Here is a 120,427-nt window from a genome sequence, read left to right on the forward strand (position 1 = left end):
ATCAAACAAAAACATATCTATTTTGGAATTCCTTAATTTTGTTCAACAGTGTAGGCAGCTTGCATTTTACTAAGAAAAAAATGGACTCTCTTTTTTTTTCCCTACTTTTTGGGGATATGATTAACATACAACATTGTGTAAGTTTAAGGTGTATATTGTGTTGATTCAAAATATTTATATTGCAAAATGATTACCACCATGGTATTAGCTAACGCCTCCATCATGTCCCATGATTACATTTCTTTTTTGTGTTAAGAACTTTAAAAGAGTAAAAGATTTACTCTTTTAGCAACATTTAAGTGTATAATACAGTCTTAACTAACTATAATCACTATTCAGGACATTAGATCTCCAGAACTTTTTTGTCTTATAACTGGAAGTTTGTACTCTGAACTTTTTCCTTGTCCCTCAACCCCTGGTAACTCCCATTCTAATTTCTGTCTCTGTGAATTTGACTTTTTATATTTCCCATGTAAGTGATATGTGCCTTTATCTGACTTAGTTCACTTAGCATAATGCCTTAAATTCCATCCATGTTGGGCAGAATTTCTTTGTCATGGCTGAAATGGATAGATAAATGGATGGGATGGATGTATGGATAGATGATAGATATGATATGATATGATATGATATGATTAGATAGATATGATAGGTATCCATTCATCATTGGTGGACGCTTGGGTTGTTTATATATTTTGGCTATTTGAATAATGCTGCAGTGAACATAGTAGTATGGATGTCTTTTTGAGATACTGTTTTCCTTTCCTTTGGATATATATGCTCAGAATGAAGGTTGATGGATCATGTGATAGTTCTATTTTCAGTTTTCTGAGGAACCACCATACTGTTTTCCAATAGCGGCTGCACCAGTTCACAGTCTCATCAAAAATGTGTCCCTTTTCTCCATATCCCCTCCAACACTTGTTATCGCTTATCTTTTTGATAATGGCCATTTTAACAGGTGTAAAGATATCATCTTTGGTTTTGGTTTGCATTTCATTGATGACAAATGATGTTGAGCATCATTTCAAGGACCTTTTGGCCATTTATATGTTTTCTTTTGAAAAATGTCTATTCAGTTCTTCCACTCATTTTTAAATCAGATTGTTTCTTTGTTACTGAGTTGTATGTGTTCTTTATACATTTTGGATATCAACCCCTTATCAAATACATGATTTGCAAATATTCTTTCCCATTAAATAGGTTGCTTCTTCACTAAAGGGACAATTCATGTTTCTGATTTTATATTTTCTTTCTATATATTCAAGGCAAAGCCCTGTATCTGAATCCTTATTGCGTTTTCAAAGACCTTGCTTCATCTTTCCACCCGGTCCTTCAATAACTTCACTCCTGCTCCACTGTTTCTTCCCCAAAGCCTCCTTCAGGCCAGTCCCTTTACCCCTTAGGTCACTCTTCCTTTCTATTTTCCTTTGGCTATGTTCCTTTTCACAACTAAACTTTATAAAATAGTTTCTTGCTTTCTCTGCTCTCTCATTCCCATTCTCTCACCAACAAACTGCAAAATGACCTGCCTACCCATATCTCTGCTAAAAATGTCATGAAAACCCTACCAATGAACTTCTAATCACAAGATAATTGTGTTTCTTTCCTGACCTCATGTAACTGAATTGCAGTAAACTAGTTGCTGATCTTTCTTAAAGGCCATGTTCATGAGTTTTCATGATAAATGTTCTCCCATTGTTCTTCACACATACAAGCCTGACCCTTTCAGCTCTGTTACATGTGGGCATTTCTTATTCTGCCCATTCCTGAATGTTGGCATTCAATCCTTGGTTTGGTGTTTTTTCATTCACAGGCTCTTCATGAACATAAACATTGAAGGCTTCAGTACTGAACATCTGTACCTTTATACATCTTATAACTTTGTCTTTATCCTAGTCCTTTTTATAAATTTCAGATTTATGGACTGGCTCTATGCTGGGCTTGCTGTTATGCATTGAATTGTGTCTCCCAAAAAGATGCTGAAATCCAAATGTCACCTTATTTGGAAATAGGTCTTTGCAGATGACTTTCCCATTCACTCATTAAGGCATTAAGGTGGTGTCTTTATAAAACAGGGAAATTCTGACACAGATACAGATATAGAGAGAGGGAAGATGATACAAAAACACAGAGATAAAGCTATCTGCAAGCCAAAGAATGACTGAGGCTACCAGAAGAGAGGCATGAGGCAGATTCTCCTCCACAAACCTCAGAAAGAAACAACCCTGCTGAAATTTTGATTTTGGACTTCTAGATCTGTGCGATAATAAACTACTACTGTTTAAGCCACTAGCTCATGGTATTTTGTTATGGTAGCCCAGTAAACTAATATACCTACCCACTTGCTTATCCCACTTTTTTACTAATGCATGTCCCAAAGTCAACTCATTATCTTCCTCTGAAAAGGGCCCTTTTTCATTCTCTGACTTAGTTATTCAGACCACTCTCTAGCCAGTATCTCAGGTTAGAAACCCAGGACTCCTTAACCCCCTCTCTTCTCCTGCATTTATCTAACCGAATGCCATGATCTTTTAATCCCAGCACCTAAACATGATTCATGTCACTTTTCTTTCCATCCCAGTTCCTCCATCCCTTGTTCAGTCCTCAGTGCTACTGTGTAGACCATTGACTAATCTTCCTGATTCTAGAATTGGGCCAGAGTGTTCTATCTAGAGGGAAAATCTGCCCATGTCACTATTGCCTGTGGTGTACCTCTCAAGCTCTCTAACATGACAAACATGCTCTGATCACACCCACCTCCCTAACTTAATCTTCTGCCCTTTACTCACTGACCATGTAAGCAAGCGATTCCCTTCAGAAGCCATTCTTTTTCTTGTTTATATGCTTTTTCACAAGTTGGGCCCCAAAGTGGAAAATTTTACTCTAACACTCCTCAGGTAACATTTAGGTCATGGGAATTCCTGTTGTGGCTCAGTGGGTTAAGAACTCGACATAGTGTCCATGAGGATGTGGGTTCGATCCCTAGCCTTGCTCAGTGGGTTAAGGATCCGGCATCGTCACAGCTTGTGGCATAGGTCACAGAGGCATCTTGGATCTGGTGTTGCCCTGGCTGTGGTGTAGGCTAGCAGCTGTAGCTCCAATTTGACCCCTAGCCTGGGAAGTTCCATATCCTGAAGGTGCGGCTATAAAAAGAAAAGAATAAAGCATGTAGCTCAAGAATTACTTGCAGAAGGAGAGCTCCTCTCTGTTCTTCAGCTTAGCATTAGAACACCTCATCTGGTCTCCCTTAATGATGTGCATGACCCCCTGCTATTGTACCTAAGACAATGCACTGCTGTGTATTATTAAGTCTGTCTTCCACATTTGAATGGGGAATAGTGATGGTTTCTAATTTACTCTAGTGTTCTAAGAGCCTCAAGTCTAGACTATGCAAAAGCTCAGTAATTGTTGCTGTTTATTCAAATCTGATCTTCTATATCCTTGCCCTAATTTTTCACTCAGAACTAGTGCCCTTCAGATCCCTTCTATGCAAATTAACTTGATGGCTATGACCTCTGTTCTACCTGTTAGAAATCACCATGGGGAGCAAGCTAGAACATAGTTGTGGCCCCTAGGACCTACTGATACCTATAAAATATAATTTCAAGAAATAGTACCTACTTCATGTTTTGAGCTTTATATACGATTTTACTGAAAGTAGTTGAATTCTAGGGGGAGAAACATAGCAGACTCACACTGGGTAACTTGAAGACAGTGTTAAATGAGACCATTTACACAGAATTGGGAAGATGGTAAGGAAACCACAGATAGTCTGGAGAATCCCAGAGCTCACAACATAAAGGCCAAAAAAAGGTCTGAAAGAATAGAGGAAGAGGAGAAGTTGACAGATGTTTGGAGAGGGCTCTCTGCTAGGAGCTGTGAACTGTAGAGGAAGGATCAGTCACCTGCAGTGCCCACTGGGGGGAACCTTAAAAGATAAACACTCCTTCTCCCCATTCTCCTGCCTCCAGTCAAAATCCAGCAGAAGCCAGTGGACAAAAACTGTGGGATGCAAACCACCTAGGTCAGCCTCCTGGGGTCTGAGCAGGATGGAGGAGAGTAGAACACAGAAAAGAGCACATGGACAATATCCAGCCCAACAAATATAAATTAATATTCATTTTCTCAAATAGAAGGAATCATCACCCTAGTGAGTTTACTGCCCTCAATTAAGAGTTTCTAAATATTGTTTCCTGTTTCGAGATCCAGAAACCATGAATCTAGCCTACAGGCTCCCAAACAGCATCTCCTCTCAATACACTGTTAATTCTTTAAAGATGATGACTTTGTTCTTGGCTACCATTTTATTTGAATTTCCATTCATCATATATTTTCCTCAAAAAGAAATTTGAGTAAAATAAAGATCTCAGATCTGAAAAGAGCCACAGCAAGGAAAATTCCATCTGTTGGTATTTCCATCACTGAAGTCTTCTGATTTATGAAATAAGATGCTTAATGACTTTCCATCCAAGGTGGGATAACTAAGAAAGAAAAAAGACATGGCATCAACATTTTAAATAGTGCTTCTCTGGTTATAACCATAGATGAAATCATTATTCATTACCTTTATAAATGAGTGAGTTTCCTTTCTTTGGCCCAGTCTTGGACATCTGCTTCTCCAAATATAAGGTAGAAGATAAGTCCTAATGCGTTAATGGCAAAAGACAAGAAGAAGATATTCCTCCACCCAAATTCAGGGTCCTGGGGAGACAAATTTTCCAGTAAATATTACCCCTTTCAGCCCTTTTTCTGTGAAATTCATATTAATAGTTTAGAAGACAATGTTCATTAGTGGGTTTTATGTAGAAATTCATTTCCTCAACACAGCTTAACAGTTGGATGGAAAGAATTTCAAAATAGATTCAGAATCTTCTTCATAAAATGGATTTAGGGATGTTTACAAATAACCTCCAGAAATGCATTTGTCAGTTTATAAAGTGCCATACATTTTCTCTTTTGCATGAATCATGAAAACATAAATGTAATAATAACATTTCTTTTTTAAATGCAAGAAGAATCTTGCAAGAAGATTGTGGGCTTTTGAGCTAGACAGGCCTAAGAAGAATTCTGATTTTACATCCTCTCAGTAGGACATTTTCTATCAGATTTTAACTATTAGAAAATGAGGCTAATTTTCATTTTAATAATTGGTATAAGAATCAATGATTAAATAATATTACTGCATATGAAATACTTAAAATAATACCTGCATGTGTCAGATACTTAAATATGTTTGCTTTCATTATCTCTTTCTTTTTGCATGGTTATGTGAATGAAAATTTCAAAGTGTTGCAAAAGATATGGCAAGGTATATATACTCAGGGACTCATTATCTTCTTACATGACATCCATGTGGCTGTGTGATTTCAAAGACTGTATATTACCAGTGAATCGCAAGTTAAGTGCTTTGGCTTCAGAATGAGTAAAGACGGAGGTCATGAAAGAAATTGTTCTGTATTTTTCTTTGCCAAGCTGATCTTCATGATAAAGTTATCCACAATTTAATTTTATTATCCAAAATGTGAAAAAAGGAGTTCCCTTTTGGCAAAGTGGGTTAAGGATCTGGTGTTACTGTAGTGGCTCAGGTCATTGCTGTGGCACAGGTTTAATCCCTTGCCAGGGAATTTCCATATACAGCAGGCACAGCCAAAAAACCAAGGCAAAAACCCCCACAAAATGTAAAAACATTTTTTTATGCTATTATCATTATGAATGGATTTGGCAGAGTGTTTTAAGAGTCCTGGATAAGAAAACTTCACCTGATTGAGGAGAAATCCACTGATAGTGGGTACCACGACAGCAGAGATCTGTGCAAACGCCCTGGAGGCTCCCATGAGAAAGCTGGAATGCCTGTGGGTGACAGGAATGTGTTCCAGGCTAGATCCACAGATTCTTGGCAGTATCCTTCAGCCCTGCTCTGCACATGAATCCATCATATAGTAATCCTGTCAAAAAGGACCTGCTCTGTGTATCTTCAATGAGAGGCGCTAAGACAAATCAATAAACCCCATCTCCCACATACCTGAAGAAATGGTCACAGGCAATCAGCGGTCTTTGACCATGATTCATAATTTCACAGAGTTTGGGGCTCCTGGAAGGCTGCAGGGTAAATCTTTTGCAGAAAATATAAGAATGAGAGTGGAGATTACTGTCTTACCTTGGGGCAATGTCTAAGGCATTGATGTACATCCCTGGCTGTGACAACAGGCTTAGTCCAGAGGAGAGTGTCAGAAGGCACACTGCTATGATGTAGTTGGAGGCAGCATAGGGCAGAACCACAAGGAGTATTGAAGAGGGGATACTTCCTAAGGAATGAGGAACAGACAAATTGAACAAGATACATCTTTGGCTGTTGTAGGCCTCATGAATTATCAGAACTTTTGGTCCTGTTCTTACCTAGAACTGTGGCAACTTTCCTCACCGTAACAAGCCTAAAACTCTTGGTCAGAAGGAAATCTGCCAGGTAGCCTCCCAGGATACCAATGACCCAGGCAGTAATAAAAGGAAGGGTAGACAGAAACCCACTCTGAGGGGAAAAAAATCAAATAAACCATCACAATAGAGGCTGCGAGACCACACCTTGTATGGATAAAACACTAACAGTCATTCTGACAACTCTGAAATCATACTTTCATAAGGAAATCGGTAGCATCTTCTATCATACCCTCAGAAAAGCTACTCAGTGACTCTTAGGTTATTTCTTGGTAATAAAAATTTTTCTTTTAGAATGATTTCTGAAGGCAGAGTAATTCTCAAGTCATGTAAACAGGAGAAGGGGTTCGAGGGAAATATACTCACATCTCTGATATTGATGTTGAACACAGAGCTGATGTAAGTTGGTGTGTATATAATCATTGTGTTGAGTAACCACTGATGGCCGAAACAGCAAAAACATATGGACCAGAGGGGCAGAGATCTAACCATAGCTTTAATGGGAAGAGACTGCTTAGAAGAGCTGACCTGAAAACAAGTTTACTGATAAGAAGCATAAGATCTGTGACATGCTCATACATTCATTCTTAGTCACCCTGCTAAATCCAGATGCTGACACAAGCTCTCTGGACAAAGCTGGAGTTTTTATGAGTACCTGTTGGGCCAAGGAGGATGTGATATAGTCTTTTTCTACAGTGTTTATCCAAGGGTGAGTGACAGGGTCATCATAAACCAAAACAAACCAGGGAAGGCAGCAGACACAGCCAACACCTCCTGCAAGCAGAGGTAAAGTTGGTAGACGTCTATGGGAATTTCTTTTACATTAAGACATTTTCTGATATAGATCCTGGGAAAAGCCCGTATTTATCTTTGTTCCTCTGTATATATTTTTTCATTTTGGCTCCTTTTAAGATTTGATCTTTATACTGGTTGTGTATAATAGCCCCTTTCCATCTCTCAAAAAATTCACATGAATATCACTGCTTTCTAGAATCCATTCATTTACATTTCTTGATTATTTCTGTATAGAAATCAGAGACCTTAGGAATGGCAACACCGGATCCCTAACCCACTGAGTGAGGCCAGAGATCAAACGTCCATCCTCATGGATACTCGTTGGATTCATTTCCACTGTGCTACAACAGGAACTCCAGCAATAAACTTTTTTGATGCTATTGGAAATGGTACTGTTCTCTTTAATTTAAATTTCTGATTCTTTCAACTATTGTCTGTCTAAAAATATCCTTATTTTGCCTTTGTTTTTGAAAACTTTTGTCTTTTGCTCTAGAACTCTATGTTAACAGGTTTTTTTTTTGTTTGTTTGTGTTTGTTTGTTTGTTTTGCAGTATTTGAAAGATGTTGTTCCACTGCCTTCTTGCTTGCATTGGCTTTGATGGCAAAGTTATAGCCATCTTTATCTTTGTTCCTCTGTATATATTTTTTCATTTTGGCTCCTTTTAAGATTTGATCTTTATACTGGTTGTGTGCCATTTGATTGTGATATAACTTAGTGCAGTTTTCTTCATGTTTCTTGTGCTTGAGATTCATTGAGCTTTTTGGACGTGTGAGTTTATAGTTTTCAACAATTTGGAAAATTTTCAGCCATTATTTCTTCAGATTTCTTTCTGTGCCCCCATACCACTCCTCTCCTTTGGGCACTACACACCTTACTGATGTTCTTATTTTATTGGTTTTTTTTTTTTGTGTGTGTGTGTAGTTCATTCTGAATAGTTTCTTTTTTTTTTTTTTATGTTAGCTTTGACTTTTTTTTTTTTTTTCCCACTGTACAGCAAGGGGGTCAGGTCATCCTTAGATGTATACATTGCAGTTACAGTTTTTTCCCCCACCCTTTCTTCTGTTGCGACATGAGTATCTAGACATAGTTCTCAATGCTATTCAGCAGGATCTCCTTATAAATCTATTCTAGGTTGTGTCTGATAAGCCCAAGCTCCCGATCCCTCCCACTCCTATTGCTATTTTTTTCTCTTTCAGATTCCTTTCCCACATAGATTATCACGGAATATTGGGTAGAGTTCTCTATGGTACACAGCAGGTTCCTGTTGGGCAATCACTCATATACCTCAGTGTGATATGCCAATCCCAAACTTCCAATCCATCCCTCCCCAAACCCACCCTTCCCCTTTGGTAACTATAAGTTTGTTTTCAAAATCTGCGAGTCTGCAAATAAGTTCATTTGTATCCTTTTTTACAATTCCACATACAAGTGATATCATAAGATATGTCTTTCACTGTCTGACTAACTTCGCCTAGTATAATAATCTCTAGGTCCATCCATGTTGCTGCAAATGGCATTGTTTCATTCTTTTTTATGGCTGATTAATATTCTATTTTGTATATGTACCACATCTTTTTTTAATCCATTCTTCTGTTGATGGATATTTAGGTTGTTCCATGTCTTGGCTATTGTAAATAGTGCTGCAATGAACACTGAAGTGCATGTATCTTTTTGAAATATGATTTTATCTGGATAGATGCCCAGGAGTGGGATTGCTGGATCATATGATGGTTATATTTTTAATTTTTTAAGGAACCTCCACACTGTTTTCCATAGGGGTTGTAGCAATTTACATTTCCACCAACAGTGTAAGAGGGTTCTCTTTTCTCCATACTCTTTCCAACATTTATTGTTTGTTGACTTTTTGATGATAGCCATTCTGGCTCACTGTAGTTTTGATTTGCATTTCCCTAATAATTAGAGATGTTGAGCATCTTTTTATGTGTTTTCTGGCCATCTGTATGTCTTCTATTGTTACTTTTCAGTTCATTAATCTTTTCTTCTGTATATCATCTGTCACTAATTCAATCCTTATATTGTGTTTTTATCTCCAGAAATTTGTTTTAGGGTCTTTTAAAAATATATTTTTCATGTCTCTACTTAACTTTTGAACAAATAGAGTTATGTTATAATATAGTTATAATAACTTTTCCTTTTTTCAGCCATACCCATGGCATATGGAAGTTCACAGACAGGGATCAAACCAGTGCCACAGCAGTGACAACACTGGATACTTAATCACTGTACCACAAGAAAACTCCCTATAATAACTGTTCTTGTCTGCTAATTCTAACACTTGTGTCAATTCCGGGTTGGTTTTCAATGATTATTCTCCTTATTATGGATTGTGTTTTCCCACGTTTATCCATTTCTGGTGACCCATGGTTAGAGCCAGACATTACGAATTATACCTTGTTGGGTGCTGAATATTTTTGTATTCCTATAAATATTTTTGAACTTTGTTTTGGGAAACAGTTAAATTATAGGGAAACACTAATCCTCATAGGTCTGGCCATCATCATTTTTTAGAGGGATCCATGAGACTGCATCCCATAGAGCTAATTATTTCTCACTATTTAAGGAAAGACATTTATGAATATTCTGCCCAATGACCTAAGCATTATAAATTTTTAAAGTCTCTCTTATGGAAACAGGCACTAGCCCTGATTCTTTATAAGTACTGGACACTATTCTTTCATCTTTTCCAGTGATTTTCCCCTGCCCTGGCCTCAGATGATGTCTTCATACACATACCCTGATCAGTGCTTTGCTAAGTATCAAGGGTTATCTGCTGATAACCAGGGTTTTCTCTGTGCATAATTGCCTCCTATTAGGCACTTTTTCCTGCAAACTCTACCTGCCTTACTCCTTTGGGGCTCTTAGCTCTTTTCCCTCAACTCTGATTCTTCCATCTCTCACAAACCACTGTTCTGCAAATCTGTCCCCTTCTTCCTGCTAGGGTAGCAGATTTTACCCAATAACTTTGTGTTAGGAAGGCATCATGGTGGGTTAATAGCATCATAGAGAGGAGGACTTCCAAATTCTTCACTGGTATAATTAAAAGAATTAACCTACTTCTTTAATTCTTTCCTACTATTACATTATGACATTTTGTCTTACTAGGATTTTTCTGTCTTGACTCATTTACTCCAGAAAAGTACACATAGAGAGATACTCAGAAGAATCTCCCTCAACATGAAAACCTGAGAATGAAGAGACAGCAGCTTACCAAAGATATAGAAGACGAAAGGCCACCCAAGGACTTGACTGATGAGACCACCCAGGAGGACGGCAATGCAGCTTCCCAGCATCATTCCTGCAAAGAGAGGGTAAGCTGTGGTGCTTTGGACTGCCAGCTGAGAGATGCCTACGGAACGATGGATGACTTGTTACAGAGCAGTATCACCAAGAGATGAATATAGTAAAATACATGAACTTCAAATTTGTGATTGAGTTTATATGTTCTCCTAAGGCCCACTTTTTTGGCAGTTCCTTAGATGATAACCGTGCTTCCTTTTATGCTATTTTATTTTTTAATTACACAACTTATATAACATATGCTTATTTTAAAAATAAATTACAAAGCACCAAAGTCCCCTGCACCTGCCCCCCAATCCATGCCCACTCTTCTCTCTAATGTTAGCTATTAGCAAAAATGTATTATCTGAGGTATAATTGTATACCTTGTCCTCTCTGCACACACATATAATATATATCCATATACACATGCATTTCTTTGTAAATGCATTTATATAATAAGTAGACAGAAAGCTTAATAGATTTGTCTATGGATATGCTAATAGCACTGTTTTAATCTCCATGGCTTTACAAAGTATTCTCATATATAGTGGGGTACATTTCCCTTTTACAACTTTTTCAAAACTAGGCTATATTTTTTTTCTTTTTCTTTTTCTTTTTTTTTTTTTTTTTGTCTTTTGGCCTTTTCTAGGGCCACACCCGCAGCATATGGAGGTTCCCAGGCTAGGGGTCTAATCGGAGCTATTGCCGTCAGCCTATGCCAGAGTCACAGAAACGCAGGATCTGAGCCATGTCTGAAACCTACACCACAGCTCACAGCAATGCCGGATCCTTAACCCACTGAGCAAAGCCAGGGATTGAACCCACAACTCCATGGTTCCTAGTCAGATTCGTTAACCACTGAGCCACTACAGGAGCTCCTTTTTTTTTATTTTCCAGATGAACATTAGCATCAACTTGTCAAATTTCATGTATACGTATGTGAGTTATGGAGTTCCCTTATGGCACAGAGGGTTAAGGATCCAGAGTGGTCACTGCAGCAGCCTGGGTCACTGCTGTGGCATGGGTTTGATTCCTGGCCTGGGAAATTTCATATGCTGCAGGTGCAACCAGAAAAAAATAGCTATGTGAATTATTATTAATTTTAAATAAGCAGGCTCATAATGAACCTATTGTTCTGTGACATTTCTTATTCAGCAATTGTTCTTATAAATATTTTTTTGTCACTGAATTTCTACCTACAGTGTTATTGTTACTTCTGATATAAACTATCACTTCTGAACATAAACAGAATTTATTTCTATACAGTAAAATATCATTAGTAGACTTACTTAAATCAAAGACTGTGCATTTTTTATTTTGACAGATGCTACCGAAGTATCCTGCTAAAAGGCCATACCAAATTAAACTGCCAACAAAGATTATGTTTTTCCTCATCTCTTGACAACACTGGGCATCCTCAAAGCTTCTAAATATAGTTTTCCAAATATGAATGCAAAACAGTAGATCATTGTTTTCTTTTTATAGTGAAGTTGAATATTTTTTCCTATGTTTGTCATATATGATCCTTGGGTTAAAGGTATACGTGTGTGTGTGTGTGTGTGTGTGTGTGTGTGTGTGTGTGTGTGTGTGTGTGTGTTTCCATTACCTATGAGACCTGCCTCAAATATGAGCTATCTTCTGTTTGGTCTGCTTAGTCTTCCTTCCTTAAGTTTCTGCGCTCCTTAAGTGGTTACAAGGTTTCCTGAATAGATGTGCTTTTGTGGGGCCTTTAGAGGAAGACACAGTACATTTTGTCCTAGAGGCTGGCAGTACCTGGGCCCTTTCACTGAGGGCAGGGGCCTTTCTGCAGAGTCCTCCTCTAATCTCATGGGCTGTGTAATGCTGTTCACCAATGGTACCTGCTGAGGAACTCGGCATCAGTGGAAATGGCAGTTTCTCTAAGAATTACTGAAGCAGGCAGGTAGGTTCAGCCTACTCCACCTGTTGATAGGTTCCTTCAGTGACGTTTAGTCTGGGCCTCCTCAGACACCATTAGCTCTGTGTTCCCAGAATGGGTTCTGGAGGCCATCTACGGGCCTGCTAAAATACTCCCCCAACACCAAAGACTACGGAGACTCTAGAACTTGCAGTCTTGTAGGTTCCCAAGATTCCTCTAGAAAGTCAATTGACCTATTCCAGGTGCTCTGTCCCTATTTAACAGGAAATGAGAGGAAAGGTAGTTGCCACTTCTATAAAGCCACTGCGTTCATTCCAAATCTTTTAAATTTTCCTTCATGCTTGCCATCTCCTGAATTTCTTGTATTGCATTCTGGGATAATCTCTCAATTTATTTGTCCAATTCACTGATGTCATATCTCTTCACATAGGTATTCTGACCACTCATTTCAATTAAAAATATTTTGATCACTACTGGAAGAGAACATAGGCAAAACATACTCTGACATCAATCTTATGAATATTTTCTCAAGTCAGTCTCCCAAAGCAACAGAAATAAGAGCAAAAATAAACCAGTGGGACCTAATCAAACTGACAAACTTTTGCACAGCAAAGGAAACCAAAAAGAAAACAAAAAGACAACTTATAGAATGGGAGAAAGGAGTGTCAAATGATGCATCTGACGAGGGCTTAATCTCTAGAATATATCAGCAATTTATACAACTCAACAGCAAAAAAGCTAACAACCCAATTGAAAAATGGGCAAAAGACCTGAATAGACATTTCTCCAAGGAAGATACACAGATGGCCAGCAAACACATGAAAAAAATGCTCAACATCCCTGATTATTAGAGAAATGCAAATCAAAGCTACCATGAGATATCATCTCACACCAGTCAGAATGGCCAAAATTAATAAGTCCACAAATAACAAATGCTGGAGGGGGTGTGGAGAAAAGGGAACCCTCCTGCACTGTTGGTGGGAATGTAAGCTGGTATAACCACTATGGAGATCAGTATGGAGATACCTTTGAAAACTATACATAGAACTACCAAATGACCCAGCAATCCCACTCTTGGGCATATATCCGGACAAAACTTGCCTTAAGAAAGACACATGCACCTGCATGTTCACTGCAGCTCTATTCACAATAGCCAAGACATGGAAACAACCCAAATGTCCATCAACAGATGATCGGATTAGGAAGATGTGGTATATATACACAATGGAATACTACTCAGCCATAAAAAAGAACAAAATAATACCATTTGCAGCAACATGGATGGAACTAGAGACTCTCATACTGAGTGAAGTGAGTCAAAGAGAAAGACAAATACCATATGATATCACTTATATCTGGAATCTAATATACAGCACAAATGAACCTTTCCACAGAAAAGAAAGTCATGGACTTGGAGAATGGACTTGTGGTTGCCAAGGGGGAGTGGGAGGGAGTGGGGCGGATTGGGAACTTGGGGTTAATAGATGCAGATTATTGCCTTTGGAATGGATTAGCAATGAGATCCTGCTGTGTAGCACTGGGAACTATGTCTAGTCACTTATGATGGAGCATGATAATGTGCAAAAATAGAATGTGTACATGTATGTGTAACTGGGTCACCATATTGTACAATAGAAAATTGACAGAACACGGTAAACCAACTATAATGGAAAAATTAAAAATCATCATATAAAAATATTTTGATCATATTTTTAATTAATAACAACTGTTTTAAATAGCAGTGTGTTCTTTTTAAATGAATGTCATCTACACATATTCCCTTGGCTCTCTCTGAGGTTAGTTGTTAATACTTTAAAATCTTGTCTTAATTCCTTTATTAATTTCTTTTTCATTTGGGTTGGTTCTTAAAGTTTCTGAGTTTGGTTTTTCTTTTTCATGCTCTTGGTATCCTTCAAATGTTTGAGGATTTGGGAAGGCTAATCCTTATTTATATTTGAGGACATCCCTTAGTCAGCTGTGACTGATTTGGAAAGTCACAAATCAGAGCTTTGTGACTTTAGTCCAAAGTAGTCCAAATCAGAGCTTCCGTTCCCCTATCATTGAATATAAGCTCTGATGAGAAAGACTAATCCTCCGGGGTTGTGAAGGGCTCTAGAGAGACCTAGGGTCAAGCATGTGTGTATACATATATGTGTGTATACATGGCTTGTTTTCTGGACTTGAAGAGTCCCTGGCTCTCCTACCTTTGTTTTCTTACCCGTCACCCATACTTGGGCAAGCTCTAATTTGTTAGCCATGCTCTTTCTGTTTTTCATTTTTTTCTCAAAGTAACTAAAGCCTCTTCCTCCAGAATTCCAGGCACACTGTCTGATAATGCTTCTCATTATCAGAAAGCAGTTCTCAGGACAAGTGAGAGCAATTCCAAAGATTAATTTGGATTCATACCTTACACTGAACACTAGTATAAACTCCAATATGTCAGAAATTTAAATATAAAAAATGAAACCATACATAGTCAATAAAAGCCATGGTTGCATGCTTTTATAACATTTCCAACTATAACTCAAACCCAGAAGCCATAAAAGAAAAGAATGATCAATTTGACTATACAAAAATATATTTTTTAAAAAAATGTCAAAAAATCATTATAAGCAAAGTCAAATCACAAATGACAACCTGGGAGAAGTAACTGAAAGTCATGTCACAGACCAAAGACCCATTTCCCTAATTTATAAATACTTGATCAATATTAAGCAGAAGACAAAGAACCTTGCAATTAAAAAAATTGTCAAAGAACTCATTGCAAGAATGTTGGGTTGTAGTGGCCTCATTTCAGTTTTATGTTTTTACCTGATACAGCAATGCTGCAGAGTCGGCTTCGTTCATGTGGAGGACTCCATTTTTCCCAGAGTGCAAACTGACCCCCATATCCTGCCCCCTGAAATGAAAATAAAGTTCTTGATATGTGGTCCCAAATAGAAATTCATATCCAGCTCATATTTATAAAATATCTGGGTACCAGGTTTAGGCCCTGAAGTATTCGAGTTGCAATGAGGAACACTAGTCCAAGGTTGGCTGCCAGAGGGGTGAAGAGAACGAGAAGTGAGGATCCAAACAAAGAAACACCAACCACTCTCTTTGTTCCTACTCTTCCAGCCAGATATCCACTGGGAGCCAGTGTCAGGATCATGCCATAGTTGATAGAACTAAAGATGATGCCCTGGATTTGAGGGCTCCAGTCATACACAGGGGCCTTAGAGAAACAGAGAACATTTTGGTACACCATTTACAGGACGGCTCTTTCATAATTTAAGAAGCCTCATTAGATCTTTCATTTGTTTTCAAATTACAATTTCCTCAATGAAAACTTTTTAACATAGAGTAAATATCCAAACAAACAAATGGCAAAAACAAGACCACAACTTAGATCTTGCATTGCTTACCCCTGTAGGAAGACTCTTCGGGGAATCATTTGGGTCACCAAATGGGTCAACAGGCAGCCCCTCAGTGGAGTCGTTAAACTGGGACTGATGGTTTGTGCTGTTGACCATGGCTACCATGGTGATGTTCATGACAACATTTTGTGCCACTAGTACGAAGTTGCAGAGATGTGTGACAAAAGCTATTCCATAGCGAGTGGAACATAAGCTTGGAGCTGGAAATATTATAACATTATATTAGTGCTTTCCTTATTGAACCATTGTTTATTTTTCACAAGTTATAATGCAGAAAGGTATCAACTAAGGATTTAAATGGCACTTCTGTTGGCTTTGGGGAAGAAAGATTACAAAAGAAGGGAATCATTGAGATGAGTCAAAGGGTATTTTATAATACGGCTTTATAGACCATGGCTTACTCTTAGGCATTCTGTTCTTCCTTCAATTATGTCTCTCCCATTCCTAGGTTATTATAGTCTATAGCTGATGAAATACTCATATTTAAAAATATACATGTATAATGGAATCACTTTGCTGTACATCTGAAACTCATACAACATTGTAAAACAGCTATACTACAATTAAAAAAAAAACACTCTCTTGCCCAGGTTATACATACATACATACATACACATATAGAAATATAGAGGATATGTATTAAAAGTAATAGTACATATAAACATGTATACATGAACATATTTATTTTTCTTTTTACGATTGCATTTGCAGCATATGGAAGTTCCCAGGCTAGGGGTCAAATCCAAGCTGTAGCTGCTGGCCTATGCCACAGCTGCAGCAATGCTGGATTGACCCACTTACAGGTTCTTAACCCACTGAGCCACAACAAGAACTCCTATGCATACATATTTAAATTATACAATTTATACTACGTGCATTATGTATAATAGATACACAAATACACATATTATACATAACTCATATTTTAAACATTGAAAGAGTTGTTCTTTGATGTAGATTTATTCTCATATTATTCAGTCATTGAGGGCAAACTTTCATTTACATTTTGAAATTAAAACTCTATAAAGATTTTCTCATTAGAGAAAAACTGACACCCACAAACTACGAAAAATATAGTGAAAAAATAGCAGAAAAAAAAATGAGCACAAAATTAAATCATCTGGTTTTGTATTTGCAGGAAATACAGCTATTGCCAGGAAGAAGTTATTGTAATAATGCAGAAGTAGAGAACTGTGGACTAGGTGGTAGCAGCAGAACTAAGATGAAAGAAGATCCCAGAGAGATCGTAGTGTGGGAGTAACCAAATCTTGGGTTCAGTTTTACAGATGGGTTTGGGAGAGGCACTGGAGAGGCTCTTGTTCTAAACAACTAGAAGAATGGAGTTGCTGTTCACTGAGGAAAAGATTCTGTGGGAAAAGTTTGGGGGCAGTGGAGCTTATTATTGGACAGTTAAGACAAAGATGCTTTTTAAGCACCCAAGAGGAGATGTTAAAAACATTTCTGGATATACAATTCTAAATTTTAGAAGAGAGGTAGAGGCTGAGGCATTAACACTGGGCATTAATAACCTATGGCTGATACTTGAAGCCATCATATTTAGGAAATGACAATAAATAGAGAAGATAACCAAGGATGGACTCTAGAGCTCTCCAATGCTTTGAGGTTAGATAAATGGAGAAAAAACTGGCAATGGAAACTGAAAAGGAATGGTTGGTGGGGTAGGAAGGAAACCAGGAGAGTGTGAAGTTCTGGAAACCAAGGGGAAAGGGGTTGACTCCTACAGGGAGGAGGGAGTCAGCAGGTGTGTCTGATACTTCTCACAGGTTGTGTAATGTGATGACTGAGAAGTAACTCATTTAATTCTCACAACAATCCTATGAGGCAGCTACTACTACTATTCCTATTTTACAGGCACTGAGGGGCCAGCTAACAGTATAGCTCAGGTGTCTATGCCCTTAAACACTGTACTGTGTGTATATGGTGGCTTGTATTTCTTGGGATTTACAAAAGAGCCTTTCCCTCAAGATCCTACTCTTTTCTTCTCTTTTCTTTTTAAGTGGAGCAAAAATCTTTGCAATGAATGGAGAGGAAGAGGAAGGAAGAATTTGGAAGAAACTGGAAATATACACTGCAATTAGACTGAGCTCGAAAATAATATCTTTGGGAGTTCCCATCATGGTGCAGTGGTTAATGAAGCCGACTAGGAACCATGAGGTTGTGGGTTCGATCCCCGGCCTTGCTCAATGGATTAAGGATCCGGCGTTGCCACGAGCTGTGGTGTAGGTCCCAGACGCGGCTCGGATCCTGCGTTTCTGTGGCTCTGGAGCAGGCTAGTGGCTACAGCTCTTATTAGACTCCTAGCCTGGGAACCTCCATATGCCGGGGGAGTGGCCCTAGAAAAGGCAAAAAGACAAAAATAAATAAATAAATAAATAAATAAATAAAATCAATCTTTGTAAAGGTTTTCCTTTCTTTGCAAAGGAAGGCTGGATGATAACTTCCTATGCCAAATCAAATTAACTAATAATTTATCTTTTCTTGTGGCTTCTGATTTCCCCAATTTGCTTTGGGATCTTGGAGGCCAAAGGCTCCCGAAAGGAAGTGTCAGCAAACCAGGAGACTAATGGCTCACAAATGGGTGAACACCTGCCTTATGAGACTGCTGAAAGATACACTAGAGGGTGTATTTATTTATTTTAAATTTTGGGGTGGGGGGCTGCACTCATGGCATATGGAAGTTCCCAGAATAGGGGTTGAATCAGAGTTGTAGCCAGCAGCCTATACCACAGCCACATCAATGCAGGATCCAAGCCACGTCTGTGACTTACACCACAGCTCATGGCAATGCTGAATCCTTTAACCCACTGAGCGAAGCCAGGGATCGAACTCATGTCTTCATGGATACTAGGTGAGTTCATTACTGCTGAGCCACAGCAGAAACTCCCTAGATGGTGCATTTAAAAGGCTTAGTCTGGTGCTTACTGCATATTAATGTTCCCTACAGGCTACTATACATGTCCTTAAAGTTATTTGTTTCCTGCATCTATTATGAATGAATTATTCCAGATGTGTCTACTTTGATTGGCACCCATGCCGTCCTGGCTGCTAAATAATTTCAATGGTTACTTCCAACTATATGAAAATGTGTGAGCTTGTATGCATGTATGAGAGTATGTGTCAATGAATAAATATCTTGAAGATACAGTATTTACCTTCTGGAAGAGGGCATCGACACCGTGAATTATGGACTTTTGAAATTTGAAAGTTATATTGAGGAATTCAGTACTACTCTAATCAGAATCCGGGAGACTTCACTTTTTACTTGATGTGACAGACTGATGCCAGGGTGATCCCCAAAGATTCCCATGTCATGGTGCTCACATATTTGGGTAATCTCTTCCCCATGAATTGGGACAGGTCATATGAATTACTTCTAAACAGGAGATGCCACTCCATGATTACATTGCATTATGTGAGACTCTATCTTAGCAAACTGAAGCTAGATACTCTTCTTGTGGACTTGATGGAGGAAGCAGAAAGTTGGAGAAGCCCTCATGGTAACAAACTGTGGGCAGGCTCTTAGACTTGAGAGTGGCCTCCAGCCAAAATCCTCCCACAATCCAGGCCCCCCAGCTGTCTAGCTGTAAGGAAATGAATTCTGCCAACAATCTGAATGAGCTTGGAAGTGGGTGTGATGAGAAAATAGCTATTTTGAGTTGCTGAGTAGGCTTTTACAGTACAGCAACCCTGCTCACATCTAGAGTCTGATATTTGGGTAAGGGACTGAGTTTAGGATTTACAAGTTACTGCTTTGCTTTGACCTGGACACCTTAAAAATAACCACTTAGAGCTGAGCCTGTGAAAAATTTGTGACCTCTATACCAATCACCTTATAATTAGGTGCTTGCTACACTGTATTCTATCTCCTGCTTGCCTGTGACCCAGGGTGGAGGACACCCTGTCCACTGGCTCACTGCAATGACACCCTCCACCTTCCGCCCATTTCTGGCTATCTGTAAGTAATAATCTTGTGACTTTACTTCTTTTGGGTGAATGTACTAGAAGTGTGCCTTCAATCAAAATGATCCTAAGGTTTTCACTTCCCAAAGTGGGAGCTCAGATGCTGAGGGAGCTATAAGCCAATCCCCTGAGGGTGGCTTGTGTCCTCTCATGCAGGTCATAATCTGCATATTCTTAATTTAATAACCAGTTTACAGCCCCCCCAACACAATGTATCTTCCTCAATCTAGCCTCCAGATGAGAATGCAATCTGGCCAACTTCTTGATTGCAACCTTGTGAGACCCAGAGAAGAACCAGCTAAGCCAAGCCATGTCTGGAACTTTAAGCCACAGGAATTATGACATAATAATTGTGTGTTATTTTAGGTCATTATGACATAATAATTGTGGTAATATGGGAGTTCCCATGGTGGTGCAGTGGAAACAAATCCAACTAGGAAACATGAGGTTGCGGGTTTGATCCCTGGCCTCACTCAGTGGGTTAAGGATCTGGCATTGCTGTGAGCTGTGGTGTAGGTTGCAGACACAGCTCGGATCTGGCGTTTCTGTGTATCTGGAGTAGGCTGGCGGCAACAGCTCCAATTAGACCTCTAGCCTGGGAACCTCCGTATGCCATGGGTGTGGCCCTGAAAGGAAAAAAGACAAAAAAAAAAAAAAAAAAAAGATTGTGGTAATATGTTTGCAAAAATAGAAAACAAACGCAGTAAGTAAAAAATAATAAGGACCGACTATATGAATCAGCAGACTACAAGAATTTTTTATGGGGGTGGAGGGCAAATATTGAAAGATATTTGCTTTATAAAGATCTGAAATTTGTCATGAGGGTAAAATGCTAAGACATCATTATACTGAAGAAAGAATAATAAGCCAAAAAAAAAAAAAAATCCAAGGAAGACTATCCACAAAAATCATACAGAAAAGGATGATTGTAAAGGATGTTGAATAAAGGATGTTGTGGCTAATGAAGGAAGGTAAAATTATGTAATAAGTGGTGATGAGATAACTAGTTAAAATATATGAAAAATAATGTTGGAGCAACATCTCATGTTTTAAAGTCAATATATTATACAATAACACTGCATTTTGTCAAATTGAAGTTGTTATTGATTTAAGATGCATCATTTTTCGCTCCACTAAAAATCAATTGATTAATCAACAAATCAAAATCAATCTAAAACTAAACTCTTAAGTTTCCCCTCCAGTCTTGCTCCACCCAAACTCCTTTCCAACTCAACTGATAGAAATTCCATCCTTCCAAATACTTTGCAATTTATCCTTGATATCTTTCTTTCACAGTCTACATCCAATCTATCTAGAACATACTATTATCTTTACATTCAAAATGTATATAAGTATTCAACCACTTCTCACCAGGGTAACTGCTGTCTTTTGGCTTATAGTTTCTTCCATGTGGTTCTAGCTACTAATGTCTGTTGCTTGGATTTTTGCCATAGTCTTCAACTTGAATTTCTGCTTCCAGTCTATTCTCAATACAGCATTTGGAGTGCTCTAGTCATTCAGTAAATTTGATCACCCCTTTTTCTGCTCAAAATTCTCTATGTGGCCTCACTTTTGTTCAGATTAAAAACTAAGGTCTCTATAGATGAGAGACCTTAGTCTCCAGTGGAAATAAAATATTTATAACCATTGCTTCAAATTTTTACTTTTCTTAGGAAAAAGCCCTGAGGAAATAATAATCCAACTGCAGATAAGTGTTATGTTAAAGGATATTATGATGTATATATATAGACATAGATAATGTTATATAGAACATATACAATATGTCATATCTATCTATCTATCTTTCTAGTAGGAAAGCAAAAGACCAAACTCCACAACTTAAATATCCAAAGACAGGAGGATTTTTTCAGGTAAATAATATTTTATCTATTGGATATAATAATAATAACACATATTCTTTGGAATAATAATATGGACTATTGGAATAGTAATACATATCCTTTAAGAATAATGATTGTGAAAGGGGGGGGGGATTCCTGTTGTGGCTCAGCAGTTACTAACCCAACTAGTATCCATGAGGATGTGGTTTTTTATCCCTTGCTCAGTAGGCTAAGGATTTGGTGTTGTCATTAGCTGTGATGTAGGCTGCATATGCAGCTCAGATCTGGAGTTGCCATGGCTGTGGTGTAGGTGGCAGCTGCAGCTCTTATTTGACTTCTAGTCTGGGAACTTCCATATGCTGCAGGTGTGGCCCTAAAAAAGCAAAAAAGAAAAGAAAAGATTGTATTATAAAACAAATGGAAGAGTATGTGTGATTTGAAACATATAAAACATAATATACACAGCACAGAACTATGTCAAATATACATATAAAGGCAGGCAATAAAAACAAAGTACAGTGGCTGATTTAAGCTTATTAAAATCTTTTTACATTTCTTGATTTTTCAAGGTTTCTGTAATTAATTTTTTGTACTTTACATAATTAAGTGATGCAATTTTTCCTACAATATCATATGAGATAAAGAGAAGACTACACAATCCTATGTGGAGATTATTTGGTAGCAGTTTTCAAGAATGTAAATGCATATGGATTAAGATTAGAAGATAATCATCAAAAATAAAATACTTTTTTAGAATAACGGTGTTTGTTCCCCTCATGCATTTGCAAATGTGCATTAACAGTACTTGATTTTTTAAAAGAATTAAATAAATAAATGATATGAATTAATTTCTTCGTATTATGACATTGTAAAAATCCACCATAAAATCCTAAAACCACATAGCTTGGGTTGAGTTTACCTTTCTTGGGACTGAGCTTCTCATCCCCTTGTGTATCTTGGAAGTACTTCCCCACTGTGGGATTCAACTCTTTCATGGTGTCCATCATGTTCCTCTCTCCTGATGATGGTTTTTCACCTATCAGGGTGATATATTATCCAAGGTGTCAGCCACAAGAAAAGAAACTCCTTTGAAACATTTAAAAAGTGGGCAACAGACAAACAAATCTGGACCATTCCATCTGGATGGGGTATAAGGAGGATCATTACTCATCCTTGGCTCAATATAATGGGTATACTATGCCTAGGTCTTCGAAATGCTTATTATTTAGGATCTAGAATGCTGTGTACCAGTTTAAGAGAGCTGGACTCGGGGCCAAGCATTTCTAAGTTCAAATCCAGGCTTGTGAATTACCTGACATGCCAAGTGCTACCAGGAGCAAATTTGTATGTTTCATTTTCCCATCTATTGATAATAATAAGAACAACAACAGCAATAGCAGCAGCAGGACCTTCATCAAAGATTTGTAAGGATGCAATAGACTGTGCATGCCTAGTGCTCAGCAAGTGGTTGCTATGTAATTTATTGTCATCATTGTTAGAGCTACTTCAAATGAGGGTCACCTTGGAGCTGTGCTCCTCTGGCCTCCTCTATTGCACCTGAGAATCTGGCTTCTGGTAGCCCTGACAACTCTCATACTACTTGCCTATTTAACCCTACCGTGAGTATTGCTGATAAGTGTGCCATCAATAGTTAGACACTTGGGTAATGAGATGATACAATTTTTACTGGATAAATTTGACATGTAACATTGTATAAATTTAAGGTGTAGATCATATTACTTTGATATATTTACATATTATAAAGTGGTTGCTGGTGTAATGATATATATCACCTTAAATATTTATAGTGGGGGGGGCAGAGCAAGATGGTGGAGGAGTAAGAGGTCACGCACATCTTCTTCCACAAACACATCAAAAAACACATCTACATGTGAAACTACTGGCACAGAACATCAACTGAATGCTGGCAGGAGAACTTAAACCTCCAAAAATGGCAAGAAACTCTTGTCATAATTGGGTAGAACAAAAGAAAAAAAGAGAGATAAAAGGAATCAGGATGGGACTAGCATTCCTGAGAGGGAGCTGTGAAGGAGAAAAGGAACCCACCTCCTGGGAAGCCACCTAACTGAGGAAAGATTGGCTGAGTCGGCGGGACCTCAAAGTCACCGAGAAAAGCGTAGCAGCTGGACTGAGAACAGCAAAGCAGAGTGAGAGCCACACAGATCATCTGAACCACCAGCCCAGACACAACAGCCTGAGACACTCGGGTGGGGGCAGGGTGCTGAGACTCAGGCTCTGGAGAGCACTGCAACTAGGAGTAGCCTGTGCCACATTCCTGCGGGTCCTTGCTGCTACTGAGAACCCAATGACCAGGCACTGACTGCTGGCCCTACTCTTTACCTTCTTCTCCCTGAAAACACACTGAGCATCCTGGGAACAACAGCCTGCTCACATCGAAGAAAGAGACAGCAAACATTCAAACTCCCACACCAAAAATAAATGGTGACCCCCCCAAAAAATACAAAGGGGTATTATTGCAAAGAAGTAGCCTTACAAGACTACAGTTTGGCTTCCCCGGACTCACAGAAAAAGAAAAACACAAGCAAGATGAAGGAGTACAGAAAACATTCCCAGTTAAAGGAACAGGAAAATTCGCCTAAAGCAGACAACAATGAAACAGACCTCTGCATTCTGACAGACATTGAGTTCAAACGGGAGGTATTGAAAATACTGAAGGAATTAAGAGAGGATATTAACAGTAATGCAGATTCCTTTAGAAAGGAACTAGAAAATATGAGGAGCCAAGAAAAACTAGAAAATTCATTTGCAGAGATACAAACTGAGCTTAAGGCAATAAAGAGCAGAATGAATAATGCAGAGGAACAAATTAGTGATGTGGAAGATAAAATAATGGAAATCACCCAATCAGGACAGCAGACAGAAAACCAAATTAAAAAACACAAAAGCAATATAAGAGACCTACGGGATAATATAAAGCAGGACAATCTACATATAATAGGAATTCCAGAAATAAAAGAAGAAGAAAAGGGGATTGAAAATACATTTGAAGAAATTATGGCTGAAAACTTTCCAAATCTAAAGCATACTGATATCAAGATACAGGAAGCACAGAGGGCCCCCCAAAAGCTGAACCCAAACAGGCCCACACCAAGACATATTATAATAAAAATGGCAAAAGTTAAAGAGAGGATTCTAAAGGCAGCAAGAGAAAAGCAAAGCATTAATTATAAGGGAACCCCCATAAGGCTATCAGCTGATTTCTCTACAGAAACACTACAGGCCAGAAAGGAGTGGCAAGATATATTTAAAGTGCTGAAAAGAAAAAATTTGCAACCTAGAATACTCTATCCAGTAAGAACAGCATTTAAATTAGAAGGGGAAATAAAGAATTTCTCCAACAAACAAAAGCTAGAAGAGTACAGCAATATAAACCCAATCTAAAAGAAATACTGAAAGGGCTTCTCTAAATTAAAAAAAAAGAGAGAGAGAAAAAAAAAGAGAAAGAGAAGAATTAGGATGGAGGAAACCACAATTTGAAAGCGATCACTTAAATAAGCCATCATACAGATCTAAACATGAAGGTGTTAAAAAAAAAAGACATCAAAATCATACAATGTGGGGAAGGAAAGTAAGAAAATATAATTCTTTTTTTTTGTTTTAATGATGTGTTTGAGCCTATATGACTATCAGGCAAAAGCAAGCAGATATAGGAAGGGCTTAATGTGGTTAAAAAACAGGGCAACCACAAATCAAAACCAAACATTAGATTCACAAAAACTGAAAAGTCCTCAAGCATAAAATAAATAGAAACCATCCAACCCAAAAAAGAAAAGAAGAAAAGAGAAACATAGAATCAACTGGAAAACATAGTTTAAAATGGGAATAAATACGTATCTATCAATAATCACCTTATATGTCAATGGACTAGATGCTCCGATCATAAGACACAGAGTGGCACATTGGATAAAAAAGCAAAAACCTTCAATCTGCTGCCTACAAGAAACTCACCTTAGAGCAAAAGACACATATAGATTGAAAGTGAGGGGATGGGAAAAGATATTTCATGCCAATGGACAAGGCAGGAAAGCAGGAGTTGCAATACTCATATCAGACAAAATAAAGGCCATAAAGAAAGACAAAGAAGGACACTATTTAATGGTTAAAAGAGCCATTCAAGAAGAGGATACTACAATCATCAATATATATGCCCCTAATATAAGAGCACCCAGATACCTACAACAAATACTAACAGACATAAAATGAGAAATCAATGGGAATACGATCATAGTAGGAGACTTTAACACCCCACTCACAACAATGGACAGATCCTCTAAACAGAAAATCAATAAGGAGGAGTTCCCATTGTGACGCAGTGGTTAACGAATCCGACTAGGAAGCATGAGGTTGCGGGTTCGATCCCTTGCCTTGCTCAGTGGGTTAAGGATCCGGCGTTGCCATGAGCTGTGGTGTAGGTCGCAGACGCGGCTCAGAGCCCATGTTGCTGTGGCTCTGGCATAGGCCGGTGGCTACAGCTCTGATTAGACCCCTAGCCTGGGAACCTCCATATGCCATGGGAGTGGACCTAGAAAAGGCAAAAAGACAAAAAAAAAAAAAAAAAAAAGGAAAATCAATAAGGCAACAGAGATCTTAAAGGAAACAATAGAAAAATTAGACTTAATTGACATTTTCAGGACATTACATCCAAAAAAATCAGAATATACATCCTTCTCAAGGACACATAGAACATTCTCAAAAATTGATCACATACTGGGGCACAAAGCTAACCTCAACAAATTTAAGAGTATAGAAATTATTTCAGATATCTTCTCTGACTGCAATGGCATGAAACTAGAAATCAACCATAGGAAAAGAAATGATAAAACAACTTACTACATGGAGACTAAACAACATGCTACTAAAAAACCAATGTGTCAATGAGGAAATCAAGAAGTAAATTAAAAAATACCTCAAGACAAATGATAATGAAGACACATCCACTCAAAATCTATGGAATGCCACAAAAGCATTTCTCAGAGGGAAGTTCATAGCAATACAGGCCTTCCTCAAAAAAGAAGAAAAATCTCAAATTGACAACTTAACCCACCACCTAAATGACTTAGAAAAAGAAGAACAAACAAAACCTAAAGTCAGCAGAAGGAAGGAAATCATAAAGATCAAAGAGGAAATCAATAGAGATTAAAAAAAAACAATTGAAGAAATAAACAAAACCAAGAGCTGATTCTTTGAAAAGGTAAACAAAATTGACAAACCTCTGGCTAGACTCACCAAGAAGAGGAGAGAAAAAACCCAAATAAACAAAATCAGAAATGAAAAAGGAGACGTCACAATGGATACTACAGAAATACAAAAAACCATGAGAGAATACTATGAACAATTGTATGCCAACATATTTGACAACCTGGAAGAAATGGACAACTTTCTAGAGACTTACAGCCTGCCAAAACTAAATCAAGAAGAAATAGATCAAGTGAACAGACCAATCACTAGAAATGAAATTGAATATGTCATAACAACACTCGCTGCAAATAAAAGTCCAGGACTGGATGGCTTCACAGGTGAATTCTACCAAATGTACAAAGAGGAACTTATATCCACACTCCTTAAACTTTTTCAAAAGGTTGAAGAAGAAGGAATACTCCCAAAGACGTTCTATGACACCACCATCACCCTAATTCCAAAACCAGACAAAGATACCACCAAAAAAGAAAACTATAGGCCAATTTCTTTGATGAATATAGACGCAAAAATTCTCAACAAAATTTTAGCCATCTGAATCCAACAACATATAAAAAAGATCATACACTACGACCAGGTGGGATTCATCCCAGGTGCACAAGGATGGTTCAACACATGCAAATCAATCAACATCATACACTACATTAACAAAAGAAAAGTCAAAAACCACATTATCATTTCAATAGATGCAGAAAAAGCATTTGACAAAGTCCAACATCCATTAATGATAAAAACTCTTACCAAAGTGGGTATAGAGGGAACATACCTTAACATAATCAAAGGCATTGATGACAAACCCACAGCAAATATAATACTCAATGGAGAAAAGCTGAAAGCCTTCCCACTAAAATCTGGAACAAGATAGGGATGTCCACTCTTACCACTGCTATTCAACATAGTTCTGAAAGTCCTAGCCACAGCAATCAGACAAACGAAAGAAATAAAAGGCATCCAAATAGGAAGAGAAGAGGTAAAACTGTCACTGTATGCAGATGACATGATATTATATATAGAAAACCCTAAGGATACAACCCAAAAACTAATTGAACTGATCAACAAATTCAGCAAAGTAGCAGGATATAAGATTAACATTCAGAAATCAGTCGCATTTCTGTATACTAACAATGAAATATTAGAAAAGGAATACAAAAATACAACACCTTTTAAAATTGCACCTAAAAAAATCAAATACCTGGGAATACACCTGACCAAGGAGGTAAAGGACTTATATGCCAAGAACTATAAAACATTAATCAAAGAAATTAAAGAAGATGTAAAGAAATGGAAAGATATTCCATACTCCTGGGTTCGAAAAATTAATATTGTAAAAATGGCCATACTACCCAAAGATTCAGTGCAATCCCTATCAAATTACCCATGACATTTTCCACAGAACTAGAACAAACAATCCAAAAATTTACATGGAACCACAAAAGACCCAGAATTGCCAAAGCAGTTCTGAAGAACAAAAACCAAGCAAGAGGCATAATTCTCCCAGACTTCAGGCAATATTACAAAGCCGGAGTCATCAAGACAGTGTGGTACTGGTATCAAAACAGACATACAGACCAGTGGAACAGAATAGAGAACCCAGAAATAGACCCAGACACCTATGGTCAATTAATCTTTGACAAAGGAGGCAAGAGCATAAAATGGGAAAAAGACAGTCTTTTCAGCAAGCATTGCTGGGAAACCTGGACAGCTTCATGAAAATCAGTGAAACTAGAACACACTCTCACACCATGCACCAAAATAAACTCAAAATGGCTGAAAGACTTAAATGTAAGACAAGACACCATCAAACTTCTGGAAGAGAACACAGGCAAAACATACTCTGACATCAATCTTATGAATATTTTCTCAAGTCAGTCTCCCAAAGCAACAGAAATAAGAGCAAAAATAAACCCATGGGACCTCATCAAACTGAAAAGCTTTTGCACAGCAAAGGAAAACAAAAAGAAAACAAAAAGACAACTTATAGAATGGGAGAAAGGAGTGTCAAATGATGCATCTGACGAGGGCTTAATCTCTAGAATATATCAGCAATTTATACAACTCAACAGCAAAAAAGCTAACAACCCAATTGAAAAGTGGGCAAAAGACCTGAATAGACATTTCTCCAAGGAAGATGTATAGATGGCCAACAAGCACATGAAAAAAAATGCTCAACATCCCTGATTATTAGAGAAATGCAAATCAAAGCTACCATGAGATATCATCTCACACCAGACAGAATGGCCAAAATTAATAAGTCCACAAATAACAAATGCTGGAGGGGGTGTGGAGAAAAGGGAACCCTCCTGCACTGTTGGTGGGAATGTAAGCTGGTATAACCACTATGGAGATCAGTATGGAGATACCTTTGAAAACTATACATAGAACTACCAAATGACCCAGCAATCCCACTCTTGGGCATATATCCGGACAAAACTTGCCTTAAGAAAGACACATGTACCTGCATGTTCACTGCAGCTCTATTCACAATAGCCAAGACATGGAAACAACCCAAATGTCCATCAACAGATGATCGGATTAGGAAGATGTGGTATATATACACAATGGAATACTACTCAGCCATAAAAAAGAACAAAATAATACCATTTGCAGCAACATGGATGGAACTAAACACTCTCATACTAAGTGAAGTGAGTCAGAAAGAGAAAGACAAATACCATATGATATCACTTATATCTGGAATCTAATATACAGCACAAATGAACCTTTCTACAGAAAAGAAAGTCATGGACTTGGAGAATGGACTTGTGGTTGCCAAGGGGGAGTGGGAGGGAGTGGGTGGTTGGGAAGCTTGGCATTAATAGATATAAACGATTGTCTTTGGAATGGATTAGCAATGAGATCCTGCTGTGTTGCAGTGGGAACTATGTCTAGTCACTTATGACGGAGCATGACAATGTGCAAAAATAGAATGTGTACATGTATGTGTAACTGGGTCACCATACATACAGTATAAAAAAATCGTATTGGGGGAATAACTATAACCATACATTAAATCTCTATGGCATTTATGAAATGCATATTTATGAAGTTATTTCTGCTAAGATCAGGAACAAGACAAGGATGTCCACTTTCACCACTGTTATTCAATATAGTTTTGGAAGTCCTAGCAATGGCAATCAGAGAAGAAAAAGAAATAAAAGGAATACATATTGGAAAAGAAGAAGTAAAATTATCACTGCTTGTGGATGACATAATACTATACCTAGAAAATCCTAAAGACATTACCATAAAACTTAGAACTCATCAGTGAATTTGGTGAAGTTTCAGGATATAAATTCATATCCCTTTTTTAGAGAGTTATTATGGAATCATGGCTTTAAAATAATTACATTTAAATGAAATTACTTTATCCTACTTGAGTGTGGTCTTTGGATGTATCTATTTCTATTCTTTTTTTTCTTAAATAACATTATTGAGGTATAACTCATGTACAACTATGTTTATTTAAAGTGTATAATTCCAGGAGTTCTCTGGTGGCCTAGCGGAAGGATTCAAGTGTTGTCACTGCTATGGCTCAGGTTCGATCCCCAGCCTGGGGATTTTCCTCATGCCACAGACATGGTAAATAGATAAAGAAATAAGCACATTAAATAAATAAATAAAATAAATAAATATAAACTGTATAATTTCAAAAGTTTTGAAGGATGAGACAATAAATGCATCAAAATAGTAACTTCCACCTCACCCCCTAAAAGTTTCCTCCTATCCTTTTGTAATCCTCTCTTGCAGCATCTCCCCGCTCCACCCCATTCATCCTGCTCTTCCACCTCTGGCTAATAATCTTCTTTTAGCGATATAGATTAGCTCACATTTTCTAGAAATTTAATAGAAATAGAATTATACGCCGTGTCTTTACTTTTTTCCCTGACTTAATTCACTCAGCATAATTATTTTGTGATTCGTCTCTACTGTGCATATTAATACGTCATCATACTTTTCTGCATGGCTTTACCAAAATTTGTTTATCCATTCACCTTTTGTTGAAAAATTGCATTGTTTGCAGTTTGTGGCCATTACAAATGAAGCTGCTATAAACATTCATGCATAGGACTTCATTTAGACATGTGCTTTCATTTCTCTTAAATACCTATGAATGGAATGGCTGGGTCATATGGCAAGTATAGGTTTAACTTTTTAAGAAAATGACAAATTGCTTTCCAAAGTGGTTGTATCATTTTACATTCTCACTAGCAATGTGTGAGAGAGTTCCAGATCCTCTACATATTCAACAATTTGCTGTGGTCAGTTTTTTTAATTTTAGACATTCTAGGATATATAGTAATATCATGGTTTTAATTTGCATTTATCTAATGAGGTTGAGCATATTTTCATGTGTTTATTTGCTATCAACATATTTTCTTTGAAGAGATGCCTCTTCATATCTTGGCACTGGGTACTCTAATTCCATGGTGTGGCCAGGACACTTTAAAAATAGGCCTTTTACACCTGAAACTAACACAATATTAAAACCAACTCTACTTCAATTTTTTTAAAAAATAGGCCTTTGTACCCAGGGAAATTGCCCTAAGTGCAAAGATTGGGAGATCTTTACTAAGTGACGAAGATATGGCCATCTACATTGTCTTGCACAACCTGGCAGTATAAACAGGGATATGTTGTTTTCATTAACAGCTTTTCCCCACGTGTGATATTTATTCTCACTTCCATGTTTGTTATGATGTCAGTCAATGTAATTCTGTGGCTGGGAGACTTTACCATCAACTCTGCTGTGGACTCTTTGGACTGGAACATTCTGAATGTCAAATTACTTCCAGTTTTCTATTATCTTTATTCTAGACAACCAGGTATGCCTTGTCTTAGAAACCTAAGTGCCCAATTCCAGCAGATGTGATCACATAACATGGTGATCACTCTCCTAGGAGATTTTATAATTTATTTACTCACACAGCTAAACAGGTGGTTGAACATAGAAAATAGGGATCCACATAAAGGAAAGTTCTGAGAACATTTGGCTGCCAATGGAACATCTGAATTCCAGGGAAGCTTGGTGACCTCAAGAAAGTTTTCTGGGAGTTCCTGTTATGGCTCAATGGAAACGAATCTGACTAGCATCCATGAGAATACAGATTTGACCCCTGGCCTTGCTCATCAGGTTAAGGATCCAGAGTTGCTGCGAGTTGTGGTGTAGGTCAAAGATGTGGCTTGAATCCTGGTTGCTATGGCTGTGGTGTAGGCCAGCAGCTACAGCTATGATTCAACCCCTAGCCTGGGAACCTCCATATGCTGCTGGTGTGGCCCTAAAACCACACACCAAAAAAAAAAAAAAAAAAAAAAAAAGGAAAAGAAAGAGAGACTTTTCTGGATGCCCTGGCAGTGAGGTTGCAAGGGTAATACAATTCCACTCCAGTTAGCCTCCAATACCTAAGGCTGTAAAAAAGAAACTATATATGTGTGTGTATATGTATATATATGTGTGTATATATAAACACACATGTATAGTTATATACACATGTATATTTTTTAACAGCTGCCTTATTTTCCACTATTGGTCCAGAAAATCCTGCTGGTTGCTTGAGTCAGGGACTGTATGTGGCATCCTGAGATGCTGCATCCTGAGATGTTCGAAGCAGTGTCCACAGGGAATCACACTGAGGTTCACCTTTCTACAGAGACCACTAGGTTTAATGACTTGGGGTGGGTAGGGGGGGCTCCTACTAATAGCACTCTCTCTCATTTCTCTGAGGCCACAAATACCACCAGAAAAATTGTAACTTCTACATCTCTGCCTTGAGGATTCTCCCTGACCACCTCCTTCCAATTGCCCTAAGCCCACCTACCACTCTCCGCTGGTCCTAGAGTCCATCATCTTGCCTCATTGCAATATTTCCTCTTCTATCCCCAGGCATTTTAGGTTGGTTAAACTTCACACCATGGCACTGGTTCTGACATTCCACTAGATGCTGTCTTAGGCCAGAGTCATCCCCAGCCCTGTCTCGTGTCAATGCCCAGAACCTTACCTAATCTGAGTAGGAAACTAAGGCAATGAACTTGATTACAGAAAGGCTGGAGTCCTTCAGGACACTGGCAATAGCCTGGTGGCTGCTGTGAGTGTGCTCGGGAGAAAATCCCTGCTCAACCTTTGTGGGGAGAAATGATTCTCCATGTAAGGAATCGAATTTCGTTGCCAGTGGTTTCTTATCTGGAATGTTCCTTCACACTACTCTACAACTCTTCCTGTGTGTCCTACCAACTGCTGCTACAACAGAAATTATGATGTTACTGTTAGTAATTGTTAACCCAGGCGATTTACATCAAAATGTAATTCCTCAAACTCAGCCTGTAAACATCTCACCAGATCACCTGTTTCTTGAAATTGTCTTTCACAATTGCCATTGTCTCAATTGCGGAAGACACTCAAAGTTTATAGGTGATGGGTGAAAAACTTCAGCTTTCTACTTCTATCTCTCTCCTCTTCTCCTCGTTAAGGAAACAGGCTTTTACATTTTCATGCACATTTTAAAAATCAATATGAGAAAACCTGCAACTTAGAGAAGGGTATACAAAAATTGCCAATTGTTACACAGAAAGGACCTTTAAGATCTTTTGTAGCAACACCAAAATAAGTGACTAAGGAAGTTCCCTTCATGGCTCAGCGGTTAACAAACCCGACTAGTATCCAGGAGGAGGCAGGTTCAATCCCTGGGCTTGCTTAGTGGGTTAAGGATCCGGCATTGCTGTGAGCTGTGACACACGGCTTGGATCCCGAGTTGCTGTGACTGTGGCATAGGCTGACAGTTGTAGCTCTGATACGATCCCTAGCCTGTAAGCACAGCCCTAAAAAAGCAAAAAAAAAAAAAAAAAAAAAAAAAAAAAGAAAAAGAAAAGTGACTTACCAACTTAGTGTCTAAGGGATGACTTCACCTTAGAACCTGCTCTGCTCTCTTTCCCTCCACAGGTTTACCGGAGGCAGCTAGGGATGCTTTGCCACCTGGGGCTTGAACAGCTAATCATTAATGAGACTCATCAACCATGGAGTTGAATGAGAAGGCTTCTGGCCAAGTGGTCTTTGGAGAAATTTTTCAGGAAAAGTGTGCTTGAGGACTCGGAATGTGACTCGCCTTGGCAGTTGCAAGGGCTTCTCTGCCGTGAGATTCTCGACTTTTCCTTAAGGCCTATCTCCTCAAAACCCCAGATGCATTCTCTAAGACATCTGCATTTTGTTTTTGCTTTGCTTTGTTGTATCTTTAATGGTGGTTCAGTTTTGAAAAAGTTAAAAAAGAAGCTATTATAATTAAATATAGACATTTAGTACTTTTTTGTTTTTCCTCTTCTTCACTATTTTTGTGGGGTTTTTTCCCTTTGAAATCTTGTTAATTTTTTTTTCCTTTGAAATACTGAACTGCAACATTGCAGATAAACTTGAACTTCTGTTGCTTTCCCTGGTCCTTTCCCCTTTCCTCACACATACACATAGGAATAACAATAACAAAAATATCTCACATCGGGAGTTCCTGTGTGACTCAGCAGGTTAAGTATCAGAGCATTGTCACTGCAGCCACCCAGGTCACTGCTGTGGTGTGGGTTCGATCCCTGGCCTGGAAACCTCCACACTTCCACAAGCTGCAAGTATGGACAAAAAAAAAGAAGACGAAGAAAAAACAAAAGAAAAAAAAATCTCACATTGGTTTAGTGAAGTTAGTTTCTCCATATTTTTCTATTTTTGCTGTCTATAGATAAGTTCACAAAGTCTATAAAATAATATAAATTTCTAATATTTGTGACATGTTGTCATACAGTTCAAGCCACTCTGTAACTCACTTTGGGGAATAAGCAACATGAATTTGGAACATCCACAGAGGCACAGTGAAGGCCAACCTCTCTCAGTTTCTTTTGGTTGACTTGTTTTTACCTATATTCCTAGGTAAAACATTCTCACTGCTTTCCAAATTTGCATGTGGCTCTGCTTGTCTTTGTCTCAGAGATGAAGCAATGCCTTTAGATCCCCAGCTTTAGGTAGATGGTTCATTTTCAGCTCCGTGCATTCTCTGTGCTTGCAGACCAGACACCTTTCCCTACAAAAGCCTTGGAATCTGTCTCTGCCATGGAGAATTAAACCTAGTTCTGCACTCCTATGAGCTCTTCTGGCTTAAGCTCCCACTCGTTGCTTTGATTTTAAGTTCCTTCTCAGTGCTTAGTTTATGGTCCCTGCAGAAAGCTTTTGATTTTGAGTTCAACTATTTAAACCTATTTGGACTCTACTGTGGAAGAGTAAACCACCTCCCAGGATCCTGGTGGAGGAGTGGGATCCTAGCAAAGTCTATCACTGAGATCAAGGACTCTGAAAGAGGTGCCTGGGTCTTGGGGAGTCCAAGCTGCTTTTTCCAAGCATTTATTATATGTCCTCCTCACAATTCTTTCAGTTGAGTTTTATTGTATTCATTATGAAATAAGAAAAGAAAAACAGATTTGTCCATCTGCATTTTGGAAATTGAAGCATGGATAATCAAAGTCAATTATGTAGAAGTAAGGAATGTAAATTTCCTTCTTTTTCTTTTTTGTTTGTTTTTGTCTTTTTTTGGTCTTTTCTAGGGCCACACCCATGGCATATGGAGGTTCCCAGGCTAGGGGTCTAATCAGAGCTGTAGCCGCCAGCCTAGGCCAGAGCCACAGCAACTCAGGATCCGAGCCGCATCTGCAACCTACACCACAGTTCCTGGCAATGCCGGATCGTTAACCCACTGAGCAAGGCCAGGGATCGAACCCACAACCTCATGGTTCCTAGTCGGATTTGATAACCACTGAGCCATGACAGGAACTCCAGGAATGTAAATTTCAACTTTCTGTGTAAAAGATTTTTCCCTGAGTCATTTTTGAAGGACTCTGGACCCTACAATAAATAACCAGCAACTTTACAATTCAAATGCATCTAACCTTGCATTATTATCCAGGTCAGAAAATGTGACTTGGTTTTGCAATTTAATTTTTAACTTCATTTTAAAATGCTCATGAGTTGTTTGTTCTTGCATTCTACTTTGTTTGATTTGTCTCTGTTCCAGCTTTGCCTCATTTCTATAATTAATTTTTAAACACTTAAACATAATTGAAATATTTTCTTGTCTTAGATTGTGATATCCGCCTTTAAAAAATTTATGTTTCCCTTTTGAAATGGGTTGGCTTTTAAATTGCTTTGCTTTAGTCACAAGAATTATTAGAGAGACTAGGGTACACATTTCTCTTTCAGTAACTGTTAAGGTTACCCTCCAAAATATTTTCATAAGGCTGTGAACAACTGTTGTTAATAATTAGACACACAACAACTCAGCAGAATGTTGGCTCTGAATTTGAGTAATGTCTCAGAGGGCACCAATGTACAATCCCATTGTGATCACAGAAAGCCTTTGCTGTGTCTAGTCTAGAAGGCCAGGATGGATCCTGTCAGAGGAAGCACCTCTCATGTGCACAGTCTGCCCCAAACTCATAATGTTCAGCAGTGATTCAGGTGAATCAAGGGCAGCTGTCAAGTAATCATACCAGATGAATCTAAAAATCTTGAAACGGGGAGTTCCTGCTGTGGTACAGTGGGTTAAGTATCCAACTGCAGCAGTGAGGGTTGCTGTGGAGGTACGGGTTTGATCCCCAGCATGATGCAGTGGGTTAAAGGATCCCAGGTTGCCACAGCTGTGGCTCAGATTCAATCCCAGGCCCCACGGAACTTCAATATGCCATGGGTGTGGCCATTAAAAAACATCCTGAAATGAAAGACTTGACAAAATGATAATGGTCATTCTCTGGAGCTTGGCTGCTTTTTCACACACATTCTAAATCATGAAAGCAAATGACATGTTATGTCTGCTCATAACCTTAAGACCCCATCATGATACTGGAAAACCCTTTTTGCTTCAAGTTCAAGTCAAACTCCTGTTTGGCCTCATCATCTCTATAACTAATGGGGTCAGTCTGATCATCAAGCTCATACTGGAAGACCATCTCTACTATTTTTGTCTTTTATCAGTTGAGCAGGATGGTAAGTTTTTTCTTATCTACACAACACATTCAATTATGTGCTAGATTGCCATACTGCAGATACTCCTTGCTTCTGTCCTTAGATATGGCTTTCTTCTAGTCAACTTCCTAGTTTTAATGCCCCTTACTTACTTCAGCAACTACAGACTAGAAATGACTAGCTAAAACTGCAAAATCTTATGCTATTGAAGACAGCAGCCATGGGAAAGGAAAGAGAACATTAGTGACAAATATAATTTTTAGGAGAAGACATGGAAGACAATTACGAGTGCTAATCTGTTGAGGGGTTATGTGTTTCCAAATAAGACGGTGAACAAAATTAATTTGCTATTTGTGTTGTAGAAAGAATCTCAGAACTATCAAGTAAGTAAGATAGCATTGCATCTTCTAATTAGCCTGGGTTCTATAAATTATACTATGCTTAGTTTACCTCCAGACACATTTGCTGACCATCTGGGTCTAGGAACAAGTGTATTTTATTTTGATTCTCACTTATTCAGAGATCATTGAAAGCAACAGGGATTCATCATGAAATAAAATAAAACCACTCACCGTATTTTGCATATAATAAAAAATCAATACATGAAAGTCATCATTTGCCATCATTATTATTATTACCAACACCTTTGAAATGTAATGCTATTCATGATGGAAAGTAATTTTTTAAAATCCACCTTATTCAAAAGAATCAAATATAATTAAATTAAAAAGTTGGGGTTAGCAATCTACATCAGGAACCATAGATTTCTATATGTAGTTCAACAAAATGATAAAGGAAAGCATTCCCTGCAAAATGAGAGTAGATTGAAATTCAAATAAAATTTAAACTAAATTGAAATTAAAGAACATTTATAAAACCCAGAAAAACATTCCACACGAAGGTGAACTTTCCTGTTAAAATCAGGTACATAAGAGAGATGCTTGCTACCACATATTTTTAACACTAGACTGGAAAGTATAGCTAACATAATAACACAGGAGAAAAATGGGAAATGATTGGAAAAGAAGGAAGACTATAATTATCAATAGATGATACTATTGTCTACATAGAAAAACAAAAATTCTATACATAAATTACTATAATTTATAAGAGTGTTGTAAGTTTGACAGATATAAAAGTGACATTTAAAATCAGATTGCGGAGTTCCCGTCTGGCTCAGTGGTTAACAAATCCAACTAGGAACCATGAGGTTGCGGGTTCGATCCCTGGCCTTGCTCAGTGGGTTAAGGATCTGGCGTTGCTGTGAGCTGTGGTGTAGGTCGCAGATGCGGCTCGGATCCCGACTTGCTGTGGCTCTGGTGTAGGACAGTGGCTACAGCTCTGATTAGACCCCTAGCCTGGGAACCTCCATATGCCGCGGGAGTGGCCCAAGAAATCACAATAAAAAAATTTAAATAAATAAAAAAAATAAAAATAAAATCAGATTGCATTTTTAGTTACCAACCTCAAACAAAATGTGATATTATAAAGAAAAGGATATAATTCACAATAGCAATAAAGGAACACAATAGCAACAAAAAAGAGCTAAGACATAGGAACAAACCTAACAAAAAATATGGAAGCGTCTTTACATAGAAAACTGCAAAAGGTATTAAAGTAGGACTAGGAGTTCCCATCGTGGTGCAGCCAAAACTAATCTGACTAGGAACCATGAGGTTCTGGGTTCGATCTCTGGCCTTGCTCAGTGGATTAAGGATCTGGCATTGCCGTGAGCTGTGGTGTAGGTCATAGATTCGGCTCGGATCTGGCATTGCTGTGGCTCTGGTGTAGGCTGGCAGCTGCAGCTCCGATTAGACCCTTAGCCTGGGAACCTCCATATGCCGCGGATGCGGTCCCGAAATGTCAAAAAACATAAATAAATAAAATAAAGCAGGACTAAATATAGAAACAACATTTTCATGAACAAGAACGTTCAAAAATATGAAAATTTCAAGACAGCCCAGAATAATCCATAGATCAAAGGCAACCACAATCCATATTCCAACATGATTTTCCATAGAACTGGACTAGCTAAACGTATTTTGAAATAAAGATAGCAGTTATCTCTTCCTTTCCAATTCTTATTGTTTTATACTTCACAGCCTCTTCAGTATTTGGCCTTTCAAAAAGGACAGCTTAGAAAATGATTGTTTAACCACATAATCACTCCTCATTACTCTACAGGGATTAGCGGCACCATTTCTCCCCTGAACTCCAGAGTCAAAGGGTTTGCAGGTGTCTCACTCATTCCAGATCAGACTCTATTCCACAGTCCAGTCTGGGAACTGACCTTAGGTTCTGGTTGTTAGATAATAGTAGTTGTCAAAGAAGCTTAAGGTAGTCTAGTCTTAGATTTAATAAAAGCAAGTGTTTTGTTTGTTTCTTTGTTTTTTGTTTTTCCAGCTGAAACCATAGCATATGGAAGTTCCAAGGCCAGGGATTGAATCCAAGCCCACCTGTGCCCTATGCCAAAGCAGCAGCAACACAGATACTTAGCCCACTGTGCCAAGGCCAGGGATTGAACCCACACCTCAGCAGTGACTGGAGCCACCATAGAGACAACCGCTGGATCTTTAACCTGCTTCATCAGAGGGGGAACTCCCTAAAATCAAGTTTTTAACTTTGGCCACATGTGAAGACATTTATGAAACCTACCGCCAGGCGAAGTGACCAAGCACACTGTGTCTGAGGGTGTCAAGGCCATCAACAACTATGCCAGTTGGGAGTTTTTTTCAACTAGGACTTGAATATCATAAACCAAAGACAGTTAAGAGCCATATTAGTTTTTTAAATTAAAGTTCTAGTTATTGTGGTTTTTGCTAATAATTCATTTGTTACACTAATAATTCATTGGTTGTGAATCACCCAGTCAACTAGTAAGTTAACACAGCAGGGAAAAAAAGTCAGTTTAATTTTCTCTCAGCATCAACACCTTCCCTTATGAATAAAATAGTTCTTTTGCAGTTTTTGTTTCCAAGGTTGTACAGTACTATTGTGTATGTGCTCTAATGAAATGATAGGTTCTATCCTTCTACTTTTGGATTAGAGGCTTTAAATGTCATTTCATGCCATGTTTAAAGCTATTCTTCAGTGTTTAAATACCATCTTCAGACCTACTGTATAACACAGGGAACTATACTCAATATTTTGTAATAACCTATAATGGAAAAGAATATATATACATGACTGAATCTCTGTGCTGCACACCTGAAAATAACATGACATTGTAAGTCAACTACACTTCAATAAATAAGTAAAATAAAAACCATCTTCATAATGTTCTCAATCTTTGATAGTATCTTGATTTAATCTGTTACCTAATATGCTAGTCTAGTACCTTCTCTATAAATTGTTTAGAATTTTTCTAATTTACTGAGGATTTCAATCAGTCCTGGAGACACTGGGGCCTTAGCCCAGGTGCCATGTTTTCCAAAGTCATTCTCCACCCCCAGGTCAAATAGTTTTTGCTCAATTCAGGGGTGGTCTCTAACAACATTTGATTGTAGGTAGGGGATATATGACCCAAACTAGGCCAACAGTATACCACATGGACTTAGATTAAGGGGGTCAATCTCTCAAGTTGTTGAAACTGAAATCTACAAAAAATAGTTGCAGTAGGGAACATCATTTCATAGTGCTCTTGGTAGAAGCTATAATCACCTACTAGGCTATCTGATTGCCTTTTGCTTCCTGAGTGGTTGATACCAGAGTATTAATGCCACCCAATCAGGGTGAGCTCCAAGAAGCTCATTTACATGTATCCTTTTTTCTATTTTTCATCCAATCAAAGATTGGTTCCCCCAACACCTCATTTGAATTCAGCAACTAGAAAATAGGTCCCACTTGGTACCAACTGTTATTTTTTTACCTCAAAGTAATGGAAGGCTGGGTATATTACACCCAGGGCTCCCTTTAAGGATTTTGCTATCTTCATAAATTATTCTAAGAAAAAAAATATTTGCTATCTCTTAAGAGGACTCTAGGAAAACTGCTACCAAGATAGAAGATTTGCAGGAGAGATGACTTAGAAACAAGTAGATGTCCATCTAATTTACTGATCTTTTGAAACAGGTGTAACACAACATGGGCATTTCATCCAAGTATATTGAGAACTATTTGCCAAAGATATCTTCAAGCATTTGGTAGGAGACGACTCCCACCTGGTTGATTGTTACTGGTACTGGCCTATTAAGGGAGATCTGATTGTCTATGAGTCTACTCTTGCCCAGGGAATTGACTAAGCATGTTGCATCTTATATGATATCAAGACCATCGTCAATTATGCCAGCTCTGCCCAAAGGAGCTGCCATTAAGAGCATTTAAACAGCATAAAACAAAAGGATCTTTTCAGAGCCATCAACATTTTCAGTTAATAGTTATCACAATGTATTTGTATTCCTAATATAAATATCTTTTTGCGTTATCTCTTTGTGAATTGTCCGAGGTCCTGTAAAGTTGACATTCTTAGTAAACTTTGATCCTTTCTACTTTAAATTGTCTATTATCTTATGTGATGTAAAGTATCTGGGTATAACTATAATAAAGAATTTTTTCCATTATTACTTTCCCACTGCTTTTCTTTGTTGGAATGCTATTGATAATTTGTGCTGTAATACTGTATTTGGCCACCTTGCTGAATTTCATCATTTCAGTTTTCTAGGTTTTCTCTAGGATTTTCCAGGTAGAAAGCAAACTGTCAAGCAGTTGAGTAGTGTCTAAGCAGCAGCACAGTGGAAGCTGCTAGTCTAGCTTGCCATATTTTCAAATGTTTGGCCAGGAGGGAAACAATGAGCCCAAATGTCTTTAGACAGTTTATTACTTATACAAACACCAACAGCAAATTCAACATGGTGTCACCTTCCTGTTTCCTTAGTACCACAGGATGATATGTGGCTGGAAGGGCCAGATGACAAATGACACAAGGAGTGGGTTGGTCTGTCATTGAGGAGCCAACTAAGCTTCATCCAAGTAATTTTATAGCCTGCATTTGTAGCCAAAGGGTAGACATAAAAAGTTCTATGCCTCCCAGGAACCAGAGAAGTGATGGATAAGAAACTGCTTCACAGACGCCCCCCTCAATCCAGGTAACTTTCACCCAGAAGGGGAGTCTGATGGGAAATGGCCTTGTGAGTTTCTGACAAGACTGCCTCTTTAAATGGTGCTGGAACAACTGGATGTGCCTATGCCAATGAAAGAAGCTAGAGACATTCCTCACACTTTATACAAAAACTAACTAAAAATAGATAAGAGACCTAAATGTAATACATAACAGCACCAAACTTTTAAGGTAAACTACAGGAGAAAATCTGTAGGAGTTGAAATTTGGCTTAAAGTTTTAGCTATAATACCAAAGTGTAATCCATGGAGGAAAAGAAAAAATTGACAAACTGACAGTGGGCTAAACTCGGTGACTTATCTTTAAAGAACAGAGAAAGGCAAAGGAAAATATGAACTTTACAGGGGAAAGACCTGGCAAACAGCACCTCAACCAGGTGATAAAAGTTGACATCACAGTAATAACGTGAATATTACGTATCCTCTGATATGATGTGATGAGAAGAACACTTCACTTCTATGGTATTATTTTAAAAACCCACAACTCAACACTATAATTGTAAGAAAAACAAACCGAGATTGGAGAACATTCTACAGGGTACCTAGCCAGGACTCTTTAGTACTGCTAAGATCCTAAAAAACCAGAAGGACTAAAGAAATCTGGCAACTAAATGCAAGGTGGTACTCTGGATCGGACCCTGAAATAGAAAGAAAATACTGATGGAAAAAGTGGTAAAATATAAATAAACTCTGGAATTTAGTTAATACTAACATAGTGTTAGCTTCTTACTTTTGACAAATGTACCACAACAGTGTAAAATGCTAACAAGTGGGGAAACTGGGTGAAAGGTAAATGGGAACTCTATACTATCTCTGCAAATTTTTTGAAAATTAAAATTATTCCAAAAAAATTATATGCTAATTTAAGTCAGGATAAGTGTTACTCTGGGAGGCTTAGGGACAGGAAAGGAGCCTGAAGGGTCTTACTAGATGGTAGTAGCAGTTACCTTCTTAATCTGGCAACTAATTATATGGGTCTGTCACTCTGTGAAAATTTAGCTTGTTGATATGTGCCACTTTCTGGATATAAATGATCCTTCAATAAAAATCATTTAAAATGAGATGATTGTTATTAACTCTCCTCTTAAGTATTTTTAACTCTAAAATTCAGAAATTTTTAACACTTAATATTGCATATTTTGAAACATAAGTTCTATTTTAAACATGACATTATTTAGAATATGCAACACAATTATGTGGATTGAAATTCAAAACTAGAAAAGAGGGCAAAAGCAAGCAAACCAAAAAAAAAACCCCAAAAACAAAAAACAAAACAAGCAAAAAAACTGTTTAGTCATGGTCTCCAACCCTTTATTTCCCTTGTGAAAGAAGCCAGATTAATGTTTCCTTGTACCCTTCCAAGACAATTTTTTAAAATATTTTTCTTTTTAACTGAAAGGATGGCAAGCTACATCTTTGTAAATAAATTAGAATGTATATATACTTTTTATTTTAATACTATTTCAAATAAATTTGAGAAACAGGAAAATTGTCCAAGATTCATCATCTTCACCCTCCCCCAAATTTCAATTACATATATTTTCCTTTTTTTTTTTTTTAACCCATTTGACTTTTATTTGGTTGGAAATCACAGTGGAGATAAAATTTAAGGCATGTGCCTTAAGACGTTTCCTTTTATATTACAAAACTTTGTGAGTACCAGAGAATCCTGAAATATTCATTCATTTTGTTTTGTTTTTGCCTTTTTTAGGGCCACATCCGTGGCATATGGAGGTTCCCAGTCTAGGGGTCAAATCAGAGCTGCAGCTGTCAGCCTACACCACAGTTCCAAGCTGCATCTGTGACCCACACCACAGCTCATGGCAATACCCCATCCTTAACCCACTGAGCAAAGCCAGGGATCTAACCTGCATCCTCATGGATACTAGTCAGATTCGTTTCTACTGAGCCACAATGGGAACTCCTTCATTCATTTATTGGCCATTCAAAGTATCATTATCATACATCTGTTTTGTGTCAGGTTATTTGCTAAAAGCTGAAATGGAGAAGATGGTTACCACCCTCTAGGAGATTACATTCAAATAGAATATATATAAGTGCAAAACTTTAAAATAGGATGTGACAAAAACTAAAGAGGGTAACTAATTCTGCCTGGGAACATTTTTTTTTTTTTAAATGCTGTCTCCTTATTTATTTGTTATTTATTTATTTTTTGTTTTGTTTTGTTTTTATGGCCATGCCCTCTGCATGTGGAAGTTCCTGGGCCAGGGATTGAATCTGTAGCCACGCACTGGCCAGCAGGATTGAACCCGCACCTCTGCAGCAAACTGGCCTTCCGCAATTGGATTCTTTTTTTTTTTTTTTTTTTGTTATTCTTTTCCCACTGTACAGCAAGGGGGTCAGGTTATCCTTAGATGTATACATTGCAGTTACAGTTTTTTCCCCCACCCTTTCTTGCAATTGGATTCTTAACTCACTGTGCCACATGAGAACACCCTAAGAACATTTTAGAAGGTTTCTTAGGGGAAGGAGTGGTTGCATATGAATTTTCCAGGTGGGGAAGCATGTACAATGGGGAATATATATGAAAGACTGGAGTTTGGGGAATTGAGGAGTAAATATAATATTTACTGGCGGACTAGTGGAGAGTCCTAGGGTTTGATGCCTAAAAGAGTTAAGGTTTTCAGTTGCTTTTGGATGGGTGGGATGATTTCTAGCAAGGAAGGTGCAAATCTAGGGATAAAAGGAATTAGTGGAAAGCTGATAAGACATGGGGAAGTGGAAAAGAGAGCTACAACACATGAGGGCAGAAATGGCAATGTTGAAATCAAAGTATAAACCAGGAAGAGGCTGGCAGATGCTATGAAATCCTTTCTCTGGGGCAATAGGGCAATGACCCTGGGATTGCTGAGACAGCAGCAGTGACATATTCAGTGCCAAATCATGTGATGGAAAATAAATCAAAAAGAAGTGGGGAAAAGCCCAGCTCAATAGTAAAGCAGAAAGGGGAGCCCACTCAGCTTATGAGGGGGCCTTCCAGGCACTAGGAACACTGGAGAACCAGCAGACCTGGGCATGCTGGACCCAGGTTTGGAGCCTGTTCACCACTCAGCATAGTCAGGCAACACTTTCCAAATGTTGCTGCTATGTTTTGTTAGGGCTCTTGATAAGCCGATCATCTGGGAACAGTGATTTTAGGAGAGAAATGGGGCAATGTGCAAGACAGGTAGGCGTTAACCTCAGGCTGGCTTCCCACGCACACCACTCATGCATAGAGAACACAGCAGTTCTGGTTTCCTTGTGCTTTGTTGTGTTCTGCCAGCTCTTCATTAAGTAGTCTTATTAGGCTTCATTTGAAGTCAAATGCCAAATAATAACCTTCTGTCTTGTAAGTGGAGCCATTTTCACTGAAGTAAGGCTCAAGTTTGGATTAAATTTTCTCCTAACTGTTTGCTATTTCTCTACAAATTCTCTTAAAACACGGTTACACACTAAGAAAGCTCTCAGTCAGTATCATAAATCAAAAGTCAGTAACTTTCATAATGGTGTCAACTTATGGCCTTTCTCAAAATCATTGCTATCCCCAGAACCATTTCCTATCTTATGAGTTTTCCTGATCATCAAGATCCAGTCAAACTGCCCAGATTCTAAATCCCATTATGTAATATCTTTTTTGTCTCTGTTGCCTCATTGTAAAATGAGGTTAAAAACACTACCTACGTGTTGGAATTAATTGGCACATAATAAGCACTCCCCAAATCTTAGTCATTACATTATTATTTTTATAATGCTTTCTTCTTATTCATGGCAGGTCTTTGGCCTATAACATATTTAGCATTTTGCTTTATCTATCAGTTTTTACTTTCTGAGCTCACCTCAGTGGTCACTTTCTCAGTAAGGTCTTCTTTGCCAATCTGTCCTCTCTCCAATCTTTTAAATTCTTCTACATCTGCACTCCCTTAGCACTCATCCTAATTGTAATTATGAGATTGATTTAGAATTCACTGTCTAACATTCTGCTTGGAGTGCTCCTCCCCAAAGCCAATTCCCCTCTTTAATGTCCTCTCTTTAAGACTTTACCCAAATGTCACCTTTTCAATGAGTCCTCCTTCCCTGTTTAATTTTTCTCTTTAGCATTTATCACTTTCACACAATATGAAGTGTACTTATTCACATTTATTGGCACATTTATTGTCTTACTCCATTTCACATGGATAAGGACAGTGTCTGTTCACTACTTTAGCCTGAGAAAGCTATATGGTAGCCATGTGACATGTATTTTTGGAACAGGGGTATAAACCCCTATTTAGGATGTCAACTTCTGTGGTGAGGACCATAATGTCATCACTTATCATGGTACCTCCAGCATCTCAGCCAGAGTCACACAGAAGTGGCTCACATCACATAAATGAAGAAGAAAGGTAATTCCATCTGGAGGCCAAGATACAACATGAGCAACAACTCTTTCTTTTTTTTTTTTTTTTTTTTTTTTTGTCTTTTGTCCTTTAAGGGCCACACCTGTGGCATATGGAGTTCCCAGGCTAGGGGTCTAATCAGAGCTGTCGCAGCCGGCCTATGCCAGAGCTGCAGCAATGCCAGATCCGAGCCGCGTCTGCAACCTACGCCACAGCTCATAGCAATGCCGGGTCCTTAACCCACTGAGTGAGGCCAGGGATTGAACCTGTAACCTCATGGCTCCTAGTCGGATTCATTGTTTCTACTGCACAAAAACGGAAACTCTGAAACAACTCTTTTTATGAAAGGACGTGGAGAGCTTCAACTTTAAGATTAGTCTTATCTTGAGAAGGAACAATTAAATTACTGTTGAACTCATAAAGATGATGAAAATTGACTTTGAAGAAATGTATGAATGATGACGATAGTTGTATGAGAGGCGTGCCTTAATTTCATTGTACCTGATGTGTAAATAATATTCTACACCACCAACCTGAACCTGTCTGACACATTTTGGTTCTTCCCTATATCTGTAGGTGAGACCAAAGACCCTTTACATCCAACTTCTGGGTGGCAGCATTCACATACACCATATACGGCCTGAAATGGCCAAACAGCTCTTTCTCAAGATTGATTCCAAGAACCTCAACAAAATTTATGACTCCAAATGCCAAGCTGGCTGAAAATTTTAAGATTCTGGGTGATAACAGAGTTGTAAGTAAGGCTATTGCCCACTAATCTCAGTGATGTTCAGCCTCATTGAGACTTTTTTGTTTTGCTTTTTAGGGTCAAACCCATGGCATATGGAAGTTTCCAGGCTAGGGAAAATTGGTCAAATTGCCAGGCTACACCACAGCCATAGCAACACAAGATCCAAACCACCTCTGTGACCTACACCACAGCTCATGGCAATGCCGGATCCCTAATCCACTCAGTGAGGACAGGGATCGAACCTGTGTCCTCATGGATACTAATTGGGTTCATTATCACTGAGCTACAATGGAAACTCCCTGTTTCACTGACACTTTATGTCCACGGCACCCCATATCTCTGCTAGCACTCCTGGGGCCAGGGTTAGAGGTGGAGATGGGTCCATAGGGCTGGACCGCTGGGGATAATAGTTAATTCACCCTTAAAACTAGGGAACACTTTCTGGAACTGAAGAGTCACATGTAAACAGGGTGAAAGCATTCCCTTGGTTTCAGAAAAGCAACCAGTCATGACCACTCTGAAAGCAGTTTCAACACAAACTGAAGAGAGCTGTTACATTCACCTGCTGTTGATGTCCATGGCCTTTGCTCCCTCTGCACAAGTGAGTCATTTATTTATTTATTTATTTATTTATTTACTTATGTCTCTCTCTTCTTTTTTTTTTTTTTTTTTTTTGCCTTTTCTAGGGCTGCTCCTGTGGCATATGGAGGTTCCCAGGCTAGGGGTCCAATGGGAGCTGCTGCTGCCGGCCTACGCCAGAGCCACAGCCATGCCAGATCCCAACCGAGTCTGCAACCTACACCACAGCTCACAGCAACGCCGGATCCTTAACCCACTGAGCAAGGCCAGGGATTGAACCCACAACCTCATGGGTCCCAGTCGGATTTCTTAATCACTGAGCCACAACGGGAACTCCGCAAGTGAGTCATTTAAATGAATTATTTATCATATACACTGACAACACTTGGCAAAGAGCTTAGGTCTTAGGAATTGTAGTGGTACTGAGAGCAGCTATGGGGGCTCCCAAGGAGAAAACATCCTTTATTTTGGCAAACAGCTGGCTTAGGCAGAACTAGTTCTATTCCACAATAATAAAAAGGAAAAAACAGATTTTTTTTTTTCTTTGTCTTTTTAGGGCCGCACCCAAGCCATATTGAAGTTCTCAGGCTGGGGTAGAATCAGAGCTTTCGCTGCCAGCCTACACCACAGCCACAGCAACGCCAGACCTGAGCCTTGTCTGAAACCTACACCATAACTCATGGTAACATCGGATCCTTAACCCAGTGAGCGAGGCCAGGGTTTGAACCATGTCCAAATGGATACTAGTGTGGTTTGTTACCACTGAGCCACAACAGGAACTCCAAAAACAGATTTTATTTATTTATTATTATTATTTGCTTTTTAGGGCCTCACCCAGGGCATATGGAAGTTGCCAGGCTAGGGGTCAAATTGGAGCTGCAGCTGCCGGCCTACAATTGAAGAATGACTACAATTAGAATAAATATTTCATGACACAATTTGAGCTTAATAAAAAAAATTTTAACCACCTTGTTGTATAATTTATACCAAATCTAGAAGGAGTCACATATCTTTTGTCTGAGAATTTTATAGAATATATCTTAAAACTTTGTACTCTGGGAAAGTATTCCAGCTTCATCTGAAAGAACTAGTTCCCGAACCTGTCTTGCTTCAGCTGTTCTGAATTCAGACCATTCCAACTCTGGCAAATCTTTTCCCATGATATAAACACACACACACACACACATCAGCCAAGGAAAAGTAGGAAAACAAAAAGATAGGTGAATATTAATCATTAACAGGTAATCCCCAAACCAATATTTGGAATTATCCCTTTGTTTACACGCTAGGTATTGCTTCACAACAAAATGTGGATGCTTTTTTTTTTCTCTTTTAATGGATAGAGGGGTAGTGGGGACTTCGGCATATTTTCAGGCAATTTTAGGAAATAAGCTGGAACTTGTGGAAGTTGGGGAAGACCTTGGGAAATATGTTCATGTGCTTACAGCACTGAGAAGTTTATGGAGAATGCACAGTAAAAGATCTGGGGGTGGGGGAGGGGAAGATCCAAGGATGAAAGTCAGTAGAAACTAGATAAAAAAACAATAATAAGGTACTGGCATACAGATAAATAGCTGTGGGATTCCCAGCAAATCAAGAAAAATCACTAATTAAGACAAAATTGAAGGAAACTCTAAGACCACTAGCTGCAAAACAAATCACTCATAATGCTCAAAGCAGCATCAGGTGAAAGTAATTAACACCTTGGACCGTCTTAGGGGAAAGCATGAAATTCCAGGTTAAAGAGAATAACTTGGAGCCTAAATATACCTCTCCTACAAAAATTAGCTTGCTGACCAAATTTCCTTATTAGACCCCAGAAAAGACATGCATGAAGTCAATACTGCCTTGAAATTTTCGTAAAACAAAAATTATTTTCCTGGTTAATATTTAAATGTAGTAGGGCTCTAAAACGATAGTATGACATATTAAAAGAAGAAATTCTCCACTATTCTGGGACTCAGAGGATGATCCAAGTACTGTTTCAAAATACTATCCACTGAAATATTTTAAGAAGTGGGAGGGGGAGTTCCTGTTGTGGCTCAGCGGGTTGAGAACCCAACATGGTGTCCGTGAGGATGCAGGTTTGATTCCTGGCCTCGCTCAGCGGGTTAAGGATCTGGTGTTGCTGTGGCTGTGGTGTCTAGCCTGGGGAACTTCCATATGCCACACATGTGGCTGTGCTTATACAAGCCGAGAAAGAGGCTCCCTGAGTACCTGGCTTGCCCCACCCTATTGACCCTTGAATTACATTTAAATAACAGTGACAATTATGATATTAGATAGAATGCAATTCTTGTATGGGGAGTACTTAATGCAACATTAACACATTAACTGCAATCAGAGCACAACTTCAGAGAACAGTAATGAAACCAAGGCACTGTACTTGGGTGAGCTATTAGGATGTCTCAGTGTACCAGTTTCCTCAGGGAATGTAAGGTAGTAGTCAAAAGTCGCTCTTTTATTCCACAGGTTATTAACTTATGAAATAAAGCATTAAGAAAACAAAAACTCGGGGTGGGGGGGCACTACAGCAAAGTGTAATCTTCCCACTAAAGTGGACTTAGAGTAGAAGTTTTCCTCTAAAGCTTAAGTTTTCCATAATCAAATAAAAATAAAGCATTTAAAACAAAATTTACAAGAAGTAAAACAAAGGGAAATAAGAGATAAGGTTGATAAAATATAAAGACAATATATTAAAAATATGAGCTCTCTTTAAAATAAAGCACTAAGTGGTCTAATGAAGAAGTAGAAAGAAAGCACTCATGCATCATGTTAGATGTACAAAAGATGTTCAAACCTCAGCTATGAAAAAATGATTATAAAAAGGTAGTTGATAAAATATTGGAATATTTTGCAAATATATTTTAAGTTGCATATGAAATAGCTGATCTTCCAATTTATCTTAAGCTGTTAAAATTGATGGAAGAAAATACAGAACCCCTTACAAGCCCATAACCATGAAGGAACCCCAGAACTTTATCAAAGAACTCCCCTCAAAGTAGCTTTAAGCCTGCATAATTTTATAAACCAATGCTTTCAAGTCTTTAGATAATAATAGCAATGATAAAGTTTTCTTCCAATTAATTTTTTCAGAGTACTGAGGAATAAGGAAAGTTTCCCCTTCTTTTGAAATCAGCCTAAGTCCCATATCCAGACAACACATAACATTCAGAGCTAATGTCATAGACCAATAGAGCAATCAAAGTCCTAAATAAACTATCAGTGAACCAAATCCTGTGGTAGAGCAAAAGGATACTCAAGGAACAGTTTGCTCAACACTAAGAACTGTATTATGATTCATAATAGTTAACAGTCAAAAGAGAAAAAGCAGAGAACCTAATTGTTAGATGTCGACAAGCTGTTTGAGAAAAGCGAATTAATTCACATGAATGTTAACATTAGAAAAGAGTTGTCAATGTTAGAAACAACTCTTTAGGATGGGAGAGATGGGTTAGAGATGTTTCTCATCAGCTCACAATTGCATCTAGTCCGAAGTCATTAGGAAATATGAATGGACACCCCCACTCCCCTTGGATAATAAAACTGTAGGGGGAAAAAAAGGAAATATGAATGGTTAACTCTTCTTCAAACCACCAAATGGAGAAATAGAACTTAAGTGTCTCTGATACAGATGTTATTGGCCAGGAATCAATTACAGCAGATGCCCAGAAAGGCAAGAAAAGCTGAGTCGTTGTTCTTACCTCTGATGCTTACAACCGATGCTTCCATGGACATATTTTCTTGGAAAGCTCATTCATTTTGTTGTTTAGGAACTTAGACTTTGATCCAAAAGCTGGCCACAGAGATTGTCCCGCTGCCTTCCCTCCTGCTCTGATGCTGGAGGGTTGGGCAAAGGAGGAGGAGGAAGAGGATCAGGAAGAACATGAAGAAAGCAGAGACCAAGGCTCCTTCCCAATCGCTCCATTTGTCAGACCTCAGCTAAAGAGAGAAGAGAAACTTCGAAGTGAATGAAGCACTGAATTTGCTTTGTGATTGTTTTTCTTTTTTTACATATGTACAAATGTACAAGTAATAAATGTACTCTTTTCACAAAGTGAAAACAGCCATGTGACTAGCACCCAAATAAGAGGTTAGTACCGGCACCTGAGGAGCCTCCGTTAAGAAGGGGAATTCCTTACTTGCTTTCTAATAGGATAGATTAGTTTTGTCTGTTTCAAAAAAGCCACTATTTAAACTTTGAAAGAGGGTATGATTTGTCTTTCACTTAAATTTGTGTTTATGAGATCCATCCATGGTGTTGTGGTCTATTTATTCTCATTGCTGTATGAACAGGCCATAATTTTTTTTCTTATTCTTCTCTTGACAACTTAGGTGTTTCCTGTTGGTGTTATACATAGTGCTCCTGTGAACACTGCTGTACCTTTTTCTCAGAACGTCTATGTTCATTTCCAAGTGAAATGTCTATGTCATTTGGAATGTCTAAATTTAGCTTTAGGAGATATTTCCAAGTTTTCTCAAAGTTCTGATTTATACTCACATGCACAGGGGGTGAGAGTTCCTGTTGCTCCACCCCTTGCCCACATTCACTGTTTTCCATCTTCTTTTATTTCGTCCTTTCTGTTAAGTGTGAAGTGGTATCTCACTGTGGTTTCGATTTTCATTTCTCTAATGCCTAAGGAAGTTGAGCACCTATTTATATATTTATAGGCTACTTAGAATTTCTTTTTTATGAAGTCTTTGTTCAAAACATTTGCCTATTGGGTTGTCTCTTTTTTTTCCCCTGTATTTAATTCACCCATCTATTACACTATTCCTTTTTTTCTCTTCTTTACTGTACACTCTCCTTCCTCTCCATATCATAAATATCCAAAGACAGAGTCAGAGTGTTCTTAGCACATCATCACCCTCAGAGCCTGACAATCTGTTTTCTTTAAAACACCTGCTCAAAAATACCTACTGATTTGCATTAGGAGATTTTTTTTATCTGCTAAATTAGCCCAAGGCTCTAGTCCCTGTGGTTCTACTTGGCTTCTAGAATTTCTCCTCTAGAATAGCTGCAGCAAAACCTCAGCTCTCTATGAAGATACAAACTTGAGGATGTGCTTTAGGTGGTAGGAACCAGAATTCATTCCTCTCGGGTTGATGATGACTATTTGAGAACCATGGGAAAATAAGGAAAATATGAAGAAGGCCAATCCTGAAAAGGAATTTCTCTGGTGGATGGTATTGTTTTAGGATTTCTTTCATCTTGTTATACCTTCAAGATTCTTCTCCTCCATTTGAACATTCATTTCATTTGAAAGTGTCTCTGTCATCTTCCTCCAGCTTTCTTTTTTAATTTTATTTTTATTTAAAATTTTTTCAATTCAACTTTTATTTTATATTGGAGTATAGTTGATTTACAATGTTGTGATTTCATTGTCTCTTCTAGAAGTGCCACACTGACTTCCTTCAGCTCCATTCTTTTTACTTTGCAAGATTTCCAATTCTATCTTCTCTCTCCCATGATTTTCAGTAAACCACATTAATTTAATTTTCTCTTGGTCATTTCCTGGTCATTCATCTCCTGGAAATTAGCGAGGATAAGTAAATATCTGTTTTGCCTGATGGAAATAGTCCTGATGTAAATAATTTAAAAATGGCCCATTTAATTTAAATGTGAATTTTAATAGAATGTAATCACATAAATAAACATCCCTGTTTCACCACGTATAAAAACAATAAAAATGTTAATTCTGTGGATTACAGCCTTAAAATTCTATCTGCGCTGTTCTCTATAATATACAGCTATGGTTCCAGTAGATCTTCTCTGTGTCTATAATCACCTCTGTGAAGGTATTTATTGGTGATTATTTTCACACAGATTTTTATTTATCTAGTTCCTGTCAAAAAGGAAATTTCAAAGGCAACAGGTATTGATGTTTCAAGTTTGTCCAGCAGTTGTCAATGCTGGCTTCATGTTAGAAATCCTGAGGTGTGTCTAAAAATTAGTGATATCTGGGCTCTACCCCAGACCAACTCATTCAGAATCTCTGGAGGAGAGCCCATTCATCCGGGTATTTTAAAGACACCCAGGTATTTTAACGCACCACCAAAGTTGAGAATTGCTGAGTCTATGGCCACGAATATGAAGAAAAATAAGTAAAAAATGTTAAAAAACTTAATCGTCAGTACTGCATTTAAGTTTACAACTCTATATTCTTAGAGGCGGGTAAGAGTCCTCTCTTTGGCCCAGTCCTGGATTTCTGCTTGTCCAAATGTGAGGTAAAAAACCAGGCCAAATATGTTGACAGCAGCAGCCAGGAAAAAGACATTCCTCCATCCAGACACAGAATCCTGGAGGCAAGAAACACAGAATCACCAGTGTCACAGTTCCTTCTGCACCAGGTCTAGAAATCCTCCATTTTGTATATTGCAACACTGACCATAAAGAATCTAGGGAACAATATGCAATAACCACTTAACATCCTGAGTTATCAAAGAAGGTTTCATGAAACTCTTGGAAACGAGAGGACTCCAAAATGAACATTGTGTTCTGGCTTAAGACGGATTTCTCTTAAACTCGAATAAATTAACCTACACTAATCTTCTTCTAGAAATTTGGACCGCAACATTCTAGAAAGTATCATAGTACTTATTTAAAACTATGCCTTAGAGATCTTCACTCTTGTGCTCTCTGTTTTTGTTTTGTTTTTTGCTGTTGACAGCAGTCACGGCAACCCCTTAGTGGACATCTCAATGCGATGTGAGTTATATTTGGTCTGCACGTATGATTCTCTTCACCAAGCCCCTATAAGTCATACTTCATTTCTGGCATTATAGGCATAATGGATTCCTAGACATCTGGTCAAAAATTAACCTGAAAACTAGATCACATAGAGATGTATTAAAAACAAAACAAATCCAGAATTCCCACTGTGGCTCAGTGGTAGCGAACCTGACTAGTGTCTATGAGGATGTGGGTTCAATCCCTGACCTCACTTAGTGGGTTAAGGATCCAATGTTGCCATGAGCTGTGGTGTAGGTCACAGACACGGCTAGATCTGGCATAGCTACGGCTGTGGTGTAGGCCTGCAGCAGCAGCTCTGATTTGACCCCTCACCTGGGAACCTCCATATGCTGCAGGTGTAGCCCTAAAAAGCAAAAATACAACAAAGAAAGAAAGAAAACAAAACAAAACAAAAATGCCAAATCCTTGTAAGCTGGCTCATGTTTTCCTGCCATCTCAGCCTGGTTCTGCCTTTCCATCTTCCCTACAAGCCTCACAAGCCATGCTCCCTGGTCTCACAGGCATTCTTTTTTCACCCATGATTTTACCTATCTTTCAGCTGGCCTTGGGACCCTTTGTGTTTTCATTTTATGATGTTTTTAAAAATTGGAATTAATCTGAACAGACTCTTCATAAACTTCCCCTTCTGAATCTGTGTCTTCATCTTTTACTTTTCCTTAACATGTATCATTCACTCTGGTCATAACTAAGAGATGTTTTATACTTTCATTCCTCTAGGAAGTTACATATACTATTTTCTCTGCCTGAATTACTCATTTTTTTATCAACCTAACACCTATTTATTTTTAGAAATTCAGCTTATATTTTTCTCTCCCTGGGAAATCTGACTTACTAGCCTCTGATTTAGAGTCCCTCATGGATAATTGTGTTGACATCCATGCTTATTTTCCCCATCAGACCATATAATCCTTTAGAATAGAGACCCTGCTATGAATCTCCAGTGCCTCAAACAATACCTGCTACTGGTAGATGTTCAATAAACTGGCCCAACCTGACTGATAAGGAATCCGGTGGCAGTGGAGGAGATGATTCCCGCGATGAGCCCAAATCCCCTTGAGATCCCCATGAGGAAACTTGCATATCTGCAGGGAGATGATTTTATACATGATTTTACATGGAAAGTTGCCCATGGCTTTTCAGCAACTCAACTTTAATGCAGTTCAGCTCTAATAGACAAGTCATTTAGCCCAATGCAGTTTCTGATCCCCTCAAGACAGGGCAATGTCTGTTTGCCGATCCTGAAATCACCTAACCACTGACTCAACAACTAGGGAATAATTCTGTCTCCCAGGAGCCCAGGTTGGCACTCTGGCTGCTCAGCATGGCAAGTAGTTTGTACATTGGACAGGACGACATACTCTGGACAAACAGCTAAGGTGTTGGCTTGGGTCACAATCATAGCTCTGCCTTTGTGTGTCTTCAGGAACGTCACTTAGCTTCCTCAAACATCTCCCTTATAAAGTGAGGGCAATGACAGGGCATGTAGTTGTGAGGATTAGTTGATGTATAAGTCCTTTGAATAGGGTTTGGCTCATCGCAAGAATATATACATATGTATATATACGTAGTAGCTGATAACGTCAACATTCTGGAAGCTTTTCCAAAACACATGTGAGGTTCCTTTCCCAAAATACACAGTCTAATCTCTAGTGGAGAAGCTGCAGAAGCTTCTCATTCAAATGTCACTGGCCAAGATTGGGCACTATTGTTCTAAAAATGCCTTAGGTCGTGGCCACATACTGACATATTTGGATATTTGTCATTTTTATGCCACCATTTTGTTCATAAGAAGGAGTTATAAGAAGAAGATTGAGGTATAAACCTCCAGAAGGGAATGGAGGAGAGGAACAAGCAGGTTAAGATCTTACCTGGGGGCAACATCTAAGGTATTGATGATGAATCCCGAATCACACAGGTTGCTGGTCCCGGGAATAAGTATCAGCAAAATAATGGTTGTTATGTAACTGGAAGCCACAAAAGGCAGAGCCACAGCACATAGTGATGGAAGGAGGAGCCCTGGGCAATAAGACATGCTGTCAGGAAACTTCTCTGACCACATGTGGAGAAAGGGATTGGTTAACTGCATCCTGACTATCCTTACCTAGGGACGAAAAGAGTTTTCGGACGGTGATTAATCTGAGAAGTTTCCTGGACAGGAGGAAATCTGCCAACTGACCTCCTAGAATTGTACAACTTGAGGCGGCAATAAAAGGCAGGGAGGACAGCACCCCACTCTGAAGGAAGGAAATTGACACAGTGAGTAGTCACAGAGGGGCAGGTGGCCCCAGAGATTATCAGTTACACAGGCCACCCATTAGCCCATCTTCCTGCTATTCTGAGTTGTTTTAAGGGAATTAGCATCCATTTCCACATAAGAAGAACACTATTTCAGGTAAGAGAGCCAGCACTTGCACTACACTGCTCTCCAGAGAAAAGCACTACTCATTTCTGAGGGGAAGTGAAGAATCAGCCAGTACGGAAGTGTTGCATAATGGCTAAGAACACAGACGCTGCAGCAGCTCTACCACTGAGGAGCTGTGTAATCCAGGACAGGTCCTCTCACCTCAATGTGTCCCCATCTCTACACCTGTGCAGTGAGAATCATTATAATGACTCTCCCAAGATCATTGTGAAGGTTAAATGAGCATTATGTACAAAGCCAAAAGGTAGCAGGCAGCATAGAACTATTTCTCTTTATGGCCATTATCATTTTTATAAGAGTCCAGGAAGCATACTCACATCTCTGATGTTGACATGGAGCACGGAACTGATGTACGTTGGCAGGTAAGTTATGATTATGGTGCATAACCAGAAATGACTGAAAAACCCCGTGAAAATGGCCCAAAGTGGTAGGCATCTGACCATAGCCTTTATGGGGACAGATCGTCTAGGAGAACTGGACTGAAAGGAAATATCTAATTAACATGGGCATTAGAAAAGGCCAGAGGGTGCTTCTCCTGAGCACCCCACACCCTGCCCTGGAAATCTCTGCGTGGTCCACAGGTAGAAGGGGGTGCACCATACCTGTTGAGCCAATGAGGACACGATGTGTTCCTTTTCCCTGGCGGTTATGCATGGGTGATGCAAAGGGTCATCATAAATCACTGTGAACCACAGGAGACAGCAGACACAGCCAGTACTACCTGGGAAGCCGCAACCCAGTTAGTTTCCAGGTAGATTTGTGTGCTGGGGGAAGGGAGTTTCCTCTGAAGTAGCACACCTCCCCCATAAAGTATACATATCTCTTCATGGTTATTCCACCATAAGGACCTAAATTTTCCTATTCATTTCGTCTCATCTACAAATCTCCTTGTGACTAAATAGTTCCAAATACCACCTCTCAAATATAGAATGTCATTTGTCAACGTCGAAGCCCTCTGGAGAGAACATGAGAATGAACATACCATTGCATATCTGATTAATTACTCTTCAGACTCCAGTGGGTGTAACGTTATGTGTCATTGGTAGTAATTTCTTAATATACATACTACTGTCCTATTTTGGAAGATCCAAATAAGTCAGGATTGAAGAAGAAAGTAGTCATCTGTATGCCAAACAACCTGCCATAACATCAATGTGGCAAGGCAAGGAAAAATTTCCAACACCTTTGCAAAAGACAGTGTCTTTTGTATTCAAATAACACAGCTATTACAGATTTCCAGAAAATCTTTCTTGACAGTACCTGATTAACATGGGTGAACCAAAATGACCTGGGATTAGCATCAGTAATGAGAAAGCCCTCCTAGCCAGAACCATACTGAATGACACCATTTAGTTGTAACAATAGGACATAAACAAATCTCATTGCTGAGATTTGTCTTTCAAAGAGAATCTAAATTAAAAGACTCTGGGGATTAATGTTCTTTAAATTCCCTCTAATTACTGGATTTATCCATTCCTTTATTTATGAAGCTTTAAGTCAGGCACTATAGTAGTACCAAAGTGATTTTTAAAATATAGAAAGGATTCCCTGGCTCAATTATTTCAGTCTAGTGAAAGAGAGGGAGAAGGGGAAAGGAATAATTACATACCAACAAAGCCTAGAAAAGAAATTATTAGTGAGTATCACAGAGGACAGAAAGACTTAATCTGATGGGATAAGTCTTGGTAGTGCCCATAGGGAAGGGTGCATTTAATGAGTTTTGCAAGATTGACCTGGTAGAGAATAGGTTAAGGGCATCTTGGCAGAAAAATATTAATTATAATAAAATATGAAGACACATGGAAAATGTGCTTCACCAACTCTGACATCTGAACCACACAGTAGAAATCTACAGTTCTCAACAGTCTTTGCCATCTTTCATTTAACAAAGGGCATTTTCTCTCAAATGGGAAGAATGTGGGCAAGAGGTAAGGTAAGCATCAAACTAAATGCCTGGGACATGGAGGTGTTAGGATTTAAGAGAAAGTGACTCACCAAAGATATAGAAGATAAAAGGCCAGCCCAAGGCCTGTGAGATTAGTCCCCCCACACAGAGGATGATGAAGGACCCAAACGCTGCGCCTGAAGAGAAGAGGGATAAAAAACACTTAGGAAAATAGCAAAGGCTGAGACTGAGTGGATTCCCTGCATGTTGTCCCAACAGAGAGGAGGCAGACTTAGAAATTACTGGGTGATGAGAGTCTTTCTCCTAGCTCACAGATCTCCCCCATCAAAGCCATGTGAAGTCATCAGAATTAATAAATCATGATACGCCTCCCAACACTTCAATGGCTCCTTAACACCAGTGTAACTAAATCCCAATCCTTTGGCTTGTCATAGAAACTCTCTGCAAACAGAGACCATCAGTATTTATAATTAGTTACATTTTGACAGGGGCAGTATGACATTGGCAACAGAGAATTAAAGTGTTACAAAAATTAACAAGATAAAGTCCTCCACCTCAAGGAACATTCAGTTCAGTTGGAGAGAAAAGGGCAACAAAAATTCAATATTATAAGTGTAACACAATGTAGAACTTGAGTCTGAACTCTATTTTTCAGAGACCCACAATAGGAAATATATCTTACATGGCAACATAATATGTACACACACACACACACACACACACAACAAAAGTTTCATAAATCAATACTTAGCCTTACGATGTGCAATTCACTCCAAAATCTTCTATCCACTTTTATTTTAAAATACTGATTTTGACCTATTCAATTGATTTTATGACCCCTTCAGTGGGTCCCAATATGCAATTTGGAATAAAGTGGACGTGGAATACAAATACGATAATAAAAGTACAATTTTTCTATGAAAGTACACATGAGGAGAAAATTAAAACTGATGATAAGATTAACAAATTGTTTACATGAACTAAGCAGTAGGATGGATCGGATTTTGGTAGGAATAGGAGTTAAATGCAAATTGTATGTGGTGTGACCTGAGCCTTGCTTACAGAGGGATGCTGAATGGAAAGGCAGGCTAGGTTGAGCATCTTTATAACCATTCAATAAGGAGGTCAATTTTTATCTGTAAGATGAAGGAACACATTGAAGTTTCCCAAACAAGTGAGCAAAACTGCCCCATCCGTGCTTTGGGGAGGTGACTTTGCTTTGATGGGGAGAGAAATTTTAAGGAAACAAAGCTAGAGGAGAGGGAAGACTTACTGAGAGCATGTATGTAGAGGAGATGGTGACACCTATAATGGAAGGAGTCAGAACTCAGGAGGGTTGTTTTAGAGTAAAAAATGCAGATGCAGCCATGCATTGGACTGGAAAGAGAGAGACTTGAGTCTCAGTTCTGTTCTTCAAATATACACTCTCAGTGCAACAGCAATGATGAAGTTGTCCAGTCCTTAGTGTGATCACACACTATGAAAGGGAACTGTAGCATGGTGAGTGAGAGTGTGCACGCTGGAACTAAATTGCCTGGGATCATATCTCTACCCCCTGCTAACTATTTGTCTCTGAGAAGTTAATCTCAGGATACTTTAATTCCCTTCTGTGTAAAATGAGTTTTAAAATAGTACTTATATCAAAGGGTTTTGTGAAAATTAGCTCAGAATAGTTAAGAGCTTAGAATAATATGAGCAATTGAAACTCTATTTTCCAGCCTGATTTATCTCCTTACCATCGATAGTCTTAATTATCACTTGCATATCTTTGTTAAAAGGGTATCCATAACATTTATTTGATCTTTTTTCCATTTATGCCAATTTTTAAAGTTTTAAACATTTTCCTACAAATGCTTTTCTGACTATCCTAGTTCATGGTGGTTTTCTCTGCTTCCAAGTCTTAGTGGCTTTACAGGATAGGTGTATCTTTCTTATTTGTTATGTGACTGTCACATTGTTGATTTTTTTTGGGGGGTAGCACTTTTCTCCATGTCCCCCAAGCCACCCCATGCATGGAAGGAAGGATGTGGTAGGATGAAGCAGATTACAAAGCTATGATCCATCCTTACCTGAGCCCGCAATGCTGGTGAGTTTGCTTCGTTCAAGTGGGGGAGCCCATTTTGCCCAAATTGTAAACTGACCTGTCCATGCCATTCCCTGAAATGAAAAGCATTCAGACTCTTGATCTCTAGTAGAATTTAGGAACCCATATCCCTCCCAGAAAGAGAAAGTAGCTGGGCAGGGGGAAGGATGGATTGAGGGCTTGGGATTAGCACATGCACACTATTGTATATGGGATGAATGGTCTACAGGGATCTGCTGTACAGCACAGGGAACTCTACCCAATACTCTGTGATAACCTATATGGGAAAAGAATTTGAAAAAGAATGGATATGTGTATATACATACATAATTGAATCACTTTGTTGTACAACAGAAATCATCCCAACATTGCAAATCAACTATACTTCAATGAAACTTAAAAAAAAGAAAAAGAAAAAGAAAGAGCCTGGATACCTGGGCCATGCCCTGGACTGTCCGAATCACAATAACCAGAATCACTCCGAAATCAGCAGCCAGTGGTGTAAAGAGGGTGAGAAGGGAGGAGATCAGCAAACCAGCACCAAGCATCTGTTTTGCTCCAAATATCCCGGCTAAATAGCCACTTGGGATCAAAGTCAGTATTATCCCATAGCTGATGGAGCTAAAGATGATACCCTGAGTCTCTGGGCTCCATTCATACACAGAGGCCTGGGGGGAAGAAAAGGAAATTTTCTTGCTAAGTTCTTTCATGAAAATCTACTTTACAGCCAGAGCTGCTTGGAGTTGGTGGGACCCTCCTATAAAATATCAATTTTGGTTTTCCTCTATTTATTGCAGAACTTAAATATTCCACCTTTTCCAACTATACCCTTAATTTGCTCCTCTCAGAGGGAGAAAAAAATAGAGAAAATAAAGAAGAAAAGAGATAAAGAAATGGTTACATAGGTAGATGTTAGGAAGATGTAAATGAAATAAGCCATTGAGTGATATTTCATCTATCAGAGAAATATAGTAAAAGAGCTTCTTTTTAACTATTTTGGTTCTGGTAAAATTTGGGTGACATGCTGTCTCTCATTTCAAAAAATAAGAAAAATACATCTTTACTGAACTCATATCAAATTTAGAAATCATGGTCTGCCTTAGCAGGGCCGATTTCCTAAAATATATATCACACACTAATAAGATCACATTTTTCTTCTGATCTAACCTGATAATTTTTGGTAGCCCACTAGATAAGTGGCATCTTGGTATAAATTGAATTAAAGAGACAAAAAATGTAAACATACACTTATCTCTAAGTGGAACTATTTTATCAACTTGAAAAAAACTATAAATAACACAAGATAAACAATTTTTACCAGAATTCAAGTTTTAAGGAATTCCTGTTGTAGCTCAGTGGTAACAAACCCAACTAGTATCCATGAAGATGTAGGTTCAATCCTGGCCTCAATCCCTGGCCTCGCTGAGTGGGTTAAGTATCCAGCGTTGCCATGAGCTGTGGTGTAGGTTGCAGACAAGACTTGGATCTGGCATTGCTATGGCTGTGCTGTAGGTTGGTAGCTGCAGCTCCTATTTGAACCCTGGCCTGGGAACTTCCATATGCCACACATGCAGCCCTAAAATGCAAAAAAAAAAAAAAAAAAAGAGAGAGAGAATTCAAGTTTGAGGATGAGGAGTAGTAAAATAGGGACTTTGAGGAGTGGGGAAAACAATTTGGGAAGGTCCCAGGAAGGACAACATACTTAAACCATTCTTTGTAGAATGATTATGATTTGTATAAAGAGAAATAGGAAAAATCACTGTTACTGAAGAAAACAGCAAAAGTGGACTTGCAGCATTTGAAACGACACCCAGGGATCAGAAACTAACCAGGACTCTAACTTTCTCAGAGCAAAAACTGTCTCTGGACCATTGGTAGCAGATAGGAGTGTGCTGAGAAGTGGGCCGAGGTTCTGGAGAAGTGCAGCATGTCAAGAAAGGAGCTGGTCACTTGAAGGTATCCTGGATTTTTGAGCACAGGAGTGTGAATGTGTAGAACAAATGATGGAAGAAAGACTGGAGGCAGAGAGGTCATTATCAATAAGCTGGCACCAAGGTAACAACATCATAAATAACGAGAATGACTTTAGAAATGTACAGTAAATGATAGTTTAAAGGAAGAAATTTAAATAAGATATAATGATGATTCTTGTATAAATATAAAATGAAGATATGATAAAGATTTTATTTAATTCATTGGTTAATGAGGGAAATGATCAGCTGTTACAACTGGCCCGAAGGAGAATTCAAAGCACTACACATTTATAGCAGGAAGTAATGCTGAAATGATTTTAAGTGTATGGCAAAATGGCTTATTCAATTGAGGGCCAAGTAGAGGAGAGTATCAATTGATTTTTTACAGGATAAAATTCACTTGCAAGAATGAGCAGGAACCATTGGCATTGCTATTTATTACACAGAACCTACAGAGTGGTAAATGGTTCAGAGACAGTGGAAAGTACAGAGACCTGCTTGGAATCAGGCAGAAGGGTGTGCTTAGACAGAACCTAGTTTTATACTGAAGATATCCAGAAATCTGTTCCTTATTAGAAATGTTCAGGAGTTCCCGTTGTGGCTCAGCTCAAACAAACCCAACTAGTATCAATGAAGATGCAAGTTTCCTGGCCTCGCTCAGTGGGGTAAGGATCCAGTGTTGCTGTGAGCTGTGGTATAGGTCACAGATGCGGCTCAGATCTGACATTGCTTTGGGCTGTGGTGTAGGCTGGCAGCTGTAGCTTTGATACAACCCCTAGCCTGGGAACTTCCATTTGGCACAGCTGTGGCCCTGAAAAGAAGAAAAAAAAGTGTTCATAATTCATTTTCTATAGTTTCCTTGCCTTGTAATGATAATAATCTCAATAAAAGATTATTTTAGTGACAGAAGTAAGCAATATTTCCAAGAAAAATAATTCCAATTGTTTTTCATTCATCATTGTAAATTCCTGTTCTATACACCAAAGAATTAGGACCCAAGTCTTCCCTTCAAATTGGGTTTTCCCTCTCAACAAAGAGCCCTGTTCTCCATTATACTTACTCCTGTATTAAATTCCTTGATGGATCTGTTGGAGTGATTGAGGGTGAATGCAAGAGGTCTTTCTGTGGAGGCATTGAGTAAACCAGGCTGCTGAGTGCCATTCACCATGGCAATGATTGCGATGCTCAGACTCACACGCTGAGTTATCATGGTGAAGTTTGAGAAGTGCATGATGAGAGCTAGTCCATAGCGTAAGGAACAGAATTCAGGACCTAGAGAAGGATACAGATGTTTTCAATCAGTATCCCGAGATCACCTTCTTTCCATTTCTTCCACTGCTAACTCTGAAAAAACTTCAGATGATCTCACACAGTCTCACCATCATTTTTCACCCAGATAACCACAACAAAAACCCTGCTTTGTCATAATCTTCAGTTGACTTTGAGATGATAAATCTGGGATCTTACAATCAAATATGGAGGCATTTATGTCACATTGTTCCAAAATAAAGTGAATGGAGAAGATGGAGAAGACCAGTCACAGTCAGCCTCCCAGCTGCAAGTCTGTGGTCCCATCTGTTTTGCATATTCATTTACCATAAAGCTTGATAGTTTATACTTAGAGAGCTGCCTTTGAATTCAGCTAGTCAAACACCCAAGGGTTCTCTTTTAAAATACCTGAGAGAATGCATAAGTGAGCACTTCCACTTCCTCCTTAGTATAATGATCACTTGGAAATATTTTTGTCATATGTCACTAGGATCTGCCTTCACCTATGTTCAGCTTTACAAAAAAAAAAAAAAGTTAATATGGGGAACCATTTTTACTCTTTGTAGGTGATTTGCTACAAGAGAAACACATTTTAAGTCTCCATAATATGGACCAATGGGCTAATACTGAAAGTGTCCCCATGTGAATAATGAATTGCTTTTTGTGGAGACCTGGGACTAAAGAGAAACAATGAGAGAACCTGGGAAGAAACAAATAAAAATATAACAGAAGAAATCATTTTTAATGGCCAAATAGACTCTAAGGGTGGGACTGGTTGCCTGCCAAAGAATTATTTCTCTATTACTAGAGGTTTCCAAAGCTTATGGAAATAAATAGCTAGATAGCAAGGAAATTCTAGCAGAAACTCATACACAGATTGGAGGGTTGTTTAAAATGGCTTTGTCTGGACTCATTCTATTCCTTGTGTCCCGGGATTTATTGATCATTTGATTTAATTTCTCATAGATAACTCAGTGGGGCTCCCTAAGGAGAAAGCACAGGAAACAGGATGAGGAGCTGGTCCAATGTTACCCTGGGAGAATCTCTACAACAGGGAGCCGTGTAGAGAAGAAGGAGAAGGAGGGGAGAAAAAGGAGGAGAGGAGAGCAATAGTGTGGAAAGAGCACTGGAAATAAGCTTCCATTCTTCCATAGGAGCCCTCAAATAAGAGATGTGGCTTTACCTTTTCTGGTGGAAGGCTTCTTGTCCATTTGGCTCCCCTGGGGTATTGTACCACACTCTGTGGTGGAGATTCCCTCTGCCCTGAATCTCTTTCACCACGATGAGCTTTTACCTATGGGGAAGAACAACAATCCAAAACAAGACACACAAGTAATTTGCTTGTGTCAGTGTTGCCTTCTCTGAGCATCAGTGATAGTTTTGATACAACACAGCTATATGATTTACATTTTGGTGTACATTTCTTTTTTTTCCTCCTTTTCTTCTTTTTAGGGCTGAACCCACGGCATATGGAGATTCTCAGGCTGGGGGTAGAATCAGAGCTACAGCTGCCAGCCTATACCACAGCCACAGCAACACCAGATCTGAGCCACGGCTGTGACCTACACCACAGCTCACGGCAACACCAGATCCTTAACCCACTGAGTGGGGGAGTGAGGCCAGGGATTGAACCCGAAACCTCATGGTTACTAGTCAGATTTGTGTCTGCTGCACCATGATGGGAACTCCATACAATACATTTTTTATTGCTATGTTTATGGAGAACTAAATTTTTATGAGAAAATCAGCTAAGTGATTTAGAATTAGTCATTTAAATTCTTTATCAATTTCCTTATCTGTTCAATAAAAATAAGTCTAGAAAGGAGACTTCTTCTGAGTGGCACTAGAAGAATTGAATGAGAAAATTGCAAACCACAGAGAACCATGCAAAGGTAAGGAATGTTATGGCTTGAGGCAGATCGGAAGATGGGAAAGTTAAATTTAGCTCAAGAGTTGAGGAGGCAAGTTCCAGAGCAGCCCTTTCTTTCATCGTGACCATGTTTCTGTTCTTTCTGTACAACTAGAACAAAGTTCCATAGTATCTTTGAACATGAAGAACAAAATTGTATAATACTTACATGTGTTACTGTAATATTTAGTGGTTTAAAAATATTTATTCTTGCAGTTCCTGCTGTGGTACAGTGGGTTAAGAATCTAGCGTTCAATCCATGTTTGATCCCTGACCCAGCACAGTGGATTAAGGATCTGGCATTGCTGCAGCTGTGGTGTAGGTTGTAGCTATGGTGTAGGTCACAGATGTGGCTTGGATTTGATCCCTGACCCAGGAACTTTCATATGCCACAGGTATGCTCCCCTAACCAAAAAAAAAAATTTTATTCTTGTCTTTGCTAACAGTGTTTGGACACTTTATTGGAATAAAAAGTTCTTCAAATCACTTTAAAATCACACTGAATAAAGGCTTTCTACTACAATTATGAATAAATCCAGCAATTTGACAGATAAAGAGAATTCATGGCCTCAAAATGGACATGTTTAATTTGGTAACTGCATACCAGTTTTGGGGGATTTATACATTTATTTCCTCATCCTAATAATATCCTAATAATAGTATCAGTTTTGCAGCCATTCCTAACCTGAAGTACCCATGACTTCACAAACAGATGTGCCATGTTTATATTGCATCATTCAAAGCTTTGCATTGTTTCTGTACATAAATTTAACAAGACTTACCTGCACTCTTAAGAATGATCATAATCTATGATCTTAGAAAGGAAGCTCATAATGAAAGAGACAGATGAAGGATTTTTGTCCAAAAAAACATTCTTTGCAGTATTATTATTACAGCATAATATTGGAGACAAAATTAACCTACTAGTAAGTGTTTGGTGAATCATTTTGGATAGATTCTTATAAAAGACTTTGTTAAAAATAATGCTTTCAAAGATATTGAATAACATTAGGGAAAATCCTATACTCTAGCGTGCACTATGCCTGTGTAGACACATGCACATCCAAGGAGAAAGAAACAGATTCACACAAGTGCCAAAAATGGCTGCTTCTGGGTTACGGAACACCCAGTGGTCACATTATGCTTTATGACTTTCCAGATTTAGCAAGCGATTTTTTTGTTTTAACTATTAGTAGTTAACTAATTTTATAACTGGAAGAAGCTAAGTGTCTTTGAAAGAACAATAATTAGGCTTCATATAGCATAGTCAAGATAGTTTTCTGCTTGCCAAATGTCTCTAGAATTCTGACAAGATCGCTCTAAGTTATGACACTTTCCTTTTTTATTACAATGGACTGGAGTTCCAGTTGTGGCTCAGCAGTAAGGAACCCTAGCATCCATGAGGACACGGGTTTAATCCCTGGCCTTGTTCAGTGGGTAAAGGATCCAGCATTGCCCGTGAGTTGTAGTGTAGGTCGCAGACATGGCTCAGATCCTGCTTTGGTGTGGTTGTGATAAAGGCCAGCAGCTGTATTTCTGATTCGACCCCTACCCTGGGAACGTCCATATGCCACAGGTGCAGCCCTTAAAAAAAAAAAAAAAAAAAAAAAAAAAGACCCAAATAATGGCCAGTTGCTGACGACAGAAAGTCAGAACCAGGAAACATGAAGTTGGCTTTTGCTCTGCCTTTGAAGGCTTTCTAGTCCTGTTAACATCTGGACAACATCAGGAGTTCAGTTCAGGGCTCAACACGGAGATCCTAGCTGAAGAAACTGGAGAGGACACCCAGCTGACCTGGAGTTTGGACCATTTTCCATTTGATCTCCTGTCTTACGTAAGATCCCAAGACTTGGCTGTAGGCAATTTTTTTTTTTTTTTAAATCTTTTTACAGCTGTACCTGTGGCATATGGGAAGTTCCCAAGCCAGGGGTACAATGAGAGTTGCAGCTGGGCCTAGGCCACAGTCATAGCAACACCATATCCAAGCCACATTTGTGACCTATGCTGCAGCTTTCAGCAACACTGGATCCTTAACCTACTGAGTGAGGCCAGGGATAGAACCTGTATCCTCACAGAGACGAGGAACCCTTAACTGACTGAGCCACAAGAGGAATTCCCGAAGGCAACTTTTTAACTGTACATGGAGCTGCAAGTACTTATACTCCCCTTACAGCTTTCCCACCAAACTCTGACAAATCTTACAGACACTGAGCTCTAGAGCTAAAAGAGACTTGGAGATTCTCTCTCTCTCTTTTTTTTTTTTTTTTTTTTGTATTTAATGCAAAGACTGATGTGCAGAAAGTTTGAAAAGTTGCTTTAAGTCAGAGTTAACTGAGCCAGCACCGTGTCCCTTAATGCCGAGAGTGCTGCTTTTTTCTATATATTAATACTACTCCCCTTTATGTTCATAAGCTTAAAACACAACAGGGTAGTTTCATTTTAAGGTATTCTAGATGGAATTTATATGATTTTCAGTTATGTTTTTTAAAATTGAAGCAGAGTTGATTTATAATACTATATTACTTTCAGGTGTACAGCATAGTGATTCAGTATTTTTTGCAGATTATACTCCCTTATGGGTTATTACAAGATAATGGCTATAATTCCCTGTGCTCTATATCCCTGTTGCTTACTATGATTTTAAATTAAGTTTTGATCATTTAGTTCAGAAGGAAATTTGATAATGAAAATACTTTCAAGGAGTCCAGACACAGCCAGTTAAGGATCTGGCATTGTCTCTGTAGCAGAGTGGGTTCGATCCTCAGCCTGGCACAGTGGTTTAAGGATCTGGTGGTTGCCACAGCTGTGACGTAAACCACAGCGTTGGCTTGGATGATTTGATCCCTGGCCCGGGAACTTCCATATGGCATGGGTGGAGCAAAAAAAACCAAAACCATACTTTTAAGTTGAGCTTTGAATATTTAAATAAAAATTTAAAAAGACTATTCTTTTTGGTTTTTTGTTAGTGGGATTATATCACAAACCTACCACGTCAGTTGTCTTTTGCTTTCCATCTGCTGCCATCTCTACCTTAGCTTTTTATGGTTTCATATGCTACTTTGAATATTGACTCACTAGCTAATTTTAGTTGTTAATTTCCTTTTCCTGTGCTTAAGACAAATACCGAAATCAGCCAGACAACCCAAACCATCCTAAAGGAAAAGCATTCTGGGACATAGTTGTGGAAACTATTTTTCTAAAATAATGACAGAAGCATGTAAAAGCATGGAGTCTGAGAAGTGGTGTAATTGCTTTACCCTTAGAGACAGTGGAATGTGTCTTAGCGCAATTATAAACATTGTCAAGGACCTTCCTAGTCAGGAGTGACACTTCTAAAAGGTAGTGGGTATTAGTGTCAAAGCTGTAAGTAGACATAGAAAAACTGAATTAAAATTAAGTACAAACTCTATATTTAAAAAATAATCTTATGATACAAAATAGAACAATATTTGGTATAAAATTAATCATATAAACCATATGCTTTATTCATAAGCATATGGATTCTTAGTCTAGGGCTCACTATTTAGTCATCATGATCTTAGATTTCCCTTAATACAGTCTGTCTTGCATCATCTAAGCTGGCCAAGACTTCTAGTTTACCCAGAGTAAATGTTACACATAGTTGAAAGGGCATGAATCTACAGTTCAAAGAGTATCCAAGGACCAAGTTCTTTTCCGTCATTGACAGTCTGGGTGAAGCAGAGCAGATTGTATAAGATCCCAGAGCTTTCATTGTTTCATAGGAAAGATGGAGATAACATTACTTCACAGGACAGTTGGGAGTGAAAACAAAGGTATGAGCTATGCCTTCTCAATATTAATAATTTTATAGTGTAAAATGTCATTCATATTAACAACAGACAGAATAATAAATAGTCACAAGACTGGCACTTGGGTCCACTCCGATTAATAAACACAGGATTACAGTAAATGACCTGTCTTTCCACAAAAATGCTTTTGCTTTACAAAGTTGTTTTTAAACATTTTCTTTTAAAAGTGGGTTCTTCTGGACTAGAATCCAGAAGATGGATAATGAAGGGATGCATCTCACTACAAACACCAGACAACATGGGAAGAAGTCATTTCTTCCAGGTTAGTAAAACCGAGGCCCATTTTATCATGTTTATCTGAGAGACTGGTAATTCTGGAATAAAACTAGTTGTTCCAGAGATCATTTACATCATGCTATCAATTCATATGAATTAATTAATCATGAAAAAAAGAAATGTACTAAGCACCAAGAGTGGGTGATCCTACAAGGCAGGATTATGTCAAAATTAAGGTGCACCTGGGGCCCTGCCCACAGGAGACTCACAGCTCCTCTCCCCAGGAGATAAGCAGGGGTGTCTGCTCTTCTTTCCTCCAAGCAACAAGCTCAGGCTGTGTCTTCCAGGCCTGTGTGAGTCTATCTATGCTATGGAATTGGGATTTTTCTCTGGGCAGGTTGAGAGAGGGCACCTTCCCTGGATCTTCCTCGCCTACCACAGGGCTTCCCACCATAGAACTAACAGGCACTAATCATAATCTGTTTGGGCACCTTTCCTCAGTTATACAAGGAGGGCAACAGACCAGGTCATCCCTACAAGTACACAAGTTTTCTTGCCTTAAATATTATTCACAACTTTGCTCATATTTTCCTTTTTCTGAGAGACAATTTCAACTACACACAGAAATCTGAAAAGGCTCCTGAGTCACAATCTCCAATCCCAAACCTTGTTAGTTCTGATCCAGTATTTTATTCCACAGCCAAAGCTTCTCCAATTCATGGAGGTGTCACAATTAATACTCACAGAATCCTTGGAGACGTGACCATTGTTCAGAGTTCACTGTCACCAGTAGCCTTTCAAGCCTTGCTCTAGGGTCCTGATTGAATTGATTACTTTTTTTTAGAAAGTCTCTTCACTTAGCAATGAAACCATTAGCAGATGGAGACCCTTAGGCTGCTGATAATGTTTTTTTCCTCTGACTTCCCCTCAAATTCTTCTCTCCCCTTAATGGAGCTCTGATTGATTAGTAATTATCCTCCAACCCAAAAAGAAGAAATGCACTTACCTTCACCATTAAACCAGTATTGTAAGACCTAGACTATAAGGCTACCTTGAAGAAAGAAAGAGTTTTCATCCCTTCTTCACTTTCAAATAATTCCACAATTTCACAAGGATAAATAATGCGTCACATGGCAGGCAGGTTTAGCCCTACATCCTCAGAGCAGAGAGTCTGGGTTTGGCTTTGCTGCTTAATTTTTAACTTCATTTTAAGTTCTCACTGATAGAATGAGTATCTCAAAAGATGACACTATGTTTTGCTGCTTTGAACTCTGCATACAGCTTAAAATGTCAACAAGCCTTTTTCCTGAAAGAGCAAGCAGGCATGGAAGAAAGAGCAGGGCTCCTGGAACTGGAGAGAAGTCAACCCCATCTTCACTTCCTAGTGTTTTCTGTCTCCTTGGACAAGTCATTTAAGCTCTTTTGAGTTGGTTTCTCCATAAGTAAAGCAAGGGTTATAATGCTCAACTCATGGGGATATTGGGCAAGTTAAATGAAATACATATGCTAACTGGTAGTAGGTCCTCAATAAATGAGATGTTCCCATTAAAGAATATTGTTAAATCAGCTAGGTTTTCTTTAAGCACTTGGGGCCCACAGCTTAATAAATGTGAACTTTGACCACTCTGATATCTTCCCATGAAGCTACCCTGCAGGCTTCCTTCCTGTTTCATATCTGTGCTCTTTCTAATCCAGTCTCGGCTCGAATCTTGATATTTGGACTTGTTCTTAATTTGTGATTCTTAAATTTTGGACTGTGGCTGCTACTGGGTCTTCCCAGCTTGATTCTCAACCCTTATAAAATGAAGTCTTGCTCTTTCTGCTTTTATTAGCTTCAAATTGCCTTAGTTGATTTTCCTTGCCTGAGTTAGTCTCGCCACACTCCCATAAGGAACCTACTGGAATTTTGCTACTTGGTTCCCCTGTATTAGGGCTCTGCTGCTGTAATCAATTACCACAAACTTAGTGACTTAAAACAACACGTATTTACAGTTCTGGAGGTCAGATGTCCAAAATGGATTTCACTGGGTCCAAAATCAAGATGTCGATAGGGCTACACTCTCTCTGGAGGCTTAGGAGAGAGTTTATTTCTCTACCTTTTCTAACTTCTTGAGGTCACCTGCCTTCCTTGGCTCATGGCTGCTTCCTCCATCTTTAGAGGCAGCAGTATAACATTTTCAAATCTTTCTAACTCTGGCACTCCTACCTCCCTAAGAACTTTCTATAATTATATTGGGATCATTTGGAAAATCTAGGATAGCTTTCTTGTCTCAAAATCCTGAAGTCAGGAGTTCCTGTCGTGGCTCAGTGGTTAACGAATCTGACTAGGAACCATGAGGTTGAGGGTTCGATCCCTGCCCTTGCTCAGTGGGTTAACGATCCGGCGTTGCCTTGAGCTGTGGTGTAGGTCGCAGATGCGGCTCAGATCCTGCGTTGCTGTGGCTCAGGCGTAGGCCGGCAGCTACAGCTCCAATTAGACCCCTAGCCTGGGAACCTCCATATGCCGTGGGAGCGGCCCAAGAAATAGCAAAAAGACAAAAAAAAAAAAAATCCTGAAGTCAATCACACAGGCAAAATCCCCTCTGCTATACAAGGTAACAGTCACAGGTTTCAGGGATTAGGATGTGGAACTCTTTAGATGGCATTATTTAGCCTACCACAGTCCACTTGTGAAAAGTGAGGAAATAAAATGGAGAACTGAAACAACAGTGCCTTCCTTCCTATAACTGAAAATTCTGGTTATGACTTATTGTAAAGTCATTCCATACTTGGTCAGTCAATGAAAATAGTTAAAAAAGAGGACAAATGAGAGTTTTTGTTTGTTGGTTTGCCTATACTGTGCCAATGAAAGTGCAACATTTTCTAATTTGTGCAAAAGTACAGCATGACCTGGCAGCAGCCCTGGTAAAAGAAATTGCCAAGACTGGATCTCCACAATAGGACTAACTGTAATAAGGAAAGAGTGATCAACAGTGTCCAGTGCCATAAGATTCAAACTATATTCTTCAAGTTTCATATTTTGTTTAAATAGTGTAATCCTATAGTTGGATTTTGCAAGCTCCCTGAAGGAATTTTGTGTATTTTGAGAAGTGCTATATCCACAGCACTTGGCACAGTATCTGGCCTATCATGTGTGTTCAATAAACATTAGTTTACTCAATGGATGTATTCTTGAGATATGCTTGCCATTAAAAATCAAGATTTATGTAGCTGATCCAAATCCCTTAGTCCCCATCATGATTTTCACATAACAAACTGTTAAATCAACTCAGTGAGCTTCCACACTTCAAGAATATCTATAACTTATTTACAAGTATCAAGAGGAATGTAACAGAAAAGATCAGAGTCTTAAAAAAAATTCTCTCTGATCTGGCATTTACAGCTGTTTCCAATCAGAGCAGTACAATTCCACTTGAGAATTTACTGTGTTCCAGACATGATGCTAGCTTCTGAGAATATCAGTTTAAAACCTAACCCATAACTTCACAGAGTTCAAAGTCCACCGAGTGAGACTATACAAAAAGACAGACAGCTAGGATGAAAAGTAATCAGAACTAACAATATGAATGGGCACAGACTACAGAAAGAACAAATAAGGACCCCTGTCAACACAGGACTGTCAGAGAAAGGCCTCCTGGAGGAGGTGGTCTGTGGTCAAGTCTTCATAGATGGTGTGAAAAGGTCAGTAATATAGGGGAAGGACCTTCCAGAAAGAGCAAGGTCATAGAGGCATGGTGTGGGGAATAAGAATTGTTCAACATCACTGGGGATTAAAGTACAAAGGCATGAAGGAAATTTGGTCAACTGACTGGAAAAATGATAAACATTAAAAAAAAAATCAATTGCTTTTCTCAATAGTAGAAATAACTAGCCAAGAACAGAAATTGAAAGAGGATTTTCATGTTCTCTAGCAACAAACACTCTAGAATCTTTAAGAATTATTGAACAAGAGAAGTATGACTTGAAGAAAATAATACAATTTTATTAAAGGACATAAAACAAGGAGTTCCTGCAGTGGCTCCATGGGTTAAGAACCCGACTAGTATCCATGAGGATGTGGGTTCACTCCCTGGCCTCACTCAGTAGATTAAGGATCAATCCCGTTTTGCCTCAAGCTGCTGGGGTAAATTGCAGATGTGGCTCAGATTAAGTGTTGCTGTGGCCTCAGCTACAGCTCCGATTCATCCCCTGGCCTGGGAACTTACATGTACCACAGGTGTGGCCATAAACAAAGAAACAAAAAACCAGTAAAGGACATAAAACAAGATCTGGATAAATGGAACTATATGCTGTATTATTAGATGGGAGAACTTAATATCATGAAAATATTGACCCTTTCTGAATTAATAGACAGATTCAGTAAAAATTCAACTAGAAGAAGAAAAAAATGGAAGGACAACTAGAAATAACCTAAATGCTCATCAATAAGACTAAGTGAATACATTGTGATAGAGCCTGCGTCATAGAAAATTAAGCAAGAATGAGTTGCATCTATGCCATTTGTCTTGGATGCATTTTTTACAATGTCATATAGTTTTAAATTTGTGAAGCAGACACAGTATGCATAGAAAGAAATCATTTTTTTCTAAATTATTTATTTCACTAGTTTCTAATTTATTTACCCAAGAAAAGCCTCTCTGTGTATTTTTTATGAGCCAGACCTGGCTGTTAATTTTGGTTATCTTGTTTGAGTAACAAGAGAGATGCTAAAAGAAATCTATAAAACCAAACAAAAAAGTGACTAAAAAAAAGCAAGTTATAGCCTATGCATATAGAATTACCTGTGTGTGTCCTTGTGTATGTGAATATACATATGTGACCATTTGTTTAGGTATGTATATACATGTACACACATATGTGTGTATGTTTTTGTCTTTCTGCTTTGTGTTCTGAACAAATCTCTCAAAATTTTCTTCTAAAATGGCACTTCTTAAATTTAATGTGCATGTGAATTATGTGGTGATTTATTAAAGTCATAGATATCTCAGTGGGTCTGGGCTTGCCCTGAGATTTAGCATTTGAATCAAGCTTCCAGATGGTGCCAATTCTGACAACGCTGGCCCATTGCTACTTTGGGTAGAAAGAAACGCTGTTATGCTCTCTTCCATTGTATTTAGTCAAAAATTGTTTCCAGGAATAATGTTTAGTCAAAAAGTTATTTTGCAATAAAGTTTCTTTTTTCAATGCCCATATTTTTCCTAGGATTTCCAAACTTTAAAAATAGTCTGCTTTTGTTTAATTTCTACTTCATTCAGTTTCATAATTTCCTGGTGATTTTAAGTAAAATTAATCCATTTCCTTGAGCAGTCTAAACATAGTTATCTTGGTCTGACTTGAATATTATTGTCTTTTAAAGTAAATTCATGTTCCATTTGTTGCATCTGATTGCTGTCTTTTAGGTCTATATTAATAAATTTTGAAATTTTGGTAGGCAAACCAAAATTTCTGTTTTTTACTCATCTGTCTTTCTCTGTCTCTCTCTTCTCTTTCCTCAGCCTCAAAGCATACCTTATGGTCTCTAGAATTCTTTGTGTTACCTTCATCTTCATTTTATGGTTCACATTTTAGAACCATTCCAGGTCCTACCCTAGTATTCAAGATTCCTGCCCTGTGATAATACTCTGGCCATCTCAGATCTGGTCTCTGATCCTGTAAGCAGCTTACTGAGGTACCAGTTGCCTGCCGCAGTGTTTGCCTCCCTGCCTCCTCAGGACTATATCTGCTAAGGCTCATAGCCCTGGATGTTATCAGCCACAGATTGATTGGTTGCTTCTTTCATCATGTGATAGACTCTAAGATAACCTCTGTGGTCCCTCTTTCCTCACATCCATTGCTGTGTTCATGCCCTTGAGTGTGGGTGTGACCTGTGATTTGCTTCTGACCAACAGAATGACAAAGGTGGTGAGATGTCATTTCTATGATTATATTTTACTAGCCTCCATCAAGCAAATAGCTTTGCTCTCTCTCTTTCTCGTTTGATAACTTGGAGGAAGCACGTGGTCGCATTAGGGAACCTCTCACACAGGAAGAAACATCAGGTGCATCTAGTAGCTGATGCAACCTCCATCAAGAAATTTAAACCTTCAGTCCTACATCTTCAAGGAGCTGGATTTTGCCAACAATCTGAGGAAGCTCAGAAGTGGTTATTTCCCCCATCATGCCTCTGATGAGTCTTCAGTTTCATCTAACACCTGAATTGCAACCAGGTGAGACCCTGAAGCAGAGAGCCCAGTTAAGCCATGCCTGAACTTCTGACCTACAGACACTGGATAAAAATAAATGTGCATTGTTTCAAGCCACTAGGTTGCTAGTAGTTTCATTTTGCAGCAATAGAAAACTAATACCCCTGAGCAGTAGAGTCTAACATCAGCTACAGACTTCATACAGCCTGTCTCTGGTCCCATGTCCTTACAGAGAACACTCTTTATCTCTGTCTTTTTTACCCTGCAAGGTCAAATTCCCAGACAATATACCACCTCCTGGTCCTGGAGCTTGGTAGGCCCGTGGCACCAGCCTTGCACAAAACTTTCTCCTTACTTTCTAACTCACTGTTAGAAATGCTATAAAACTATACTGGTTTGAAGTTTTGTTATTTCCCTCTATTTATATTTTACCTGTTTAAATTGGTAAAATATAATGAAAAAATATAGGGAAGGAGTTCTTGCTGTAGCTCAGTGTGTTAAGAACCCAACATAGTGTGCTGTGAGGATGCAGGTTCAATCCCTGGCCTTGCTCTGTGAGTTAAGTTTCTGGTGTGGCCACAAGCTGCGGTGTAGGTCACAGATGCAGCTCGGATTCAACCCCTAGCCTGGGAACTTCCATATCCTATAGGTGAGGCCATAAAAAAAAAAAAGAAAAAGAGGGGAGAATAAATTGTATAGTCATCTTAACCAGTCTTTAAAAAAAAACTATTTTCATTAATTTTTTTTTCTGTTCAAAAAAGAAATAGATGCTTGACTTACTAACGTTTGCCTTAAAAGGACCCTAGGAGTTTTAGTACTGGATAAGATGGATAAGCATACTCCATGCTGTACCTCCATTGACTTCAGCTATAAAACCTGGAAATAATTCATAAAGCAGCTATAGAGGACTCTAAAATGGAAACAGAAGCTAGGCAAAGAGGGGAAGAAGAGAATCTGAAGTACTACTGAGCTGGGAGTGAATTGTCATTAATTTTTCTTCAGTATTCCCTGACTTGGACTCCAGGCAGCTCACAACCCAGAAGTGGGCCCAGGGGCACAAAGACAAATCCAGAGGAAGTCCTCCAGTTCTGGCTCAAGGACCGAGAAAGGGGTCTTCTAACACTCAAAAGAGTAGGAGTAAACCCATATATATATATTTTTTTTAATTTCTCCATTTTCTTCCACTCTAGCCTTCAAGCAATCCCATAGCCAAAACTCTAAGTGAGGTGAAATTCATCTCATGTCAGGAGCACTGTGGTCTCAAAATGATATGGTGAGTTCCCATTTATTTTTTCTGGATATCTGCCATTTGGCCCTGGACAAATGTGCAGTCACAGAAGGAATACCACAGAGTGGAGTAAATAAAGTCCCAGCTTTCCAGCCAAAGTTCTTCTCAGAGAGGAGCCCCAAGACATTGAAAGTATGCCTGGGAAAGCAATACCATGAGATTGTTTATGAACTCCTGGGCTTATCTCCAGGCAGTGTGTGCATGGATCAGACTTTAAGCAACATAGCATAGAATGGAGGAATGAACTATGGCTCTCTTACCTCCATGGACATTGACCACTGCGTGGCACACATGTGAAGCAAATGTGAATAGCACTTCAGAAGCTTTGAAAATTGACCTGATCCAAAGAAAGCTGATGGGAACATACAGCTTAAATCTAACTAGGTTGATTGTTTACTAAGGCAAAAAGATAAATATTCTCAATAGGATTTAAACAACACCCAGGGTTTAATAATATTCAAAATGACCAGGATATGAACCCAAAGTACTAGGTATATGAAGAATAAGAATAATCAGGATAAATTTGAAATTTGGGGTTAACAGATACACAATACCATATATAAAACAGATATACAGCAAAGACCTACTGTATAGTAGAGAGAACAATATTAACTATAATAACCTATATTAGAAGATAATCTAAAAAATAATACATATATATGTATAACTGAATTGTTTTGATGTACATCTGAAACATTAATCAACTATATTTCAATTAAAAAATAAAAATTTAAAAAATCAGAAAAATGGCAACATTTCACAAGGAAAAAGGCAATGAACAGATGCCGGTAAGTTAAATAACACAGACGCTAGAATTTTCTGGCAAGACTTAAAGCAGCTATTTAAATAATGTTCCAGCAAACAATTGTAAATTCTTTTGAAATGACTGGAAAGATAGAATGCCTAGCAAAGAAACAGAAAATATAAAGAAGAACCAAATAGAACTTTGAAAAATACAGCACCTCCCCCAAAAAATAAAACCTCACTGAATGGCTCAATGACAGAATGCAGATGAAAGAGAAGTCTCTGAATAATTTGTAGAGATCTATCTTCAAATTCACGTATGTGTAACTTGGTCCCCATGCTGTACAGTGGAAAAAAAAATAAAAAAAATGAAAAATAAAAAAACCAAATTCAACATGAACTAAAGAGAAGGGAGGAGAAAAGATTTTTAAATAGAGACTTGGGGTCCTGTGGGACAATTCTGAAAAGTTTTCAATATTTGTGTCATTAGAGTCTCAGAAGGAGACACAAAATATCACAGTAAAGACAAAAAAAAGTTGGAGAAATATTAACTGAAAAATCTCCAGTACACTGAAAGACAAATGTACGTGTTCAAGAATATCAGAAAACTCCAAATAGGCTAAAACCAAAGAAAACCATGCCCATAATCAAGGTGCTATAAGATAAAGACCAAGAAATACACTTGAAGTCAGTTGGAGGAAAATTCAGAAGGTAACAATGATTTGAAAGACTATGTTATTATTTATCAGAAACCATAGTAGCCAGAAAGAAGTAGTATAATCTTTTTCAAGTGCTGAAAGAAAACAATGATCTATGTATAATCCTATATCCAGTAAAAAATATTCCTCAGGAATAAAGGTGAAAGAAAACTTTCTCAGATGAAGGAAAACTAAGAGAATTCACAGCAAACCTGCTCTAAAAATATTGCTAACGCTCTTCAGATGGAGGGAACTCATACCAGAAGGAAACTTGGATGCCAGGAATGAAGAAAGAGCAACAGAAAAAGTAAATACCTAGGTAAGTATAGTAGACCAGTCTTCTCCTCTTTAGTTCCTTAAAATATGTTTGACATTGGAAGCAAAGTTTAGAACAATTGATGAAATTATCAGCGTATGTAGGTGTAACACAAAAGACAACTACCATATAAATGAAGGATAAAGGAATCTATATGGCAAAAAGTTTTCTACACCCAAAGTAGTAAAATATGAGTTCTAAAAGTAATAAATGCAATACAGGAACTATCAAGAAGAAAGTAAAGATCACCCAACATAGTCTTCAAGAGAGAATCATAGTTTTGGTGTTTATTACTTTTAGTTTGCTCTGGTGCATAGACAAATACACATACTCATAAAAACATGTCATTTAAAGGAAAAATAGGATTAAAGTATCCATATTATCTTGTTACCTACTCTTCACTTAATATTTTGTTGAGACCTTTATATAATATTGAACTTTTGTACATGGATGAGTGCCTTCCTTTTTAATAGCTATATAATTTTGTCTTGATGAATCATAATTTAACTATATGCCTACCTAAACCTATACCATTATAAACCACATACTTTTGATTACTGGTCTGATTATTTTCTTCAGATAATATCCTGGAAGTAAAGTAACTGGCTCGGTTGCAAACCTTACTATCAGATTGCCTTGCAGCAGGACCATCACTTCACATTTACAACAGGCAAGTCTCCAACAAGGTCCATGTGCTTGTAATTTATGCAATCCTCATTTCCAGTTCTTTTTATTTCTCTACTTTATGCAACATCTCAAGTCTTCACTAACCCTGTGTTGATGCTGCTGGGAGAACCAACTCTGTCTCCTCCAAAACAGAGCCAGAAGTTTCCTCTTAGAAAAACTTCCACCGATCATAACCTCAATTCTCTCCAAAGTCATTTTCCACCTAATTTCCATGCATGACTTTGGTCTCAGGATAGGCAGCTAAGCCTAAAGTTTGATAACTGGATGTGTCTGAATTCTTGACTGAAGCTTTAGACCACATCCTGCCGAGCTCATTGCCCCTCAAGGCTTCAGCTGACTTTGTAGTTTTAACTTATAACCACCCGAGCCTCTTCTAGTGCAAAAACTCGTTCAAGGACTTGGTCTCCAGCTTGCTGCACTGTGGCAAATGTTAGTCTGAAGGACTTAGAAGGTATTTCTCAGGATTTAAAGGCCCAATATCTTCCAACAATCAACTTACCACTTCCCAAGATTCACAGGGGAGATCGACAGTGGAGATGTTCCGGGGTCAGTGGCTGTTATGGAGAGGGGAGCTTCAGAATCACCTGGGGAGTTTTAGGAACACACATGCCCAGTTTCTCAGAAGCAAAGCTTAGGTATGTGGATGGCAGCAAAACTCCACTTAAAAAAATAAAAATCACTGCTACATCTCTAGACAAATGAGACTTCCTTTGAAATTTTTATTATAAAGCTTGGCCTTTAATCTAGTGGTTTTCAACCTTGGGTAAACATTCAAGCTGCCTGAGTAGCTTTAAAGAGCACTATTGCCTGAGCCAGACCCCAGAGATCCTGATAATTGTTCTGAAGTGTGTCGTGGGCGATGAGAATTTTGCAAGCTCCCCAGGTGATTCTAATGTTCAGCCTGGCTGAACATGATTAAAATTGTTGAAAACTTTCACATGGAAACTTTATTTGGGACAGCTGAGCTGGACTGTGACTTAATCTCCAGAAAAAAAAAAGAGAGGCCACAGTCTCATTTCCCAAAGAAAGCCTTTGCCCTCTTCTAGATGTAGAAAGAAGCCCTGGATGCCCTGAATCCAAAGCAGACCCAGGACAGATACTGTAGAAAATGCTGGTGGAAGGAGATGGAAGCCTAGGCTCTAGACTGTACCTTCTCCTATTCTCCCACTAATTCCCAGTGAAGTATTACCAAACTGAACACTATGCCAGTCAGCAAAGCAGAGCATGGCTGTGCGCAAACCTTCATGACTTTCTACACACAACATTACAGAAAACTATGATTTAACTTTTAGTACATATAACATTTTGTATTTAAGTATTGTTTTTACTACAAATTATATCTTGGAGAGAATGCATTATTTTGAACTGGATAAAGGCTCTCCACTTAATGATCCCCATGTCCCTGACCCTGGGTTGACCCAGGCCTCTCTCTGAATAGAGCCATTGTAACTATTACGGTCAAAAGCCTGGTCTGGAAGATCTCTCCTCTGTTGCATTATCTTTCATGATAACGCAGTTTCATGATAATGAGTTTTTAAAGGGTACAGGCTAGGCGTTTTGTAAATAGATTTTTTTTTTTTTAAACTCACAACAAAAGTACCATTGAAGACCAAAGTTGTCTTGACAACAGAGTTTGAAACAGGTGGAAGATACATAAAAGCCACAGAAAAGGGTCTGATGCAAAGGCTGAAGACCTTATCATCCCAGCACTACTTTATCAGGTGTAGATCTAGGGACTTGTCAGCACCTCCATGGCCCCCAAGGGCGTTAGAATGTTGGGGAGTCTTCCAAAGGGTGGGAGACTTCTGGGAAGAGAGGCTGAGAGTGAGTTTGGCTGTAGCTAAGAGTCAGGGAAGGCTTTTAGTTCATCTCTGGTTGGAATCTGGTTCTGTCCGAGGGTAAGGGGTCCTTGGGGTCTGGACTTAGGCCATATGGGCCCCTTCAAAGGTGAGAGGATTGGGTGAGAAGGAGGAAGAGCTTAGCTTGGAATGAGCAAACAAACAGGTTCATTCTCCACCTTCCCCCAGCATTCTGGCTCAGCGGTGTTTATGAATTTCCCCAGCCATGTAATCCCTCCTTAAAAAGAACACACAAAAGAGAGGGGAGGAGGGATAAGTGAGTTCTGCTGGATGCCTTACTATCTTCATTCCCATATTTATTTAAAACCAATCCTCCTCATGTAGTCCATGCTCTCAGTCCTGGAACTTCACTGTATTTACATAATATGGAATTTTTTTTAACGACACTTGACCTTTCTGCAAGAGTCTTTCTATAATTCCTGGACTCCCTTCTTCTCCTGATGAACTTTTACTTCTTCTTTAGAACATGGCTCAGAGGTTATCACTGCTGCAGAAGTGTCCAGGTTCTTCCAGGAGCTTCTTTGTTTCTCAGCCTCGATACTTTTTCTTACCTTGCTGTAACATTTAGAAATATAATTAATTTTTTTTAAATATTTTAAATTTATGGAAACTTTTAAAGGAAATAAATTATATTTTTTAATTGATTTATCCCTAGGGTCCACCCTAGTGTCTACAATAAAAAAGCTGTTCAATAAATGCTCATTGTGTGAATACATGAATACATTTTAAAATGACCAAATGTTTGGACTTAATTGCCATTGTTGGTATGAACCATTTAAAATCATTCATAAGAGCCAGGTTAAATTATATTTCTTTAATATTGGTCAAAGAAGTAGTTATGCTTTCACAAAGGTAAAGCTATAGGGACATAAGCCACCAAAAATGCAAGAGTGCCATCTACTGGTAAACATATAAACAGATAAAGCACTAAGAAGCCAGGTAAAATACGTTTACTTTAAATAATGTGTCCCTTATGTAGCTTGTATGAAAGAAAGATGGAAGCAAAATTGACAGATATGTGATATCTTCCTGGAAAATATTTTGTCCTAGTAATTCATGCAAAATGTAATGATATTTTTATATACAAAAGAAAACAGTATAATACGAAACGTTACACAAAATGATAAATTATTGAAATTTTTCCAACTTTGTCCTTCCCCCTTAGATTAGGAATAGAATTAGGATGCCAGCTATTTCAATTTATATTTCAATGTTTTATGGGAAGAAAAATAAAGGTTAATGTTAAATGTTAATTTTATAAGTACTCCAATTAAAAGGCATAGATTATTAGAATGGATAAAAATGCAAGAACTGAACATATTTTAGCTAGAAGAAAAACCCCGGAAATAAAAACACAGATGAATTTAAAATAAATGTTTAGGCAAATGAGACTTAATTAAACTTAAAAGTTTCTGCACAGCAAAGGAAACCCTAAACAAAAAGACAACCCACAGAATGGGAGTTCCTGATGTGGTGCATTGAAAACGAATCTGACTGGGAACCAAGAGGTTATGGGTTCGATCCCTGGCTTTGCTCAGTGGGTTAAGGATCCGGCATTGCTGTGAGCTATGGTGTAGGTTGCAGACTCGGCTGGGATCTGGAGTGGCTGTGGCTCTGGCATAGGCTGGCAGCAACAGCTCCGATTGGACCCATAGCCTGGGAATCTCCATGTGACATGGGTGTGGCCTTAAAAAAAAAAAAAAAAGCCAAAAGAAAACCCACAGAATGGGAGAAAATCTTTGCAAATGAATCGACTGACAAGGGATTAATCTCCAAAATTTATAAACAACTCCTACCGCTCAATACCAAAAAAAAAACCAAACAAACAACCCCACCAAAAAATGGGCAGAAGATCTAAACAGACAATTCTCCAAAGAAGACATATGGATGGCCAAAAAACACATTTTAAAAGATGTTTAACATCACTCATTATTAGAGAAATGCAAATCAAAACCACTGTGAGGTACCACCTTACACCAGTCAGAATGGCCATCATCAAAAAGTCTACAAACAATAAGTGCTGAAGAGGGTGTGGAGAAAAAGGAACACTACTACACTGTTGGTGGGATTGTAAATTGGTGCAACCACTGTGGAAAACAGTATGGAGAGTCCTCAGAAAACTCAAAATAGAACTACCATTCGATCCAGCAATCCCACTCTTGGGCATCTATCCAGAGGAAATCATGACTGGAAAAGACACATGTACTCCAATGTTCATTGCAGCACTATTTGCAATAGCCAAGACATGGAAACAACCTAAATGCCCATCTTCAGAGGAGTGGATCAAGAAGATGTGGTACATATGCACAATGGAATATTACTCAGACGTTAAAAGGAAAGAAATACCAGCATTTTTAGCAACATGGATGGACCTAGAAATTATCATGCTGAGTGAAGTCAGTCAAACAATGAGACAACAACATCAAATGCTTTCACTGACATGTGGAATCTGAAAAAAGGACACAATGAACTTCTTTGCAGAACAGATACTGACTCACAGACTTTGAAAAACTTATGGTTTCCAAAGGAGACAGTTTGGGGGGTGGGGGGATGTGCTGGGGTTGTGGGATGGAAACCCTATAAAACTGGATTGTGATGATCATTGTACAACTATAAATGTAACAAATTCATTGAGTAATAAAATAAATAAATAAATGTTTAGGAAAACTTGTACCATGCAAACAATAAGCATAAAAAGACTGAAGTGTCCATTAATAACAGACTAGAGTTTAAGACAGCATTTCCAGATAGTGACATTTCGTATTGATGAGTCAGTTCATCAGAAAAACAGTCATAAGTACATATAAGCTTAATAACAAAGCTTCGAAATACATGATATAAAAATTTAAAGAATTAAAGGAAAAAATAAACAATTCTACAATCCTGGTTGGATATTTTAATACCTTTTTTTTGGTGATGATAGAATAATGAGATACAATATTTGAAAAGTCACAGAAGATCTGAAAAAGCCTATTCATCACCTTGTACAAATTGATATTTATATAACATTACACTGAATGTCTGCACCCATATTCTTTTCAAGTATAAGTAGTTATATTCATGATGATAGACCATATTCTGGGCCACTATACAAATCAAATTTAGAGGGATTTAAATCATATAGAGTATGTTTTCTGATCTCAGGAGAGATAAGTTAGAAATCAAAGAAAATAAGATATCTAGGAGAAAACCCCCAATATTTAGAAATTAAAAAACATACTTCTGGAGTTCCCGTCGTGGCGCAGTGGTTAACGAATCCGACTAGGAACCACGAGGTTGCGGGTTCGGTCCCTGCCCTTGCTCAGTGGGTTAACGATCCGGCGTTGCCGTGAGCTGTGGTGTAGGTTGCAGACGCGGCTCGGATCCCACGTTGCTGTGGCTCTGGCGTAGGCCAGTGGCTACAGCTCTGATTCGACCCCTAGCCTGGGAACCTCCATATGCCACGGGAGCAGCCCAAGAAATAGCAAAAAGACAAAAAAAAAAAAAAAAAAAATTACTTCTAAATAATCTATCACCTTTAAAATCATAAAAAATACAAAATATTTTGAACTATAGAATAATGAAAATAAGGCATAGCAAACTTAGTGAGAGGCAATTAAAACAGTGCCTAGAGGGAAATTTATAGCTTAAAGTGTTTACATTAGAAAACAAAGACAGTCCAAAATCAAAGCCCCAATCCTACAAAGGTGGTAAATGCGAAAGAAGACACCCCCACCCCACTACTACCAATAAAAATGAGATCCCAAAGGAAAGTGGACTAGAAGTTAACCCATCTCATTTCCTGGTAACTGCAAATCTGAGAACACTGGTGCTAAGGAGAATGGGGCACAAAGAAAAGAAAAAGAGATAAATTATAACCATAAGCCAATTTTATTACATAGTTGGGATAAAATTTCACCTCACTTGGGCTATCAAAAAAAAAGCAAAAAACAAAACAAAACCCTCCAGCCATGAATTGAGTTTACAGCTGTCAGGCAAAAGCAAACACAAATCACCTCTGGAGGAAAGCACTTTCATCCCAGTCCTTCAAACCACAGATCATCTTACCAGAACAATGAAGAAAAAAATAACAAACACTGAAACACACAGAATGGATTGGAGGGCAAGAAGCAAGAATAGATGAAGGCTGGAGTTCCCGTCATGGCTCAGTGGTTAATGAACCCAACTAGTATCCATGAGGATGCAGGTTCGATTCTTGATTCCTGGCCCTGCTCATTGAGTTAAGGATCTGGTGCTGCCATGAGCTGCGGTGTAGGCTGCAGATGATTCCACATTGCTGTGGTTGGGGGGCAGGCGCAGGCCGGCAGCTAAAGCTCCAATTTGATCCCTAGCCTGGGAACCTCCTTGTGCTGTGGGTACAGCCCTAAAAAGACAAAAAAAAAAAAAAAAAAAAAAAAAAAAGAATAGATGAAGGGCGACTAGTTAGGAGGTTTCAATAAACTTGTGAAAAGTGATAGTGCACAATTTGCGTCTTTCTATTTAAAGTGAGCTTATTGTAGACAACATATGGGGGGGGCTTGATGTGTGTGTGCGCATGTGGGTGTGCATGTGCGTGTGTGTATTCAACGTGACAACCCCTGTCTTTGACCTGGGGTATTTAGACCATTTACATTAAATGTGAGTATTGTTACATATAGATTTAAGCCTATCATCTTATTATTACTCGTCTATGTGTTCTGTCTACTCTTTGTTCCCTTTTCCCTCTTTATTCCCTTCTATTGAACAGCTTGAATTTTTTCATGATTCTTTTGTATTTATTTTTGTGGCTTATTAGCTATAATTCTTTGCTTAGAGTTTATAGTGAATACCATTAATTTATCACAATCCATCTTAAAGCAGTATACTTCCACTTCTTACTTACTTTTGTGCTGTTACCTTGAATTTTACTTTTACATGTTATAAATCCCAAATTACATTGCTACTATTTTTGCTAAAACAGCCAACCACCTTTTGCAGAGATTTAAATAACATTTTTAAAAATGTTACCTATTTTCCCATGAAGTCACAATTTCTGGGGCTCTTTATTCCTTCGTCTAGATTGGTATTTCCATTTGGTATCATTCTCTCTATAGAACTTCCTTTAATATTTCTCATATTTCTAATCTGCTGATTAGATGTTTAATTTCTTTGGGCCAGATAAAGAAAAAAAATTACAATATTTCAATGATGTTCTACAAATTTCAGCATATAATTTTGTTTTGCTTTTGTCAACTTTATTCCTAAGCATTTTGTTATTTTTGATGCTACTATAAATGTTTCCTTAATTTTATTGTCAGGTTGTTCACTGCTAATATATAGACAAACAATGAAATTTCATATATTGATCTTATATCCTGCAACCTTGCTGAACTCATTTATTAGATCTATATTTTTTGAATATGGATTCCTTAAAGTTTTTTAGATACAAAATTGTTATTGGCAAAGACAGTATTTTTCTTCTTCCTTTCAAATATGATTACCTTTCATTTTCTCTTTTTTCTCCTATTTTCCCCAGCTAGAGCCTTCAGCACAACATTGAATAGAAATGGTAAGAGTACACATCCTTTTCTTGTTAGGTGTGTAATTACCAGCTGTTCCTAGGGCCAACCAAGGAAAACGGTCCTCTTTAAGTCCCAGCTCACTTCGAATCAGGTGTCAGTGAAACTGTCATCTGTGCCATGAGAGCTCTAGGTACAAACTATTCATGAAGGATGCTAAAACTTCTCTGGAGAAGTCCTTTGTTATGCCTATCACTCTGAATAGCTCAGAGCAGTCTCCTTCCAGGCTTTTAAAAATTTATTTATTTACTTTAACCTATAATCCTTTGTCCCCTCTTCCTACCTCTGGGTGTTGCTTCCTCTCTCCCCTTTGCTCAACTGAAAAATTTGTCCTCAAGATCACTTTTGCAGTGTGCTGTTATCAAATCTCTGCTACGCTCTCTTTCCCAGAGGCCTAGCTCTTTCATTTTCATTCTCACCCAGTCCCAATCATTAATATATTCTACAGGAGGGAGAGAGACAGTTCTCTGGGAGACCAGTAGCCATCATGGATTCTGGTACTTTCTGTTACTATTTGCCCTGTTAACTTGCCTACCTCCTGCAACATGTACAGACAAAGACATACATGCACACATGCACTGCTCACACACCATACTCCATCACACATATCACACAAATACAAACCTTGTACCACACTCCACACCTGGCACACACCACTGTACATCCCACAACACACCACACATACATACATATACATGCATACCAGATGCTACATCATAATATCACTCACACACACATACATTACACACTACACATACCATACACCATCACACACCTCACATATCACCCACACCACACTACGTACATTACACACACATGTGCGTACCTTCTATGATGTGCTTTAGTGCAGCTTAGAAAGCCTCTCTTGTTTAACATATACCACTATATCTGGAACTATTCTAGATACTTGAGATTCATCAATGAAAAGAACTGACAAAACTCTCTACCCTAATGGAATCTGCATTCTTATATAGAAGGCAGACAATAAGCAATAAACAGCAGAGTTCCCCAGTGGCGCAGCTGGTCAAGGACCCAACACTGTTCCTGATATGGCATGGGATCGATCCCAGAACTTCTGTATGCTGCGAGTGTGGCCAAAAAAAAAGCAAGATGGACTTAAATAAAATATTCAGTAATAAGTGCCATGGGAACCATAGAAGGCATGGGAGTGGGCGAGGGGTGCAACTAGGTGGTCAGAGTAAGCCTGGCTGAGAAGATACCAGAAGGAGTTGCAGAAAGGCACCTTAGGGACACCTAAGGGATGACTGTCCCCCACAGAAGGAACACCCAGAGCCCAGGCCTTTTTAAGGAGACCCCAGTGACCCACTCCCCATTCTGGGGCTTTAGCTTCCTACAGTCCAGACTCACAGGGTCAAGCCCAGCCTCACTTACTGGAGGTGATGTCTCCCCAGGGGGAGCAGCTCCAATTAGTGTCTGTCTGGGCTCAGCTTTGAGGAACAAGTCTCTGCACAAAGGCTCACCTACATCCTTCTCGCCTTCAAGACCCACAGCTCTCTGTGTGAACCAGTCCCTCCTTCATGCAACGGAAACAGGTACAAGATGGGGCAGCTGTCACAGGACAGATGCTGGCATGAGGTTGATGCTTTGGTCTTGTTGTCATTGCCTGTTGGTAGCAGTAGTTTGTTTACTCGGTGGCATTCACTAGCTTCCTTTTCTTGATCCTTTGACAGGACACATTTGGGATGAGCTGGGTCCAGAGTCGCATCCACAACAATGAAAGTCGTGCGAATCTGCACAGAGTCTGCATTGGGTCAGGGATTCGGGGTCTCATTCTTTCTCTTCCGTCTGCATGCTGGCTGCCTTGGGAGTAGATGTGTCCTGTACCATGTGTGGGGCCAGCTACCACAGGACATGCCAGGGCACTGTGAGTCACCTGGTGGCAAAACGGCCAAAGGCTCTGTGAACAGCCAGGAGGATGCAGTGCTGAAGAGAGACTCCTGTTTGGGTGGGAAGAGAGGAAGCTGTTTCACAATTTTGCCTCCAGCCTGAGCTGCTGAACCAGCAGGACTGTGGCTGCATCAAGTTCCCCCCAGTCTCCAGCTGCAGGTCCAATGCCCTGAGCACAGACCATGAACTTCCAGGGTCAGCAACTGACCCACCCAGCCAGGGGCCCAGGAACCCAGAGTTCATCCCAGGCAGCTCTCAGAATCCAAACTTAACTTCTCCTGCCTGTGTCCTTAGCCATCCTTACTGGCTCCCCTGGGCCACTGCATGTATTTATTTCCTAAGCAAACACTGTGCACTTATCACAAATACCTCTTACACCTAAGGTTATGCATGTGGCAAGGTCTTATTTTGAGTTAGTTTTTTCACATTAAATAATAACTCTAAATTGGGTGGGCCCAGTATTTTTGCTTCTATTTTGAACTGGAGAGGCTGGAGCTGAGGCACTAAGTACTCAACCCTAGACCCCCAGAGAGCACTGAGCAATGCTCCCAGCTCACATGGCTCTCAGCTGAGGCCACTAACTGCTGGGCCATTAGTGGCTCCGTTTGCTGTCCTTGGTGCCCAACTCTGACTGTTGATAAGGATGAGAATCTTTCACAGGGACACTGAGGAGGCAGATGAGACAGGGTATCAGGGCAAAGAATGGGAGACTGCCTGGAGAAATTTTCTGCCATCAATGAGCCCCATTATGGTACCACCCCTTTTTTTTCACCACATCCTTCACAGCAGTTATAAAACAACAAGCAGCCTAAAAATAGCAAAACGTAACATCAGCCAGGGAGGTTATGAATCCCAAGGGGTTTGGTGGCAAAAGCAGAAAGATCTCAAGTCAGAGTCTGTGAACTCTGCAGACTTCCTGGGTTTAGATCCTCTGTGCTAGAGTCACAAAAGAACTTCCTGAATTACCAATCCATCCCTTTTACTGCTGTAAAAAAAAAAAAAAAAAAAAAAAATTTCTTTAGCATCTCCCCTCCCTTTCAGCATAAGCAGAGTGCAAAAGAGATGGGCACATTTTCACTGGTTTCCTCCTCAGCTGGGCAGAGCTCCGCCTCCCACAGTAGTTTCACTTCTGAGTTTCTGTAGCCTGCGTGAACTTCCTGGCTGCTACGGAGGGATCTAGCAGAGAGTGTGTGACTATCTGTGGTGACGGGAGTGGAAAAGGTCCAGGCCCAGGTTTTCTTGGCGGAGGGCTAGGAGACATGTGCATGTGAGTGTGTGGTGGTGGGCGGCCGCGGGGTGGGTAGGGGTTGTTTTCTGAGAACAGAGCCTGCTGGAACTCTGAAAATGGCCAGGCCTTGGCTTCAGAGCTCTCACACCCTGTCTGCTTTCTCCTTTCCCACCCTCCACATCCAGTCTCAGAAGATCCAGGGTGTGAGGTGAGTGAAGGCCCAAGACAGGCACCCTTGGGCCTCAGAGGAGGGGAGGTAGGTCCTTCTCCCCAGGAGCACAGTATCCCTGGCAGAGAGGAGCCTAGTGGACCTTCTGGGCGAGATAACCTGCCAAAGAACAGATGTCTCTGGAAGAAATTCTCTGTGGCTCCATGAGCCCGGTTCTACTTATTAGAGGGAAATGGCCTCTCCAGTAACTTTGGCTGAATCCCTGCTCTTAATTCTGGTACTGTCACTTCAAAAGAAAGGTCACTGTCTAAACTTCCTCCAGCCTCCACTGCCCTCCCTGACCAACTGCCAGGAGTAGGCAAGCAGGGAGCAGGGCTGGGGTCCCGAAGCAGCTGCAGCAGTGGGTAAAGGGCTGACTTCTTCACTCCTGTTCCCTCCTCCAAAGTCTCTGGGTTGTCGGGTCCTCATTGAAGGACACCAGGGGTCCAGCACCCAGGGTCCCACAGAGGCCCTACCTTCCCCATCTACTTCCTATGTCCCCACATCCTGGCTTCTGCAAACTCCCTGTGCTCCAGTCACCCTGCAGTTCTCCTGAGAGTCAGGTCCTGCTCTGGAGAAGCAACAGTTAACCTCCCTAGCTCTCCAGGAACTCTGCTACCCATAACCAACCCCTTCTCTTCCCCCTTTTTTTTCTTTTTAGGGCCGCACCCCCGGCATATGGAAGCTCCCAGGCTAGGGATTGAATTGGAGCTGCAGCTGCCTGCCTAGGCCACAGCCACAGCAATGCAGAATCTGAGCTGCGTCTGCAAACTATACCACAGCTCATGGCAACGCCAAATCCTTAACCCACTGAGTGAGGCCAGGGATCGGACCCATACCCTCATGGATACTAGTTGTGTTCTTAACCTGCTGAGCCACAAACGGAACTCCCCCAGCTTTTTCTAATTCTCTTTCTGTCAGGTCAGGGAGGGCTAATAGAGTTCCCTGGTTCTTCTGGATGTCTTTTTTACTTTCACTATCATCCTGATTGTGTCTCCACTGGGGATTTTATTAAGCTGGTGTCTATGGTTCTTTGTGGGCTAAGAGTGGGAGTTTAATTAGAGTCAAATTGGATTGTTTCAATGGAATCCTTCATAGACCACCCAGTTACCTAAGTGTCATTACCAGTTACAAAGAAATAATTCTGGTACTAGTTATTCTCAACCTTTATTAGAGTGGGAAAGAGTCTGACAGTCCCTCACTGAGTTCTCTCTCTTGCTGCAACTTTGCTGAGGAGGCCTACCTTGTCTCTCTCTCTCTCAGCACTTAGTCCAAGAAAACTTTTCACAATGATGGAATGTTCCATATCTGGGCTATCTTAGCTATCCATCACCTGCAGCTATTAAATAACTGAAATGTGGCTAGTGGGTGTGAGAAAGGAATTTTTAATTCTATTTAATTGTAATTAATTTAAATAGCCACAGGTAATAATGGCTACCATACTCCACAACAAAGCTACATTGTACACATTTTCTAAATTCCAATCTATTCCTTTTCTCTAGAAAGAAGACCTCATGACCTGTGGAGGCCAGTGGTAGCCAGTGCATCACAGAGGCTCAGGTGAGGTAATTTCTGAACATGGTGGGAAAATTCTGGCTGCTTCTTCTCTGCCTCTAAATCCAATATTGGAGCTTTTCAGGAAAAGCCATGGCCTCAACCACAACCACCAGGAAGATGAGGGAGGAAGCCACTTGCTCCATCTGCCTGCACCTCATGTCTAAGCCGGTGAGCATCAGCTGTGGACACAGCTACTGCCACTCGTGCATTGTGAACTTCTTTGAGAATCTCTGCCGAATGCAGCCATGGCTGGAGACATTCTCCTGTCCCCAGTGTCGGGTGCCATTTAAAATGTCAAGCCTCCGACCCAACGTGCAGCTGGGAGGCCTCATTGAAGCCATCAAGGAGATGGACCAGGAAATGTCATGTGAGGAACATGGAGAGAAGCTCCATCTGTTCTGTGAGAATGAAGGCAAGCTCATCTGCTGGCGCTGTGATCGGGGACCACAGCACAGAGGGCACGCCACAACTCTGGTGGAAGACGCGTGCCAAGGCTACAAGGTAAGTGGTGGGCCAGAGGGGTTTGGCAAGTACCTGGCCTCATGTTGCCCCTCACCCCCACTCTGAGACCTGAGATTATTTAGCCTGAAACCCAAGATCAGGATCCTAGAATAAAGTTTTCATCATGTCATTCTTATGAGGGGTCCTCACTGAATCTGGTCCTAATGGTCTATCCTGACCGGAATGGTCAGACTCTTGTCCCTAGCCAGTCTCACTTTGATGACCTTCTCCCTGCCATCGATTGCCATGTGCTCCAACACCCACATGCATGTCCTATTGCCTCACACTCTGTATGTAATCTGGGAAACCACAATGTACAAGACCATGGGATAGAGTCTGAAAACACAGGGGACAAAGACACCACCTTGTAGGTAACCTATAGTTTAGTAGGAAAGACAAACCAACACAAAGGCTGCCTGGAGTCCCCTGGTTTGGCTGATTTGGAATGGGGCAATTTCCCCAAAAGTGACTCCAGAAGAACACATAAAAATTAACCACATATAGAAGTGTGGAGAAGAGAGAGGGGATTCCAGACAGAGGGGCCCACATGTGCAAAGGCCCAGCCCTGGGAGTTTACCTGACTTGCTGTGACCAGACCAGAGGGTGTGTACAGGAAAGGCAGGTGATCTCATGGGAATGGAAATCAGGGCCCAGAACCTTGGAATCAGGGCAGAGTCTAAATCCTAGCCGAGAGTAGTCCTGACCACAGCGGGGTTTTCATTCAAAGTGAAAGATGAGGAGTTCCTGTCGTGGCTCAGTGGTTAACGAATCCGATTAGGAACCACGAGGTTACGGGTTTGATCCCTGGCCCTGCTCAGTGGGTTAAGGATCCAGCGTTGCTGTGAGCTGTGGTATGGGTTGCAGACGAGGCTCAGACCCCGAGTTGCTGTGGCTCTGGCGCAGGCCGGCAGCTACAGCTCCACTTAGACCCCTAGCCTGGGAACCTCCATATGCCGCGGGAACAGCCCAAGAAATGGCAAAAAGACAAAAAAAAAAAAAAAAAAAAAAAAAAAAAGTGGAAGATGAGACTGACATTAAAAAGAGCATTCAAGTGCTGATAAAATGAAAGGTATATCGAGGAGCAGAATTCAGACTATTCCTGTAAGAAGGAGGAAGGGAAGAGTTCTAGGTCAGACTCAAGAAGGGGAGTGAGTAGAGGATTTGGAAATAGTTGGTCATGGAGGATGAAGCTGAGAGAGAGGTTTTGGGCAACTCCTAAGTTTCTCACTCAAAAGCATGCAGAGGAAGGCTCCCCTTTATCAGTGTGAAATGAAGGAGTGGGCATAGCCCTACTGCCTTTTATTCCTTTTCCGCCTGGCCTAGATTTGAGAAAACTGACCCCAGTGTGAGCTCCTTGTTCCCTTACCTGTGAGGTGGAGGTGATCTTCCACTTAGGCTCTGGGTCCTCCATCAGGGCACATCAGTACTGACCCCACTCAGCACATGGCAACTCTTCCTAAAACTCCATGGAACAGCTAATTCAGTAATGGGGATATTCCCACTGGAATTATTTCCCCACCAAGTAAAAAGAAAAGGAGAAGCATGGAGTGATGATTCTAAGCCTCAGGAGTCAGACTGCCTAGTTTGAAATCTCAGTTCTACTGCTTACTAGATGGGTAACTTTGAGCAAGTTTTTCAATGTCTCCATGTTGCAGTTTCCCCAACAGTCAATGGAGATAACAACAGTTCCTTCCCTCCCCAACATACATACATATAAGGCTGTTATAAGCTTTCTGGACATTAATATATGTAAAGCTTAGAACAGCACTTCACACATAGCAAGGATGACAGAGTCTTTTGCTAACAAGCTCCACAGAGCCCTTTCTTGAGAACACTGGAGAATTAATGAGTATGCTTATTGGGTTTAGGACAAGAGACAATTGTCTGTGAGTACTGACCACAACTAGCAATTTGGTTAAGCTTAAACTTGCTTCCCATGAAAACGTGAGAAACTATATTGAAAAATAACCTAAAAATTTAATATGGATACTAAATCATTTATCATTCTTCAAAAGATACCAGAGGGTCCCTCCTCCATTAACTGTTTCTAATAACTTCAGCTGGCATCCTGGTCTTTCCTGCCCTACTCACCATAATACATACAAAGTTCCATGTGTGCCAAACACTCTGACATCAGTTCTGTTTGGGTCAGCATATTATTTCATAAAATCTTTTTAGGTGATTTTTATCTTGTTTTATGTGCAGCATTTTCCTGGCAAGACTGTTAGTGGTAGATGTAGCTCAGGTTCTAGGTCAGGAGAAGAGCTGGAATAACAGCTCAACCACCTACCAGTTATAGTGTCTTGGGCAAGTTATTCATCCCCTTCCTAAACCTCAGGTTCTCCTGCACAGAAATGATGTTAAAAAGCCTACTAACTGCTCAGACTTGCCAAGAGGATCCAATACGTTACTGCAACACAGCCCGCAGCAGGCTTCCTAGCAAGGTGTAAGGACTCAATCCATATTCAATGTTATTCCAATAGTCTTGGATGTCCCGTAGATGCCGAATGAAGAGTTGTCAAATTGAATAGACTTTATTTGACCCACTATTTTCCTTCAGGAAGAGCTCCAGAAAGCGGTGACACAATTGAAGCAACTGGAAGAGGAATGTATGAAGCTGAAGATGTTCACGGCAAAGCAAATAACTGAATGGAATGTAAGAGTTTGGGTTTATTGATCTCAAGCAATTTTCCATCCTAGGGTTTGGACATAGGGGATGATCGGATGAAACCTAGTAATGGCTTGTTCTCACTAAACCAGACCAAATAGATAAAACCCAAAGAAGCAGCCACTTTTTGTTTTTATGTTGCTTGTTGTCTATATTGATGAGAATTTATCTCCAACCCTTTTAGCCTTTCAGTATTAACGGCCAAGATTCTGATACCTCAGTCAAAAGAACCAGAATTGACATGCCTATTTACCTAGAGCCATTTTTGACTAAGTTTCAATTTTTAAATATCTCAAAATACCTTCCTGGTTTAAAGGCCTCATTAACTTTATTGTCTTGGCACATGTACCACAATACAGGGTATGGTTCTCAGTCACAGGTTCAGAAAACAACTTTTGTGAGCACTAAGAAAACAGAATCACTTCAGGTTGAGATTTCTGTTACTCAAACTTATGAGGCTGATGGAGGAAATCTATTTGATTTATAAGGAGGATCAAAGTGCTCCAAGAACCTACAACTTGCCACTACAGACTTTAGGTCTCTAAGACCATTTCTGCGGCTGGCCAGCCTCTTCATGATCAGAGAGCGTTCCTTTCTGGAAATATTTACATAATCCATCAGCTTGCAGTCAAATCCCACAGGCTGGTGATCCATTTTGCCTCTTTCAGAAGTCTCTTCCAACTTTCCAACCTCTCTGCCCTAATCCTTTGCAAATGGCTGTTAAATTTGAACTCTCAGAGGACTCTAACTTCCAATTCTCTCATTTCTGGGATCCTGGGCAGTGGAGAGGATCCATACATATTGTAATATATATGGAAATCCTGATAATGACCCTTCTACTGAAACATCACAATCATTGAAACACTGCATGAGTAAAGAAAGCAGTAACGGAAATTGCAATTCTTAGCTCCCCAAATGAAAGCCGAGTCACACAAAATATATCATTTGGTTTCTATCAGTCTTACACGTAAAGATAAGTAAATGGACCCTGGGTTGGGGGATGAATATTTTGCAGTTAACTATGATAAAAGCCTGCTACTCAGCCCTCCTGCTGCTGAGAATCATGACTCTCCTACTTGCCTGGTTGCCTTAAAGTCCAGCCGTAGTGATGCTCATTATAAGCTTTTGCTTTAGGAAATTCCCTCAGACTCAGAGCTACCTTCTTATATCCCAAATAAAAACTCATTTTTAATCTTTGCAACTGACAAAGTGTTTGACATTGGCTCTAGTTCCATGAATAAGTTACCCTCTCTTTTGTATCTTGGCTGAAGAAGGAAATTAATCAGGTGACTATAAAGAATTGTGACATCCCCTCCACACCTGAGTACCTGCCTCCTGGGGATGAATCTGCAGCAGGGAATTTGGGGAAATTCATGACTCAGGGGAAAATAATGTTAAGGTAGCCGTTTTGTGTATGAGTATGTTAAGATACATATAACAAAGTCTAGGGCATTAAGTACTTCCACATTGTTATGCAGCCATCACCACTATCCATCTCCAGAACTTTTTCCTCACCCCAAAGTGAAACTCCATTGAACAATAACTCTCCATTCCTTCCTTCTCCCAATTCCTGGTGACTACTATTCTACTTTCTGTCTCTATGAATTTGACTCGTCTAGGTACCTCATGGAAGTGGAATCATTATAAAATTTTTTCTGACTTATTTCACTTAGCATAAAGTTGTCAAGATTCATCCCTGTTGCAGCATGTATCAGAATTTCATTCCTTTTCTAAGACCAAATAGTATTCCACTGTATCTATATATCACATTTTGTTTATCACTTCATCCAGCAATGGACATTTGGTTTGCTTCCCCCTTTTGAGAATACTTTCTTGACTCTAGGAGAAGATAGAGATTCAGAAACAAAAAATCCAGTCTGACTTTAAGAATCTCCAGAGATTCCTCCATGAAGAAGAGAAGTCTTATCTATGGAAACTAGAAAAAGAAAAAGAGCAGACTCTGAGGAGACTGAGGGACAATAAGGTCCATCTGGAACAGCAGAGCCATGAACTCCAGAGCCACATCCTGGAACTAGAGAATAAATGTCAGGGCTCAGCCCAGAATCTGCTTCAGGTAAGGCCATGCACTTGGAGAAAGGACAGAAGGCATCTGCTTCTGAGCTTTTAGGAGGATGGTGGGAGAGCATGGGAAGCTTAGCAAGTCCTGCTTGTTTTACTCAAAAGGGGCACATTAGTGTAGGGACTTTTTTTTTTTTTGGCTGCCCTGTAGTATATGGAGTTCCCAGGCTAGGGATTAGATCCGAGCCACAGTCTCCACTTAAGCCACAGCTGTGGCAATGCCAGGTCCCTAACCCACTGTGCTGGGCTGGGACTGAACCTAGGTCCCAGCATTCCCAAGATGCTGCCCATTCCATTGTGCCACAGTGGGAACTCCAGTGTAGGGAATTTAAAGTAACGTTTCTTTTAGATATATGTCAATATTTGCAAGGTAGCCTCCACTGGTCTAGAGTGCCTTAATGTGAATTAGAAAACTATGGATATGGTGGGTTTCTTGGCCACATGGAACCATGGGATCACTTTTGCTACCATCTGCATCTGTCCCATGTTCACAAAACCTTGACCATCAAACTGTCTCCTGAAATACTCCTCCACATGAGGGGATGATAAAGTAGGGAACCACAATGAGGGATAACCTTCTCCCTGATTTGCTTGTAGAGCCCTCCAGAGCTCATTGGGGGCCTTCTTTCAGCTGCACAACAGATACAGCCCATTAACATAAACTCTGACTGGAGCTGTTTATTCTAGTTCCCACTAATAGAACTGTAAGATCAAGGATGTAGAGTGACTCTACCACCATGGAGTAATTGCTGCCCAGTCTCAGGGGCTATCTGTGGATTCACCACTATGGACCTTTGTGATGAGTGATCTCTAATATGGGTTTACTCTGTAGGCAATTAGGTCACTGAAAGCAAGTCTTTCTAGAGGGAGCAGAGGCAAAGCCCCTGGTCCTCTTCCCTAAGCAGCCCACACAGGTACATGTGACTACAGACACTGCAGCCCCGACAGATCTCTGCAAGGAAGATATCAGATAGACGTCTTGAACTGTTAACTATCCAGAGGCCCAGATGGAGATCATTCTATCTGGGTATCCATCAGTATCTAAGGCTAGGGTCACTCGCTTCTTTGGAAGGAGTGTTTAATAGAGAACAGCCCCACATGCCATGCACCATGATATACCAATGTCCCCACACTTACCTCTTGTTGTTGTTTCTCCATAGGATGTGAAAGACACTTTGAGCAGGTGAGTCCTGTATGGATTGCAGGAAGGAAGGGGTGTGGGTATATGGAGCCCAATAGGATTTACCACTAAAGAAGTCTTGGCCTCTGCTTATTCTTAGGAGTTGGGCTGTGAAGTTAGACAAACCAGAGCCTCTCTCTTTGGACCTTCATACTGTGTGCAATGTTTCTGAGCGTTACTTTGATGTGAAGAAGATATTAAGGAGCCATCAAGGTATGTGAAGAAGCCCTAAATGCTATGGGTAGAAGGGGAACCACGTTCACCATCTGTCCCTTGGCAAGTCCACAACCAGAGAACCATTCAGGGATTTTCAGTGGAGCGGTCACACTCCCTTGTCAGTTTGCCTCAGTGCATAGACAGGGACATAGCACACTGGTTATCCGTGCAGATCTGCCAAATTCCTGCTCTTTTATTTATCAGCTGTGTCACTCCACGCAAATACCCACCTCAATTTCCCTGGCTGGAAAATGAGAATATTTCGCTGTATTGGGTTACCATGAAAATTAAAATATGTTTAAAGTGTTTAGCACAGAGGCTGGGACATAGTGTTTATTGTTACTATTTCGTTCACTGCTCAGAGCAATGCAGGAAAAGTAGGTGAGTATAATGGACTGTGGTTCATGTTTTAGAGCCTTGACCCAGATAGTACAGATGGTAAATGTTAAAACCATGATGAAAAGCAAGTTTCATCAATTCCAAAGCCTGAGTTTCCTTCTCCCTTAATTCTCTTCATCAGTGCTTGCTATATTTCTACAATCTCTTATCCACAACTAGAAAATTCAAAGAGTTCTGAAAACTCAGTTTTTTTCATAACTTTTTTGGCTGCAAAATTGGACCTAGACCTGAAATTATTTGGTGGCTGTATTATCTATTGCTGCAAACACATTTAGTAGCTGAGAACAACACACATATATTATCTCACAGGTTTTGTGAGTCAGAAATCTGGACACTGCTTAGTTGGGTCCTTTGCTTAGGGTCTCACAAGGGTGCAATGAATGTGTTGGCCTGGCTGTGTTATCTGGAAGCTAGACTGGGGATGAATCTTCTTCCAAGCTCACTCAGGTTGTCGGGTGAATTTATTTCTTTATGGTTATGGGACTTAGGGACCTGGCTCCTTGCTGGCTGTTGGCTGGAGTCTGCCTTCAAATTTGAGAAGTCACCCCTTAACTGCTTGCACATGGGCCTCCCAACATGGCCAATTACTTCTTCAAAGTGAGCTCAGGCGAGTCCCCAGAACAAATCTGCCAGGAAGATGGAGGCTTACTGAATGACATATAATCACAGCTGCCAGCCTATGCCACAGCCACAGCAACATGGAATCCGAGCTGCATCTGCAACCTACGCAGGTCATGGCAATGCCAAATCCTTAACCCACTAAGCAAGGCCAGAGATGGAACCCACAACCTGATGGTTACTAGTCGGATTTGTTTCCGATGCACCACAATGGGAACTCCTCCTAACTTTTTTTTTTTGTTTCCCACCTATGGTCTCCTCGAGTGCTTCCCACTGGCTTAACCCATAGCAGGCAGAGGGCAAGGAGCCTGGTTGATGTGTCCACAGGGATTAGCCTTCCTGGACACAGAGCAGGCTGGAGAAAGATAGGGAGTGATCTGGAGGGATGGATGGAGAACATCTAGCACAGGAAGTGTTTCCTAAGACTTGATTTCCCTTATTTCCACAGTCCACCTTATTGGTGTTTAACCCAATAGTTTGTTAATTCTCTGCTTGGAACATCCCATTGACACTTTTCATTTTTATTTTTTTAAAATTTTATTTTTTGTCTTTTTTTTTAAGGCTGCACACAGAGGTTCCCAGGCTAGGGGTTGAATGAGAGCTATAGCTGCTGGCCTACACCACAGCCACAACAACTTGGGATCCGAGCCGAGTCTGCGACCTACACCACAGCTCATGGCAACGCCAGATCCTTAACCCATTGAGCAAGGCTAGGGATCCAACCTGCGTCCTCATGGATGCTAGTCAGATTCGTTTCCGCTGAGCCACGATGGGAACTCCTACTTTTCATTTTTAAAAACTGCATTGCTGGCCAATATCAAACTTCATCATTTTCTTTTCCTGTCTTACTCAACTCTAGTCAGATATTTTTCATATATATTTATCATCAGTGTAATATCTTATTCTAATCCCTATGGCATATTATCTGAAGCAAGAAAGAAGGGCTTACATTTAAAAGTATGGGACTAGGTGTGTTTTCTGAGGCCTTGGTAAAATTCTGGGATTTCTAGTAACAAGCTATGACATTAGCTGTGTTGTTCAGTGTTGGAGGTTATTAAGTCAAGATGGGGAAGGGATCATTTCTATTTCAACATTCCTTGATTCCTAGAAGTCCTACAAGGGAGAGGAAGGGCTATGGAGAAAAGAGTAACCGTATTAACTCTGGTTAGTTCTGCTACTTGGCTTCTCTGGGTGATGATGTTGAAGACGATGGTGATGATAATAATGTCATTATTATTACTTCCACTCACTGGGCACTTACCATATGCTAGGAATTCTACCAAACACTAAACATATACACTAGCTCATTCAATCCTCCCCACCATCTTGGTAACAGATACGATGGTCTCTACTTTGTATTTAATAAAACTGAGGCTCAGTAAATGACTTGTCTAAGCTCACAACAGCTAGCAAGAAATAATGCTTGGGTTTGAACATAGGCTGGTTTTATTTCAAATAAATTGTACTCTTAGTAACAAATATCATGTCTTTTTTTTTTTTTTTTTTTTTTTTTTTCAGTCAGTGTGACACTGGATCCAGATACAGCTCATTATGAACTAGTTCTATCTGAGGATCGGAGACAAGTGACTCGAGGATCCCCCCAGGAGAATCTTGAAAGTTCTTCTAGGAGATTTAGTGCCTTACCCTGTATCCTGGGCTGTGAGGGCTTCACTTCAGGAAAACATTACTTTGAAGTGGATGTGGGAGAGGGAACTGGGTGGGATTTAGGAGTCTGTATGGAAAATGTGCAGAGGGACACTGGCCTGGTACAGACGCCTCAGTCTGGATTCTGGGCCATCAGACTGTGCAAAAAGAAAGGCTATGTAGCGCTTACCTCTCCTCTAACTTCCCTTCAACTGAGGGAGCAGCCCCTGGTCGTAGGGATTTTTCTGGACTGCGAGGCTGGAGTTGTATCCTTTTACAACATGACTACTGGCTCCCATATCTTCACCTTCCCGAAGGCCTCCTTCTCAGATACTCTCCGGCCCTATTTCCAGGTCTATCAATATTCTCCTTTGTTCCTGCCTCCTCCAGATGAGTAAGGAAAGGAGCAAAGTCTCCTTTTGGGCTTAACTGATAGAGAAGATAATCTAAATTCTATGGGGGTAGAAACTTGGTCTGTTTTCTTCACTGTTATTTCCCTGTACCGATAAGAGTGCTGAACTTTTAGTGGATGCTTAATAAATCAGCATTGAATAAATGGCTATAATGACTGTAAAAATACCACATATAGTCAGCCTGAGCTAGGGGAAAGCAACCTCAGAGCAAAGGCCATGCTTGGTCCTCTCCTTCCCTCTCCAGTGGGCTCAGAGCTTTGATTTCCAAGAGTCTTTGGGTGACCAGGATGGTGAGATCTCCCAGTTTGTTTGATGCCATTTCCACCCATGGATGGGGGACCAGGGGAAGCTGTAACTGTCTCTGTCAACTGTAGAAAAGAAGAGGAAAATCAAGATGACAGGGACTCTTCTAGCCACTGACATCTAGAATAAAAATCTGAGCCGTAGCCTTGGATTATGCTCTAAACTCACAACAGCTAGCAAGAAATAATGCTTGGGTTTGAACATAGGCTGGTAAGTGTAGATGGCTCAGCGTGAATTCTGCCTGAGCAGCAACCAAGTAAAGCATAAGAGAAGAGTTAAACCTGGCTTACAACAAGATGTTTCAAATGGGGAGGAGATTAAGAGTAAAAATGAATTTTCATGGGGGATTCAGTTCTGGAAAAGAAGGTGATATTTTCCAGACTGTGCTAGATCCAGCTCTCTTGAAATATTTTAAAATCTCAGTCAATAGTTATGGCTGGCATGATTGTTGGCAGTCTTTATTGTATTGCACATATGACCAAGTGAACCTTAACTACACCCAGGTTTACTTAGAAAAATATATTCCAGAGTTCCCGTCATGGCTCAGCGAAAATGAATCTGACTAGCATCCATGAGGAAGCAGGTTCAATCCTTGGCCTCACTCAGTGGGTTAAGGATCCAGCATTGCCATGAGCTGTGGTGTAGGTCACAGGCTCGGATTCCACATTGCTATGGTTGTGGCGTAGGCCAGCAGCTACAGCTCCGATTAGACCCCTAGCCTGGGAACCTCCATATACCATGGGTGAAGCCCTAAAAAAATATATATATATATTCCATATCAAACCTAATTTATCAAACCTGAGGTGACTAATGACAGGACCATGGTGAAGTTGGCCAAAACACAAACATTAAGGATGACCAAAAAATGTCACACAACTGCAAAATGCTATAACGATTAATAGTTGATACAAGAAATGATGTTTGTTGATATTGAGGTCCTGTGACACCGATTCTCTAGGAGTAGGGGGAATGAAGCAAAAGAGGTGTTTTGGGGTGTCAGAGGCATGGTTAGGCCTCCATCATGAGGAAGACAGAAAAAGTCAGACCATCACCCACACTCCCTGTCAGCATTCTCCTAGTCATGCTCCTGACAGAGGCTGGTTTGTAACTAAAAAGTGAAGGGTAGCAGAATGTACCAACCTCAAAATATATCACTTCAGCATAAGAATTATTTTGAGCTGAAAGCAATTGAGGAAAACAAAAACAAATCAAAACAAACAGATCTAAGAAAAGTTCTCTGTCCTCCTATTGGCCTAAAAGCAGGACAGAGACTTGTAAAGGTGTCCCCTACCCCCTTTCTGCCAGGAAAGACAGAAGTTAATTGTGGGCACAACTCAGATCCTTATCAACCCAGAGAGGTACTAGAAGCAGCTACAAAACAAATCTTTCTAAAATTAGTCCTTTTTTAGGGTTACTTTCTCCCATGTATTTGTCTCCTCTCAATGTGTCACCTGGAAAGTTATTTTCCTTTGTTTTGTCACTTGTCTAAAAATCTACTGCTCTTTTGTTAAGAAGCAATATCATACCAGCTTCTAACTACATCTTTGGGTTATTCATCCGAGTATACATGACAGTAGGCAGGATACATGTGTCTAGGAAAAACCTCCTACTTCTCCTTTACTTTCCCACGATTCCCATACTCACAATATTTCACTTTATGTCTGACAACAGATATGTTTTGTTTTTTCCCCACACCAAGCTGGGTGTCGCACAATTCAATTCAATTCTGACGTTAACTGGAGTTAGAGCAGACCTATTGGTTAAGGGCTGAGCCCCACAAGACTGTCTCCACGCCCCCCCCCCACCCCATTCAGAAGCCAGTTGCAAGTCCAAGCTGTCACCTACGCTCCTGACCGACTGGCTATAAAGTGGAGGTTTCTATGATTCCTCTTTGGGTTTGATTATTTGTTAGAATAGCTCACAGAACTCTGAGAAACACTTTGTCTACTGGTCCACTATGTTATAAAAGATACAATAAAGGATACAAATAACACATGAAAAGATAGAATAAGGTTCAGAAAGGTCCCTAGCACAGGAGCTTCTGTCCCCATGGAGCTGGGGTACACCACCCTGCCAGTACATGGAGGTGTTCACCAGCTCTAAAATTCTTCAAAGCCTGTACTTTGAGGATTTTTACAACAGCTTTCATCCCCTGGGCATAATTAACCTTAATTTAACCTCCAGCCCCACTTTCACTCCCGAAGGATGGGAAGTGAGACTGAAAGCTCCAAGCTACTAACCATGACTTGGTCCTTCTGGTGATCAGCCCCCATCCTGAATCCAGGAGCCCACCAAGAGGTGTCTCATCAGAACAAGAGACATTCCTATAATCCAGGAAGTTCCAAGGGATTTAGAAGCTCTGTGCTAGGAACCAAGGGCAGAAGCCAATATATATATTTATGTATTTATATATTTATATATAGATGCCCCTTCCTCATACTTTTTTGACACCTCCTCCCCTGGTAACTACATGAAGGATTAGGTATAGTGGAGTATACGTGATGCTGTGGCAGAGAACCAGAGTCACAGTCAGGCCACAGCAGGAGGGACAGATAGGATAGCACTTGAGGGAGGCAGAGGAATACAGACCAACCCACACAGAAAGAGTCTGCTCTTAGGTCAAGTCCAAACGTCTCACCATGGCCTAGAAGACAAACTGGGCCCCAGACTTTGCCTTTCTGGATTAATAATCTGTTCTTCCTACTTTTCACTTCCAGATACTTTGCCTTCTCTTTGGCTCGAGACAATGCCAAGGTCATTTTGGCCCCAAAGCCTTTGACCATAATGTGTTCTACTCTAGCTTCAGGGTAGTCTTTTGCTTATCTGCTTTTTTCTGAAGCTAGGTGAGCTCATTCTTTCTGATCACCAGCTGGGCAGACAGGAAGTGTGGGGGGAATTAACATCCCAGGAGGGGAACTTCAACCAAAGAGGGATGGTGTGGATGGATAAGGCTCCAATCAAATGAATTTCATGGGAATAATTCTGAGACCCCGTCTACACAGTGCCTCAGAGGAAATGCGTCAAAATGGCAGCATGTGCTCACTGGGAACCAGGTCAGGAATGCACCTGTCATTACCTTTTCCACCTTCCCTGTCATAGTCTTTCTGTTCCAGAACCTCATATTCTGGGGTCACGTCCTAGTTACCAACTTTACCACATCCAGGTCTGAGCTCAACTTCTCAGACAGCATTCACTGCTACCTCTGCCTCTCCCCGGCTTCCTGTATATAAATATGGAAATAGCTATAGATATCTACTGCTTCAGTTAACAGATATTTGCAGAGTTCCCACTGTGGCATTGTCTCCAAAGTGGTTCAGGTTGCTGCTGAGGCGCGGGTTCAGTCCCTGGCCCAGGAACTTCCATAAGCTGAGAGTGCAGGCCAAAATAATAATAATAAAATTTTTAAAATTCACATTTATTGTGGAATACTATGAAATACTCCCAGTTCTAAGGAATGAACACTCCTACAGTGGTGGTAGATCACTTTCCTCATATATATATTTGACCTTGCTTTTTTTTCTTCCTATGTGAGCTTTCCTCCACGGCACTAAAAAAAAATGTTAATTTGTGGTTTTTTAAATGACTGCAGCAATTTCATAATCACACATGCATTCAAGTGGTTTCTTGCGATAATAGCGGTGAAATAAACATCATTGTATATAACTAGGTTTTCACTTCTCCTGTTTTCCTTAGAGCTGATTTTTGAAAGAAAAGTTCCAAGTCACAGCATTTGAACACAATTTAAAGTACTACTTTATCTCCCTCCTTCCCTTCCCCTCACTTACCTCCTCAGTTTCCATAGCTCTCCTCATCTGTGATTCTTAACCTGAGATTCGGTTGCTCAGGAGACGCGCGCGGAGAGCAGCAAGGCAGCAGGGTTTGCGAAGAGGACCGGGACTGGCCATGTAGCGGCCGCAGGGTAGACTCCGAAGCGGAGGAGACTTCATGAGGCCGAATTCCGGCGCCAGAAACAGGACCAATGCGATTCTGAGCCCTGGTTGCGGCGCCGCGTTTAGTGGCGACAGTCGACTGCGAAGGAGCCCCGCCCACAGAGTTGGCTCCGCCCCCAGCCGCTGCGAGCAACCCCCCCCCCCCCCCCGTGCTTTTAAATGCCTGGCGCACGCCCCACGCGGCGCTTGTTTTTGGCGTTTCTGATTGGCCAGTTTTCTTCGCGCAGCCCCAGGGTCCTTTCACCTGATAGGTATCTATCTCCGCGTCCCTCCCCTAAGCTAGGGTCTGAGGCTGAAATGCCTGGGGATCTTCTGATTAGTCTCTGAATCCCTCTCTCATTTCTCTAAGGGTGAGAGCTTTGGAGAAAGGACTGATCCTGGTGGAATCGTCAGGTGATGAAAATGGAGATCCCAGGTCTGCCAGAAAAAAAGAGGTGAGTTGAGTAGAGATCCCGGGGGCGGGGGGGTGGGGGCAGGAGGGCGGGGGTGAGGCTGTTGCAGAACCGTTTAACCACCAGTTCCTTCTAGCCCAGCTCTGTAGTTACTGGGCTTTCCTGCAAGAATGGAAAAGCACAAAAAATAATGTAATGGAAACCTGCAGGTCCAACCACCAGATTTTTAAAAGTCAACATTTAACTTACTGCTTCAGACTGTGTATACAGAAATAAAAAAGTAACAAGCTGAAGACCTTACCATCTATCCCCTTTAGGGGTAGCCATGCTTCTGAAGAGGGGTTGTACTCTCCCAGTACCTGTTTTTAATTAAAAAAAATTTTTAAAGTAATTTCCCAAAGATTAGATGCATGTGACATCATTTCAATGAATTTTCAAGGACAGGCAAAGCAATATCAAGTGCTGTCCTGCTGTACTGACCTTTTTTTTTGTATCTACACTTTGGTCGCTTGCTTTTTTTCCCATGTGGTATTGATTTTGTTGATGTATATACATGTGGTTGAGTCCATCCTCTTGAAAGAATAAATCATAAAGTGTTCCTGTTTCTCTGTTGAAGAACGTTTAGGTTGTATACTTCCATAATGTGGAGAGCAGGCAGGCTCTGCTACTGTGATCTCATGCTGTTTCTAAGATTTTTCTTAAGAGCTTTCAACGTGTTTTTAACCTTTTCCTGTTGTTTTAGTTATCTAAATCCTGATGACTGCAAAGTGCTCCTCTGAGGTGTGCATCTTTCCCTCTTCTCCCCCTCTCACTCATTTTACCTTTTCACCCTCCCAGTGAAAGACTCTCAAATTCCAACAGTTACAAAGTGCTGCCAGGTACTCTGATGTGGCATAGTGAGAGATAGGACATACCAATATGACATAACCCATTCTGGGAGCATAGTCCTTAACCCCAGTTGTTGAGCTACTTAATAGGAACCCTAATTAGACCAGGTGGCTGGTGTTGGTAATCCCATTTGGATGAGGGCCCAGGGTATGTGTTCATGTGGAGAGGGAGAGAAGGAAGGATCTAGAAAGGACTTGTTCTCCAGATCTTCTCATTTACTTGTTTCAGTATGTAGAATCTTACCATTAAGTACTGAGTTTTTGACCCTATCTACAAAACAGAAACAGATCACAGACATGGAGAGCAGACTTGTGTTTGCTGGGGGAGGGAGTGGGATGGATGGGGAATTTGGGGTTGGTAGATGCAAACTCTTACATTTAGAATGGATAAGCAATGGGGTCCTACTGTACAGTACAGGGAACTATGTCCAATCTCTTGCGTTAGAACATGATGGAAGGTAGTATGAAAAAAAAAAAGAATGTATATATATGTATGACTGGGTTACTTTGTTGTACAGCAGAAACTGAAGGAACATTGTAAATCAACTATACTTTAATAAAAATTCCTTTTGAAAGTTGATTTTTTTAGTTTTGTTTGTTTAAGCAGTATCTTTTTTAGAAATTAAGGTGTTCACTAAGGCTTAGCATATGTTTATATCCCCATATGAATGAATTTATCCGATAGCTTTTCCTTGATAGATAAGTTGATAAACTAGGATAATATAAAACAACCAGAATAATGGAAGATGGAAAATTGAACAGTAGCCTTAGTTAGGCTAAAATAAAATTTAAAGTTTGCTTTTAATTTTAATTAATCATGCCATTATTTCTCTCCTTGATTTTCATGTATAAATATAGTCGATTATAAGATTCTTAATTTTATACTGTGCTTAATTATCCTGAAAATAATTGTTACCCCCATTCCAGCCAATAATATAATTAAAAAATCAATTATATTGAGGAATAACTTATACATAATAAAATGTACCTGTATTAATTATACAATTCAATGAATTTTATATACCAATGTAGTTACCACTGTAATCAAGATACAGAACATTTCTATCCATTTATTTCCCTTGTGCCTCTTGGTAGGCACAAGGGAAATACATTCATAAATAATTATGAAATCATAATTCATAAATAAATAAATTCATACCCTTGGCTCCAGGCAATGACCAACCTGCTTTCTGTTATTACAGCTTATAGTTTTCCCATCCTAGAATTTCATGAGTGAAATTTATATCATATGCAGTCTTGCATCTGGTTTATTTTCCTCAAAGTGTTTTTGAGATTCCTCCATGTCTTTGTATGTGTCAATAGCTTATTCTCTTTTATGGCTGTATTTCATTATATGGCCACATTATAATGCATTTACCTATCCCCCTGTTGATGAATATTTGGATTGTTTCTAGTTAATGGCATGGTGAAAAATGCTGGTATCCACATGTACATACAAATCAATGGTGTGGACATGTTTTCATTTCTCTTGGGTGGAATTGCTGGGATGTATAAGTATTTGTTTAATTTTTTATAAGAAACAGCGAGCTTTTGCCTAAGTAGTTGTAACTGTCTACCTCCATCCAAAATGTATGACAGGACTGGTTCCTCTACACTCTTGCTAACACTGGGTCACTGTTTTTAATTTTAGATATTCTGTGGTGTGTGAAATGGTATTTCCTTGTGGTTTCGGTTTTCATTTCCCTAATAATTAATAATGGTTAGCATCTTTTCATGTACTTACTGGCCATTTGTATATATTTTGTGAAATGTCTGTTGAAAACTTTATTCTTTTTTTTTTTTTTTTTTTTTTTTGCTTGCTTGTCTTATTGAGTTGTAAGGTTCATTGTATTTTCTGGGTACAAGTCCTTTGTTAAATACATACATTATAAATGTTTTCTGTCAGTCTGTGGTTTCTCTCTTTATTGTCTTAACTTTTCTTGAAGGACAGAAATTTTTCTTTTGATGAAGTACAGTTTGTCATTTTATTATTTATGGTTCAGGGTTTTGTGTCTTTTTAAGAAATCTTTACCTGTCTTAAGGTATTGAAGCTCTTCTTCTGTGTTTTAAGGTCTATGAACCATGTAGAGTTAATTTGTATGTAAGGATTAAAGTCCTTTTTTTTTTCCCCCACAAGAATATGTAGTTGAACCATTCGTTGAAAAGACTATTCTTTATTGAATAGCCTTGGAACTTTGGTCAAAATCAATTGACTATAGATGAGTGTGTCTGTTTCTAAGTATTCTATTCTTTCCATTGATTTTTCTGTCCATCATTAGGCCAATATGTATGGACATACTGTCTTGATTACTACAACTTTTTTTTTTTTTTTTTGTCTTTTTAGGGCCACATCTTCGGCATATGGAAGTTCCATGCTAGGGGTTGAATCGAGCTGCAGCTGCCAGCCTACACCACAGCCACAGTAACGTGGGATCTAAGCCTCGTCTGTAGCCTACATCACGGCTCATGGCAATGCCAGATCCTTAACCCACTGAGTGAGGCCAGGGATCAAACCTGCATCCTCATGGATACTACCTGGGTTTGTTACTGCTGAGCCACGACAGGAACTCCATTATTAGAACTTTTTAATGACTTCTTGAAATTGGATGGTGTAAGTCGTTGGATTTTTTCTTTTTGTAAAATTTGCTTGGCTATCCTTGGCCACTGGCATTTTAATGTAAATTTGCATTCAGATTGCCAATTTCTTTTTTAAAAAAGTGCCAGATATATTTTTAATTAGGATCATATTAAAACTATATAACAACTTGGAGAGATTTGACCTCTTGACAATTTTAAGCCTTCCAATCCATGAATATAGACTTTCTCCGTTTTTTAGGTCTTACTGAATTGACTTCGAAGGAGCACAAGGGAACTTTCTGGGTTGAGAAATATTCTGTGTCTTGGTTAGTGTAATAGTAACATGAAAATACATTTGTCCAAACACGTCAAGCAGTGTGTTTCCTGTGTAAAAGGGACTTCAGTGAAGTTGAACTAAAAGTCAAAAATAAAAATTACCTGTTATCGCATTCCTTTTACTGACATGATTCATAATCATCAGAACATCAGAATCATTTGACTTGTGCATCATTTTATCTGTAGGTCCTATGCTCAAAGAGCTGCATTGGTTCATTCTTTTCTCCCTTTTTTTTTTTTTGGCTTTTTTACCACCTCAGCCATGACATATGGAAGTCTCCAGGCTAGGGGTCACGTGGGAGCTATAGCTGCCAGCCAACGCACAGCCACAGCAGCTATAGCTTCGACCTACACTACAGCTCACGGCAGTGTAGATCCTTAGCCCACTGAGTGAGGCCAGGGATCGAACCTGCATCCTCATGGATACTAGCCGGGTTTGTTTCCACTGGGCCACAACAGGAACTCCCATTATTTTCTTAATATCTCAACACCAACCCCATCCAGGGATAGATGATGGCCACAGGGACATAGCAGGAAGGGGAGAAAGGACAGGGCCAGACATAGTGATTGTCAGCTCTTAAACTCTTAAACTTTGGTTCACTCTAGTCCCTTTCTTCTTCCTGGACTTGAAGTTAGATTCCTGCTAAGCCCTTCTTGTTAGTGTATATAGCTGAGTGACTGAGTTCTGGTTGTGGAAATTGGGCAAAAGTTACCTGTACCCTCCAGACTTGGCCCACAGTCAAGCATCTGCCACTCACAGTGCTCCTTGTCTTTTTTCTCTTCAGAGTCGCTGGGTTAAAGACCATCCATAGAGTATCCTCAGGAGCCCTGACCTGAAGATGGACAAGCCACAGGGTGGAAGGAGCTGCATCTGAGTCACCACTGGAGAATAATTACCCTCAATGGATTTGAAGAAAAGTCTTCTCTAATACCCACTTTTATTTATTTATTTATTTAATGATTTTTATTTTTTTCCATTATAGCTGGTTTACAGCGTTCTGTCAATTTTGTACCATACAGCAAGGTGACTCAGTCACACATACATGTATACATTCTTTTTTCTCACAATATCATGCTCCATCATAAGCAATGAGATCCTGCTGTATAGCACAGGGAACTCTATCTAATACCCACTTTTAAGACCCAGTTGTAATCCACTTCTTTTATTCTCCTGGTACTCGGCATGGTTGGGGGGCAATTCTAGACCCCCACAATATCTTGGTGATGGATAATAAGGAAAAGGCCTTTACATATATTTGAGGCAAAGCGGATCAGGACCAGCAGAGCAGCTAAAGCAGTAAGCCTCCACAGGGTAAGGCAGGCCCTTGCAGAATGGCAGAGTGGTGGCTCAGAGGTGGGCAGTGCTGTCAGGATGGCTGCCAGCATCCTCCAGAGACCAGCAGAGCCACTGAGAGAAACCGATAAAAAGCTCTACCCACGGCAGTCACAAAGGATTGGGCTCAAATGGTGGGTTAAGTCAGGGATTAAAATCTCCATTTTATTGATGAAGAAATTAAGTTCTATAGCAAGTAGAATGTTTGTTTTTCTACCTAGTTGAGTACTTAGTTCACAGTAGATGCACAATAAATATTTGTTGAATGAATGAATGATTCTCCAGTCTAAGATCTTTAATGCTGAAGCCTTTTACCAGGGATTGAGAACTTGCCTGTCTGGTGGTATACGAAGGGGTAGGGCGCTGGTACCAAAGACAAACACCTTTTGGCTGGTACAGAATGTTAGTGTGCCCTAGGCCCTAGCACTCCCAGTTGCCTTAGGACTCAACCAGTTTACATGCTTATGTCATCCAGCTCTTGTGGGATTTTTTAATTTATTTTTAAGGGCCACACCTCTTTATTTTTAAAGAGGTTCCTGGGCTAGGGGTGAATCAGGCTGCAGCTTCTGGCCTACGCCACTGCCAGAGCAACATTGGGTCCAAGCCACATCTGTGACCTACACTGAAGCTTATGGCAACGCCAGATCTTTAAACCACGGAGCGAGGCCAAGGATCAAACCTCCATCCTCATGGGTACTAGTCGCATTTTTAACCTGCTGAGCCACAGCAGGAACTCCTGCTGTGGGCTTCAGTTGTGTGAAATCTCTTCCTATACTTCCTAGAACTTATTGTTACCCCTACTGGTTTGCCCTCTCCCTTCTTCTTCCTGCCCTTGCCTTCCCTCCCTCTCCCTCCCATATCTATCCACATACATCTTCTATATTTTCTGGAGTGTTTTTAATGTTTTAAGCATAAATCCATTATGCATAATATGATGAACTAGGAAACCTAAGCAAAGAACAGAGTTGTGCCAGGTGTAACTTATACAAGCTACACATATTTAAACATATATAAATATTTTTGTACCTTGTAGTTATTAGACACATGCTATGAGCAGTACTTATAGATTATACTTAATGTAACCCTTAAAAACATGTCATGTTTTATAGTTACTGTTTTTACCAGCTGCTATTAACTACCTGGGCATCTTGCATGAGCTGCCTTATTGTATTGTTTTCCTATCTGCTGAAGGAGGGGTTAGAAGGCATGTATCCAAGGCTCTCTGAGTGTTTGATTACTGTTAAAATCTCAGGGAATACTCAGCGGTGAAAAAGAACAAAGTAATGCCATTTGCAGCAACATGGATGGAACTAGAGACTCTCATACCAAGTGAAGTAAGTCAGAAAGAGAAAGACAAATACCATATGATATCACTTACATCTGGAATCTAATATACAACACAAATGAATGTTTCCACAGGAAAAAAACTCATGGACTTGGAGAACAGACTTGTAGTTGCCAAGGGGGAGAGGGAGGGACTGAGATGGACTGGGAGTCTGGGGTTAATAGATGCGCACTGTTGCATTTGGAGTGGGTAAGCAATGAGATCCTGCTGTGTAGCACAGGGAACTACATCTAGTCACTTGTGATGGAACACGATGGAGGATAGTGTGAGAATAATATATGTGTATGTATGTATGACTAGGTCACTGCCGTACAGTAGAAATTGGCAGAACACTGTAAATCAACTATAATGGAGAAAATAAAAATCGTATATAAAAATATAAATAAAATCTAAGGGAAGAGAAGAGTGCTAGAGTGCACAGTGAATGTTGCCTGATGTAACTGGCAAAGTTCTCCCGGAAACATCTGGTACCACTGGGACCTGTTTCTCCAGAAATCCTGAAACAAGATAATCAGATAAAGCTTTATATCTCCATCCCATTCCTTTCTGGTCACTGTCCAAAGTGTCACCTGGTCATGATCCTCTCCACAGTCTGCTTGGTGTCCCCTTCTCTGAGACCCCCAGGTGCTGAGGGTCACCTGCGTATCATACACACATCCACAGTGCCTGTGGGTCCATGTGGTGTGGGAGGGAAACTCATCCTGCCCGAATCTTTTGCTGTGTGTCCCATTCAGGCCTCCTCTGGGGACTGGCTTTTCTGTTTTGTTTTGTTTGCCTTTTTATGGCCCTGCCTGTGGCATATGGAAGTTCCCAGGCTAGGGAGCTACAGCTGCTGGCCTACATCACAGCCACAGCCATGGCTGGATCCAAACAAAATCTGCAGCAACACCAGATCCTTAACCCAAGGAGGTCAGGGATCAAACCCACGTTCTCTTGGATACTAGTTGTGTTCGTAACCCACTGAGCCACAGTGGGAACTCAGGGAGTGATGCTTTTTGAGGTGGTCTCTCCTGGAATTCCTGCTGTGGTCAATCCCCTGCCCACTCCCCACAGACCTCCTCTCCTTCCTTGTTTCTGTTTCGCCACCATATCAGATATTGCTTTTACCCAGGACTATTGTCTTATTTATAGAGAAAGCCAAAGCCATGGGTAGGAACTCCATCAACACGCAATCAGATTTATTTATTGTTATGTCCTGCCAAAATATGGGAGACATGAGGGTGAAAATTTGGTCTCAACAACTGGGAAGATTTTGTTTTAGGAGACAGAGAACCAAAAGAAACTATTAAGTTTTCTGTTCAGCTGATTATGTGTGAGCTGTCAGGATTTCACACTAGCCATTGCCTTTGTGATTTATGCCATAATCCAAACAATGTGTTACAAAGCTTCAAATCATTTTAAACTGAAATATGTCATATTTGATAACAATAACAAAAATGCATTTTTGTTGTCCTTTTTAAATTTTTTTAAATTTTTTTAATTTTTATTGCTGCACCCACAGCATATGGAAGTTCCCAGGCTAGGGGACAAATGGGAACTGCATGCAGCTGCTGCCAGCAAAGACACTCATAACATAGGAGCCCCATATATTTTCTTTGGATAACTATAAAGAATAAGAGAAAAATGCATTTGCTTGGGACTTTTTAATATTTAGCCTAACAAGTCTCGTTGTCACAGAAGCCTGCTGATTAGATAGATATTGGTTCTATCAAAGTAGAAATATGCATTTTGGGAAAAAAAAGGAGGGGAGGTTGTCTCAGCTATTTTGTTTTTTGCACTCATATATAATAAAAATTTAAACAAGCTTAAAGGAAGTATTTTATTTATACTCATAACTACTTTAAAGTTATGGACCAGTCTCCTAAATCCTGTATAACTTGTGGCTTTATAAATTAGAAAATTCCTTTTTTGTGTATTGTCTAATTTTTTTTTTTTTTTTTTTGGTCTTTTTAGGGCCTTACCTGTGGCATATGGAAGTTCCCAGGATAGTGGTTGAATCAGAGCTGCAGCTGCTGGCCTACACCTCAGCCACAGCAACACTGGATCTTACCCACGTCTGCGACCTACACCACAGCTCACGGCAACTCCAGATCCTTAACTCACTGAGTGAGGCCAGGGATGGAACCCACGTCCTCATGGATACTAGTCGGGTTTGTTACTGCTGAACCATGGGGGGAACTCCAAATTAGGAAATTTAGTAATCTTATGAAAACTTCATAGGCCCATGACCTTGGAAGATATTTTAAGAAACCAATTCTGAAGGAGCCAGTACCCCATATCGGATATCTATTTAATTATAAAATTAATTAGGGCAGCCCAAATATTCTAGAATTCCTTCCAACAAAATAGATAACTGTAAATTACTCAAGTTTGAGGAATTATGCAGCATAGTAAGTGATTATTTTGAACATGTATTAATCTAGTGAAAATGTTTGGTTAAGTGAAAAATGGAAAAACAGAATGTTATGACAAATTAAGGAAGATACACTCACAAATGCATGAAAATTAGAATTTGATGTAGAATAGTAAATCTAGTTCCTCACTTTTTTTGAATTTTTAAAGGATTCTTTTGAATGGGTAACCTTTTTTCTGAGTGCTGATGAGTAGGGACCATGATTAATATTAAAGGCCTCCAGCTTCTGCCTTCTGTCTGTGGTCAGCCTGCTATCAGCCAGAAGCCTCCCTCTGCTGGGCAACTCTAGGAACACACTGAAAAATCCTCCAAAATCCCTTCTCTTCTTGTTCTAGGTGAATGCTTCCCTTTGGGTTCCCATGCTTCACCCTCTTGAAGCCCTGCATCCTGACTTTATGTATTTATTTATTTGTCTTTTTAGGGCCTCACCCATGGCATATGGAGTTTCCCAGGCTAGGGGTCAAATTGGAGCAGTAGCCTCTAGCCTACACCACAGTCACAGCAATGTGGGATCTGAGCTGCGTCCGAGACCCACGCAGCTCACTGCTACTGGATCCTTAACCCACTGAGCGAGGCCAGGGACCAAACCTGTGTCCTCACGGATACTGGTCAGATTCCTTTCCACTGAGCCACGATGGGAACTCTGATCCTGACATTTTACTATCACCATTGTTTCACTTGAAGTCTAGAAGTATCAGTTTGTCTCTGGGAAGCCTCCCTTGAGCTGTAAATCTCAGTCTGGTTTTATTTTTTAAAAACCTTCTCTCTGTCCATCATGGAGTAGGTTCTAGGTGTGCTGGATGCATTGGGTAGGCCTGTGGCTCATTCCAGCTTCCAGACTGTTAATCCCTCAATTTCCTCCTTCACTTTGGAAGTTCTAGACAATTCTATTTTATGCTGTTGTAAAGGCCTGGATTGGAGTCAACATACACCAAGATACTGGTGTTCATTAGAGTAACCTTTGCATGTGTCTGGGTGACCTCCCGACATTTGTAGTTCAAAGTGATGGACATGGATTCTATTCTTCACTCTTGCTTACTTGTATCATCATCTATGAGACCTAATAAAAGTTTAGCGTGGGTATGGAAAAAATGGTCAAATGAGGAAAACATTTAGTGATGGCTGAAAGGTAAATTTGCTGTGATGTGGGAATATGCCAGGGGACATCAGCAGGAGGGGTAAAAACACTTATTTCTGCCCCCTCCCGTCTTCACTTTCTCTTCCTTACAACAAGCTCCCACTGCCCCTCCCTTCAACCACCCTGTTTCAGCATCTTCAGCTCCTTTGCCTCATGGTTTTTCTGAACCATGAATAAACTTGCTTTTTCTGCACCTATACCCACATGGTTGAGTATGGCTGGTGAACAACACCTAACCTTGAATATTTTGGCCGGTATAAATCCATGGCCCATGGACCTCCCCTGGGACTTCTATGCTGTTCCCCAGTCCAACTGAGTTGCTCAGATTCATTGCATCTCCGCATGCTCAACAAATACTTCTTTTGGGTTATGTGGGCATTGAGGCTTCAGCAGGGAACAAGCAGAGACTTTGCCTTCAAGAAACTTGCACTCTGTGTGGTAGTTGTTTCAGACATTGGCCTCTCAAAGCTTTGAGCCTCTCACAGTCCCCACCCGCACCCATTATTGGCTGCTCACACCCACCTTCATGGAGACAATAGAAGCAATCGTAGCAGGATGCAGACTTTCCATACTGAATCCCATTTACCCTTTTATTCTTTGATTCCTATAAAATGGGAGAGAGCCAAGGTAGGAGTCCAACAGGAAAAAGTTAAACCAAAATATTGAACCGAAAAGAAGAAGTTGAAGGGACTGTTTATGAAGGTGTGGACAGGGCTAAAGGAAGCAATACCTGTTAGGTATTCATAAAATCAATTTAATGGGCTACTACCAACTTTTTTCTTTATAATAGATTAGAACATAGAAAATAGCACATAAAAATAGCATTGTCTCATGAGGTATTTAACTTTGTGTGTGCTTTGCTGTGATAAATACTTCTTACTCTGAGTTGAGTTAAAAAAAATAAAAACAGCAGGTTAAGAACCTGATTAGTATCCATAAGGATGCGGGTTCAATCCCTTGCCTCACTCAGTGGGTTAAGGATCCAGTGTTGCCCCAAGCTGCGTTGTAGATCAGAGATGCGGCTCAGATCTGGTGTTGCTATGCCTGTGGTGTAGGCCTTCAGCTGAAACTCCAAGTAGGCCCCTAGCCTGGGAACTTCCATATGCTGCCCTGCAGCCCTAAAAAGAAAAAAAGAAAAAAAAAAAAGAAAAAAAGAAAAGTAGGAGTTCCTCTTATGGTTCAGTGGGTTAAAAACCTGACATAGTGTCCATGAGGATGCAGGTTCAATCCCTGACCTCACTCAGTGGGTTAAGGATCCGGCATTGCCATGAGCTGCAGCGGAAATTGAAATGTGGCTGTGCAGTTCCAATTTGACCCCTAGCCCAGAAACTTTCATATGCCACAATTCTGGCCATAAAAAGAAAATAAATAAATAAAAAGAAAAACAGCTTGGAAGCCCCTGGCAGTCAGACCATTTGATGAAATGGGAAAGCCTGTGGGTAGAGCAGTTTGGAGGAGGATCAAGCATTTGGTATTGGACATGCCAGGTTTAGGATGCCGATGTCAAGTTGTCATTTGAACATCGCTATGAGCCAGAGGGAAAGTCCCAGACCAGAGATACACATCTGGGAGTCATCACGTGGTATTTAAAGCTGTGGAACTGGATGAGCTGAGCACTGCAGTGAGTTGGTAAGAGAAGATCAGGAGTTCCCATCGTGGCTCAGTGGTTAACGAATCCGACTAGGAACTATGAGGTTGTGGGTTTGACCCCTGGCCTTGCTCAGTGGGTTAAGGATCCGGTGTTGCCATGAGCTGTGGTATATGGTGTAGGTTGAAGACGAGGCCTGGATCCCGCATTGCTGTGGCTCTGGCAGAGGCCAGCGGCTATAGCTCTGATTAGACCCCTAGCCTGGGAACCTCCATATGCCTCGGGAGCAGCCCTAGAAAAGGCAAAAAGACAAAAAAAAAAAAAAAGAAATCAAGGACCAAGCGCTGAAGTAAATTACTCCAAAGTTTAGAGGTCACGGAGCAGAGAAGGTATCTAAGGAGCAAAGGAGTCTGAGGAGGAACAAATGTGAAGGGAGATAAAACAGCTCAAGTGAAATCTTGGAAACCAGGTGAGGAAACTGGTTCAAGGAAGAAGCAGTGATCAGTTGTGTCAAATCCTGCAGAAAGAATGAGGAAGATGAGGCCTGTGAACCGATTCTGTATTTTGCAATGTGGAGACCATTGATAGCCTTGTCTGGAGAAATCCCTGTAACATAGAGTAGGAAGGGCCAAGAAGAAATGTGGAGATTCGAGAGGCACAGAGGCAGGGGAGACAAGGGAAGAATCAGTTGTAGCACCTCAAAAACAGAACAATTAGGAGAGCAAAGAAGAAACCTAGGGACACCTTCAACAAAGCTCGGTGACAAGTTTCCCTCTGAATTCCAGAATTTGAGTAAATGAGGACCAAACCACCAACAGCAGCAAGACACAAGTGGGAACAGCTGTCGTTGGAGTGGGAAGGAGGCAGAGGCAACTTCCTGTTTTGTTTTGTTTTTTTTTTAAACTACAAGAATGGTTGAGCAAGCTGCATTTTAAGGGAGGAGATACATTTAAATATAAAGATTTAAAAATATTTGCAAAAGGAAATAATAGAGTAATTAAAAAAACTAATTAAAACGGCTATTTCTAAAGTACGGTTCTCAGCCTCAGCACTATTGACATGTGGAGCTTTGTCGTAGCGAATGTCCTGTGCATTATAGGATGTTTAGCAACATCCTTGGCCTTTACCTACTAGATGCCAGTGGCAACCCCCCATCCCACCCCAACTGTGATAACCAAAAATGTCTCTAGACATTGCCAAATGTTTCCTGGTTGAGAACCACTGCCATAGAAGAAAGCAGAGCCTAACAAGGTAAGTGCCGGAAGCCCAGATTCCAGGAAGCCATATTTACCTCTACAATGTAGACACTCTAATATGTTCTAAGAGGCCATGAAAAACACTGCTCTAATCCAATGTTTGCTTTTAAATAAGCAAATGGGAAGACAAAGCAGTAGAATAATGATTCAGATTTATCAATGATAAATGGTCAGGGCCAGGTCTCCTCTAACCTTTCCCTTTTCTTTATATTCCTGTCCACCTCAGTCACCTCCTTGGTGACCTCGTCAAGTCTCATGACTTTAAATAATGCCATCCACATACCAATGACTCCCAAATGCATGGCTCCATCTCAATTCCATTCTCTGTAAAACTACTCTTGTCAGTGCTGCCAGTGACCTCCATACTGATCACCAAAGGAACTACTCTCAGGTTTTTCGTTTCCTTTTTTTAGGGCCACACTCATGGCATATGGAAGTTTCCAGGCTAGGGGCGCAATTGGAACTACAGCTGCCGGCCTATGCTACAGCCACAGCAACACGGGATCAGAGCTGTGTCTGCAACCTACACCACAGCTCACAGCAACACTGGATCCTTAACCCACTGAGTGTCATGGATCCTAGTCGGGTTGGTTAACTGCTGAGCCATGAAGGGAACTCTGTCTCTCAGGCTTCTAATCACTTCAGTCTATCAGCAACATTTGAACCCTGTCAACTACTCCCTCGTCCACTTGATAATCTCTTGGACTCTGGAAATTTCGCAACAGAATTTCTGATTCACCCTCCCCCAATTCCATCACAGCACACCTGCTTCTCTTACAGATGGCCATCTTAGGGAAACTCATCTCATTCTTCTATTTCATTCTTTCAGCCACATTAAGTTTGAAGCTTAACATCTAACAAAGCACTGAACAAATTAAAAGAGAAAAAACATATGATTATATCAATACAT

General features: G+C 39.8%; 3 protein-coding genes and 1 long non-coding RNA gene across 23 annotated transcripts; 2 read left to right on the forward strand and 2 right to left on the reverse strand.

Annotated features, from left to right (window-relative positions):
- Positions 1–4,288: 4,288 nt before the first annotated feature.
- On the reverse strand, positions 4,289–51,649 carry SLC17A3 (solute carrier family 17 member 3). Of its 7 annotated transcripts, none has more exons than XR_014809769.1 (13): positions 51,412–51,649; positions 22,586–22,702; positions 15,833–16,044; positions 15,409–15,642; positions 15,240–15,327; positions 10,461–10,547; positions 7,091–7,209; positions 6,802–6,963; positions 6,400–6,529; positions 6,026–6,308; positions 5,763–5,948; positions 4,568–4,704; positions 4,289–4,484 (listed from the first exon to the last, which is right to left on the reverse strand). XR_014809769.1 is itself a non-coding variant. In XM_084967617.1 (13 exons), exons 1-12 carry the CDS (start codon positions 51,443–51,445, stop codon positions 4,570–4,572), a joined length of 1,446 nt encoding a protein of 481 aa, XP_084823743.1. In that variant the 5' UTR covers positions 51,446–51,649; the 3' UTR covers positions 4,289–4,484; positions 4,568–4,569. The 7 variants fall into 7 exon arrangements, 6 of the variants coding, with proteins under 6 accessions (XP_084823743.1, XP_020954076.1, XP_084823744.1 ...); XM_084967617.1 differs by having other exon boundaries at positions 5,763–5,853; positions 6,161–6,308; positions 15,520–15,642; XM_021098417.2 differs by having other exon boundaries at positions 5,763–5,853; positions 6,161–6,308.
- Positions 51,650–53,317: 1,668 nt separating this feature from the next.
- On the reverse strand, positions 53,318–106,285 carry SLC17A2 (solute carrier family 17 member 2). Of its 11 annotated transcripts, XM_084967627.1 has the most exons (16): positions 106,088–106,285; positions 88,862–89,338; positions 86,830–86,968; positions 82,236–82,398; positions 65,298–65,408; positions 64,523–64,627; positions 63,906–64,117; positions 61,307–61,540; positions 60,859–60,946; positions 58,879–58,965; positions 57,486–57,604; positions 57,201–57,362; positions 56,563–56,695; positions 56,330–56,477; positions 55,453–55,543; positions 53,318–54,007 (listed from the first exon to the last, which is right to left on the reverse strand). In XM_084967627.1, exons 7-16 carry the CDS (start codon positions 64,074–64,076, stop codon positions 53,873–53,875), a joined length of 1,368 nt encoding a protein of 455 aa, XP_084823753.1. In that variant the 5' UTR covers positions 64,077–64,117; positions 64,523–64,627; positions 65,298–65,408; positions 82,236–82,398; positions 86,830–86,968; positions 88,862–89,338; positions 106,088–106,285; the 3' UTR covers positions 53,318–53,872. The 11 variants fall into 11 exon arrangements, with proteins under 11 accessions (XP_084823753.1, XP_084823747.1, XP_084823752.1 ...); XM_084967621.1 differs by lacking the exons at positions 64,523–64,627; positions 86,830–86,968 and adding an exon at positions 98,667–98,719 and having other exon boundaries at positions 80,484–82,398; XM_084967626.1 differs by lacking the exons at positions 86,830–86,968; positions 88,862–89,338.
- LOC110261475 (uncharacterized) lies at positions 69,695–82,539 on the forward strand. Its single transcript, XR_002345601.2, has 4 exons — positions 69,695–69,817; positions 77,442–77,524; positions 79,134–79,300; positions 79,877–82,539. It is a non-coding gene; the product is annotated as an uncharacterized LOC110261475 (long non-coding RNA).
- TRIM38 (tripartite motif containing 38) lies at positions 90,414–102,146 on the forward strand. Of its 4 annotated transcripts, none has more exons than XM_021098423.2 (8): positions 90,414–90,555; positions 92,227–92,284; positions 92,364–92,782; positions 95,343–95,438; positions 97,294–97,524; positions 98,690–98,712; positions 98,810–98,922; positions 101,461–102,146. In XM_021098423.2, exons 3-8 carry the CDS (start codon positions 92,372–92,374, stop codon positions 101,982–101,984), a joined length of 1,398 nt encoding a protein of 465 aa, XP_020954082.1. In that variant the 5' UTR covers positions 90,414–90,555; positions 92,227–92,284; positions 92,364–92,371; the 3' UTR covers positions 101,985–102,146. The 4 variants fall into 4 exon arrangements, with proteins under 4 accessions (XP_020954082.1, XP_084823758.1, XP_020954081.1 ...); XM_084967632.1 differs by having other exon boundaries at positions 101,465–102,146; XM_021098422.2 differs by having other exon boundaries at positions 92,227–92,782.
- Positions 106,286–120,427: the final 14,142 nt, after the last annotated feature.

Source organism: Sus scrofa, chromosome 7 (assembly GCF_054392235.1).
Source record: "Sus scrofa isolate SSC_HxYL_T2T_F1_AM1 chromosome 7, Sscrofa_HxYL_maternal_Yorkshire_Landrace_v2.0, whole genome shotgun sequence".
Classification (NCBI taxonomy): Eukaryota; Metazoa; Chordata; class Mammalia; order Artiodactyla; family Suidae; genus Sus; species Sus scrofa.

What these genes read in the sequence shown, in the direction of transcription:
- SLC17A2 (XM_084967624.1), bottom strand. Translation starts at nt 65,325, where the DNA reads ATGGACAAGAAGCCTTCCACCAGAAAAG. An exon ending in GAAGCCTTCCACCAGAAAAG is followed by an intron (nt 64,118 to 65,297) that starts GTAAAGCCACAT and finishes ATCCTTCTCTAG; the next exon opens with GTCCTGAATTCTGTTCCTTA. An exon ending in TGTCCTCATTGGCTCAACAG is followed by an intron (nt 57,363 to 57,485) that starts GTATGGTGCACC and finishes ATTTCCTTTCAG; the next exon opens with TCCAGTTCTCCTAGACGATC.
- SLC17A3 (XM_021098417.2), bottom strand. Translation starts at nt 51,445, where the DNA reads ATGTCCATGGAAGCATCGGTTGTAAGCATCAGAG. An exon ending in CATCCTCCTTGGCCCAACAG is followed by an intron (nt 6,964 to 7,090) that starts GTACTCATAAAA and finishes ACTTGTTTTCAG; the next exon opens with GTCAGCTCTTCTAAGCAGTC. An exon ending in TCAACATCAATATCAGAGAT is followed by an intron (nt 6,530 to 6,801) that starts GTGAGTATATTT and finishes TTTTCCCCTCAG; the next exon opens with AGTGGGTTTCTGTCTACCCT.
- TRIM38 (XM_021098422.2), top strand. Translation starts at nt 92,372, where the DNA reads ATGGCCTCAACCACAACCACCAGGAAGATGAGGGAGGAAGCCACTTGC. An exon ending in CAGCCCAGAATCTGCTTCAG is followed by an intron (nt 97,525 to 98,689) that starts GTAAGGCCATGC and finishes GTTTCTCCATAG; the next exon opens with GATGTGAAAGACACTTTGAG. An exon ending in GATATTAAGGAGCCATCAAG is followed by an intron (nt 98,923 to 101,460) that starts GTATGTGAAGAA and finishes TTTTTTTTTCAG; the next exon opens with TCAGTGTGACACTGGATCCA.